Source organism: Dasypus novemcinctus, chromosome 26 (assembly GCF_030445035.2).
Source record: "Dasypus novemcinctus isolate mDasNov1 chromosome 26, mDasNov1.1.hap2, whole genome shotgun sequence".
NCBI classification, from domain to species: Eukaryota; Metazoa; Chordata; class Mammalia; order Cingulata; family Dasypodidae; genus Dasypus; species Dasypus novemcinctus.
The window spans coordinates 13,211,629-13,352,671 of NC_080698.1; the positions used below are offsets into that span (position 1 = coordinate 13,211,629).

The 141,043-nt window shown below is 54.3% G+C and overlaps 2 protein-coding genes, 1 long non-coding RNA gene and 1 other non-coding gene across 8 annotated transcripts in view; 2 read left to right on the forward strand and 2 right to left on the reverse strand.

The window, feature by feature from the left end:
• Nucleotides 1–7,243: 7,243 nt before the first annotated feature.
• On the reverse strand, nt 7,244–89,415 carry POC1A (POC1 centriolar protein A). Of its 4 annotated transcripts, none has more exons than XM_058288986.2 (11): nt 89,112–89,415; nt 83,731–83,815; nt 82,109–82,280; nt 80,920–81,099; nt 79,393–79,500; nt 78,144–78,259; nt 71,553–71,686; nt 53,524–53,592; nt 50,807–50,902; nt 25,181–25,324; nt 7,244–9,002 (listed from the first exon to the last, which is right to left on the reverse strand). In XM_058288986.2, the coding sequence occupies exons 1-11, from the start codon at nt 89,127–89,129 to the stop codon at nt 8,904–8,906; spliced, it is 1,221 nt and encodes a 406-aa protein (XP_058144969.1). In that variant the 5' UTR covers nt 89,130–89,415; the 3' UTR covers nt 7,244–8,903. The 4 variants fall into 4 exon arrangements, with proteins under 4 accessions (XP_058144969.1, XP_071068190.1, XP_058144971.1 ...); XM_071212089.1 differs by having other exon boundaries at nt 25,181–25,320; nt 89,112–89,246; XM_058288987.2 differs by lacking the exons at nt 7,244–9,002; nt 25,181–25,324 and adding an exon at nt 43,001–48,307 and having other exon boundaries at nt 89,112–89,246.
• A 5,909-nt stretch (nt 89,416–95,324) lies between these two features.
• LOC111763879 (small nucleolar RNA SNORA15) lies at nt 95,325–95,464 on the forward strand. The gene has a single exon (XR_002796622.1). It is a non-coding gene; the product is annotated as a small nucleolar RNA SNORA15 (small nucleolar RNA).
• Nucleotides 95,465–101,379: 5,915 nt separating this feature from the next.
• Nucleotides 101,380–102,619, reverse strand: LOC139437643 (uncharacterized). Its single transcript, XR_011647528.1, has 2 exons — nt 102,409–102,619; nt 101,380–102,093 (listed from the first exon to the last, which is right to left on the reverse strand). It is a non-coding gene; the product is annotated as an uncharacterized lncRNA (long non-coding RNA).
• Nucleotides 102,620–135,128: 32,509 nt separating this feature from the next.
• The window catches only part of ALAS1 (5'-aminolevulinate synthase 1), a 13,462-nt gene continuing 7,547 nt past the window's right edge, over nt 135,129–141,043 (forward strand). Inside the window, exons 1-4 of one of the 2 annotated variants that reach the window (XM_058288877.2) lie at nt 135,129–135,506; nt 136,401–136,620; nt 139,928–140,155; nt 140,928–141,043. The exon at nt 140,928–141,043 is cut by the window's right edge and continues 34 nt beyond it. In XM_058288877.2, coding sequence (XP_058144860.1) covers nt 135,144–135,506; nt 136,401–136,620; nt 139,928–140,155; nt 140,928–141,043 — 927 coding nt within the window. In that variant the 5' untranslated portion in view covers nt 135,129–135,143. Of the gene's footprint in view, nt 135,507–136,389; nt 136,621–139,927; nt 140,156–140,927 lie in introns of both variants that reach the window. The other variant, XM_058288878.2, reaches the window with a different exon arrangement.

Here is a 141,043-nt window from a genome sequence, read left to right on the forward strand (position 1 = left end):
GAAACGAGCGGTGGGAAGGGCCCAGCCCAGGGCTGGCACTCGTCCCCCTGCTCAGCCCTCCGTGTACCTGCACAGAGGAGGCAGGCAGGCAGGAAAGACCCCTGCGGGAAGGTTTCCTGGAGCACAGGGATGGGGAGGGGCCCGTGAGCAGCTGAGCCAGGGGGTGCAGGCAGAGTGGGCCTCTGAACAGAGAGGCTGGCCCAAGAGGGAGGGAAACTGAGGCACAGGTCATGGTGGGGTGGGGCCTGGGATCCCTCTCCCAATATCCCTGGCCAGCCTGTGAGGGCCCATCCGTGGGGCGAGGCCCTGCCCGCGGCCTTGTGCCTCTGACTGTGCCCACGCTTGCCCACCCCCCTGCCTGCCCACCCGTAATGAAGAAGCACCAGGGCAGCAGGGAATCGGCGTCACCGGGGCCCCGGCGCGGCTTAAGTGCGGTCCCACCCCCAAGCGGCCACCCCAGTCCCCTGCCTGCCTCCTGCTCACCCTGCCACCCACTCCTCTTCAGTTCCTGTGCTAGGACCTGGCAGACAACCCCCGCCCTGGGTGCAGGGAGCTTGTCCCATCAGGCGGCTGGGCCCTGTCCTTCCTCAGGGCTCTTCTGACGGCGTTCTCCCCAGTGGGTGCCGTAGAACACGGGGCCAGGTACGCCCTGATAAAATGGCCGCGTGGGCTAGGGTTCGGGCAGCACCGTGAACCCTGTGGCCCCAGCTGCACTGCACCCAAGTGTGTCGAAAGCCCTGATGAGCCCTCCAGGGAAGTGGCTGGTTTTACTCTGTTCATCCTGGTGCTTCCCAGACTCTGGCGGCCGAAGCCCCCGTTTCTCTGCGCGGCGTCCCCTGGCCCTCGGTGTCCACCCCAGGGGAGGAGGTGGTCTAGTGCCGCTCAAGGCCATCCCGTGTGCTACGCTGTCTTCTCTGGGCGTCCCTGAATGAATGGCCGAAGCTGAGGGTCATCCGGGCAGCCACGCCGAGCCCACCCCGTCCTTGGCCCGCTCCGGGGGCCCCCCGAGACCTGCTTTTTGCGAGCAGGTCCGGCTGCCCCAGTGGGAAGAGAAGCTGCGCTGGCCTGGCGAAGTCGCTCCACCAACTGCCACCGACAGCAGGCGGGAGAGGAAGGAGCCGAGCAGGGCTGCCCGGCCGCGCTCCCCCCACCCAGCACCCGCCGCTCGGGGCCAGCGCCGGCCCACCGTGGGCTCCAGCCCGGGGCTGCCCGGGGCCAGACAGGCCAGGCGGAGGGAGGCCGCGGGGTCTCGGCTCGCGGGCTGCGCACCGGGCCCCCCTCCCCAAGTCCAGGCCAGGGTTGGGTTACGAGCCCTGAGGGTCTCCTAATGAGTTCCACATGCGAGTGGGTGCCTCCGAGAGGAAATGGGAAGGGGCTGGGAAGGGGGAGCCGGGCCTGAGAGGGGATTGGAAACATGTGTTCGTGAAGGGGGAAGAAAGGGAGGAGAGAGGAGGGCGGGGAGTAGGGGGAGGAGAGGGGGGGAGACTTTCTCCCCCAGCAGCCCGGTGCCCCTGCATGCCCCCCCCAACGGCTGTCAGGCTCAAAGGTCCCTGCAAGAGGCCCCCAGCCAGAGGCTGCGGGAGCCGTGGGAGAGGCCCACTCACCTTCAGACAGGAAAAGCCCCAAATCCTGGGGTTCTGAGTCAGAAGGGGGCTAGAACCAGGAGGGCAGGAGGGCCCTGGGCACGGCATGCCCCTCCGCAGGCTGCCCCCTCCCCACCAGGGGCACCCTGGTGCAGCCAGGCCCCGGGTCCCTCCAGCCCTGACCCCCGCTCTTTGTGCCCCTCAGCTGGCAGGTGGGCAGGGAGGCCTGGCGTGTGGGTTGGCTGCCCTTCCTCGGTCCCTGTCTGATGGGGGCGGTGCAGGGACACCTGGTGGCTGGAAGTCTCATTAGGAAAAGGTGTGCTGGCCTGGGCGTGGGGGCTTCGTGAGAGGGCCCCGTGGCTGCAGGGAGGGGAGCAAGGGGGCCCCCTCCCAGGGGCACTGGTTGGCCCTAGGCTAGCTCAGCCCCAAGGCCTAGAGTGGGCCTTGTACCCACCCAGCTGGCAGACAGGGCTCCAATGTGGGGACCCAGCCCTTCACCCCCACAGCCACCCACCTCCCTGGGGAAGGACTGGAGCCCGGCAGGGACAAAGCCTGCTCTTAGAGTTTGGCATGCGTCGTCTCAGCAAGTCTTCCCAGCAGCCCTACAAGACCACTCCTGCTCTTGTTCTGTGTTATGAAGAAGCCAAGACACAGAGAAGTGAATTCAGAGTGTTCCTGGCAAAGAGAACAGCATGTGCAAAGGCCCTGGGGCTGGAACGTGCCCGGTGTGTTCAAGGAACGGTGAGGGGAATATGGCTGGAAGGGTACAAGGGAGGGATGTAGGAGATGGGGCGGGGGCCAGGATGGACGAGCAGAGCCTCATGGCAGGAGGACGGGAGCTACTCGAGGGGTCGAGTGGTTAGTGGCAGGTGCTATCTTACACTTTTTAAAAAGTATGTATTATTATTCTTTTTTTAAATTTATTTTTTATTTATTTCTCTCCCCTTCCCGCTCCCCCCCCCCCCGAGATGTCTGCTCTCTGTGTCCATTCGCTGTGTGTTCTTCTGTGTCCACTTGCATTCTTGTCAGCAGCACCAGGAATCTGTGTCTCTTTTTGTTGCGTCATCTTGCTGCGTCAGCTCTCCGTGTGTGTGGCGCCATTCCTGGACAGGCTGCGCTTTTTTTGTGCAGGGCGGCTCTCCTTTTGGGGCGCACTCCTTGCGTGTCAGGCTCCCCTACACGGGGGACACCCCTGCGTGGCGCAGCACTCCTTGCACGCATCAGCACTGCGCATGGGCCAGCTCCACACGGGTCAGGAGGCCCTGGGTTTGAACTCTGTGGTAGGCGGACGTTCTATCCATTGAGCCACATCTGCTTCCCAAGAAATATGTATTATTATTATTATTTTTTTTTTTTTAAAGATTTATTTATTTATTTAATTTCCCCCCCTTCCCTGGTTGTCTGTTCTTGGTGTCTATTTGCTGCGTCTTGTTTCTTTGTCCGCTTCTGTTGTCGTCAGCGGCACGGGAAGTGTGGGCGGCGCCATTCCTGGGCAGGCTGCACTTTCTTTCACGCTGGGCGGCTTTCCTCACGGGCACACTCCTGGCGCGTGGGGCTCCCCCACGCAGGGGACACCCTTGCGTGGCACGGCACTCCTTGCGCGCATCAGCGCTGCGCATGGCCAGCTCCACACGGGTCAAGGAGGCCCGGGGTTTGAACCGCGGACCTCCCATATGGTAGACGGACGCCCTAACCACTGGGCCAAAGTCCATTTCCCTGTATTATTTTTTAATCTTACGTCTTGGGCTCTGGCTCCTGTGGCGAGGACAGAGGGGGTGGGGCAAGGGCAGAGGTGGGGAGACCAGCTGGCTGGGCAACCTCCCAGGGGGTCCTGGCTCCTTGGGAGCTTGCCCCCGTTTGGCCTGAGAAGATGGGCAGGCCCCGGCTTCTGGGGGGAGGCTGGAAGGGCACCCCCTGACTGGCGCCAGGCGAAGGCTCCCCTCTCCCACCAGAAGGGCCTACAGAGCTGAGGCTTGACCAGTGCACCCCCAAACCAGAAACATTTGTGCCCACCAAGGGGCTTCCGGACACCCCTCAAAGGGCTGTTGGCATCCTGAGAGGCCTTGCCAGTGGCCCATCCCCAGGCACACCTAGGAGAGTGGGACCAGGACAACAGGAGCAGTTCCAGCGGGAGGTCTGCGCCGGAAGTGCCTCCTGCCTGCAGCAGGCCCCGCAGCCGCATGTGAGCCGCTGCCCGGAGAGGTGGCAGGACCCTTACCTCGCTCTGCGGCCCCAAGCTTCAGAGGCTTCTGGGGAGCAAGTCCAGGGGCAGCTGTCATGGGGGGAAGGTTCTGGGACCCGAGCCGGGGGCGGGGTGGGGGTTGGGGTGTGCTGGCCCAGGAAGCCTGACCAGCGCTCTCCCCCAACCTTGCGGCAGGACGGCATGTCTTCAGGGTGGCTCTGGCTAGGGTCAGAGTTTGAGGGGCTCACAGCCCAGAGGTGTATGTGTGTGTGTGGGGCACCACAGGAGCTTCTGGAGGAGCTGGAAGGTTCTGGAGAGAACTTCCTGGTCAAGGCCAGGCCCCAGCCCAAGCCCAGGGCCTCAAGGCCAGCAGGGGAGGTCCAGCAGAGGGGTCTGGAAGACGGGCCAGGCGCGCAGAGCGGGGGCAGGGCACGCGTGCCTTCAGCCAGGCCTGAGCTCAGAACAGCCGGGCTGGAGAAGTGTGGGCCCCTGGGGGCTGGGGGTGCCCAGGGCCCCGGAAGTCAGCCTTGACTCTACAGCCAAGGCCAGGCCCTGGCTACTGACGGAAGCAGGGGCTGATGTCACCAGGGCTGGCTGGGTGACACTGCCCAGCATGGACCCCGGCTCCTGGGCCCCAGGAAAGAGGCCAAAGTCCTGCCTTCAGGTCCACGCTCTTGGGCCTGGAAGAGCAGCTCAGGACGGAGCAAAGGAAGCTGTAGGGCGCAACTTCCTGTCCTGCTGAGGCTCCTAGACCCGGAGCTCAGATTTCTTGGGGACGGGAAGAGGGTGGTGGGGTGGGGGTCCTGCCACAGGAAGCGCCCCGGCAGGCTCTAGGTGGCTCACCTCAAGTGAAACACCCCCTCCCCCCCACCCCCCGGCCTTGCTCTATAAATAGGTTTTTGGAAGCGCGTTTCCACAGGCAGCTCCCAGCCCAGGAGGGGCTGGCATAGCCTCTGCTGGCCTTGCTGCAGGCTCTGGACTGGCTCCAGCCTCACCCCTGCCCGTGGGGTCCTGTACTCCGCGCCTCTGGGTGAGGGAGGCACGAGTGAGCCCCTGGAGACGCACTTCCCCCAAGCGGCCGAGCCGGTGAGCGCGGGGTGCCGGGTGGCCTGGCCGGGGTGGGCTGGAGCCTGCCAGGCGAGGCCGAGGCCCCCTGCCAGGCAGGCGGGGCCGCCCACGGGCGGTGGAGCCGTGCCCCGGGGCTCCAGGCACGCCAGCAGCCGGTCACTGCTGCTTGGGCACACGTGGTTCCCTCCTCAGCAGCCCGCGTGGTGAGGAGAGGACCCCGCGGGGGCTCCTGTCCCCTTTCAATGACTGCACGCCCAATTAAGGCTGGAGCCGTCAGGGGCCCACCTTGAACCAATCCTGTGGGACGACGATGAGGTTAATGACAGGGGCCGGGGAGAGCAGGCGGGTGACTCACGGCGCGCCCGCTTGCTCAGCGGGCTGGGTTTCCGGGATTCCCGGCAGTGGCGAGCGCCCGCCCCCGAGCCCGTGCTGGCGCTGGTGGTGGCCGCCGCCTGCTCTCCTCCTCGGGCTGGGAGGGGCTGCCCTGCGCCTCCGCCTGCGGCCCAAACCTCCTGGGCCCCCGGGGCCCTGGCATCGAGGGAAGCTAACTCTGGCCACCTAGGATCCCAGAGCAGGGGCCATCAGCTCCCCAACTCCCACTGACACAGGGCGCCAGGCCCAGCGAAGGGTGGGGCCCTCCAGAAGCCTGCCCCAGGCTGGCCACACACTGACCATGCCCGCTCGGTGCCGGGCACTGCTCGGAGGGCCTCATGTGCACTCACGGCAGGGCAGGTACTATCACAGAAGCAGAGGCACCGAGATTAGATCCAAAGTCACGGAGCTATGAGGTGGCAGAGCCGGGCCTGGAGCTCAGGCAGAGGCCCCTGGTGCCCGTGCCACTGCTCTGAGCTCTGGGCTGCCCCAGCAGAGGGCGGGGAGCCACGGCAAGCAGGCCACGAGTCAGAGGCGCAGAGTGTTGGGTGGCAAGAACGGGCGGTGGCCCGGGCGGGTGGGTCTCTGCGGCCCCATCGACTCTTTGCCCGTCGGGTGCTCCTGGGAGTGGTGGTCCAGGTGGAGGGGCGGGCAGCCTTGCCATGGGTGGGGCTCAGCTGCTGCTTTCCCGCTCCTCCGGGCCCACCGTGCCTGCCGCCCTCGGCTTCTGGCAGGAAGTGCAGGCTCATCCCTAGAACCCGGAGAATCTGGCACAGGGTGGGTGGGGGGTCGCGATGTAAACCACAGCCATCTGCTTGCATTTCACGGGTTAGGAAAAGGAGGGTGTGGGGGGGTGGAGGTGAGGGAGGGGCAGGAACTGCTGCTGAGACATGCCTCCCAACAGAGCCCCTGGCCTAGCTCATCTCCTACCAAAAACAGAGCTGCCTGCCATCCGGCCTTCTGGCAGCTCGGTCACCAAAATCCAAAATTAGAAGAGATGATTGAGTGAGCAGAGGCCTTTGTGTGTCCAGAAGGGCTGCTTTCGTGCTTGGCAGCACAAGTAGGAGCTGGTGACAGCCCAAGCCCCACAGAGTGGCATCCCAGAGATGCCCACGGGAAAGGCCCCGCCGCGCGGCCCCTGGCCCCAGCGGGCACACAGGCCTCGTCTGCCGAGCCGCCTGGGCCCGCCCAGGGTCGTACTAACCCCCTGGCTAGAGAGGCCCCGTAGACCCGCTCCTGCCTGCCACTGCCCCTGAGCAGTGCTGTCAGCTCAGGGTCCTGCTGAGGCCAGCCGGGCAGCTCTGGGTTGACAGAGCCCTCGAATCCCAGGGCCCCAGATCTGCGCTGAAGGCAGCGAGGCCCAGGCCAGGCCCCGCGTGAGCAAGGTAAGGTTTTTTTTTTCTGGCCCCAAATGAGAGCCATAGCCCCTCCACAGCCCTGCGTGGCCCAGGCTGGAAGGCAGGTCTGGTTTTTTTTCTCCTTTTCTCTGATTTCTTTTTTTATTATGGTAATACACATTACTTTATGTAAAATATACATAACTTTACTTCACCATTTTAGACATTTTTAAGCGTACAACTCAGAGGCATTAACTATACTCACAATGATGTGCAACCATCATCACTATTTCCAAGCTTTTTCATTATCCCAAATTGAAACTCCACCTCCATGAAGTGGCAGTCCCCATACCCCCAGCCCCTGGAACCTTCTGTGTTGTTTTTTTGTTAAGATTTTATTTAGCTCTCCCCTTCCCTCATTGTCTGCACTCTGTCCATTCACTGTGTGCTCTTCTGTGTCTGCTTGCATTCTCATTAGGCGGCTCCGGGAACCGATCCTGGGATCTGGAGTGGGAGAGGTGATCATTCTCTTGAGCCACCTCAGGTCCTTGGTCTGCTGCATCTCTCTTTTTTTTTTAAGATTTATTTTTTTAAATTTATTCCTCTCTCTTCCCCCTCTCTCCCCAGTTGTCTGCTCTCTGTGTCCATTCGCTGTTCTTCTGTGACTGCTTCTATCCTTATCAGCGGCACGGGAATCTGTGTTTCTTTTTGTTGCGTCATCTTGTTGTGTCAGCTCTCCGTGTGTGCGGCGCCATTCTTGGGCAGGCTGCACTTTCTTTCGCGCTGGGCGGCTCTCCTTATGGGTGCACTCCTTGCGCGTGGGGCTCCCCTATGCGGGGGATACCCTTGCGTGGCATGGCACTCCTTGCACGTGTCAGCACTGCACGTGGGCCAGCTCCACATGGGTCAAGGAGGCCTGGGGTTTGAACCGTGGACCCCCCATGTGGTAAGCGGACGCCCCATCCATTGGGCCAAGTCCACTTCCCTATATCTCTTATTATCTCTCCTGTCTGTTTTTGTTGTGTCATTTCGCTGCGCCAGCTCTCCGTGTGGGCCAGCACTCCCACGCAGGGCAGCACTCCACGCAGGCCAGCTCACCGTGTGGGCCAGCTTGCCTTCACTAGGAGACCCCAGGCATTGAACCCTGGACCTCCTATATGGTAGATGGGAGCCCAATTGTTTGAGCCATATCTGCTTTCTATGTGTTGTTTTAAAGGCATGTCCAGCCCTTCGAGAACCATTCTTTCCCCAAATTCCAGGCCTGGCTGGTGGCTATGTGTTCAGGAAACGCCTTGGAGGGCTGGCCCAGACCCAGCCGAGCTCTCCCTGCAGGCTGGGGGCTGAGGCGCGGGCCCGGCGGAGCTCAGCCATGGCTCTGGCCTGCTCCATCTGGAGCCCATGCTGGGCTGGGCCTCGCACCGATGTCCTGGGTGTCCCAGAACACCCCGCTATAATCCCATAAGAAAAGGCGAGAGTGGGGGGGGCACACCCCCATCACTCACATGGCACTGGGGCAGAGCAGGTGTTTAAGGACAATAAAGTCCCGGCTCCTAGGCCAGGAAGCTGAAGGCACAGGGGGTCCCAGACCTCTGGGACACACTCACTCTGGGACCCCAGCACAGGCACAGCAGGAGCCAGGGAAGCCCTCATGCACCTGAGGCCTCCGGACCCTGGCACGAGGGGTGGGTGGCACGCAGGGGTCCTGGCTGCCCCGGGCCCTCCCAAGTCGCTGCTGCCATTCTCCCTGTGGGCCTCGGGCAGGGAGGGCTGACGAGGTCTCAGCCAGAGCAAGCCATTTCCACTATGAGCTTGGCCAAGTCGGTTGTAGCGTTGGGAGTCTTTTGCCCTCACGCACGCAGAGAGGAAGACGCACAGGCCACAGGAACACGCAGAGCCGAAGGCGAGGCCCCTGCCCAGGCCACCTGCCCTGAAGGGGACTTGTTCCTAGACAAGCCTCGGATGGGCCCGCTTCGGGTCTTTCTCAGATTGGGAGAAAACTCCTGGCTCATCCAGCCCACCAGCAGCCCATTCCTAAGCTTGGCAGGGTGAGAAACGCCTGGGTGGGTGAAATCAGGGGGCTGGGGCCCCGTCCCCGGGGGACCTGCAAAGTCCTCAGGCTCCGAGGCGGCAGCTCCTTGGCATGAAAGTAAACGTGGTCCTGCCCGCGAGGCTCGCGCTTCCGGGGGGAGAGCCCGGCCCAGGCAGCGAGGCAGAGGCAGGAGGGCCTGACTCCTGGGGCCGGGGCATGGCTGCGAGGCCCACTCAGCCCGACCCCATTTATTTAGTCACCCAAACCCCACAGTACAAATCCCAGCCTGCCCCACCCCCCAATCGACGAGCTCTTGATTCTCGCCCCCGCGATCACGATGTCTTTCTCTGCATGATTAGCTGCTGGTTCTCCAGGCACTGCTTCAGCTGGTCTTCGGTCAGCGTCAACCGCTGCTCCAGGATGGAGACCGTCTGCAAGACAAACGGTGCGTCAGGCTCGGAGGACGGAGCAGCCCCCAGCCCCTCCAGCCGGGCCCTGCTCAGCCGTCTCAGGGCTGCTGGGACACCGTTGTCCCCGTGTCCACCTCTCCCGGCCCCTGTGGTTGGTCTCCGGAGTCAGTGGGCAGGGGGAGGACACAGGGAGGGAAGGTAGGGGGCAGGTCCCACAGCCCGTGGCCATCCCCCAAGACAACCAAGGCGCCAGGGGCCCCCGGCCTGCTGATCTGGCAGTTAGACTCGGGCATTCTGGAGCAGAACCAGCTTCCGCCTTTGGGCCAGGCCCTGTCTAGAAATGATTGTGTCACATCGAGCATCCCCGCTCCAGAGATGAGAAAACGGCACCCCCAAATGAAGGCCCTGCCCCTGGGGCCTGCACCCCAACACGCGGAGGGGCCTCCCGGGCTGGCAGAAGCCAAAGGTCTGGAGCTGAGTCGCAGCCCCCACAGGGCCTCTGTCTCTCCCAGCTCAGTGAGGACATTGCAGGAAATGAGCTGTCTTTGGGCAAACAGCCTCAGGGGACACAGGCGAGTGACAGCTGCGCCTCTCGGAGCCCGTCTCCTCGGCAGGTGGGAAGGACGGTGGGCAGGGCCAGCACCCTGTGGCTTGCCCCGCATGCTACGGCCACACCCGGCAGCGGGTTGCCTTTCTGCTCCCGGCACGACAGGGGCTGCCTTGCTTTGTGGGCCGGGGCCGGACTGGCAGACACGCTCCCGGCGAGGCCTCCCCCGGTTTGGGACAGGACCCTGGAGGAGGGGCGGCGGTGCCTGGGAGCTCGGGCGCTGGGCAGCGGGTCCCACCCTCCCCACGGCCCTCCGGCGCTCCCCGGTCGCACGCCCCCCAGCACTCCCCGGTCACACGCCCACCCAGCACTCGGTCAGCTGGCCCCACGCGGGCCATGAGACCCAGCTCATCACTTTCCTCAAGGACTGGGGCCTGTTCCTGCCAGGCGCGTCCCAGGCCGGCGAGGCCACTGAGCCAGCAGGCTCGGGTCCTGGGCCGTGCAGTCTAAAGGCAGCAGAAAGCTGCCGGGATAAAAACGAACACTTCCTATTCATCCCTCCGACTGACCACGGGCTCTCCCCAAGAGGTCTTGCCACCTTCCCCCAGGCCCTGTGAAGGCTCTGGCCCTTGGGCCAGTGGCAAGAAAACTTCCCTTTCACACGTTCAATAAGGCGGACTCGTTCTGGAGGGAACTTCCCCCCGACGCCTGCTATAAATCCCCGGCGTCCAGCACGGATGTCAGCTGCTCACGGAGGCTGCTCCGTCTGGCGGCCGCCCTCCTCAACAAGCTGGCCGGCCTTGGGGGGCTGCGAACCCCAGCTCCCAGGACAGAGCTGCAAGCGTCTCCACCCGCGGAATGCGCACTGCACCCCGAGAGGCCGAGCGTGGCGCGAGTCCAGCCAGGGAGGGGGTCTGCCTCTCACAACAGGGGCAGCGGAAACGGCCTGGCGGGCCTGGAGCGGCATTCCTGGAAGTTTCCACTGGCCGCTGTGAAACCCACACCGAGCCAAGCTCCAACATCATTTTTCATCCAGACTTTTTCCGACGGCCCCGGACTCAAGGCCACAGCGGGGGAGCCAAGCCTGCTGCTTGTCCTCTTCTGTTTTAAAAAAAGCCACACACAGATTTCACAGGGACCCAATTTCCAGACGTGGAGGTGGTGGGCCCAGAAGGCACGTGGGCAAGGTGCACTCACGACCACAGGCGCCTCAACCCCCGGAACCCCAGCGCGCCTGGGCCTCGGGGACAAAGGCGAGCCCCTGCCAGGGCCCCCGCCGACCGCTGGCGGCCTGTGCTCAGCCCCCCGGGGGCCCAGACTTCTGCGCAGCAGGACCGTGGCCATAGACTGCTGACATCAAACTCCTTCCAAGAAAAGCCCCAGCTGCTTCACAACCAAACACCTGAAGGGAGGGGCTGGCCCGCGGCAGGGCCCCTCCCTTTGGAGCTCTGAGAGGGTGCCTCCTAGAGTATTGTGGACAGACAGGCTTAAAACAGACAAAAAACCCCTCACCTCCTTTCCCCACCACTCTCCAGCTTCTCCCCGTCCCAGCCAAGCTTCTGGAACAGCCATGTCATCCACGGGCTAAGCCTCCCCTTCCCCTGCCCCCCGCCCCAGGCTTGCTCTGCCAAGTGCTGGGCGGTGGCCACCACCTGGGGATAAACCCACCAGGCTCTTCCCAATCACGTTTGATCCCCCCGTCCCAGAGGCCTCTGAGCTGGAGGATGGGCAGGGGAGAGGAGGATGCTTTCTGGATTTGTTTTTTCGCTAGAACACTGTCCAGCATTTTCTGGGTCACAGATTTCCCGTAATAATCCCACTCCAAGAGTTAAAGTACAGGCTCTCATTTTTCACAGAAAATGATTATTCTCCATCATCAGGTGAAACCTGGAAATCCTGTCCTGCAGTGTTGCTGATGTGCCTTCCCTCTGCCAGGGCACAGGTTCTCCTGGTGATGGGAAGGGCCCCATCAGGCAGAGGACTGGCACGGACCTAGCGGGAGGGCAGGAGGCGCCTGCAGCAAGGGCAGGTCCCCACGGAGGGCCGGGCCTGTGGGTGGAGTGGAGGGAGCATCTGGACGTGGGGACGGCGGGGGAGGCCCAGCCCTGGTGAGGGCTCGTGCCTGGCCCATCATGTAATGTGGGAAGCCGGGAACTGGCCTCTCTTAGCCCCCCCAAGAAAAAGCCCACGATGCCACCGCACCCACTCTTGGTAGAGAATGTGCTCAATGCCTGGGAAATCTGAACGCCACGCCAGGGAGGGCCTTCCAGGGTCACTGCCTGTTGAGTCTCAGGCTTGGGACAGAGCTCACTGTTGGGGTTCACACCACAAATGTCCAGGGCTGGACATTCATCGGGCACACAGTGGGGGTCTGCCCCTGCCTTCTCCCGTGACGCACGTGCCAGGGGGGACTTGGTCCTGAACCCTGTGTAGGATGGGGTGACCCCAGCAGGCGTGCTCTACCCAACACTGACTTTTACTTCCGTCCGTTCAGAGCGATGGTGAGCACACCCCACGCCAGTGCCAGGCACGCAGTAGGTGCTCAGTAAATGTGCTGACGCAGTGTCCAGTGGGCAGAGGTCGTGGCAGTTTCCTCCCCATCGTATTCCAGACCCAGCCTTGGGAACTGTCCTCCTGCCGCAGAGCCCATCCTTCCCAGGCCGGGGGACGAGGGCACAGCTGCACTGGGGGGTGAGGCGGGCCCTCCACGGCCAACACCGCCACTGTCTTCCCGAGGCCCGCACTCGCCCACCTTGTGCATGCCACCTTCTAGTTTTACTCGCAGGCAAATGAGAATGACCTTCAGAGCATGACCCGTGTCACCCCCGTCTGCTCTGTCCAAGGAGCAGGTAGCCGGCGCCAAAGGCCTGGCCCCTCGCCTCGCTGGTCCTCGCCTCGGCAGGCACTAGGGAGGGCAGCCACCCTGCCTGACGCCGGTGTCCTCCGACTTCTAAGCAGGGCGAAGGGAAACTGAAGACAGGCAGGAGCCCAGGGCTCTGGCTGCGGGGGGCTGTCTGGGCACGGCGGCCAGGAAAGATGGCCCATCTCCTGGACGCCTTCGCTCTGGGGTCCGGGTGCTGCGAGGAGGGGAGGCCCAGCCCCTCCCACCCACTGAGCACAGAGGAGCCGGGCGGCGCCTCCCCGCTCCCTGCTCCCTGGCTCTTCTGCCGCCCTGGCGGGCACTCCTAAGTCCCCTCTATAGTTGGGGTGTGGAGCCCAGAACTCAAGAGGAGACCCTTGGGAGATCCCAGATGATTCTTGACACCCCGAGCCGCGGGCTTCTCCCACAGAGGCCCACGATGCACCAAGCACCCTTCCACAGCCCTCGGGTAGGGCCTGTTACCAGCCCTATTCCCATTTTATAAATAAAAAGCTGGGGCTCAGTGATATTAAGCAACTAGCCTGAAGTCACCCAGCTTAAAAGTGCTGACCCTGGACCATGAGCCTCCGGCTCCAGAGCGTGTGCTAAAGCTTCGCAGTGCCCACCCTTGCTTCGTCGCCATCGCAGACAGGGGGTCTGGCCTACCCACTCTCCCTCCTCTGGCACGCCAGCCCAAGAGCCCAGCCTGGGGTGCCCCCACCCCTCTTCCACCTCCAAACCCAAGCAGCTGTGGAGGAGCCACAGGGTCACCAGGGCTCCAGCAGTTTTATCATCAAGGCCACACTGGTCAGAGGGTCAGCTGAGTTCACTTCTGAACCACCTTCTCCTGCTGTTACCAGGGGGCCACGGCCCTCCTCTTGGAAGGCTTTAGCCTGAGAAACTCTATTTGCCATTGAATTTATTTTCTGTTGTTTCTCTAGACCAAGAGTTGGCCAAATCCAGCCTGCAGGCCAAATCCAGGGCACCCATTTTTGTCAAGGTCCTGCTGGAACACAGCCTGCCCGTGTGTTTATGCACCATCCACACCAGCTTTTCACTACAACAGCAAGGGCGTGGAGTTGCCACAGAGACTGTATGGCTCAAGGGCCTAAAATATTCACCTTTAAGGAAGCCTGCCCGCCTTGCCCTAGACTCGCTCCTCCCTCAGGGCCAAGCCGTGCACGCCGGTTCTAGGAAACAAATGCTATGCAATCACGGACATTAGGGTGTGCTGGGAAGAGGGGAGGGGTCTGACCTGCTCAGGGGAAGTGAGGAAAAAGCAAAGGCCAAGGTGGAGTTCAGCAGGCACAAGGGCGGAGGGGGCATGTGCACAGAGACCCTGAGCCGGGCACATGGTGAGAAGGGCATGAGCGGGCACCCCGGTATCCTGACGAGGACGGGGCTCAGGCCAGTGAAAGGTGCTGGGGGGACAGCTCTAGGCCAAGGGTAAGGAACCCCACTGGCCCCCACACGGGAACGGTTGGAGAGTGGCTGTGTGGCCGTGGGGAGCGCGCGTGGGCAAGGCTGGGGATCAGAGTGGCCAGAGCCCGCGGCGTCCTCGAGGAACGAACCGCCACCACCTGGCAGTGGGTCCCACGGGAGATGAGAGGAGGAGACCCCCAAGGCTGAGGACAGAGGCGAGGGCTGCTCTCGAGCGGGGGCCCTGGGGTTGGACAGGCGGAGCCCAAGGCCCCCGAGGCGGATGAGTGGGTCAGGCAGGGCCGGCGTCTGCGTTCACCCCCAGGGCTGGGTGAACCCACCAGGACATTTGAGGGAAAAATCCGCGCAGGGGAGCAGAGGGCCTGGCAGCGGTCAGGACGCCGTGACACCCACAGAGATGCCTGGCAGCAGCAGAGCTCCGCAGTAGGCGCCAGGGAGGCCTGACGGGGAGGAGGGTGCCGGAATCATCAGGGACCAGAGCTCGGGCCAAGGGGTGGCATTTCCAGCATGACTCACCTGCCTGAGCTCCCCAAGAATCCTCTGGTGAGGCCGGACACCAGCGTTTTATCTGAACCCCACCTCCCCTGCTCAGGGGAGAAGACATTGTGATCTGCCTCTTACTGGGGCAAGATTAACATGGCAAGTGCGTCTTCTCACACAGTTCAAGACGTGTAAGACGTTTCTGTAACACCCTGAAGGCCCTTCTGAATGTGGTATAAAAATAACACATTAAAGTGACAGGCTTTTATTTTTAGTTCCGTAAGGATCATAGCGATGCCCACAGAAGTTGCACCGAAGTGCCAGTCCTTGCCGACATGTCTGGCACCCAGGGCCCCCAGATCCAGGTGGGAGGGGAGCACAGCCGCTGGGCATTTGGCAGACACTGTCCTCCGTGCCTCGCCACCTCACACGCCTCCTTCTCCACGGTCATCACGTTGCGGGGTCTCTGCTGACGGCCTGCTCCCCGCCGCGGGGGGCTCCAGGCTCCAGAACCATGCTGGGCCAGCTCCCCACGGCCCCCTGCCCCCCACCCCACCCAGGACAGAGGCTGGGCTTGGGCACCTCTGCTGGCCTCTGAGGGGCCGACCTCAGCCCCTCTGGCACGGGTCCTGGGGGAGATGACGTCCTTACAGGCTCTGCGAGGAGGCGGTGAGAGCCCAGTGCTCCCTTATAGAAGGAGCCCCCACCCTTGAAGTGACACCAAGCCAAACAAGGGCAGGCACGACCCCGCTGACCCCCGGGGCCTTGCCCCACGGAGCGAGGACGGCCCCCCTTCCCCGCCCCCACCCGCTCTGCTCCTGCTTGCTCCCCGTTCCCAGCCTGCTGCTGCCCTGAGGTTAGACTCTCCTCTCAGCACCGCTGGCCTTGTTCTCCCTGGCCTGGCTTCACCTCACAGGCAGGCTTGTCCTGCATTTTTTCTCAGCTCTTTCTCCCCCGTTCTTATTTCTGCTTCCTTTTTAGGCCTCTTATTCATCCTCGTTCCACTGTGTGTTTGGGGGAGAAGGCAAAGAGCAGCAGCAGGACAGGTCTGTCTGGCCCACAGGGACCGAGATCCAGGTGACCAGGCCCCTGACATGGCTCGCTTGCTCAGGGGCGGACGCCAGGGCCGGCGGTCCTGGGAAGGAGCGCTCCAGCCCTGACAGCGGGTCCAGAAGCTTCCATGAGGAAACAACTCTCAGTCACAAGATGGGTGAAGAACATTGCAAGCAGGAGGCACACGTGCAAAGGCCCCGAGGCAGAGAAGTACCCGGCATACTCTTAGAACCATCAGGAGGCTGGTACGGTTGGTCTGAGGTGTGCGCGCAGGCAGGGGAAGTCCGGCGGGCACCCTGGGGCCTTCAGCCAGGAGGGAACGTACAGGGAAGCTCTCCTGCTGGAGCACCACGGCAGGTGCCCAGGTCTGAGCAGGCACAGCCAGGAGGAGGGTGCCCCACAGGCCGCAGCCAGCCTTCAGGGCACTGGTTCCAGAGGGTGCTCTGAGAGGGGAGGCTCGGCCTGGGGACTGACCACAGCAGGCGCGACCCACTGGGGGCACCCCGCACACCCAGACCCTCTAGCTCCCAGCAGCCTCTGCTTGCCCTGCCGGGGTACGTCCCCACCCTTGCCTCCCTGCTCCACCCAGAGCCCCGGGTGTGCATGGGCCCCTTCGGCCGGGGTCCCCTCCTGGGCCTACTCAATAAGATGGAAACTGGGGGGGGGGGTGGGCATGCAAGGTGGCTGGGCCAGAGGGACACAGGCCAACGAGGGAGGCCATGCATCCCCCGAGCTAGCGCACTCGGCCTGGCCTGGGGGCAGGGGCGAGAGGGCAGCCCCGGGCTGGTCGCCATGAGGGGAGCCAGGACACTGGGACATCAGGGGCCGAAGGGGTGAGAAGGAGTGGGGATGGAGGAGGGGCTGCATGGGGGAGACACTCAGCCTGGGAGATGGGTGTCAGGGAGAGGAAGCACCTGGCAAAGCCTGGGAGAGGGCGGTGGGGATCTCGGGATGGGGGTGGGGCTGTGAGACGTGCAGGGTGGGGGGGCCAAGGAAAGGAGTGACAAGATCAGACCCACATGGCCATGAGCCCTGGCTAATGCGCTGGGCTGGCAGGGCACCCTTGGGGCCGTGGCCAGGGCTCCTGCCGGGGCAGGCCACCCCCACCCCACAGCCCCCAGGCACTTCCTGCTCAGGAGCTCCGGGACGTGGGTCCCAACTACTGCCTCTTGCCATCCCCATGCTCACGCCTCAGCTTCCTGGTGAGCCCTGCCCTGCTCCTGGCTCGCCCTTCACCCCTGAGCCCTCCACATTGCTTCTGCCACGTCCCTTCCCAGTCCAGGAGCTGGCACGGCATTCGTGTGGCACTCGGGCCCTGTGTGGCCTGCCGCTGCCCCCTCCCTGCCCAGCCCGCCCACCCGAAGCCCTGCTCCTCGTCTCCCAGCATGCTGTGGCTGTGGCAGGGGTCCGGGCCCTTGGAAAAGGCTGTCTGTGTCCCGGGGAAGCCCTGTGTCCTCTGTGTCGTGTGCTTCAGGGCATAGGCTCCAGCGCCGTGCAGCCTGGGGTCAAATCCCACCTCTACCACGAACCTGGGAGGCCCTGGGCAAGCTCTCTCTGACTCGGGCCTCAGTTTCTTCATGGGCGCAATGCACCTCTCCCGGTCACCCGTCAGAATCATCACCCGCATGCACAGCTCATGCCCTCCCAGGGCTCCCGCTGAGCTCTGGGCTCCAGATGGGGCCCCAGGAGGGCGGCCTGCGGTCAGGCCTGGGAGGGTCTGAGCCATCAGGGCACGTGGTGGTCTGGCTGCTTCTTACAGCTCTCCCGTGACGGAAAATTCCTTTTAATCATTTCCAGGCTTGTGGTTGGTTTGAGCTCCCCCAGGCGGTCTCCCCAGCGGGGCTGGGGACTCTCCTGTTCCCCTTTCCCCCCCCAACACAGGGGCCAGATCCCGGGGGAGGCAGGGGGTCCCAGCTGCGCTGGGCCTCAGGAAGAGGGCGCAGCCCCCTTGCCACGCTGGTGGGGGCGCCCGCTCACCCTGGGCCGCAGGGGACGTCCTGGGGCTGGCCGTCGGCTCAGCCGTCCTGGTCTCAACAATGTGACACGGAACTTCTAACTCTTCTCTGGCTTCATTGCAAGGACAGAAAATGTGGAGTTACTCTCCCCTGTAGTGTGGTTTTGCCTTCACTGGGATTCTAAGGATCTGAAACAGCTGCAATAAAAGGGGACTCTCTTTGCTGTGGGGTCTTGAGAGCGATCAAAACAAAACAGGGCTCCCAGTCCCCGCTGCCTGCCCCCAGCGGGCCTCGTCTCCTGCCAGCTCCATCTCTGTTTCCTGGTGCGTGCGTGCGTGTGTGTGTTTATGTGCGCACACAGCGTTGACACAACTGCCTTGCCGACAGTGCCCTGGCCGGCCCAGCCCTTCCCACCACCCAAGGCTCTGCCTCCTGGCCCCAGCCACCGCCCAGCACCTACCGGTCTGTGGTACAGGGGCCTTCCAGTCAGAAGGGGCAAATGCCAGCCCTCAAGGTGACGCCTGTCAGCCTGAGTGCCAGTGCCACGAGGACAGGGGCTTTTGTCTGTCCTGTCTGTGTACTACTGTACACCCAGGCCCAACACCTGGCATGCAGGGGGTGCACGCTGGGGGCTGATGGGCAGTGGCCCAGCAGCCAGCACTGTACTCGGGATTGCACCTGCCAGCCAGGTGCCCGAGGGCAGAGGGCAGCCTTCCAGCAGGGACAAGCCTGCCCGGCTGGCAAGGAACCCTCATGTGGGCTGGAGCCTTGGACCAGTGGGCCTGAGGGGCTGTGGGCAGGAAGAAGGCGGGTGAGAGGACCGCCCCCCGCTGGCCTTGGGAGGAGGCCGCCTGGCCTCAGGAGGAAGCGGGGGTGGACAAAGAGGCTGTAGTCCAGCCTGGATGCTCCCTGCCACCCCAGGCCTGACGCAATGACAGAAGCCACCAGGCCGGCACTTCAGAGGGGAAGGGATGGAGACGCCCTCCTCTGCTGACGCCCACTGCTCCAGGCGCACACAGCAGGGGCACAAAACCTACCGGCTTTCTAAAGAAATCCCTCCCCATCCCTCCGGGCTCTGCAACCGTCTTTTTCCCCACCCCCTCACCCCGCAGTCGGCTGTGAATGTTACAAAATGAGCTCTTGGTCCCTCGAGCCCATGGCCCATGTTGCTGCTTCGGATTATCTCAGGGAGATAGGATTTCTCCGGCGCTTCTGCGGCCCCCCGGCCCCTGCCTCTGCTGAGGGCTAGCTCTCCTCGGGACGCACATGGAACACTGTTTTCTATTGGTGGATTATCCGCGGGATTAAGGACTCTCGGCTCCCTTACCTCCCCCTAGGCTTTCAATCATCTCCTTTCAAACAGCCGTGTCCCTGCCACCACCTCCGCTCAAGGATGCTTTAAAGAGGGACCCACTAAATGCCATCCTCAAAACTGGACGCTCCTGGACCCACTGCGCTGCCCACGCCAGGAGGGGGGACCTGAGCAAATGCTCGCCCCGCACTTGGCCGGCACGGGCCTGGGTTCAAGTGCACGCTTCGCTAACCACGTGCCGGCCCCCGCGCTGAGCATCTGATAGGCGCAGGCCTCGAGGCGCGGGGCGCCCGTCGCTGCCGGCCACAGGCAGCCGTAGAGACTCCAGGTGAGCTGAGCAGGAGGCCTGCGCCTTGGCCTCGGCCACCGCCAGCCTCCCAGGTCGGCAGAGGCAGCTTTTCCAGTCCACGTGAACCGGTTAATTTACCAAGACCTGATAAGACATAAGCGCGCCCAGCTTGGTATCGAGACGGAAACGTGCGGAAGGCCGTGGCCCCTGCCCAGAGGACAGGCTCGGGGAGGGAGAAGGGTGTGGGCCACCGGGGACGGAGGCTTGCAGGCCTCCCCGTGCCCGCAGAACTCCCTGACCCGGGGTGCACCCCGGCCCGTCCCTTCGGCCAGTTTTCTGGAGCCACCAGCTGGGCTCGGATCAGAACGGGACTTAGAGAACTGCTCCCTCAAATGCCGTGCCCGGCTGAGCTCCAAGCCCCTTCCTGCTCTCATTCCTCCAGCCAGCGTGGCTGAGGGGGCGCGCTGAGGAAAGGGGCCGGCCCTCCTGCACTCTTCCTGGCCCTGCGTGGAGGCAACTGGTATGGGAGAGGGCCAAGTGGGCAGGGGCCGGCCGCGGCCTGGTTCATCTCAGCCGTCGGGCCCATTTGGGGCTGCCTGCTGTGACCACAACCGCAGCTCAAGGCCCCTTCTCATGGCCTGTGCTTGACCCTTCCTTGGGGGGCCCTAGAATCCCCAGACGAGCCAATTACCTGGAGCCCCCGTCTCCTCCTCCCAGCCCAGAGTCCACGCTTAGGGGGCCTTTCCTGCACAGGGCCTCACTGTCCCGTCTACACATCCTCTGCGGAGCTTCTTTGGGGCGGGGGGTGCTTTTTGCCACAACTGTAGACTGGATAGAAAATGGAAGAGTTTTGGCCAAACCCACATGAGAGTTGCCATCGGGCCCCCCAGGCGATCGATATGCGCTTCCGAGCCTTCGGGTGCCGCCAGCCAGGCAGCCCGCCAAGAGGGGGGCCGAGTACCGGCCCTAACGGGGTCCTTGGGGAAGATGCTGCTTGCCCTGCATCGATGAAGCTGGAGGAGCCTGTGTAAACCGCAGCGAGCGCAGCGGGCCAGGGAGGGGTGCCTGCAACCCTGCGGCCAGAGGCAGGCACCGAGGGGCCCCTGGCACAGACCAAGGTGTCCTGAGGCCCTTGTCTCCCAGGAAGGGGCCTCTTAGAGGAAAAACAGGCCGCTTGTCTCCAAACCCAAAGTGGCAAGAGCTCAGGCCGTGCTGAACTCTGCTTTGGCTTAAAGGCAGCCCGCTGACGGCGTTAACTAGGATGACGGCTAACTCGACTCTGCACAGAAGCGGCAAGGTGGCTCCCTGTGCTGATGTGGAGAGAGGGCAGCTCGGCCCATGCCACGGCCAGTGTTCCCACCCTCCCTGGCAGCGTGGAACTAGACACCTCACCCGAGCTGCCTGCCAAGAGGAGGCAGGGCCATGTGTGTGGGCACAGGGGTGCCTTGAAGCAAAGGGCCGTCTTGTCTGACGCCCCAAAGCAAACAGGCAGAAAACGTGCCTGCTGAGGTGGGCAGAGTCTCGGCGGCCTGGGCTGGGCAGGCCCGCTGCCCCAGGGCCCTCACTGTGTGCATCCTCACGTCGCGCAGCCTCCACGACCCACAGCGACCTGCACGTGACAGCGCAGCACTGCTGTGGCCCACCTGAAGCACCAGTGCCATACGACAACAGTCGGAGAAGGAATTTCATAGCTTGGTATTTTTTTTCAAAGCAGCAAGATGTGAAACTAGAGTCAAAAATAACTTGGCTGTGGGCTTCTGAGACAAAACCACCAAGCTGCTCACTGAGCCAGGGCCGGGGCCCCTCGTGGAAGCACCCCCAGATCCCGGGCCACTGTCCACGGCTCCACGTGCCCCCCCTCACCCTCGAGGAAGGGCCTCTGTGACTCCAGACACCACGCGAGCCACAAGTCGTTCGTGCGGGCACTGAGTCCACGCAGCCGGCCTCCGCAGCCTCCGCGAGCCCCTTCAGGAAGTGGAGGGAGCCGTGTGGGCGGTGAGCGTGTGACAGGAATGCTACTTGTGGGAAGGCGCCTCTCTCTGCTCACTGGTCATTCTCCCCGCCATCTGCGAAAAGGCCCCGAGTCGCTCAGCAGCACTCTACAAGAACTCAGGGCGGGAGGGCACCCAGGTCAGGGCTTGTCCAGCCCCCAGCAGCCGTGGGTGGAGGCGAGGGGTGCGCCGTGGAAGGCGGGCCCTCAGGGAGCGCCCGGCCTGCCTGGCATGCGGCCCTCTGCTGCCCAGCCCACAAGACAGACAGAGGGCAGAGCCTGACGTTGCCACTCCAGGGACGAGGAAACTGAGACCCACCCAGGCCCGTGCATGTGAAGAGGTGCAGAGTTGGGCCAGAAGAGGGGGGCTTCTGACGCCCGGCCTGGGCTTTTCCTCGGACCCCGCGGGCCTCCGGGGTGGCCCCGACCTTCTTGGAGAAGGACTCCAGGGAGGAGAAGACTCGGGGTAGGCCCGGCAGGCCAGTGACCCCGGGGTAGCCACGGGACAGTCGTGTGCTGTCTCCAGGGCAGCGTGAGGGGTGGGAGGCTCGGGACAGGCTCACGGCAGAATCGGCACCTCGAGAGAGACGCGAGGAAGAGGAGGCACGCTCAGGACCTCAGCCCTAGCCGCTCTCGAGAAATGACCACAAGGGGCTTGTGAAGCAAAAGGTGCCCTGAGAAAACCCTAAATTCCATCGTTAGGAAAGACAGTCCCCCCAAAACCTTACGATAAGTCCATTTAAAGAGCAGTTGTCACAAGAAGTGCCCGCTCTTGATGAGCGTCTATCCTGGCCCCGAGGTCGGGGTACAGGTTCGAGGCTGTGACCTAACGGGCCTTACCCCAGGCCCCAGGCTCCACGCTGTTTCCGGGTCTGCACCCCGGTCCACTCCTCCCCTCCTTCCTGGGCCCTGGGGAAAGACTTTCTCTCTCCTCTCACCCCCCTGCCCAGCCAGGCCACTAGCGTTTTGCTGGCAGCTCAAAAGCATTCCTGGACCTGAGTGCTGTGGGGAGCTCCACTCCTGCTACCCCAGTGCTGCCGGCCCGCCCTGCTGCTCCCCTACACTGCCCCGTGGAGAGGGCCCGACCACGCTGTGCGTCACAAAACAGCCGGCAGCAGGCTCGCACCCCCAGCCAACAAGGAGCTGCCAGCCCACCCCCTCGAGGGGCTGCGCGATAGTGCTCAGGGGAGCGGAGCCAGGCTCTCCTGTCCCCAGGAAGGAAAAAGCAACATCACGTGCTCGAGTCACCCAGGCGATGTCTGGGGAAGTTGGCCCCTCACAGCCAAGGGGGCACCTCCACTCCCCTCAGCCTGGCACAGCCGAGCATGCCAAGTGAAGTGTGGCTGCTCAGAACGTCGTGTCCAGCTGGGACCAGGGCTGAGGAACCAGCCAGACCCACAGGGCAGCCTCGCAGAGGAAAGGGGGACGTGTCTCTCACGCTGAGAAAGGCCGCGCAAGGACGTGCTCTCTGATGAGGTGGCCTCGGAGGCCTGGCCCGTCCGTGACCACAGAGCACGACTTTCAGGAAGGTCAAGTGTGGTTTGTGGAAAGACCTCCTGATGAAGCCATTGCCAACTACCCCAAGCTGCTTTAGAGAGGGAGGCTGGGCAGCTCTGCCCACGGGGTGCTGACACCAGGATCCCCTGGCCTCCTGGAGAAGCCCCAGGCCAGGGGGCTGTGGGGCCAGGGCAGGCACGACAAGTCATCACCAATACCTGGTCTGCACCTGGTGACGCAACATGCTGGGTACCAGTGGGAGGACACGGTGAGGGCAGCAAAGGGAAGCCCTTGCAGTCAGAGCCGCGAATAAACACCAGCAGGATGGCCGCGGCAGCGAGGCTGGGTCCCAGCTCTGAGGACCTGCACAGGCGGAAGCCTTGGGGTGGGGCAGGGACGGGGCCTGGGGAGCGCACCTGCTCAAGAGGGCAGCCAAAGGCAGGAGGCAGGCCAGGGGCCGCGCGCCTCTCCAGGCCATCCCTGTTACTTTTGAAAAGTAGCTCGCGCGCTTTATAAAAACGTGGAAGAGTGACCCCCAGTTTGGGAGTTAAGTGTGGGTTTCAGGTGCGACACAAGTCCCAAGGGCAGTTTGGTTTCTGGTGACTCTGAGAGGCTCCTGGGCTTGGGGGTGGGCTGGGGGCGGGCGCCTGGCAGGGGGCAGCCCCAGTCCCCCTCCCATCACCCTAACCCTGCATGCACGCCTATGCCTACGTGCAAGTCCGCTTCAGGGCAGCTCCAGGGGCTGCCTCCCAGGGGTGGGGCTGTGACAGCTCCGCCCCTTGTCCTGCTCCTGGATACATTGTGTCCTTGTCACCACTGTATCCCAGACCCTCAGCACGGGCCAGGCCCTGCCCCTGCCCCACCTAGTGTCCCCACCAGGTAAAGCCCCAAGCCCTGGGCCTTACAGCCCAGGCCCACCAGGTCCACTCTGCACAGTTCTCCACCATCCCACGGCAGGGGACCGTGGCCTTGATCTGGCGCACAGGACTCCCACCTGACATGCTGCCCCCACTGCCACTCCTCCTGGAGGCCTGGCTCTGACAGCAGCAGCAGTCCTGGGGTCCTGCTGAGAGCGGGACGGGGTCTCACACGGGGCCTGACACACAGGCAAAGCTACGACTGTCCCCCTACCTGCCAGCACCACAAAGCCTCCCACACGTGCCCTGACGACGGCAACTGCTTCCAGCGCTAGAGTCCTCTGGATCCGCTAAAGCTATTTTTACCCTCTTCTCAGACTTAACTTCCAATTTTATCCTCTAAAGTTCTCATCAACTCTACCCCCCCATCTCTCACTTGATGAGCCTGTGAAGAGCGCTCGGCAGGCTCTGCAGTTTCCGACGGGTTTGCGGTGGGTGTGTTTAAAAATCTCGGCACGTTCCTCCCATCGTTCCCGGCACAGGCCTTCTTCACGGTTAGGAGGCCTGCAGAAGTGTCTGCACGACGTGCCCCTCCTTGCCCTCCAATGCCCCTCCCTCGTGAGTCCACTGCGCACAGTCCAGGCTGGGACACGCCGGACGGTGTGGCACGACCGTTGGCATGTGACACAGAGACGGGGAAGGACGCCGCGCCCCTTTGGCTCCATTTCAGCCCGTCGTGCGGGTGGAAGCCTTAACACTGCTCTCTTTGCCCCAAGGGCTGATGTGACCCTCCCCTGGCCTCAGTCTATCCAGGACCTAGCCCAGGACAGAGGGTCCCAGAGTCCCAGCTGGGCAGCAAGAGTCAAGGGGAGAAGGGGTCTGAGGAGCCCAGACTTCCTTCACAACCCACTGCTGAAAGCACCCGTCAGCCTCCCGCGCTCCCTCTCCCCTGGGCCACACTCCAGCACCCTGGGCTTCGCGTACCCCCGTGGCCCGTGGGCCCCACCCGACTGCAAGTGGCTGCTGCCTCTGCCGGGTTCACTCCCCCAGGGTGAGAGACCCCTGCGGGCATGCCCCATGGGGCATTCTGCGCTCACGGGCACTGCCGTGTCACACACATGTTCCTGGACACTGCCGTGCCATGTGTGCCAGGAGCCGCGCTCACCAACACTGCCGTGTCACACGTGTGCTATGAGCCACATTCCTGGACACTGCCGTGTCACACGTGTGCTATGAGCCACATTCCTGGACACTGCCGTGTCACACATGTGCTATGAGCCATATTCCTGGACACTGCTGTGCCATGTGTGCTAGGAGCCGCGCTCACGGGAACTGCTGTGTCACGCATGTACTAGGAGCCGCCAGCCATAATTGCCAGAGGACTGGGCTCGGGTCTCCCTTGATGATGAGGGGTCAGTGCCACAGCTAACACTGCCAGAGCGGTGACCCAGGGCTGGTCCTAACACTTCACACAGGTTCATGTCCTCAGTCCTCACCCCCGAGAGGCAGAGCCCACGAGCACCCACATTTCACACGGGGCCTGGCGAGCCGGAGGGACTTCTCCGGGGTTACTCTAAGGAGAAGGAACAGTGTCGGGGTGTCCCGACCAGAGGGCCCCGGCGTGTCCCTGGAGCGCCCCCCCCAGCAGGGTGGAACAGATGGGGGAGGTGGCCAGGCTTGCGGAGCTTGGCCCCGGCAGGACGCTGCACCAGGGACCTGCGAGTCAGCGGCCTGGCCCAGGCCTGGAGGGCTCCAAGAGCCCGGGTCCCGGGGCAGGCGCCGCTCCTGCATTAATTTGGGCTGGAGAACAAGTCCCTTATCACTATGTTTTTTTGCAGTCCAGCACCTGCGGGCACATTTAACAGAGTGCGAGGGCCAGGCCGAGGGCAGCCGCCCGGGGGAGTCGCGGCGCGGCCTACCTGGGTGAGGACGTCCAGCTGGCCCACGATGTGCTCCAGCGTGCTGGTCAGCGTCTGTGGCATGCTGGGGGGCTCCTGTAGCCGGCTCGGCACGCGCTCCGGGCTCCTGCCTCTGCCCGCGGGCGCGGGGACATCCCCTTCTGGCTGCGGAGAGAGAGACAGGAGGAAAAGGCAGCCCTCAGTCCTTACTCCGTGCTAGAAAAACCACCGAGGGAGGAGCATCCCCTTCAAGCAGCTACATGGGAAGCCACCCGCGAACTGGAGAAAATGAGTTCCAAATGCCGGCGAGGACGGCGGGGCGGCAGCACTCGCGTGCCCGAGCCCGCACGTGCCCGGCCCCAGGCCCTCCCTTCTGGGCAGAGGCCTGAGCGAGGGGTGGGCCCTGGCGGCTGGGCTGGAGGAGGCTGGGAGGGATGGGAAGGGGCAGTGGCGAGGGTCCGGCCGGCTCAGAGGCCCTCGGGCAGGCCTGGCCAGGCAGTGGGTCCCTCGCTCACCCCGTCACCCGGGCCGCGACCTCCAGCCAGCATCTCGGTGCGGCCAAGGATGCCGAAGTCCATCTGGCCCTGCAGTCTCTGTCCTCCTGGCCAGCTCACCTCTACTCCCCCACCCTCCAGCACAGGGATCTCCCAGGCTGCGCTGAAGCCTTCCCGGGGCCTCAGCAGAACCGAGGGGACGTTCCCACGCCACCTTGAACCAGGTCCCTGGGGAAAACAAGGATTTCTGTGCACGCGTCCCAGCCGGTGTCCATGGGACAGGCTCCCGCAGCCCGCTTTCAGTGGCACCCCAAGAAGGCGGGGGCTTAGTGTTCCTGCCTACGGCCCTTCAGCCCCGAGATGCTGAGGACCTCTGTATACATTTCCTAAGGGGCTCACGCCAGTGCAGCGTACCCCCCAAAGCCAGCCACCTGCCCCAGGCAGGCGAGGGCACCTCTGCTCTAGGAAGGCCGTGCACATGGGCAGCAGGGCGCGCTTCCCAGGGCCGCCGGGATCCTGAGGGCAGGGCCGGCAGGTGCCCCAGGCCTGGGGCTCTGCAGTTCTCCTTGGACTTGCTCCCTGGGGAACGGCATGCTCGGAGATGATCTGCAGTCCTAGCCAGCCCCAATGCCTCAGGGACCCATACAAGCAGCCACACTTGGGGCCCAGGGTGTCAAACGACCACCTTACTAATGGGCAGGCCCACCGTTAGCACGGGGCTCCCGGCTGCGCCAGGCTGCGGGGCGCTCCGCGGCCTCCAGGAGGAACCCCGAGGCCCTTGGCGAGGCGCTCTGGCCAGGCCTGCCTTTCCACGGCGCCCTGCCCGCGCCCTGAGCCTGGCCCCCGCGGTCCTCTCCACTGGGGATGTCCTCAGCCCCCTCCTCCCCCCGTCTAAGCATACCGTCTCCCCCTCGCTGAGCTCACAGACCCTGTTCCTCCAAACCAGGAGCCCCTTTCAGTGGTCCCATAGCACCTGGTCTGCCCGTCCCTCCAGCTACTCCTTCTCCAGGGCCAGGATACATCAGAGGAGTGGCTCGATGCCAGCCTGCCCACAGGGCGGCCTGACTGCCCAGCACCCTGCCTGCGCTCATCACCCCGCCCCCTCTAGACTCAGGACACCACTGAGCTCGGAGCCTGCGCCAGAACCAAGGCCACTCCACCCAGCCCTGCCTCACCCCACCCCACAGCAGAGGAATGTACCAGGTGTGACTAGCACTCACCTAGGCTGCCTGCCCACCTGCCCACCTGCCCACCACCGGGCCCCGACCACACTCTATGCTGCCTGTAGAGCCATCACCAGCCGCCTCCTGCGTCTACTGAGCTGGCCCAGCCCTGGGAAGAGGCTGACCCGAGCAGGCATCAGAGTCCTTGAAAAAAACCAAACCGGGAAGCGGATTTGGCTCAATGGATAGAGCGCCCACCTACCACATGGGAGGTCCAGGGTTCAAACCCAGGCCTCCTGGCCCGTGTGGAGCTGGCCCACGGGCAGTGCTGGTGTGCGCAAGGAGTACCGTGCCATTACATGGGGTGTCCCCCATGGAGGGGATCTTCACATGCAAGGAGTGTACCCTGTAAGGAGAGCCACCCTGCATGAAAAAAGCGCAGCACGCCCAGGAGTGGTGCCGCACACACGGAGAGCTGACGCAGCAAGATGATGCAACAAAAAAAGCAACACAGTTTCCCAGTGCCACCTGACAAGAATACAAGTGGACACAGAAGAACACACAGCGAATGGACGCAGAGAGCAGACAAGGGGTGGGTGATAAATAAATAACCTTAAACAAAAAAAAAAAGACCAAACCTAGGAGAGAATTTTCCTATACTAGAAAAGTGTGCTAGTCTCATAGATCACAAACTCTCAAGTGCCCACCAATATGAACTTGGGAAAACATAAGCCCTGGTAGTTAAACGGGAGTCGAACGTGAGACCCAAGTGCGAGGGATGCGCTTGAGGACTGAGCAGCCGCAGCCCCAGGCCCGCGCGCACCTGCAGGGCGCTAGGGCGGCTGCGTGAGGCCTCGGCCCGCAGCACTCCAGGAAGCAGCGCCCTGCACGGTCTCAGTGCCCGCCTGGAAGGCCATCCCAAAGGGAGACGCTCCGGAAGCCCCACCAGGACGCCAGCCCTCCCAGGACAGCCCTCGGCCCCCCGCAGCAGCCCTCGCTGCTGGATGGGCAGCCCCATTGGCAGCCAGACGGGCCTTCCCTGAAACCCGAGTCCCATCACTGACTGGCCGGGTGAGCCTGGGCAGGAGGCCAAAGCGCTCTGGCCTCCACTTCCCCATTGGCAGAACGAGGTGACGACTGGGCCGCGGGACACGCTCGCCAATCACCACCAGGCCTCCCGTGACGAGCGCTCACAGTCCTCCTGCACCCACTCCTTCCAATGACCCCCCTGCCTGTGTGCCTCCCCCGGCCCCCAGTCTCTGCAGCCCCCCCAGGAAAGACCACCAGCAGGAGGGTAGGGCGGGACAGCTGGCATCCTCCTGGAGTGGGCCAGACAGGCCTGCCTGCTGCCTGGCAGGGGGGGAATGGAAATCCTGAGTGTTTCTGCACAAGAGCCCAGAAACGGCCAGTGCCGAGCTGAGCCTCTGGAAGCAGAGTCGTCACCGGGGGGCCGAGGGGGTAGGCACCACTAACTTTAGCAACAGAAACCCTCCCTCTGAGCCAACGCGAGCCAGTGCCAAGGGAGTAGCGAGGACAGCAACCGCAGGGCTCCTGGCCGCAGAGGTGGCCTTTGGAAGAGGGGGCTGCAGGAAGCACAGTGCTTTCCACGGGCTACCGGGGGCTGTGCGGGGATCCCCGTTCCAGGACAAAGGAGTGTCCGTCCAAAGGTCCCCTCCTCAAACCCCAGGCTTTGCTCACAAGGCCAGGGGCCTGCCTTGGCTGGGGACGTTTCTCCAGCCACGGCACTTGGACCAGGACACAGCCCTTCCCTGTCTCCTGGCCCGTTCTTGCCAGCAGATGTCACAGCACTTACCACACCACCGGTCTGGCTTTTAGGGAGGGCACTCGCTGTTGTTTACTTGCCACCTACTATGCGCCGGGTTTTACAGGTTACCACTTTGAAGCCTTACAGAGGCCCTTCTCAGGAAGCGTTATTAACATTTTTCAGATGGGAAAACAGGCTCGGCGAGGTTAAGTGGCATCATGCCCCCCAGTCACCAGCAAACGACGAGCTGGGATCTGAACCCGAAACCCAGGCTCTTCCCTGACATCAGGCAGCCTGGCAGGCAACATCCGCTGCAGCTCTGCCTCCACGCTCAGCTCTTCTCCTGCACCCGCGCAGAGGCCCGGTCTCCTGGGTCTCCTGGGTCTCCTGGGTCTCCCGTTCATTGTGCCTGCCTGCCCTGGAATGCCTGCCTAGCCCGGAGCTGAGCACAGAGCAGGCTCTCCACAAACCTCCCAGTCTCCCAGAGCCAGGCCCACTGCAGAGAACTTCCCGGGCCATCAGGCCGGCCGGCAGCCCCACCCACCCTGCAGCCGCTCACCTGCACGCCAGCACTCTGGAGACGTGGCGTTATCCCGAGCGCTTGGCAAACCAGGCATAAAGCAGAGGTAAGAAAAAGACAGGCAAAGAGTGAGAAGAGACACCTGAGCCAGCACCGTGAGTCACGACCGTGGCGGAGGGGCCAGGGCAGCATCCGTGCTCAGCCTGCTCAGCGTGGACGGGCTCCAGGGGCTCTGCCTGGTGGCCCTCAGGTGGGTATATTGTGGGCAAAGTGACACTGGGAGCAAGCCCTCCCTGCCCCCACACAGACCAGCACCATGCCAGCAACTTTTCCCTTTTGCCATATCGTATATAAATGTCTTCATATCGAAAGGGGATTGGGGGGGTGGGTAGACAGCAGATTAGAGGGACCTATTTCGCTTTGTGGAAATCTCACTTGGGGTCTGCGGGTGGGATTCTGGACTCCACAGGAGGTGAATGTGCTGCCCTGCCTCAGTTTCTGTTTCCTGTGTGGCCAGCCTGTCCTATGCCACCAGGAGCTCAGCACCCCACACGCAGGAGGAATTTCACGAATATCTGTGGTTTGGTGCTCAGCTACACAAACACGTGGGGAACCAACTCGGAAAATCTCATTCAACAACAAGACAGCTTACAACGCTTACAAGGTCTTTCTTGCGAAAGAAACCGACCCATCTGTTGCTGATTGTACACGCTAACTTTTTTATCATGAAGATGCAGGTAGCTTTTCCTAGGATATAGAAAGTTGGAAAAAGTTTTAATTCCATCCAAACAAGAAAAAGACTGCTTATCTAGAAGAATCATCTGCAGTCACAGAGCCGAGGTGATAGAGGTCTTGAAGACCGGCCTCTTCAAGGAGACGTGAGCATTGGCTCAACAGCAGCGAAGCACGGGAGGAAGGGGCACGTGTGCTGCGTAAGTAGGCAAGAAGAACTGAGTTAAGATTTTTAACAAACCACCGAAGGCCAGGTGTGGGCTAGGGCGAGACTGCGGAATGCCTGGGGACAAAGAAGTGCCTAACGCCCAGGGCAACCGCACCCACCTGCAGGCTTCTCTCCAGAGACCGCCACAGGGCACTCGTGAGAAAGACTGAGGTCAGGGCAACAGGCGAGAGCCAATCCTCCTTGGGGATGCAGGCCTGGAGGAGGGAAGTGGGCCCCAAAAAAGGCATGAAGCCTTGGAAAGCAGATGTGGCTCAAGCAACTGAGCTCCCGCCTACCACATGGAGGTCCCTGGTTCGGTTCCAGCGCCTCCTAAAGAAGACAGTGAGCTGGCGTGACGGGGAGGTGTGGCAAGCTGACACGGCAAGCTGACACGAGAGACACAGGAAGAAAAACAATTGGAGACACAACAAAGCAGGGAGTGTAGGTTCCCGTGCCTCCTACAAAGGATGAGCAAGATAGTGAGCTGATGCAATGGGCAGGTGCGGCGAGCTGACACAACATGATGATGCAACAAGAGACACAAGAAGAAGAACGTAATGAGAGACACAATGAAGCAGGGAACGGAGGTGGCTCAAGCGATTAGGCACCTCCCTCCCACATCAGAGGTCCCAGGCTTGGTTCCCGGTGCCGCCTTAAGAAACAAGGAAGACAGACAGACACAGCAAGTGCGAACAACAAGGGGTGGGGAGAAATAAATAAATAAAATAAATCTTAAAGGAAAAAAAAGGCACGCAGCCCTGCCAGGACCCTTCTGCCCTAAGGAAGAAAGGCCTTGAGCTCCCGGGGTTAGGGAGGCCAAGGACCTCCTACCCGTAAGTGGCAGCAGGACACCACTCAGAGCGGAGCTCCCGACGGTCTCCTACAGCACAAGGGGGCAGGAGCACTGACACTGACCACGAAGGAGCAGAATCTACTGATATGCAGAGCACTGATGACAAAAATCAAAGAAAATGTGTACAAACGAAGAGACATGCCATGTTCATGTGTCGAGAGGATCAATGTTGAGGTTAATTCTTTCCCCAAATCACCTATAGCATCAACACAATCCCAATCAAAATCCTAGCAGGCAAACTAAACCCAAAGTTTGCAGAAGGAAGGAAATAATAAAGATTAGAGGGAAATAAGTGAAAGAGAGAATGGAAAAACAATACAGAAAATTCACAAAACCAAAGTTGGTTCTTGAAGAGATTAACAAAATTGACAAAACTTTACCTAGACTGACTAAGAAAAAAAAAGATTCAATTTACTAAAATCAGAAATGAAAGTGGGGGGACATTACTACTAACCTTCAGAAATAAAAGGATTACAGGATTATAAGAGAATACCATGAGAAACCTTATGTTAACAAATTAGATACAATGTGTCTTTTTTCCTGTCTGGCTACCTTCAAGATTTCTTAGTCTTTGGTTTCTAGCAATTTGAATCAACAAATGTGATGAAATGGACAAATTCCTAGAAACAAACAAATCACCATAACTGACTCAAGAATAGGAAGTCTGAATAGACCTATAACAAGTACAGAGATTAAATCAATAATCAAAAACTACCCAACAACAAAAAGTCCAGGGCCAGATGGCTTCACCAGTGAATTCTATCAAACATTTAAAGAATGAACACCAATCCTTCTCAAACACTTTAAAAAAATTGAAGGGGAGGGAACATTTTCTAACTCATTCTTTGAAGGCAGCATTATTCTAATATCAAAGTCAGACAAAGATTTCATGAAAGAAAATTGCAAACCAATATACCTTATGAATATAGATGCAAAAATTATCAGTGAAATACTAGCAAACCAAATCCAGTTGTATATTAGAAGGACTATACATCATGACCAAGTGGGATTTAGCTGAAAATATAAAGGCAGTTCAACATATGAAAATCAATCACATTAATAGAAGGAAGGGAAGGAAAAGACCACATGATCATCTCAATCGATGCAGAGGAAGAACTTCACAAAATCCAACACCCTTTCATGACTGAAAAAAAAAAAAAAGAATTCAGAAAAGGAGGAAAAGAAGGAAACTTTCTCACTATGACAAACTTTGACAACTTACACTTAAGCTTTCCCCCTACGAACAAGATAATGATGCCCACTTTCGCCACTTCTATTCAACATTGTGCCAGAAGTTCTAGCAAGAGGAATTGGGCAAGAAAAATAAATAAAAGGTATCCAAATTGGAAAGAAAGAGTAAAACTATGTCTACTCACAGATGACTTGATCTTACATGTAGAAAATCCTAAAGAATCCCTACCAAAAAAACCTCTTAAAGCTAATAAACAAATTCAGCAAAGTTGTGGGATATAAGAGCAAACAAATCTGGCCAAGTTAAAATCAGTTGTAGAGGGAAACAGACTTGGCCCAGTGGATAGGGCGTCCGTCTACTACATGGGAGGTCCGCGGTTCAAACCCCGGGCCTCCTTGACCCGTGTGGAGCTGGCCCACGCATAGCGCTGATGTGCCCAAGGAGTGCCCTGCCACGCAGGGGTGTCCCCCGCGTAGGGGAGCCCCACGCGCAAGGAGTGCGCCCCATAAGGAGAGCTGCCCAACACGAAAGAAAATGCAGCCTGCCCAAGAATGGCGCCGCACACAGGGAGAGCTGACACAGCAAGATGACGCAACAGAAAGCAGCACAGATTCCCGTGCCGCTGACAACAGAAGCGTACAAAGAAGAACACGCAGCAAATGGACACAGAGAACAGACAACTGGGGGGGGGGGGGTAAGGGAGAGAAATAAATTAAATAAATCTTTATAAAAATAAATAAAAAAAATAAAATAAAAGCAGCTGTAGGGAAGCAGACTTGGCCCAGTGACAACAGAAGGAGACAAAAAGAAGAACACACAGCAAATGGACACAGACAACTAGGGTGGGGGGTAGTGGGGAAAGGGAAAGAAAGAAATAAGTCTTAAAAAAAAATCAGTTGTATTTCTATATAGCAATGAACAATTCAAAAAGGGAAATAACACACTTCTACTTATAACAGCATCAAATAGGATAAAATCTTAAGAATAAATTAAGAGGTATAAGACTTGTACACTGAGAACTACAAAGCATTGTTGAAAGAAATTAAAGAAGAGCTAAATACATGGAAAGACATACTGTCTTCATGGACTCAAAGACTAAATATTGTTAGGATGGCAATACTCCCCAAAGAGATCTATAGATTCAAACACTCCTAATTAATACCTCAATGGCCTTTTCTGCAGAAATGGAAAAGCCAATCCTCAAATTCACATGGAATTGCAAGGGGCCCCGAATAGCCAAAACAATCTTAAAAAAGAAAAACTAAGTTGGAAGACTCACACTTTCTAATTTCAAAATTTATTACCAAGTCCCAGTAGTCAAAACTGTATGGTACCAGCCTAAGGACCGATATATAGATCAATGGAACAGAACTGCAATCCAGAAATAAGTTCCTACATCTATGGATGATTGATTTTCAACAAAGGTATCAAGACCATTTAATAGGGAAAAAACAGTCTCTTCAACAAATGGTGCTGAGACAACTGGATATCCACAGGTAAAACAATGAAGCTGGACCCTTCCCTCACACCAAATACAGAAATTAGCTAAAAATGGATCAAAGACCTACATTCAAGAGCTAAAATAATAAAATTCTTAGAAGAAAACAAAGGGGCAAATCTTCATGACCACTGATCTGGCAATAGTTTCTTAAATATGACATCAAAAGCCCAAGTAAAAACAGAAACAAATAAATTGGACTTCACCAAAATTGAAACACTACTGTGCATCAAAGGATACTATCAAGAGAATGAAAACACAACCCAAAGAATGGAAGAAAATATTTGCAAATCATTTATGTGATAAGGGTCTTGTATTCAGACTATATAAAGAACTCTTATAACTCAACAACAAAAAGACAACCCACTTAAAAAATGGGCAAAGGATTTGCACAGTCATTTCTACAAAGAAAATATACAAATGGGCAACTAGCAAATGAAAAGCCTAGCAATGATATTGGTATTAGGTTAATACAATTCAAAACCACAACGAGGGAGTGGGTGTAGCCCAGTGGTTGAGTGCCTGCTTCCCATGTACCAGGTCCCAGGTTCAACCCCCAGTACCTCTTAAAACAAACAAAACAAAAAACACAATGAAATACCACTTCACACCCACTAGAGTAGCCATTAAAAAAAAACAAATAATAATTTAAAAAACAGAAAACAAGGGCTGGCAAGGATGTGGACAAATTGGAAGCCTCGTTCATGGCTGATGAGAACATAAAATGGTGTGGCCACAGTTTGGCGGTGCCTCAAAAAGTTAAACACAGAATTTACCATATGACCCAGGGATTTCACTCCTAGTACATGCCCCAAAGAACTGAGGTGTTCAAAAACAACATGGAGGCAGCGGACTTGGCCCAGTGGTTAGGGCGTCCATCTGCCACATGGGAGGTCCGCAGTTCAAACCCCGGGCCTCCTTGACCCGTGTGGAGCTGGCCCATATGCAGTGCTGATGCGCGCAAGGAGTGCCGTGCCACGCAGGGGTGTCCCCCACGTAGGGGAGCCCCACACGCAAGGAGTGCGCCCTGTAAGGAGAGCCGCCCAACGTGAAAGAAAGTGCAGCCTGCCCAGGAATGGTGCCACCCACATGGAGAGCTGACACAACATGATGATGCAACAAAAAAGAAACACAGATTCCCGTGCCACTAACAACAACAGAAGTGGACATAGAAGAAGATGCAGCAAATAGACACAGAGGACAAACGGGGTGGGGGGGAAGGGGAGAGAAATAAATAAATAAATAAGACATAGACATAAATGTTCACAGCAACTCTATTCACAATAGCCAAAAGATAGAAATAACCCAAATGTCTATCAACAGATGAATGAATAAACAAAACACGGTATATCAATACAATGTAATATCATTCAGTTATAGAAAGGCATTAAGTCTTGATACATGCTACAATGTGGATGAACCTTGAAAACATTATGCTATGTGAAAAGTCAGACACAAAAGACCATACACTGCATGATTCCACTTATATAAAATATCCAGGGTAGGTAAATGCATAGACAGAAAGATTAGGGGTTGCAAGGGGTTGGGGAGAAGGGGAAATGAGGAATGACTGCTTAATGGGTACAGAGTATCTGTCTGAAGTAGGTGGAAAAGTTCTAAAATTAGAGCGCGGTGGTGGATGCACAACATAGTGAATGCACTTAATGCCACTGAATTGTAGATTTCAAAATGGTTAAAATGGTCTGTTTTATATTATATATATTTTTCTCAAAATTAAAAAAACAATCTTAGCAGGATTTTTTTTTATAGTAACCAACCAGTTGATTCTAAAATTTATATGGAAAGGCAAACAAACCAGAAAAGCCAAAACACTTCTGATTTCAAGACTTACTATAAAGCTATAGTTATCAAGATAGTATGTTATCAGTGAAAAGATAGACACATATATCAATGGAACAAATAGAGTACAGAAACAGACCCATAGATACCTGGCCAATTACTTTTCAACAAAGACACATAAAGGGTACTATTTGCAACAATTACAGGAATAACTGGAAATCCACATGCAAAAAAAAAAAAAAAAAGAGCTTTAGTACATACCTCACATCATATACAAAAATTAACTTGAAATGAATCATATACCTCAATGTAAGCCCTAAAACTATAAAACTGGTATTCACTTTCCTTCTAAAACATAAGTAAAAATCTTTTGATCTTTGGTTAGGCAAACTTTACTTTACAATGAAAGCATGACCCATAAAATAAAAAAATTGATAAAATGTACTTCATAAAAATTTAAAATTTCCACTCTTTGAAAAAAACACTGTTAAGAAAATGAAAAGACAAGCCACAGAATGGGAGAAAATATTTGCTAATCACATATCTGGTAAAGAACTTGTATCCAGAATGTACAAAGAACTCTCAACATTCAATAACGAGACTATAAACAACCCAGTTAACAAAACGGGCAAATGATTTGAACACACTTCACCAAAGAAGATATGGAAATGCCAAACAAACAAATGAAAAGATGAAGATGCTCTATATCATTATTTATTAAGGAAGTGAAAGTTAAAAATGACAGTGGGATACCCCTGTATAGTTACTGAAAAGTCTAAAATTTAAAAGACTGCCCAGACTAAGTGTTGACGAGGATGTAGAGAAACTCAAAATCTCTTATAATGCTGACGAGAAAAATGGTATAAACTCTTGGGAAAACAGTTTGATAGTTACATAAAGACTAAATATACACCTAGGCTATGCCTCGGCCATTACACTCTGAGGAATTTACCTAAGAGAGGTGGAAGCCCATGTCCAGAGAAAGGAACATACACGAAAGTTCATGTAGACAGCGGCCCCAGTCAACGTCCTGACTGCAGCATCACGAAAACCCTGAGACAAGGATCCAGCTTAGCCCTTGCAGACTCCCCAACCAGAGAAACTGAAAGGTAATAAATGTTTCTCATTTTAGGCAGCTAAAAAGAAAAAAAAAAAAAAGTTCACTTGATTTATGATAGCCAAAAATTGGAAATAACTCAAATGTCTACCAATGGGCAAATAAACAAATCATGATATATCCATTTGATGGAATACTACTCAGCAATAAAAAAGAAATGAACTTTTGATACATACAACAACATAGATGAATCTCAAAATAATATTACATGAAAAAGTCAGACCAAAAAGCCTAACTATGATTCCATCCACATAAAATTCTAGAAAATGCAAGCTACTCCATAGAGACAGACAGCAAACTGGTGCTTGCCTAGGGCTGGCGGTGGGAGAAAGAAGCACACAAAGAAGTACAAGGGAATTTTGAGGGTGATGGAAATATTCTATATCTTGATTGTGATCGTGATTACATGACTGTGCTTGTCAAAACTCATAGAACTATTCCCTCTAAAACATGGTGATTGTTACTCTCCCGGCATCATACCTCAGTAAACCTGCCTGAAAAAAATGCAATTAATTACAACTGAAACGCCCCCAGGAGCCCTTTCTACGCCTCACTCGACAAATCTAAAGTGGAAATCACAACCTTGCCACTGGGCATTGCCAACGGGCCAGAACCCAGGCTGCAGGCTTCAGGGAAGGTCCCTGGTGTCCACTGCCCGCCTGGTTTTCCAAGTGCAGAACGCCAGTCACCTTTCAGCGCAGTTCAATTCCAAAGCCGCAATGCCCCCGTGGCAGCAGAGAGGGCAGCAGCCGTCCCAGGCAGGCTTTCCCAAGCAGCGGGCACCTCGCCACAGCGTGGTGGGCCTCAGCTGCCTAGGGCCGTGCGCGCCTTGGCAGTCCCGAGCGAGGTCTGCGCACCTGGCCAGCAACCCTAAAGACCCTACAGACCTTTAGAGCTGACCTGATGGAAGACCCCTCTCTGGTGGGCAGGGTGGTCCATTAGTAACACTTATTCGGGATAGAAACGGCTCCTTTTCTTTTCGTCTCTAACACTGGACCTTGCCCTCCACCTGGCCTGCTCCAGAAACTAAAACACAAAAGCATGGAGGACCTGGCCCACGCGTTTGAGTGTTGGCCAGAGACAGGCGAGGGGGTGGCCCAGGCAAGAGCTGGTCTGCCTCACTGGGCCCCCCAGTACTGACCCAGGCAGGCAGCCTGCCCGGCCACTGCCCCCTTAAAACACCAAAGCAGGGCTGAGTGCAAAACTGGAAGAAATGGGCCCACGCGCAGGCCCCCTCACAATGAAACCTTTGCAACTTCATCTTTCATGGAACTGCTCGTTGTGTGGTCTGCTGAGCGAAGAGGCAGAGCTGCAGGGACACAGGCGTGTCCTGGTCCCCAGCTCAGGCCTCTGTGTCCTCCATGCTGCTGCCCCCAGCCCTGGGAAGGGGCCAGGGAGTCGGACAGCTCACTTTGGCTCACTCTCACCACCAAAAACCCAGCAACAACCCACAAAAATCCCTGGTACTGCCTTCAGCACACGTATCTGCAGACCAGATATACTACAACCTTGTTTGGCCTATAATTTAAGGTCCCAGCCTGGAGTCCAACAAGAGAGAAAACTGCTGGTTCTAAACATAGCCCTGAGGCCATGAGGAATTCGGGTTTCCTAAAATCATCTCACCAACATACACTCCCAGCCGGCCCAGGGCTTATCTAGCATGCAGGAGTGGGCTGGGTGCTGTCGCATGCTTGCCAAGCGAGGCTCCCGGGAGGCGGGGTGTCGGGCACCTGCGTGGCAGAGCTAGCCGGAGGCCTGGCCCCGCAGGCCCAAGGCCAGCACATGCCTCTGAACTGAAGCTCCCGCTCCCGACACGGTCATAGCCGGGTCCAGGAGCCACCCCCCACCGCTGGGAGCCGAACAGGACCTCTTTGGCCTGAGGACTTGAAGGGTTGAAGGGGGGCTCCAAAGCAGAGGGAGGGACTCGCCACCTGACCCACCCCTGGGCTCCAGGCCTGGCCACGCACGGAACCAGCACTGCCCAGGTCCCACCTCGTCACCTCAAGTCCCCTCTCAGAGGATGGCCCCTCGAGGTGGGGCCACAGGGCGCCGGCCATCCCGAACACCCCTGTACTGGTCAGCACCTGTCAGGCAGGTGGTGACACTTAGCAAACAGAGCCACTGTCCTCGCCAGGCCGCGGTCCCCACACTCGGGGCTGTGATGGCCCAAGCCCCTTCTGGGTTTGAGCACCGGCCACTTCTGCTGACTCTCCAGCCTCTGCTCTAAGCGTTTCCAAGGATTTCCCCTCACACAGGAGTGGGGCTTTACAGAGCCAGTGTTTCCAGGGGCGTGACAGGATCACCTTGGTTGGCAGGAAACAGAAAGTCACCCCAGTGGCCAAATATGCCCCCCAGAGAAAGGAGGGGCGCTGTGGAGGGCTGTCCCAGTGGCGCAGAGGAGGAAGCCTGGGGGAGAGGAGCAAGGCTGGAGCAGGGAGAGAGGGCTGAGCAATTCCAACCAGCAGAGGCCAAGAGGAGGCGGGCGGACACAGCCATCAGCCTGCGAGAACATGCCTTGGCATGGAGGCCGCCCCTGGCCGTCTTCCCTGGGGGGCTGCTGCGGGGTAGGAGCACAGCCCCGGGCCTCTGGGGGCTGATGCCTGCCAGGCCGCCGCACCTGTTAGTCAGAAACGCACACAGGTGGGCGGCAGGGCAGCGCCCGGGGGCTCAGGCATGCAGCCCGAGGGAGCAGGGTGGGGCCGGGCGGTGGGTCTGCAGCTGGGATCGGGAGAAGAGCACCCCTGAGGGCTCGCCCTGCCTTGGAGCTCCTGCAGCAGGGGCCCCTCCAGAGCGGTCTCGGGGGGCCACCCGCACATGGCCTGACCCGCGCATGGCCCGCCCTGCGGCCCCCGAGCTCATGACGAGTGCCTCCGCCTCCGCGAGCGTCCCCTGGGCACGTGGCACGCACCCGCCGCAGGCTGCTCCTGTTCAGCCCAGCTCCACCACCACTGCCGAGGGCCCCCGCAGCCTGGGCGCTGGGCACCCGAGGGTGACGCCGCCCCCAGCCCTGGCCCTGGAGACGGCAACACCTACCTTCCCCACAGCACCTCAACCCGGGCACCCTGGGGAGAAGGAGATGAGGCTCCTGATAACACCCAAGCATTGACTGTGGATTTTTTTTAATTAAACTGTTTTGAACTAATTTTAGACTCAGAAAAGTTGCAGAAAATAGCACAGAGTTTCCTCTGTCTCTCCGAGCCCAGGCTCCCCCAGTGCGAACATCTTACATAACCAGAGTACAAGGAGCAGAGCCAGAAATGAACACGGGGACAATGCCACCAGCAGACCCAGGGCCCCAGTCAGCCTCACCAGCCTCTCCATTATGCCCTTGGACCCCAGTGTTCCAGAAGGCCACGCAGGGTCACGTCGCGCTCAGCTGCCGTTTCTCCTTAGCCTCCTTCAGTCTACGCCGGGTCCTCAGTCTTCCCTTATCTTTCATGACCTTGACATCAGTCATTTTGTCAAAAGTCCTGAACTTGGGTTTGTCTGATGTTTTTGACACGTCTGACGAGAACAAGCACAAAACCGACGTGCATCACGTTACGAGGGGCGTGTCAACACCACGGGGTGTCCGCCGAATCGGTGACTGACCTCTCTGCCAGGTTTCCCCACTGCAAAGTGACTGTTTCACCCTTTGTAGTTAATATCTTGGGGACTAGGGATTGTGGAAAGGAAACGCTCTGTTGTCGTTGCAAGCCCAGGGTACAGCCCCACGTGCCGACAGCCGCCTCGCGGACAAGAGGGGTCTGGTGACGCAGAGCCGATGTCTCTGGACGATGCCAAAGCTCTCAGTGACAAAGAGGAACAGAAGCGGTTTATTTATAGAGGCACTTGAAGACAGCTCATTGTAACCGCTGGAGTTGGACTTTCAAGACCTCGGGAACAAAGGCTGGCTATTTTAAACTCTCCTTGCGCTCAGTTCAGTGGAGAGTGTGAGAGCCACCGACCACACCCTGGCATCACTCCCAAGTGCGGTAATTCACATTTTGCGCAGCATCCCAGGACGTGAGCAAAGCTTGCTGACAGCCAACCAGGGCTGGCTCTGCCCACCCCGCAGAGGCAGCGGGCCTCGGAGCGGCCAGCGCCCTGCACCGCCAGCAGCGCCCCGCACCGCCAGCAGCGCCCCGCACCGCCAGCGCCTGGCTGCCCCCCCCAGCCTCGCTTTCCCTGGGAGAACGAAGTCGCTCAGGGCAGCTGTGAGCCAAGGAGACAGCACCTCGCCCTCCCCTGTGGGCTGCAAAGAGAGACAGCGCCCCCCAGCGGACGCCCCCTGTGCCCCCATATCTCCAGGCAGGAAAAGGGCGTCCTGGGGCTCGTTACAAAACCATCCCCAAGGACAGTGACTGGGAAGGGGTGCCAGCCCCAAGGCTGCCCCCAACACTCACTGAGGGTGAAATGATGTACCTAGTGTTAAAAAAAATACTCCAGATCCCTTCCTAAAGGATGTGGAGGGGGAGAGAAGAAATAAAGTGGGCAAAATGTTGAAGCTGGAGGAGGAGGACACGGGCATGCATTATAGTTTCTACTCTTTATGCTAGCTTGAAAATTTCCATGGTACAAAGGTTTTTAGTTTTGCTAAATTTAAAAAAAAAAAAAAAAAAACCCAAAACCTTTCTGGGTGTCTGGAATAAGCTGAGGGCGGGTGAGTGGGGACCCTGACAGGAAGTTTCCCCCATCCCCGGGGTCCTGGGATTTTCAAGTATAGGAGGCAGACAACTTTGTCTAAATCCACGGGAAGTTCAGCCCAGCCTTCGCATTGCCACAGAGAAAGTCCTGGTGGCAGCGGGAGTATTCAGTGAACCCTGCAGCAATGGCTGGGCCTTCAAGGAAACTAATTTTAAGATAATCACCATGGAAACTATCTATTCTGATTTTTTCCATGGTAACCAATGAGAACATAAACAAAAGCCTTATCCAACACCCTTACACCACATGGGCAACACTTGCCACCCAATCTGGAAAGATATAAACCCTAACAGGGCTTTTTTTCCATTAAAAATAAAAAAGGAATATCTTACACTTCTAGTATACTTCTAGTCAGGACATGCACAAACCCAAGTCTGCTGGCCTGTCCCTGCCCGTACCAGCCCACGGCACCCACCTCAAACTGACAAGCCAGCCAGGAAGGAGCTCCCTTCATTTGGCCTGAGACCACCAAGAATGCCAAAAAGAGAGAGCCAGAGCCCGGCCCCAGCCTCCCAAGCTCAACCCAGGCTCCCTACTGGGGGCACTGCGCCCACTGCACCCCAGTTCCCTCAGCAGAGCAGGGCCAGGCAGGTGCTGGGCACGGGGCACCAAGGCCCCAAGCCCTCCTGAGACAAATAACTGGCTGGGGAAGGTGGCCTCGGAAGGAGCGTGCTCTGTGCAGGTGGATGAGGAAGACTCCTCTTGGGGAAGGCTGCGTGGAGGTGCCATCTGGACAGAGACTAAAGGACGAGTGCAACTCAGGGTGGTGAGCAAGACAAGGGGCTCAGAGGGACAGCCAGACTTAAGCAACCAGCTTTACTCCTACTTGGAGCTTATTTCTTCCATTTTCAAGTTTCTAGGTTTAAAAAATAGTATGGACCAGCAAAAAAAGGGGGGGGGATGGGGAGAAAAAGCCCCCAAAGCCAAAGTCCTTGGTTCTTCCCACCCACTCTGCCTTGCACCCACCCTTGGTTCAAGATCGTGCGCGTGGCCACTGGGCTCCTGGGTGGAGAAGACTTGCCGGCATGGCTTGGCAGGGCTGTGCCATCACCATCAGCAAACGGCAGCATCACAGCAGTGGGAATAACGTGCTCCAGGCAGGCAGCCTGCCCTTGCCCAGTGCTCTGTGGACTCTGGATTAAAGCATCACGAGGTCAAGACTCCACTGTCTTCTGTCTTGTGATTTTGGCTCATTTCGCCACGTGTAACTGGAATCTCTGCTTTCTCGGTGCCCAAGTCTCAGCTGCCGGAGGGAAAGGAAAACCCACAACCATTCTGGGATCCTTGAAAGAGATAACAGAGCTCTCAAGGGAAGGGTGTGTGTGTGTGTGTCTGAGCGTGTGTGTGAGCGTGTGTGTGCACCCAGGCTTGTGCCCCAGGTGTGCTCCAATACACCTGCAGCTGGACAGGAGGGCCTCCAGGCCTTGTCTGGATTCCAGAGTCAGGCTCTTCTGGCTTCATGAATCGTGACTGTCATAATATCCTTGCTCTGGATTTCTGAGTACGCGTCTCTCACTGGGAAGGCCATCCTAAGCGTCATGTAATTCTCTTCTGAATAGGGACAGAGCTTGGTTGCAGGATCAATGGAAAATTTACAGTGGCAGGAAACCCCCCTTGGCCTTCAAAGGGGCGGCGCAGAGAAGGCGACTCCAGCTCCTGTCCTAGCCAGCAGCCCCCTCCTCTTGTCACCACTGCTGCCATCACTGTTTCAAGGCTTATCCCTGCTCCCACTACCTGGAGGTACTTCCCCAAAAGGCTCCACAAATAAGATCTTTGTCTGGGGGGTTTAAATGTTGAACCGAAAGCACCCAGGTCATTTCAAGGTCATTTAATGCAATAAATGTCAAATGTCAGGCTCACCCTCCCACTTCCCTAAAGGCCCAGGGGCTCTCTCTGGAGGATGGGAGCTGCCTATACACCCATGTCTGGGGTGAGAAGCAGGCCTGGGGTGGGGGTGCTAGCACATCATCAGCATAGCCTAGAAACTTGTCCAGAAATGCAAATTCCCTCCTGACTCTGACACTGCTGGGGGAGGGCCCGGGAAACCCTCAGGCTGACTGCGATGTACGCTGAAGTTTGAGAACCACCGCAAAAGGCTAAATGCAATAAATGTCAAATGTTAAAAGGCCTGCCCCTCACTGTCACTGCCTGAGAAGCCCAGCTAACTCCTCCTGATGTATTTCTGTGAACTGCTGACCTCGCGCTTGTTAAAGGAAAACAGTAATTATTCAACACGTGTGGCAGCTACTCTGACCCATCTCCAGTAAAGGTTGCTGTGGACCCAGAAGGAAAAGGAGATGAGCTCCTGCCTGCTGCCTAGTAGTGGACACGACAGGTTGCCCCCAGGGGAAGAGCCCACGGCGCAGCTTGGGTGCTGGGCCTGGACTGGCCCCTCTGCAGGGTGCACGGGGCTCTGGCGCTCCTGGACTTTGCCCGGCCATGATGCCCACCAGGCACTGTGCAAGGATGCTCTGTTTCAGGCAGGAAATGCAAAAGGAAAATTTGTGACAAGTAGTTGTTAAAAAATACTGAATCTTCTTTATATCTAGTCTCCTCTCTTTTCCCACTGAAACTAAGAAATCCCAGAGCACTTTCCATGACGTCCATTCGGGCAAAGGTGGGGAATATGCAACCCGAGTGTGAAGTGCCGCAGGCTGTCTGAACACCTCTGCCACCCGGAGCCAGCAGACCTCCTCCCGCAGTCCCTCCTTGCAGGACGGTCTTTTCAGGGTGAGTCCACGAAATGGAATATGCCCATAGGATCTGAGGCAGGCTGGAAGGGAGAAATCCAAATGCAGAGAATCACAGCAACCGGCCTGAAGTCACAGACAAGTCAGGCCACGCTGGGCTGGGGGCTCCAGCCTCTCCTCCAGCACAGGCCCTCCGCGTACAGGGACAGCACAGCTCTTCCTTTCTTTAAAAAAAGGCTTATTCATTTATTTCTACCCCCTCCCTCCACTGTCTGCCCTCTGTGTCTCTTCGCTGTGTGTTCTTCTGTGTCTGCTTGTATTCTAATTAGGTGGCTCCAGGAACCGATCCTGGGACCTTCTGGAGTGGGAGAGAGGCAATTGTTATCTTGCACCACCTCAGCTCCCTTGTCTCCTGTGTCTCTTATTGTCTCTGCTCTGTGTCTCTTTTTGCTGCGCCAGCTCTCCGTGTGGGCTAGCACTCCTGCGTGGGGTAGCCCTCCGCGCAGACCGGCACTCCTCGTGGGCCAGCTCGCCACATGGGCCAGCTTGCCTTCACCAAGAGGTCCTGGGTATCGAACTCTGGACCTCCCAGATGGTAGATGGGAACCCAACTGCTTGAGCCACATCTGCTTGCCCCAACCCAGTTCCTGAGAGTGGCTCCCAAGAGGATTCCAGCATCCTCCACCTTCCTGGGTGGAGCTGCCTGAGAAGTCTTTTCAGGACGGCCACCTCTGTATGATTCCTGTCCCCATCCCAAGATGGGCCAGCCAGGTCTCCTCTACCGCCTATGCTGTGCCCAGGCCCAGGACATCCAAAGTAATGTGCACACACCCCACACAATAGCAGCCACAGGATCTGGAGAGAGGTTAGCAGGGATGACCACTAGGGAGTCGATTTTAGCACAGGGTGACGGGTGTGCCCCCCAGGGCAGCACTACCAGGAGTCCACACAAGCACACGCACCCATGCACACACTCAAGAGGGTGGACAGCAGTTGCATCTCTGAGTCACTGAGTCTGCCCTGGGCGGGCCTGGGTTTCTATCGTGGGGGCTGAGAATGCTGGGTTCCCTTTCCCAGCTGAGAAATGGTACCAGCCATCCCTCCTGGCCCTCGGGTCTTACCCAAGCCCCCACCCCTCTCCCCGCCGCTGACTAAGCATGTTTCAGCCTACAGACGTACTATATAGTCACGAGCGCCTCTGCCAGGGGTGGGCTGAAGTCTCTCTTCAGAACCCCGCCATGCCAGCGGGCACCCGGTGAGTCCGCGTCCCCACCGTTCCCCACCGCGGAAGCCAGGGTGCAGTGGCGCCTCAGGAGAGGGTCTGCTTTCCCGTGTTTCTCAGCAAGCTCCTGTTTCCGGAGACGGAGGAGTCTGTGGACAAAGCCAGCTCCTCGGCTAGAGGGCGTGGGCAGAGCGAGAGCCCGGGCACGTCAAGAGGCTCAGGGATGGGGCAGCTCTGTGCGCTGGGGGCTTGGGCCCCCTGAAGCCACCCTTTTCCAGGGCGCGTGACTGCCCAGGCATCTTCTCTTACCAGAGATGAGAATCCCCTTTAGGAGACTTGAAAAAATTAGGAGTCATTAGTGGGGTCAAATGGAAATGGGAGAGCTCCCTAAAGAACACATAAACTGGGGGTTCTCGCTTGCTCCAAGGCCCATATGCGCCCCCTGCCAAGCATCCCCTCAAATCCACACTTTTCCCCCCTACTGGAAGCAAATGCTAGACAACAGGTCCATGTTCCTCAGTCAAGAGACCCATGTCCCCTCGACTCCAGATGAGAAAGCCAACCTCTGCGGCAGGCGGGAACAGGCCTCTTCTCCCCCTGGCCCCCACGACCCCTCAGGGTGCCAGAACCCAGATCCTCAACAGCTGTCACCAGTGCCCAGGAGTTCCAGCGCTCCACACAGGGCAAGACGCAGGGCCAGGAGTTAGGGCGCAGGAACCCCTCTGTCCAGCCCACCTCTGCGGGAGCACCCCAAAATAGAAACGGGGGTCTGAGGCAGGGAGACAGGAGGTGGCCAGGGCCTCGTCCTCAGAACCAGAGGAGGAACGGGAAGAAGGGACGGCCATCCTCAGAGGCAACGGCCTGGCTCAGGTCAGATATTCTCGGCTGACCCTGCCTCTGCTTCCTGGGGGACAGGTCTGGCACTGAAGCTCTGGGGGGCCTGGACCCTTTGGGGTGGGCTTAGGGACAAGGGGCTCATTTCCACAGGCCTCTTTAATTTGCTTTCTCATCTGGGAACGCTGGAGGACTCGGGGCTCTCGTGGGGAAGCACAACCAAGGCCTGCACGGGTCCACAAACCTCACGGTGGTACAAGGGTGCCCTGCAGGGAGGAGTCAATGTGGAAAATTCTCCCGGCCAGAACTGCCGCCACCCCCACCTGCTGTCCCTCGTCCCAGCAGGTTCTGAACGCACTATCACCCTGACTGGGCGGGATGTCCCCGAGCACTCAGCTGGAGTGCGACAGAGGAGGGAAAAGAACCTTCTTAAAATGACTAAAGCCGGGTGAGCGCTTGCCACGGCCAGGCCTGGTGCCGGCGCCTGCCTGACACACACCACCTCACACAGCCTCCTTCAGCGTCACGACGGAGGGCCCAGGCCTCCCGCTCGACAGAGGAGGAGACTGGGGCTCAGGGAGGTTCCAGCCCAGAGTCACAGCCTGGGTGAGGCAGAGCGAGAGTCAAACACGGGTCTGTCGGAAGCCAGAATCCAAGCTTTTAACCACAGAGGCGTTTTTCCCCTTAAACGGAGGAAGTCTTGAGTGGTGAGTGGAGAAAAGCCCTCAGTCCTAGAACTCAAGGTTAATGTCGGAACCCGAGGGCACCCAGCCTGGAAACTGAGGAAGCGGTGGATCTTTCAGTTTCACTGAATCACCTAGAACTCTGCCTTCTTCCCCTTCCACCCCCCCCAGCCAACAGCTGGCCTTCCCCATTGCATAATGGGCCTTCAGATGTTTGGAGGGAGGACCAGAACAAGGCTAAATCAGAATAGATGTATCTTCACTATTTAAAAGCTTGCTATTTAAAGGTGGCTAAGAACCGGGTGTGGGGAAGCGGATTTGGCCCAAGGATAGGGCGTCCGCCTACCACACGGGAGGTCCACGGTTCAAACCCAGGGCCTCCTGACCTATGTGATAGGCTGGCCCACGTGCAGTGCTGATGCGTGCAAGGAGTGTCCTGCCACACAGGGGTGTCCCCTGCGTAGGGGAGCCCCACATGCAAGGAGTACACCCCGTAAGGAGAGTCACCCAGCACGAAAAAAGTGCAGACTGCCCAGGAATGGCGCCACAGATGTGGAGAGCTGACGTAGCAAGATGACGCAACAACAACAACAAAAGAGACACAGATTCCTGGTGCCACTGACAAGAATACAAGCTGGCACAGAAGAACACACAGCGAATGGACACAGAGAGCAGACAACTGACGGGGGGGAGGGGAGAAAAATAAAAAATAAATCTTAAAAAAAAAAAAAAGAACCAGGTCTGTGGTTGAGGCAGTGGGGAGTCCTGTGGGGACTGGGGCTCGGAGGGGCAGGTGCTAAACTCAAAGTCAGCCAATCCCGGTGGTCCTTAAACTCAGGGACAGGCCCTCAAGCACACCCAGCCAAAGGCAGGCAGGACCCATGACTGTCAGTGCAGGGAGGACAAGAAGGCCAGGGGCATGGCAGGCCATGGCCCTTGGAAATACCCGCACAAGCGCCCGCTGCAGCCACCACCTGGGGCCCCACTCCTGGCCACGCTGAACCCCCCCAGGAGGCATCCTCTCGCAGCAGGCCGCCCCTCCACCCTTCCTCCAGCCTGCAAGCTTGTCGCGGGCACGGCGGAGCCTCCTGCCCACCCATAGCCCGGGGCATTGGCTTAAATCCTTCTGCAACCTTCAAAGCCGAGAGTTCCCCAGCCACCAGCCTGCAATCCCTCCTCACGCACAATCCACCCAAGAATAGAGGGAAAATGGAACCCATTATTCTCATTCTGAATGGCTGGGAACTGGCTTTTGCTTTCAACATGAAATGTGCCTAAAAATAAGCTGTGAATTTCAACCAAGGGTTGAAAATAGCTCTGCGCAGTGAACGGAGCTCTGTTCAGAGTGGGCTCAAAGACGCCTTCATTCCAGGAACGAGAGCTGAAATGCTGCAGTCAGAGCAGGGGTCGTGGCAGGGCATTTTCCAGGGCAGAGGGCCTGTCATGGGTCGGCCCGCTGGCTTTCATTGCAGCTGTAACAGGCACATGTCAGGAATTCAAGGCCCAGCACCTGGCCTGATGGGCTTCCTAAAACCCCCAAATGCCCAGGCAGGTTCCTGGGCTTCGGGGCCTGAGGGGCAGTGTGTGGACAGAGCTGGAGGGGGCAGAGGCGCATTGGCCTTGTGAGCTTCTGGGGCACGACCGCAGCCACCAAACCGTCCACCAGATCCCAGCTCAGCACCAGGGAAGCTCTGGAAGGAAGAGCAGAACATTCCAATTTCAAGTGAGGAAATATAAGTTGCTAAAGGCAATCGGTCTTTTGTTGTTTACCATCACCTCTGCAAGATTCCGAAGCTTGGCAAGCCAAACAACGGTCCTACAAAACGAGCTTCTCTTAGCAGAAACCTGGGCCACAGCTGTTGGGGGGAGCCCAGACCAGGCCCCGTGCGCAGGAGCACGGGCTCTGGAGCCTCAACCCTAGGGCTGCTAGAACGGTCCATCCTTGGCCACCACCCCAGGCTCCTCCACGCATCGCCATGCTTCCCCCATCGCTAAGACAGTCCCATCTGCGGCCACATTCCCACACCCCGCAGCTAGGTCATCAGTGTCCTTTCTGGGCTCCCATCGCAGACAGGGGACCACCTACTGCGGTTCTCCACTGGGGGCAATTTTGCCCCCTCCCCACCCCGGGGCAACATTGGGAGACATTTTTGGTTGTCACAACTGGGAGAAGGTACAACTGATACCTAGTGGGTAGAGGCCAGGTGCTGCTAAGCTTCCCACAACGCACAGGACAGTCGCCCATGAGAGAAAAACTATCCAGTTCCAACCGTCCAGAGTGCCCAGGCTGAGAAATGCTGGGCTACCGAAAGGACAGAGTGGGACGGGGGTGGAGGGGCGCTCTCCCGAGCTCCAGGCTCCATGGGCTCCCTGGGGCACGGAGCCAGCCTGGCCAGCCACCAAGTCAGATGCTACTCCAGTGCCAGGAAAGCCCTCGGACAGAAAGGCTAAGAATTCACTTGTCGGCTTCCCTTCCTGCCTCAGGAGGACACCTAACCGGAACTGCTCAACTGCTTTAAAAACCAGCTCTCCTCTTGGCCTGGGAGCCCCGAGATCAGAGAAGCCCCTGAAAGCATGTCCCACGTGGGGCATGGATTGGTGTGGCACGTCCAAAGGCACAGACATCTCAGCAGAGTTCAAAGGGGCTTAGGACAAATCAGGAAAAAGCCCTGGCCTACATAAAGGATGATCTGCAGATTTCGAAGCCACGTCACAGGCTGGCACAGCTCACCCACTTCACATGGAGCCTCAGAACCTACCCGTGGGGGTACCAGGTCCCCACATGGAAATGGGGCTCAGAGAGGGTGGCTGCAGGGCCTGGGACCAAAGAGCCAGGGTCAGAGCCAGGTCTCTGACCCCAGAGCCCAGATGCTTTCCCTTGAGTCCCCGTGGTGGTGCCCAAGGGGCACAGCCAAGATGGTTGCTCCGCCATGGGCCTCAAAGAAGTTCAGGAGCAAATGGTGGCCTCGAGCCCTGCCAGGCTGTTGGCCCAGACCTGCCCTGCCCTTGACGATCAGGCCCCGCCGCTCTGGGAAGCAGCGGTGCCCCATTCCCTATCTCTGAGTCAGGGCTGAAGGCAAGAGGCAGCTTGTCCAAGTTATTGTCCTAATAACGACAAGAAAGAGAGCCTGGGATGCTCCCAGCCAGCCCGGAGCACAACTAACCATTCCCAAGATGCAGGAGGCAGTGCCCTCCTCTGGACAGAAAGAGCTGCCAGACAGCCCTCTGCCACCTTCAGTTCCTAGTCCGGAGAGCCATGCTCAAAAGCATGCATCGGGGCAGGGAGGGGAGCAAGCTCCAGGGCGTCTCCTCTGGGAACGGGAGCAGCGCCCCGTCCCACACCCGGCAGGAGGGCCACCCTGGGGCGGGAGGCTTCAGGTGCCAGCTCCGCCTGTCCCTACAGGCAGCCCCGACAGCCGTCTGGGCCAGCTGCCGGAGTCCGCGAGAGCCCCGCCGGGGACGCGGGAGGCTTCCTGGACGGTTCTGGGCTGCGGCCTTGCCGCGCCGCTCCGAGCGGCTTCCTGTTGTTGAAGCCGGCTCGGTGTGTGTGGGAGGCCACACTGCACCGCCTGATGTCCAGGAAGGAGAGAGCGCAACAGCCTGCGGCCGCAGGCGCCCAAGCCCTCGGGTTCCCCGCTTGTCATTAATGCTCCTTTCAGCGGCAGCACAGGAGCCTTGTTCAGTCCCACCACATCGTTCTCAATTTTCTGCCCCAATATTTGTCCCCAAAATTTGTTCAACGTTTTTATCAGGAATACTGAATGCCCTTCTACCAACAAAGGTACTAAAAATAGCTCACGGTTCCAACTTCCTCTCCAAGGATTTAAAAAGTAAAAAAAGGAAGTGAGGACAAGAGGGGCCGTGGCCCTCCCCCATGGCCCCGGCGGTGGCTGCAGCCCCTGCACCTCTAGGAAGCCCACCCTCAGGCCCTGCGGCCCGGCGCTGGGTTGGGAAAGGTCCTCTGCTTCCTCAGGCCTCAACCAGCCAGCGGCTGGGCCCTGGAACGCCCCCACCGCAGGGTGCTGGGCACCGGGCCTACTCCCACTGCCTGGAAGGCCCCTGCTCCTTCCAGACTTGACACAGAGCACATGCCGAGGGCCCCTTCCCGCCCTCCGGCCTCCCGCCATCGCCAAGCCCACACCCGCTCACCACGACCCCAGCCCTCTGCAGACAGGCTCAGAGCCACCTACCAGATTCCCGGCGGCCCCAGGCAGGGGGGCTGGCGGCCTCTGCCCACTGAAGACGTCTCCGTAACCGACGTCAAAGTTACTCCTCCAAACCATCACCTGCCAAGCCAACAAGCACACGGAATCAGGGGCCGAAAGCCCTTCGCACGTCCGACTTCACCCAGGAAACGGGCCCAGAGGCCGCCCCAGAGGCAGGGCAGTGGCCCCACCTGACACCCAGTCCTGTGCCCGGCTGGAGCCTCTGCTGGAGGGCGCCCCAGTGTCCTGCGCAGGCCGCAGTCGCCATCAGCAGCCTCTTCTCAGGGACCCCCCACCTACTCTCCTACATGTTTGTAATGACCCCCTATTGGCTTCCGTCACAGCATTGGTGTCTGTAGTCACTCAGTCCCATCGGTCCTTTTCCTTATCTTTTTTTGTTGTTGTTTTTAAAAGATTTATTTACTTATTTCCCCCCCTTCCCCTCCTCCCACCCTGCTGTTTTTGCTGTCTGTGTTGTCTTCTCTTCCCATTTTCTCTCCTCTAGGATTCAGAGGGATCCTATCCTAGAGACCTCTGATGGGGAGACAGGTTCCCTGTCAATTGTGCCACCTCAGTTCCTGGTTTCTGCTGTGCTTCACCTTGACTCTCCCCGTCTCTCTCGATGAGTCATCATCTTGCTGCGTGACTCACTTGCACGGGGCACTGGCAACAGGCGGGCACTCGTGCAGGCACTGGCTTGCTGTGCAGGCACACTTTCTCTTCTTCTTTTTCACCAGGAGGCCTCAGGGATTGAACCCAGGTCCTCCCACATGGTAGGGAGAAGCTCCACCGCTCGAGCCACATCCACTTCCCCTTTCCCTCGTTTATCACCTGTCTCCCCCACTAACACAGAAGCTTCTGGCCTGTGACACTGAGAGAAGGGTTGAGACATGACTCCAGGCCAGGCCACAGGGGTTCAGATCCTGGTGCCGCCCTTACTGTGGACCCTAGGCAAGTGACCCGACCTTTCTATGTCTCAGTTTCCGCGTCCATAGAGATCAGACGAGCCTGGGCTCCATCTCCCCAGGCTGCTGCGAGGCTCACAGGAAATGGCTCGGCATAGACAAGTCAACCCGGCCCCCCCACCCCCGAGCCTCTTCCTTTAAACAGGACGACATCCCGGGGCTCCTCCAACAAAAGCCGGGCAGGACCGCCTGCTGGAGGGCCGCTGGCCACTTGCCGCGGCGCTCTTCCAGGGCCGCTTCCAAGGTGGCTGACGGGCTTTGCAGCAGGAACTGTGGAGCAGGGTCAGTGGTCCACTGATGCCACAGAAGAGCCACCACAGCCGCCCAAGGTGAAAACTCAGCGTGCCCTGGGAGGCCTCCCCTGCCGAGATGCACCCCTGAGCCTCGGTCTTTGGGAGACTCCAGTGTTGACTCCTCCTTGACGGGTGGGCATTTGACATCTCTCCTTCTTCCCTTTTACAGCAGAAGGTCTGCACCCACTTGTTCAGAGGGCCCTTCTGTAATTGTGCGAGTCTAACTGCTGAATCAGTTCTTAGGAGCAGGATGGCCAGTACATGGAAACGACGATTCCAAATGACTCTCCAACGGGATCTCAGGGCAGACTTCCCAAAAGCAGCCGGGGAGCTGGCGGTAGCGGCTGTCCGAGGGGCCCAGAGCGGACAAGAGCCTTCCTTTCTACCAGGATGCCTCAGACCACCGTGTGGCTTTACTGCACCAGCATCCCTAGTCTCCTAGGCCATGAGCCAGGCCCCGTGCCACCTTCTGCCTTCCTCCTCCCTTGCCTGGTTGGCGAAGGAGCTGGGACTGCTGCGGGAAGACGCCTGCCACCTCGTACTCAGGCTCGGGTAAAAGAGCCTCAAACCACCCTTTACCTACAGCAGAGACTTTAACCCAAACCAGCCCATTTGGCTGGGGCTGGGGCTGACCACTGGGAGTTGAGCTGGAGGGCCTGGCACACGAGGGCCGACCCCTCGCGACCCACCAGGCTTGGCGAGGGCAGCTTTGGCAGGTGCAGCGCCGGGCAGGTACTCGAGGATTTCTGCCGGGTGAACGCCTCGGTGCTCGGCAGCCATGCAGGAGGCGCCAGGGCTGGCGGGTGGAGCAGAGGGCCCACAGCGCAACGAGGACAGGATGGGCTCCTGCATGCCGTCCTCTGTCTCCCAAGAAGCGTGAAGGCCCGAGCCTTCGACCAGCACACGCATGGGCCAGGGCACACAGGCCCTGGACAGTGGGGCGGCGCTCCTGGCTCAGCGGGCTCTGGAGGCCGAGGGGCCCAGCGTCTGTCCCAGCTCTGCCATCTGCCGAGCCCCCGTTTCCTCACCTACAGAAAGGGGCAGTGAGTGCCTGCCCCAGCGGGCTGCCATGAGACTAAACGAGGGGACGCTGTGAGGCTCCTGCCACACTGACCATATCGCCAGACCCGCAGTCAAAATCCAATCACTGTCTAGTCATCTGTTTAAACCTGGAGGAAATTTCTAAGAAACGCTGTTTCAACTTTCTCATGGCAATGGTAACCCAGACTCCTTCGGGCCAGGCAGGCCTGGGCACTGAGGGTTCTGGGAGGCTGCCACAGAGTCAAAGGCCTGGTCAGAGAGCCCCCAGCCCGAGGTCCACCAGGGCCTGCGGCCACTGAGCGCCCCGAGGGAGCCGGAGCACCCAGGCGGGTTCAGGGTGGGCTCCAGCCTTCTGTCCTGTTCTGAGTAGCACTGGCTGGCTCCTAGGCCAGCCTTCACTTACTTGTTCATCAGAGCCTCCGGAAGCAAAATATTCTCCTGTCCTTGAAAAGGCAACAGTGGTGGCCGGTCCCTATCAGGAGGAAAAAAAACAAAAACTAGAGGTCACTTAGATTCTAAACGCATGGGGAGAAACTAGAAGTCCTGGAAGGAACGCAGCAAAGGATAAAGGGCTGAGAACCTTGTCCCGCCCCAGTCCTTCCCACCCTTTGGCCGAGAAGCCCACGTGGGCAAGACCCGGGCGCCACTGCCGAGACCTCACTGTCCCCCAGCACAAGGCCTCAGGCTCGCGGGGGGCAGAGGCGAGTGACTAGGACAGACGAGTGGCCATGCCTGCAGGCGGGCATCATCAGCCTCCCTTCTCCAGCAAGGAGCTGGAGGCCAGAGGGGGCTGCACCGACTCACCCGGGCCAAGCACTGGGACTCCAGCGCCTGGCCCTCTGCCCCAGGCCGCGGCCCCTCCCTCCCACCACTCTGCTGCTGACCAGAGAAGTGGGGAGCTCCCAGGGGAGCCCAGAGTAGAGCAGAGGCAGGGCAGGCAGAGCCAGTGCCGGGGCGCGCGAGGTGGGACCCAGCATGGGGAAGGCCGGCCGAGTTAACGTGCCCAGGCCTGGAGGGGACGTGCCCGCCTGGCTTCCCGGGGGCTGAGAGCCCATGCACCCACCTGGGGGGGGCTGGGCAGGGCTCCGTGCTCCGAGGGCCAGGCACGGCCAGGCTTGGGGGAGGGCGTGGGCTCCGAGTACAGCAGGAGGGTTCTTCCCTACATGCCCCAAAACCGCCTCGGAAAGACGCACAGAGGAAGGGGCTGAGCCACACGGCCGCCGGCCATCTCTGCCTGCCAGCCCCACTTCCACCGCGGCCAGCGGCTGGCATCCCCCAAGCAAACCCCTCACAAGAAGTCCTCCCAGACAAACACAGCACGGCACTGTCACGGAGGCCGTCCCTGTGCCTCCAGAGCAGCGCAGGGGGTAGCAGGGCCCCAAGTGCACCGGTGCAGTGGCCCCGGCAGCCAGGCTGCGGCCAAACCACAGACAAGAGGGGCCCTGGGAGGCACCTTCCACTCAATGCCGGAAAAGACAGCCCACATGGGGCTGGAAAGGGGGCCCCAGGAAAGCTCAAAGGCCATGGAGCAATCAATGATAAGAATTTAAACTTTCTTGGCATATCACACCTTCAAGTATTTGCATTATTTTGTCACTTAATTTCTAAATGTACCATAAAAATCTAGAATTTAATGTCTTAATTGTAACACCCTAATAAAAAGCTAAAAAAAACTAAAAAAAAGAAAGACGAGCAGGCTAGAGCAGCCACTCGGCCTCCGGCACGGGGCAGGAGGGAAGCTGAGTGGTGCCCACGGCGACAGAAGAAGCCACACGGTGCACCAGGGCTGGCTCAGCGCTCGCTACCTGCATGGCCACTGGAGCCTCAGCGTGGCCAGGCGGTCACCATTCCTAAAGGCCACATGGGCACCCACAGACAAGGCCCTCAGGCTGTGCCTCATCTGCCTTCTCCACAGGTGGAGCCCCGGGGGCCAGGGCGGCGCCCCCGCAGGACCTCACCCCACCCTCCAGGGCGTCCCACGCTGCCATTCAACAGGAGAAGCTCCACCTTCGCTCCAGGGGTACGAGGTGGGTGCATGGCTGGGGAGGGAGGCGGGGCCCCAGGCGTGACAGGGCCCTGGCTGCACCTGCAGGGGCTGAGTGCGTGGGGAAGCAGGGTGACGCCCTTTCGGGGGAGGGTCACCAGAGGGCTAACAGGGCTCAGGAGCCTGCGAGTGCAGGGGACTGTCGCTGGACTCTGAAATCTTTGTCACTTTGCACACTTGGATGGTTTTTGAACAGGGTAGATGGCATTGCTACATTAATATAGAGCAAAATAAGAAAACTCTTCATCTTGAGGACAAAGAGGGGACGGAGAAAAGGGAAAGAAACCAGCACAGGGGCACCAGTGAAGACGGAGCTCGCTGGATGAGGCGGGTTTCCAGGAAGTCCCAGCCACATAGTGGCCAAATACTTGCGGGTCACCTTCCTTCCCGTCTTCGCTCGACGACCAGGTGCCAAGCAGGGCACGAGAGATGGAGCAGCGGCAGGGCTGGGGGGCTGCAGTAAAATGAGCAGGCGGCCTGGCAGTGGGGCCGGAGAGGCTGGGGCTTTGCCGGCAGCCCAGGCCTCAGGCGCTCCAGGGACAGAGCGGGCAGCAGAGTTGCCCGGCGCAGGGAGCCTGCTCGCCCATGGTGGCTCCTGCCAGGGGCCTCTGGGCGCTGGGAACGATGGGCTGCCCTGAGGCTCCTGCTCATCAGCGCACACACGAGCAGCCCCTGAGCGCCTCCCCGCAGGCTTTCCAACCAGCCAGGCAGAAAGGGCAAGAGACCCTGTGCAGCAGCAAGGATGCACAGTGAACAGCAGGTCCTGGGCTCTAGGTGGGCCACAGCCCGCCGTGGACAGGCGTCAGGGCTCTGGAGCACTCCAGCCACGCTGCAAGGCTCGCTGCTCCGCACACCTGGGCTAGGGAAGTCCTTAGGTCCCCGCGATCTCTCTGTGGCTTCCGGCATTGCACTCTTCATTCGGGCATTGACAATCTTTCTTGGTTTTAAATAAATAAATTCAGTCAAGGACACAAACGTTCCTCTGATTACCACCTTAGATAGTTCCAATAAGTTTCCAACGTGCAATGTGTTCAACTGTCATTCATGATTTTTTAAAATGTCCACTGTGGCAGCGGACTTGGCCCAGTGGTTAGGGCATCTGTCTGCCACATGGGAGGTCCACAGTTCAAACCCTGGGCCTCCTTGACCCGTGTGGAGCTGGCCCATGCACAGTGCTGATGCACGCAAGGAGTACCCTGCCATGCAGGGGTGTCCCCGCGTAGGGGAGCCCCACCCCACGCACAAGGAGTGCGCCCCATAAGGAGAGCCAGCCAGCGAAAGAAAGTGCAGCCTGCCCAGGAATGGTGCCACACACACAGAGAGCTGACACAGCAAGATGATGCAACAAAAAGAAACAGATTCCTGTGCCACTGACTATAACAGAAGTGGACAAAGAAGATGAGGCAGCAAATAGACAGAGAACAGACAACTGAGGTGGGGGAGGAAGGGGAGAGAAATAAATAAATCTTAAAAAATAAATAAATAAAATGTCCACTGTGATTTCTTCCTTAAGGTTTTGTTTTTATAACTTTTAAAATAAATTTTAATTGTGGTAAATTATACATAATATAAAAGCCATTTTAACTACTTTAACTGGACAATTCTTTGACATTAAGTATAATGACAATATTGTCTAACTCTTGCCACTATTTTCATTATCCCAAACCAAAACTCATACTCATCCAGTAATAACTCCCCATTCGCCCCTCACCCCCCGATAACAACTGTTCTGATTTTTGTCACTAGAAATTTGCTCATTCTATGTATTTCTTATAAGAGAAATCAACTGTTGCCCTTTTCTGCCTGGCTTATTTCATTCAACTCGATGCTTCAAGGTTCACCCGTGCTGAACCCCGTACCAGCGCTGCATTTCCTTCTATGCCTACGGTCAGTGTAGGCACACACCACATTTTCTTCGTCCATTCAGGACACTTGGGTTGCTTCCCCGTTTGGCTTATTGTGAGTAACGCTGCAGTGAACGCTGGTGCACAGCTATCTGCCTGAGTCCCTGCTTTCAGTTCTTTGGGGTATATACCTAAGAGTGGAACTGCCCGGTCATGTGATAATTCTACAGTTAACTTTCTGAGGCACCACCCACCTGTTTTCCACAGTGGCTGCACCAGTTGACATGCACACCGACGAGGGACGAGGGTTCCTATTTCTCTGCATCCTCAACAACACTTATTTTCTGTTTTTTTCAGTAATAGCCATTCTAGTGGCATGAAATGGTATCTCACTGCATTAAATTTGCACTTCTTTAATGACTAAGGATGTTGAACATCTTTTCATATATTTATTGGTCATTTGAATATCTTTTTTGGAGTACTGTCTATTCAAATGCTTGGCCCATTTTTTAAATTGGGTTGTTTGTCTCTATGTTGTTGAGATGTAGGAATGCTTTATATATTCAGGATATTGAACCCTTATCATATATATGGTTTCCAAATATTTTCTCCTAATCTTAGGTTGTCTTTGCACTTCCTTGATGTCCTTTAAAAGGCACAAAAGTTTTTAATTTTGATGAAGTCCATTTTGTCCATTTTTCCTTTCATTGCTTGTGCTTTTGGTATAAAATCCAAAAATCTATTGCCTACTACAAAGTCATAAAGCCATTTCCCTGTGTTTTCTTGTAAGTTTTATAGCATTTCTTCTTATATTTAGGTTGATCCATTTTGAATCATTGTGCATGATGAGAGGTAGGAGTCCACATTCATTCTTTTGCATGTGGATTTCCAGTTATCCCAGCACCATTTCTTGAAGAGAATATTCTTTCCCCATGGACGTGGCACACTTGTCAAAAACCAACTGGTCATAGATGGGTGGATTTATTTCTGGACTCTCAATTTTATTTCCCTGTTCTACATCTCTATCTTCATGTCAGTAGCACATTGCTTTAATCACTGTAGATCTGTAGAAAGTTTTCAAGTCATGAAGGGGCCCCTGCAATTCCATATGAATCTAAGGATCAGCTTTTCCATTTCTGCCAAAAAAAGAAAAAAAGCAGCTGGATTTTGGATTTTGACAGGGATTGCACTAATCTGTACATGACCTTAGGCCATACTGACATCTTAACTATATATATATTTTTTTTTTTAAGATTTATTTTTATTTATTTCTCTCCCCTTCCCCCGCCCCACCCGGTTGTCTGTTCTCTGTGTCTATTTGCTGCATCTTCTTCGTCCGCTTCTGTTGTCGTCAGCGGCACGGGAATCTGTGTTTCTTTTCGTTGCGTCATCTTGTTGTGTCAGCTCTCCGTGTGTGCAGCGCCATTCCTGGGCAGGCTGTACTTTCTTTCGTGCTGGGCGATTCTCCTTACAGGGCGCATTCCTTGTGCGTGGGGCTCCCCTACGCGGGGGACACCCCTGTGTGGCACGGCACTCCTTGCACGCATCAGCACTGCGCATGGGCCAGCTCCACACGGGTCAAGGAGGCCCGGGGTTTGAACTGCGGACCTCCCATGTGGTAGACGGACGCCCTAACCACTGGGCCAAGTCTGCCGCCCCTTAACAATATTAAGTCTTCCAATCCAAGGATGGAGATTGTCTTTCCATTTATTTAGGTCTTCTTTAAGTTCTTTTAGCAACGTTTTGAATGTTTTCTACTCTTCAGTGCACAAGTCTTTCACCTCCTTGGTTAATTTTATTCCTAAGTATTTCATTCTTTTAGATGCTATTGTAAATGAAATTTTTTCTTGACTTCCTTTTCAGATTGTTCATTACTGATGTATAGAACCTAACTGGCTGTTGCATATTTACCTTGTATCCTACAACTTTGCTGCATTTATTAGTTCTAGCAGCTTTCTTGTGTATTCTTTGAGATTTTCTATATACAGGATTATGTTATCTATGAACAGAGATAATTTAACTTCTACTTTTCCAATCTGAATGCCTCTTTTTTTCTTTCTCTTCTCTGATTGCTCTGGCTAGAATTTCCATTACAGTGTTGAATAACAGTGATGACACAGGGTATCCTTGCCTTATTCCTCATCTTAGGGGAAAAGTTTTCAGTCTTTCACCATTAAGTATACTTTTCATAAATGCCTTTTATCATGTTCAGAAAGTTCCCTTCTGTCACTGTTGTGGGCCCTGGGAGAGCAGCGGCAATCCTCCAGGTGCAATGGCAAGAACCAGGAAGGAAGGAGGGCCCAACAGTGGGCTCTTGATACTAATGGCTACACTTTTGAGCCTATGCACCTGCAATAAGAACAAGGCCTAGAGTAGCATTGTGCCTGGGGGTTTCCTCCTGACAGCCTTCATGTTACCCAAATGTGGCCACTCTCACAGCCAAACTCAGCGTGTAGATGTGATGCATTCCCCCCAGCGTGGGACACGACACCCGGGGATGAGCCTCCCTGGCACCGAGGGATCACTACCACATACCAGCTGAAGAAGCAACTAGAAAATGACCTTGAATTAAAGATTCAATGCGGAACAGCAGAATATACCTGTCTACATATAATAACATGACTTCGGGAAGCGGTTTGACCTAATGTAAGGGGGAAATGGAAAGGAGAAATGAGATTATAAGGCTGTGAGTCTCTAAAAAAGAGTCTGGAGGTTGTCAGAAGGAATACCCCTATGTACAACTGAACAGAGTCTAAGAGACAGATAAGGTAGATACAACCCCAGGTATTGGTTCTTTTGAGGGATAAAGAGACCCACGGGTTCTATGGTCATGGCAGAAGGGGTTCACTGCCATGACAGATGGCCCTTCTTTGGAGCTGGTGTTTCTGCGTGATGGAAATGGACTCAGAGGGGATCTCTTTTCACAAGACTTGCATGCTACTTTATTGGAATTGTAGTTGGAGCTGAGTTTAAGATATATGTAGGGGATTTGAATCTCTGGACTGATAATATGACACCCAGGCCCAGAGCCTCAACAGACTTCAGCTCCTACACTTTGACTTATTGGACTTACTCCACTCAGCTAACATGGAGTTGAAGAAGGTCAACCACCACAACATGGAGCCTAGAGTGTCTACAACTAGAAGCGGGAAGAGTGCATCCAGTACCCATGTGGAATCTAAGCCCTCACTTGACATAGGTGTGCAATGGACACAACCAATCCAATGTCCACAGAGGAAATGTGAAATGGGTGTGGGAACGGTAGCCATGGGGGCTGCTGTGTGTGGGGAACGGGAGGAAGAGATGAGATGTGGAGGCGTTTTCGGGACGTGGAGTTGTCCTGGATAGTGCTTCACGAACAATTACGGGACACTGTAGATCCCCCCAGGGCCCACTGGATGGAACGTGAGAGAGTCTGGGCTATGATGTGGACCATTGACTATGGGGTGCAGTGATGCTCAGAGATGAACTTACCAGGTGCAATGGATGTATCATGATGATGGGAGAGAGTGTTGCTGTGGGGGGAGTGGGGGGCGGGGGCAGTGGGGTTGAATGGGACCTCATATATTTTTTTTAATGTAATTAAAAAATAATAATAATAAATAAATATTAAAAAAAAAAAAAAGTTCCCTTCTATTTCTACTTTCCTGAGTGTTTTTATCATGAAAGGATGTTGGATTTTATCAAATGCCTTTTCTGTGTGAATTGAAATGATCATGGTTTTTTTCCCCTTCATTCCATTAGTGTAGTATATTATATCGATTAATTTTCATATATTGAGTCACCTTTGCATTCCTGGAATAAATTCCACTTGGTCGTGGTGTATAATCCTTTTAATATACCATTGGATCTGATCTGGTTTGTCAGTATTGTGTTGAGCAATTTTGCACTGAACTATAAAATTCTTTTCTTGTGCTATTTTCATCTGGGTTTCCTATCAGGGTAATGCTGGCCTGTTAGAACTGTTAGGATGTAATCCCTTCTCTTCTACTCTTTCGAAAAGCCTTAGCAGGGTTGACGTTAAATCTTCTTTAAACGCTGGGTAGAATTCAGCAGTGAAACCTTACAGTCTTGACATTTCTATGTCGGGATGTTTTTGAAAACTGATTCAATCTCTGTTAGGGGTCTGTTGAGATTTTCTATTTTTTCTTGCATCAGACTAGGTAATTTGCATTTTTCTAGGGATTTGTCCATTTCATCTAGGTTTTCTAATTTGTTGGCATATAATTGTTCATAGTACCCCCTTATAATCCTTTCTAGTGCTGTAAGGTCAACAGTAATGTTCACCACCATAATTCCTGATTTTAGTTATTTGTGTCCTCTCTCTCCTTTTGTCAGTCTGGCTGAATGTCAATTCTATTGGCCTTCTCAAAAAATCAACTTTTGTTTTTTTGATTCTCTATTTTTCTATTCTCTATTTCATTTATCTCTGCTCTAGGATTTACCATCTCCTTAATTCTACTAATTTTGGGATTAGTTTGCTCTTCTTGTTCTAGTTTCTTTAGGTGTAAAGTTAGGTTATTGATTGGTGATCTTTCTTCTTTTTTAATCCAGGCATTTAGAGCTCTAAGTTTCCACCTCTGAGCATTGCTGCCTTCACTGTATTGGATAAATGTTGGTATGTTTTTGTATTTTCCTTTTCATTTGCTTCAAGATATGTCCTAATTTCTCTTTAATTTCTTCTTTGACCCACTGATTGTTTAATATTGTATTAATTTCCACATATTTGTAAATTTTCCAGTTTTCCTTCTGTTGATTTTTAGCTTCACTCTACTGTAATCCAAGAAGATATTTTGTATGATTGCAATATTTTAAATTTATTAAAATTCAGTTTGTGGGCTAAACTGGCGGTCTACCCAAATGTTCCATGTGCACTTGAGAAGAATGTGTATTCTGCTACTGTTGAGAGGAGTGTTCTAAGTATTTCCATTAGGTCAAATGGTTAATAGTGTTGTTCAAGTCCTCTAATTCCTTACTGATCTTCTGTTTAGATGCTGTATCAGTTATTGCAAGTGGCATATTGAGGTCTTCGATGATTATTGTGAGACTATTTCTCCCTTCAATTCTGTCCATTTTTGCTTCAAACATTTTGGGGCTCTGTTGTGGGGTACCTAATCATTATATCTTCTTTCTAGATTAAACATTTTATCAAAATATAAAATCCTTCTTTGTTTTCTTTTTGACTTATAGTCTATTATTTTGTTTGATGATAATATGGCCACTCTAGCTCTACTTTGACCACTTTTGTACGGACAATCTTTTCCTACCCTCTTACCTTCAACCTCTTTGTGCCTTTGCACCTGAAGTAAGTTTCTTGTAGAAAGCATGCAGACAAACCATGCCATTCTCTGCCTTTTAGTAGAGGAGTTTAATCCATTATCATTTAAGGTAATATCTGAGAAAGAAGGATTTACGTCTGTCATTTAGCTATTTGTTTTCTTTATGTCTTCTATGCTTTTTTGTTCTTCAATTACTTCTTGCTGCCCTTTTTGGTATTTTGATGCTTTTCTGCAATGTACCCTTTTGATTCCCTTCTTTCCTATATATATATTTTTCAGTTATTTCCTTAGTGGTTACCTTTACAGTTTTCACTAACATCTTAAACGAATAACAATCTAGACCAACTAGTACCAACCTAGTCAATAAGATAGAAACTCTCTGCTCCTATATATCTCAGCCCCCCCCCTTTATATTGTTATCTCACATTTTATCTTTATACCCTCTATGCTTGTTAATATACATTTTAATGTTTTACATGTTTTATATGTTTCCTATTAAGTCATATAAGGGGAGGAAAGCAATTACAAACCAAAAACACAATAATATAGGAATTTATATGTACCCATGCAGTTACCTTTACCATTTTTCTTTATTTCTTCTTATTGATTTAAGTTACTGTTAAGTGTCCTATTATTTTAGCCTGAAGTGCTTTCTTCTGCATTTCTTGTAGGGCAGGTCTTCGGGTAGTGAACTCTTTCAGCTTTTGATTATCTGTAAATGTCTTAATTCCTTCTTCATTTTTTGAAGGATAATTTTGCCAGGTACAGCATTCTTGGTTGACAGTTTTTTTACTTTAGATTTTATTTTTTTATTTATTTATTTTCCCCCCTTCCCCTCCTCCCACCCTGCTGTTTTTGCTGTCTGTGTTGTCTTCTCTTCTCATTTTCTCTCCTCTAGGATTCACTGGGATTCGATCCTGGAGACCTCTGGTGGGGAGAGAGGTTCCGTGTCAGCTTTGCCACACTCGGCTCCTGGTTTCTGCTGCGCTTCACCTTGACTCTTCCCTTGTTTCTCTTTTGATATGTCATCATCTTGCTGCGTGACTCATTTGCACGGGGTACTGGCTCACTGCGCCGGCACTGGCTCGCCAGGTGGGCATGCTTTTTCTTCTTCTTTTTCACCAGGAGGCCCCACGGATCGAACCCAGGTCCTCCCAAATGAGAGGCATAACCTCTATCGCTTAAGCCACATCCGCTTCCCAACAGTTAGTTTTTATTCAAGGACTTTCAATACATCATGAGACTATCTTCTGGCCTCCATTGTTTCTGATAAGAAATCTGCTGTTTCTCTTAGTGGGGATCCCTTGTACGTGACAGGTCACTTCTCTCTGGCTGCTTTTAAAATCCTCTTTGTATTTGGGTTTTAATAATTTTGCTATAATGAACCTTAGTATAGATCTCTTGGAGTCTATCCTGCTTGGAGTTTGTTGTGCCATGCATATATTATGTCCTTCATCATATTTGGGAAGTTTGTGGCCATTATTTCTTCAAATGGTCCCCTTTCTTGCGCTTTCTTATCCTGCTGGGACTCCAGTGGCGCATATGTTGATATGCTTGCTGGTAACTCACAAGTCCCTTAGGCTCTGTTCATTTTTCTTCATTTGTTTTTCTTTCTGCTCCTCATAATGGATCATTTCTACAGTTTCATCTTCAAGTTTGCTCATCCTCTCTTCTGCCTGTTCAAGTCTGCTGTTGACTCTGTCTATAGTTTTCTGTGGTTTTTTTTGTTTTTTGTTTTTAAAGATTTATTTCATTTATTTATTTCTCCCCACACCCTTGTTTTTCACTTGCTGTGTCTGTTCATCTTGTTTCTTTAGGAGGTACCAGGAGGCAAACCCGGGACCTCTGAAGTGGGAGGGAGGTGCCTAATCACTTGAGCCTCCTCCACTCCCTGCTTTGCTGTGTCTCTCATTATGTTTTTTCCTCCCCACATCTCTTGTTGCATGATCTTGTTGTGTCAGCTCATTGCACCTGCCCATCACATCAGCTCAGTCTTCTTTAGGAGGCACCAGGAACCTCTACTCCCTGCTTTGTTGAGTCTCTCATTATGTTTTTTCTTCTTGTGTCTCTTGTGCCAGCTTGCTGTGCCTGCCCGTTATGCCAGCTTACTGTCTTCTTTAGGAGGCACCAGGATCCAAACCAGTAACCTCCCATGTGGTAGGTAGGAGCCCAATTGCCTGAGCCACATCTGCTTCCCCATCTATAGAGCTTTTCATTTCATTTACTGTACTTTGAAGTTCCAAAACTTGTTTGGTTTTTTTTTATAATTTCCATCTCTTTATTTTGTTCAGACAGCATTTTCCTAATTTCCTTTAGTTCTCTGTACATGAATTCCTTGAACTCATTGAACTTACATAAGGCAGTTGATTCAAAGTCTTTAACAAGGGAGCAGAGGTAGCCTCAAGCCATTGGGTGCTTCCATCACATGGGAGGTCCCATGTGCCCCCTAAAAAGAAGACAAACACACAACAAAGAGACACAGCAAGTGCAAAACAAGGGGGAGGGGGATAAATAAGTAAATACTAAATTTTTAATTTAAAAAAAGGCTTTAATTAATTGTTCCAAGGTATAGGCTTCCCTGGGGATGTTTTCTGGGAAATAATTTTCTTCCTGTAAATGGGCCATACTTCCATTTCTTTGTGTGTTGTTTAACTTTGGTTGAGTTCTGTACATTCTGAGTATTATCCTTGTTATAACTCTGGAAATCTAGTTCTACTCCTCTGGGATTGCTAGATTTAGATTATTTTTGTTGAGAGCTGGAGCTGTCAATCTGTGACTTTTCCAAACTATTTTTACTTGCAAAGGAAGAATGAAAAAAGACAATAAAAAAAGAAAGGTACTGCCCATTTAAGCCTCCTCTGCTGCTTTTGCTGAGAGGGGCTGGAGCAATGGTCACCCTCAGAACTGCACGCCCCCTGCAAAGTGATCTGAAGCAGCTGATCAAAAACTGATCTGCGATCAGACCACGTGCCCTGGATTTGGATGACTAATCAGGTCCTTATAGCCCACCCTGCCACCAGCAAGCTGCACCAGGAGCGGGCACTGCAGCCCCCAATGCTGCCTGCCACGCAGCTGGGGGGACGGGGGCGGGGCACGGTAGCGGCTGCGGAGGGTGAAATTGATCTTTACCCTGATTTACCAGCCTCGTCCTCCAGTTCTTCCCTGGATGCGGCACAGTGCTCCACTGGATGGCAGAGTTCCAAAACAGTCGATTCTGACAGTTCCTTCCAGTTGGATAGTTGTTTTGGTGGAAGAACTGATTGCTGGAACTTCCTATTCTACTTCTTCAACAATTCTCTCCTAACCCATCAGGTTTTAGGAGTGCGTCCTAGAGTTTCCAAATCATGGGGTTGGGAGAGTCTCTTTTTGCCACTGACAGTGATCAGATGTGGTACACCTTCTTTGCGATTGCTCCATCTTCATGGTAGCTTATTCCCTTTACACAATCAGGCACTCTTGATTCGTGACACTAGCTCAAGGCAGCGACGTTGCCCAGCTGCTTCTCCCCACTGGCAAACTCCAGGAGCTTCCGCAGTGACTCCCAAGTGTGACTCTGAGCAGCAGCTAGCTCTGCGATTCCGCTCCTCGGTCAGGCTTTTAACACTGTGGATTTCAACTCATTCCCAAACCCGAGGCCCAGCCACATGTGACACTTGACCTTGGCTAAAACCACACTCACACATTTCACCAAATGCTGCCTCTCCCTTGCCAATCTCCAGACCCAAGTTGCTCATGCTGTCCAGTTTCTGCCTCTCAAATGGCAAAGCATTGCTGGAGAAAGTGAACAACGAAACAAAACAAGGGAGCTAGGGAAACAGATGTGGCTCAACCAATTGGGTTCCGTCTACCATATAGGAGGTCCAAGTTTGAATGCCCAGGGCCTCCTGGTGAGGACAAGGTGGCCCACGTGGTGAGCTGGCCCACGCAGAGTGCCAGCCCACGTGGGAATGTGGCCCCATGCAGGAGTGGCATCCTGTGTGGGAATGCCACCCCACACGGGAAATCTGCCCCACGCAGGAGTGCTGGCCGATGCAGAAAGCTGGCCCAGCAAGATGACGCAACAAGAGACACAGAGGAGAGAAAATAAGAAGATATAGTAGAATAGGGAGCTGAGGGGGCATAAGAGAGTAATCACCTCTCTTCTACTCCGGAAGGTCCCAGGATCGGTTCCTGGAGCTGCCTAGTAAGAACACAAGCAGATACAGAAGGACACACAGTGAATGGACACAGAGAGCAGACAACGGGGGGAATGGGGGGGAGAAATAAATATAAAATCTTTTTTTAAAAAAAGGGAGTCCACCAGCTAATGGAAACTCTCACTCCACTGCTTCTAGCAGCTTTTCCAGGCCTCTCCACCCTCCTCCATCTAACTTACTAACCGGCCCCCCACTGAAATACACAACTGACTTTTGACCACTGTTCCCCATGACAGGTAGGTTGGCAAAGGCGTTTTTCCTTGGCTCTCATACACAACTCCTGCTGGCAGACAAACAGGACTGACTCCACGTGCTCCCTGAGCCTGAGGTTAAGTAAGACTGGGCACAAAACCATGCTCCCATCAAGCAGACGTGGAGACCAGAGGGCCCAAGGTGGGCTCTGGGCTCTCACCTCAGGGTCCTGACAGGAAAACTGCAACCCAGCCCGCCGGGCTGCTTCGTGACGAATCCCCGCCGAGAAGGCTCCTGCAGGCCAGCACCGCGCCACAGGGCTGGGGTCCTGTGTCTGAGCGGCTGTCATCACAACCCAGGGGACAAAGGGGCAGCCAGCGCAGGAGCTGCTGCCCGAGAAGGCAAGGACACCCACTTGGGCGCTCAACCCTGTGGTCGGCAGGGACGGGGCCAGGCTGAACGCCTGATACCTGAGGGCGGGCTGCACGAGCTGCTCTTTCCCTTCGTGTCCCCTCATGTCTCCCAGGAGGTGCCTGACCATCCACGCCAGGCAGGAACCTCCTGAGCATCAAAATAAGTAACTGGGGAGTGGATGTGGCTCAGTGGTTGAGGGCCTGCTTCCCACGTACAAGGTCCCAGGTTCAATCCCTGATACCTCCTAAAAACAAAACACCAGCCCTCATTGAGGGGCGGATGCAGCTCAAAAAGCTGACCACCTGCTTCCCATATACAAGGTCCTGGGTTCAATACCTGGTATCTCTTAAAAATTAGTAATAATAATTAACTATCCAAACCAAAACAATAGCCAAGAGCCACTGAGTGTTCAAAGAAACGAAAGAGGAGAGGCAGGTTCCAAGAGCTTCCTTCCACCTGAGCCACCCCCTCCTCTGGGCAAACCACCTTTGCTGCCCCTTCCCCAGCCCGGCCTAGGTCCTGACATGGCCCAAGAGCCTGGGAAGCAGCCATGGGCCTGACCGAGCCTGCGGCTCCCACCAGCCGAGCCGCAAGGCTTGTGTGGAGTGCAGCCCTGGGCGGGGCCCGGGCCCGGGCCGCTCACCCTCCCCGGGGAAAAGCAGGGGAGCACGGGCCGTGTGCCCACACAGTTCGTGCAGCTTCGCCTCCTGGCTCCAGGCACACCAACTGCACAGCCACAGACACCAGATTTAACTCCCGCCCACATCCCGCCTACCACCCTCCCCCAAATAGCTCTAGGGGACTTACACCAAATGCGCGCTTGAGGCTCAAGGCCGTGTTCAGAAAGTAGAGAAAAATGAATCCGTGTTTCGAGCCAGGAAGACCCATGCGCCTTGCTCGGGCACTTGACTTTGGACAGCAGCAGTGGGAAGGGAAGCCCGGCCCCTCCAGGCTACAACGAGGGAGTGAGGCAGGAGGGGAGGCCGCTCGCAGCTCCGACACCAAGGTCTGTACTAAACCCAGCCAAAGCAGGGACCTCCCTTCCTCCTGCTAAACTGTCACAGCCATAGCAATCCCACGAGAGAGCTTCTTCCCAGAGTCCCTCGGACCGGCGCTGGCACCCCCGGCCCGTCCTCAGGAGTCAGGCCAGGTAAGGGGCCTGCAAGTGCAGCTGCAGACCCAGGCACCAGCCAAGGCGCAGCCACGGACCTGGGAAAATGACCCTCATGCCAGGGGCTGACGGCGGCCGGTGAGGGCCAGCATGCCAGGGCCAGGGGAGGCACCCGAGTCCTCCCACCAGGGGGACAGATTCAGGAGCAGCACGACAAAAGGGAAGTCAAAGCAAGAGAATGTTCTGGGGTGTGAGAATAACCCTAAACAAAACAAAGAGTCAGGTCCATCCCTCCTTGTCCCAGAGATTCTATAGGGGGTGGAAGGAGGGGACATGGGCACCCCCCACCCCAGATGGGAAGAGGCTGACAACCTGTGGCGACTAATCTACCAGGGTCTCATGCTCCTAAGGAACGCTGATGGCCGCCCACCCCTGCCAGGCCCGGGCCAGTAAGAGCAACCCATTTAAGAATGGTCTCTTAAAGAGACGCCACCTAAAACCGCATCAGCAGCCAAGAGCTGAACTGGAGAGAGGCTCTCATCTGGGAGGACCTACTGTGTGCAGGGCCTGGGCTAGGCACGTTAGGCACGTCCTCTCCTACTATGTGGCATATACGGGGATGTCAATCTTACCTTCGAGGGAAGAGGCCCAGCAAGCCTCACACAGTAGGAGGCGAGGCCGGGCGTGGTCTGACCCAGGGCCCCAGCCCTTCCTCCCCGTCTGCAGCCTCCCGAAGGGCAAGGTGGCAGTGCTCCCATGGTTTTCCAAACCCAGAAACGGTGGGTTCAAGCTGTTTGTTCCTGGGAATACTGGGTTATTCCCTTAGAAAGCTGGGCATTGTCACTCCGAGACAAGGTGGCCTGGACCCTCCCCAACGAAACACATCCCAGCACTCGGTCCCAGCCAAGGACGGTGCCAGCGGAGGGGCCTGGTGCAGGCTCTTTACCAGCCCAAGCCACTGAGAGCGAGAGTCGGTGCTCCCAGGGGAGCGGGCTGCGGAGGGGGGCACTGGGTGGCAGCATCTCCCCAACTGGCCGTTCTCTACTTAGAGGGGGCAGGTCCTCAGCCTGTCCCACCCTGCGAGCGGTTGGTACCTGCCGGGGCCGCTTCTGGAAGCCTGCAGCCCGCAAGGCCCACGAGCGCAGAACCAGCACAGGACCCGCAGGCTCTGCCCTGCCACCCAAACGGCACAGCAGACACGGCACCCGGGACTGGCCCACAGGAGCAGGAGCCTCCCAGTCCCCTGCTGTACTCCCAAATGGCCCTGACCAAGCCAGGACCACGGGAGAGAAGCTCCTGAATTTCCCAGGCCCATGATGAAGTGGCCTCCAACCCCACAAAGGGAACCTGCCCAAACGGAGGGCCTCTCGAGTGGGCTGATGGGAAGTGCAGCCCATCGCACGCCGGGGAAGCAGCACGCTGCCCCTACGGCCAGAGCCCAGCTGGGGAGCTGCCTGCCCTCCCGCCTGCACAGGTCCAGCCCAGGAGTCAGGGGCTGCACTGCACGAGCCTGGCCTCAGCCCGGCACTCGGCAAGGTCCTCTGTCCTGCGTCCCCGTGTCCTCAGGAGACGGCTAAACAGTACACCACGGGGGGCTTACGGCCTCAGCCCAGACAGACAGCATCAGCCCAACAGCACAGGGCCTCGGCGCCAGAACAGCGGGATGGGGTTACAGACACCACATTCGAGGGTTTTCAGGATAAGAGCTGAGTCAGGTGTTGAAAGAACCCTCGCAGGGAAGTGGCCTTGGTTCAACTGAGAAGAGCATCCGCCTACCACATGGGAGGTCCACAGTTCAAACCCCAGGCCTCCTGACCCGTGTGCAGCTGGCCCATGCGCAGTGCTAATGCGCACATGGAGTGCCGTGCCACGCAGGGGTGTACCCCGCATAGAGGAGCCCCACGCGCAAGGAGTGCACCCCGCAAGGAGAGACACCCCACGCTGAAAAAGTTCAGCCTGCCCAGGAGTGGCGCCGCACACACAGAGAGCTGACGCAGCAAGATGATGCAAGAAAAAGAGACACAGATTTCCGGTGCCACTGACAAGAATACAAGCGGACACAGAAGAACACACAGCAAATGGACACAGAGAGCAAACAACTAGGGGGGATCAGGGAAGGGGAAAGAAATAAATAAATATAAATCTTAAAAAAAAAAAAAAGAACCCTCACACACAAAAAAAGAAAAGAAATAAAAATCCCTAGTTGCTCACTTGATATGCAGCGTTTCTGGGAATTGCTTTTTCTTCCTGGGGCAGGGAGAGGCAGCAGGATTCATGCAGCTCTCAGATGCCCTCCTGGTTACAGGACCCAAGCTGATGCCCGTGAACCTAAACAGCTGACTCACCAAGGGGTGGGAAGGGTGGCTCCCAGCAGAGGGGCTGCGTGCCCGCCCCAGGGGCAGCTGTAGCTACACCGCAGGTGCCAGCCCGGGAGGACGGGCCGCGGGGCAGACAAGGGGCACCACGAAGGCGACAGCAGGAAGGAGGGCCGTGGCCCAGCTGTGGCCGAACTGCCGGCCTCCCTGTGCCCTCACACGACAGCGGGACCCGAAACGGCCGCTCAGAGAGCGCCAGGCTGGACACCCCACCCCGGCTACCCCCCCAAGTCGCGTGAGCTCCCTCAAGGCCTCGCCTGTCCTCTTGTCCCGTGCCCCCCTTTACCCCACTGCTCCTGCCCACAGGTGGGGAAGGGTGAACCGGCTGTCCCTGGCCTCCACAGCCCCGTCCACTCGCATGTGGCCAGCCCGTCCGGACAGGAGGCCTTCTGGCGATGGCCCTGTCAGCAGGAGGCAGCTCAGCCTGACTTCCTCAGGGGGCACGGAGAGGGCCTGCCCAGGCCAGCTGCTAGGGAGCCCACCCAGGGGCCGGGGCGCCAGATGCCTTGGGGAAGCTGCCCAGAGGGAAGGCCTCCGCTCCCTAGATTTGATTCCAGAGCTCCCCAACCGACAAACGTGCAGGAGACCTCACTCCTCACACGGGCCTCCGCGACTCTCCTGTCATCGTCATCGCCAAGGGCACAGCCGTCTGCTTACCCGAGGACCCCAGGAGGCCCCCGAAGGTGGCTCAGAGCGAGGGTGCCTGGGCCCCACCACCGCTGGACCACTGGGCGCCTGAGGCCAATAGGGCAGGTTCCATCTGGCCCCCAACCACCCCGCCCGGTGCCCCCTTCCCAGCAGGACGGGTGCCAGGCCCGCGGCTCCCACCTGGGTCACAGGAAGGGCCTCCGGGCCCTCTCCCCGTGGGTCCTGCTGGTGGCAGCCCGCTCTCACCTCACCCCGTCCGGGCTGTGAGGGGCCACGCAGCCGTGCTGGGCCCCAGGGAAGGGCCCCTCTCCGCGCGGGCGGCACCTCACCTGATGCCCGTGCAGCGTGTAGAGCAGCCGGCCCTCCATCAGGTCCAGGACCTTCAGCGTCGAGTCGCTGGAGGCCGTGATCAGGAAGTTTCCCGCCGGGTGGAAGGAGAGGGCGTTCACGGCCGCGCTGTGCACTGCGGGGAGGGCTGCGGTCAGAGCTGGCGGGGAGGCCCGGGAGCAGACAGCGAGCCCGCACCCCGGCCCCGGACCCCCGCACCTCAGAGCTTGGGCCGGGCAGCCCCCGTGGGGCCCCAGGGACAGCGGGCCTGAGAGGCCGGCACGGAGGGCAGGCGGGGGCGGGCGTGGAGCTGCTCCCACTACTCCAGCCCTGGCCGGCGCGCCCCACTCAGTTACTCCAAGAAACCCAACGCAAGGGGAGGCCCTGGGAAGGCCCATGGGAGACCACCGCCCCCCAGGAGAGGAGGGGTGCAGGGCGGTCAAGCCGACGACCCGGACATGCTGCAGAGCCCAGCAGGCTGGGGACGCAGCGACGCCACCAGACTGAGCCCACGGGCCCTTTACAGAGCAGGCCTCAGACGCCCCCTCCCTTCCACCTCCAAGTGCTCCCACTTTACCTGCTCGACAGCTCGACCGTCTGACCCTTTTCCCCACAGCCACCGTGTTAGCCCCAGCCCCAGCAGCTATCCTAGTGTCCCTCGCTCTCTGAGGTCTGGCCACCCCGGCTCGATCGGCTTCCCCAGCTGTGGGACCTTTCCACCCCATTCCCCGTGGGCCTGGGAGACTGCTGCCTTCCTCTTCTGCTGACCTTAAAGCGCACCATTCAGAGTCACCACCTCCAGGAAGCCCCTGCAGATCTCCCAAATGGGGCTGCCCCCTTCCCCTGTCCTCCCCCAGCACCCCAGCCTTGTGCCAGTGCACTATTCACAGCAGAAGTTTGGCATTTCTGGGGCTACTGGATTCACGCCTGGGCCCCCCACAAGACCACCAGCTCCAATGGGCAAAGCCCACCTGAGGTGCTGCATTTCCGGCTCTGCGCTGGTGCCAGGCAGGACTTGAAAAGTGGTTGGGGAGTGGGCACCTAACTGGGTGCCTAGCAGCGCCCGTGGGCTACATACAGCCCTCCCTCGAGGCCAGGGCACGTTCACGGTGGAGCTGGGAGCCGGGCTCTGGGGAAGACCCAGCGATTCCTATGAGGACAGGGCGACCCACAGCCAACGTGTGGACCAGCTGTGCCATGGCCTCTTTGAGGGGCTGCCGAGGAAGACCCCTGAGCCCGCATGCCCGTTACCTGGTGGGGAGGCCAGTGGGCTAAGGGAACCACGCCACTGCCAAGCCAGAGTCCCACACACGGCACATCCAGACAAACCTGAAAACCAGCCCCTCCTGCTGGTACCAGGAGGCTGCAAGATCACTACTGGGCCCGGAGCAGCCCGGCTGCCACGCTCACGTGCCTGCTGATGTGCAGGCACGTGAGGCCCGGGGGAGGCACCAGGGCTTGATGGAGCATGGTATTTAGGTCGGAACAGCCTCCGCGCACCAGGAGCTACGGAAGGCGGCCCAGAGCGGGGCTGCCGGGGTCTCTGCAGGCAGTCCCAGGGGCAGAGCAGGGCCCCACAGCCAGACACAATCACCGCACTCGAGGCCACAGAGAAGGCAGGACCTGGCAGCCACCAGCGTGCACCAAGCCGGGGGGCTGGAAGAGCAGGGGAGCAAGGCACAGCCATCCGGAGCAGGAGTCCAGCAGGCACAAGTGGCAGCAGGAAGGTGATTAACGGCACAGAGTGCAGCCGTCACCACCCGTGGGGGGTGCATGCACGTTGTGCAGAAGCAGAGAGAGGGGCCGGGGGGCGTCCAGATGGAGAAAAGTGGACGCTCCTCCTGCCCAAAAGTGTACGCTGCTCTGGGCAGCTGGGAGCCAGCCCAGCCCCGCTCGGCATCCTGGCGACCATAGATAGCCTGAGTGCCAGGTGCTGCCTGCTTGCATGCCCAAAGGGACGGGCTTTGTCCACCTGGGACATGGACTCACACCCGGGCGGCCACCTGAGTGGCAATGCGGGCCAAGCAGCAGCCCGTGGCAGGTCGCTCAGGGAGCCCAGGGCTCCCCCTGGCCCACCAGGACAGCTAAGCAGCATGCACGTGGCCCCCAGGGCCTCCCACCTGGTCGCGCCCACCAAGGGAGAGAGCACCCCTAAGAGAGCGAGAGGCCTGCTCCCTCTAAGGGCTAGGCTGTCCGAGGCCTTCTCCGGGCAGAACCACCTGGAGCTGTGGCCTCCACGAGAGGGCTCGGCTGGCACGCCAGGCCCCGCAGATGCCGCAGGCACCAGGCCCACCCGCCTTGCCCCACGCGCCCTCCTGCCTCACCCACTGGCTATGCTCTCATGCCACTAGGCCTCTGCATGGGGGGCGGGGGCTGTTCCAAGGAGGGCTCCCCATAAAAACTATCCCTGCAGAAAACCCACGAGGGGTCAGCTCCCTAAAAGGGGGTGGCCTCCCATCACGAGGCCCTGACCAGCAACTTCTCATCGAGTCCCAAGTGCAGCCCCCTCTGGGCTCTATGGGCGGGTTCTAGTGACGACGCAGGCTGCCACCTGTGCAGCAGCTGCAGGCTCCCAGCTCTTGGGCCTCCACCCCTAAGAGGGGATCACAGCTCAGGTCAGACACGTACCAACCCCAAAGTGTTACAGGTCACCAGGAGGCCAAGGGGCGTCGGTCTGAGGTCACTGCAGCCCCTGTCTCGAAGCACCAAGGACAGGCCCCAGCTGGTGGGCGACAGGTGACTAAGCAGAGATGTGGCAACCCCAGCCGCTGCGCTCGGCATGGAGAGGCGAGCATGGTCCACTGCCCAGGAGGCTCCCAGCTGGTCAGGCAGCCCGGAGAAATCCCAGGTGCCCACAGCCCCTGCCCCACAACCCACCACAGAGGGCAAGCCCAGGGCGGCTCCTCATGACACGCGACTGGCGTTCCAGACACAGGGCAGCACTGGGTTTCTGAGGGGCTCTGGAGTCACAAAGAAGGTGCTCTGGGGCCGGGGCAAAGGATGCCTGAGTTGTCCTCTTTCCAAACGCCATGTAAATGCGCACTTTGGAATGAGGGAAGGGCCAGAGAGTTGGCCAGTTCGGGTGCTGGTGCCCGGCCTCCAGATTAACCCTTACACTCTGAAAGCTCCAAGTAACGGGCGTGGGCCGTCCCCACCGAACACAGCCGCTTCCAACACTCTATGGCGGTACCTGGGTGGGCTGGGGTGGGGGTGCGCTAAGGGTGGGCGGGCAGACCCCTTGGGCCTGTGACTTCTAACCTGGACTCCTGGGGAGAGCAGAGCCCTGCTGGTGCCAGCTGAGGAGCCCGCCTGCCCCGGGAGCTCAGGCGAGCAATGACTGCCGTCGTCAGGCGTCAGGCACGTGGCGGGGGACAGTGGGCGCACACCCGAGGCGGCGGCCTGGCGGGGAGACCCCGCGTTGCCCATCCCGCTGTGAGAACTCCGGAGGGCCTCGGGCTCCCTGGCTGGGAGCCGGGAGGGGCGCCGCCTCGCTGAGTGCCCGGGCGGTCCCGGCTACCGGCCCTGCAGTGCCCGCAGGCCGCAGGGCCCACCGGGGTTCAACACCCTGAACGGGCTCGGCGTGGGCTCTGCCCAGGGAGCCTGAGCCGTCCCCCCGGGCCTGGCACTCCAGGGCGCCACCAGCACCGCCGGCTCCTGGCTGCATCCCCGGGGCAGGCAGCCAGGGAGCGGCTCGCCGGGACGCAGAGGCAGCCGCCTGCATGCTCAGCGACCCTGCACCCCGCAGCCCGAAGTCCCAAGCGAGTCCTGACTTGGCCAGCTTCAGCCCGGGATGGGAAGCACCCCCCACCGTGTTCCCACGGGCGGCTGGACGCACAGCGCAGCCTCAGGAGCCACCATCGCTCAGAAGAGCCCAGCGAGGGCCGGTGCGCACCCAGACTCACGGGGTACACACCCAACACTGTCCTTAAACACCGTTCCCTGGGACGAGGGACAGAAAACAGCGCCGGCAGCGCCTGGGGCCAAGGCAGCCCCCGCCAAGCCTGCCCCGTGAACCCAGGGCCTCTCCCAGCATCCCCTCTAAGGGAGGCCCCACCTCTCTCCGCTCCCCTGGGGCTGCCCTCCTTGGCGCTTTCACCCTGGCTGTTTACGGACCTTTGGTTTCGGTGGCCCCTCGATGGCAGGGGCCCCGACGTGGCTCCCCCTCCTCACAGCCCAGATCCCTGGACCAGCCGGCTCCCCCACCCCCAGCAACAGTTTCTGCTTCTCCTCAGTCTCCAGACCCAGCCCCTCGGCCTGAGCCCACCGCATCCCAGCAGGCATGGCCCCGGGCACCCCTCCCTCCCAAGCCGGCACCCAGCGCGGCCTTCCTCTCCCCACGTGACAGTGCCTGTTCCAGCACCACAGCCAGGCCGTGCCCTTGGGACTCTGGGCCAGAACGCGGCATTCCAGGCTCCCCGTAGAGGGTGCCAGGGGCCGCAGCACGCTGGCCGCAGGCCTGGACTGCCGAGCCACCAGGGACCGGCCCGCACTCCCAGTCACCAGAGTCACCCTGCCATCCAGTGCCACAACACGCAAGGCTGGAGCAGTGGGAACCAGCCCACCCCCCGGGGGCTTTCCCATCAGACCCTCACAGACCCCCGCGAGGAAAGCTCCCCTTTCACAGACACGAGTCAGGCCTGCGCCCCTAAGCCTGCGCTGCCCGCGTCTGTCCTTCCTTCCATCTCTTCTCTCTACCCCCAACCAGCGAAAGGCCAGCCCTCCCGCCCAGCACTCCACACCTCCACCGCTCCCTCCACTCCTCCACCGCTCCCTCCACTCCTCCACCGCTCCCTCCACACCTCCACCCTCCTCCACACCTCCACCAATCCCTCCACACCTCTACCCTCCTCCACACCTGCCCAGCATTCCCTCCACACCTGCCACCGCTCCCCCACACCTCCACCGCTCCCCCACACCTGCCACCGCTCCCCCACACCTGCCACCGCTCCCTCCACACCTCCACCGCTCCCTCCACACCTCCACCGCTCTCCACACCTGCCCAGCATTCCCTCCACACCTGCCACTGCTCCCTCCACACCTGCCACCGCTCCCTCCACACCTCCACTGCTCCTTCCACACCTGCCACTGCTCCCTCCACACCTCCACCACTCCCTCCACACCTCCACCGCTCCTTCCACAGCTGCCACCGCTCCCTCCACACCTCCACCGCTCCCTCCACACCTGCCACTGCTCCCTCCACACCCGCCCAGCATTCCCTCCACACCCACCCACTTTCCCTCCACACCTGCCACCGCTCCCTCCACACCTGCCACCGCTCCCTCCACACCTGCCCACTTTCCCTCCACATCTCCACCACTCCTCCCACACCTGCCCACTTTCCCTCCACATCTGCCCATTTTCCCTCCACACCCGCCCACTTTCCCTCCACACCTGCCACCGCTCCCTCCACACCTGCCCACTTTCCCTCCACATCTCCACCACTCCTCCCACACCCGCCCACTTTCCCTCCACACCTGCCCACTTTCCCTCCACACCCACCCACCGCTCCCTCCACACCTGCCCAGCTTTCCCCAGCCAGCTGTGCAGATGTGGCTGACCCCAGCCCCCACTCTTAGCTCAGGCCCGCCCGGAGCAGAAGGCAGGCGTCTGAGCCTGAAGGGGGAGAGGGGTGGTCTCCACGTGCAGGGCAGACCCCGGCTGCTGCTCTGGAGGAGCCTCCTCCTGAAAGGAGCAGGACCAGGGACAAACCCAAGGCTCCCTGGAAAGGACGAAGGCGGTCCCGTGGCTGGCTCCTGCCACCTGCTGGTGGTGCTGGGTACTGCAGGCCTCCGCGGGAGACCAGGAACGAGAGCCTCAGCTGCCTCCTCAGCTGCCTCCTCGCCTCGCCAGGTTCCCGCCAAGCGTGCAGGCCCCCGCCAAGTATGCCAGGCCCCCGCCAAGTGTGCCAGGCCCCCGCCAAGTGTGCCAGGCCCTCGCTAAGCTCTTCACGTGGTCCAAGGCGTTAACCCTCCCAACACCACTTAGTGGGATCAGTCCCATCACTGTCACGGGGGGCCCAGAAAAGCCAAGCAACCTGCCAGGGTCCCACAGCCAGGAGTGCCACCTTCCACCAGGTGTGTTCAAAGCCATGACGAACGCCCCGCTCTGGAGGTCTGCTCACCTCAGGTACCCCAGGGAAGTGCCGGCCTCGCCTACTGCCAGTCCAGCCCCAGAGAATCAGCCAGATCAGGGCTTGGGGGCAGGGGAGGGCAGTTTTGAACCCCAGGCCTTTGTGCAGCCATGTCCTTCCCACTCGCAGGTCTAAATTTTGAAAGCGAGCCCACCACAGACTTATAAACTGAGTCCAATCAAACAACCACAGTCCTTCAACGGGAGGCAAGCGGCAGGGGCAGCGCGGAGAAGCCGCGAAGGCCTCGTGGGGGGCCCAGGCGAGAGACCCGCTGGGGGCTCCTCGTCCAGCCCTGTGGTGCACGAGGCTCTGCCACCCCACCGTGGGCACCAAGGGCCCGGGAAAGTCAGGTGGCACCACACTCCACCGCACGATGGACAGCCATGCCCGACGGCCCACCCGGGCTCCCAGCAGGCCCTGCTCCCCCGCGCCCCCGAAGCCGGTCTAGGCAGCACATACTCACGCTGATAGTGCTGCAGCAGCCGGTGAGTCCGCACGTCCCACACCTTCACCGTGTTATCCATGCCGCCGGCGGCGATACACGTGCCGCTGGGGTGGAAGTCCACGCAGGTGACGAAGCTGGGAAGACAGGGCCGCCACGTGCTACAGGAGGGCTGCCGGGCTCAGACCCGCTCGGAACGCCCAGTGACCCCCACCCTGGGCACCTATCTGCTCCCGCAACTCAGGACACCCGTCCTTCTGCCTCAGTTCTTTACCGAGTGGCCCGGGGGAGCGAGAAGGCGAGGGTGAGAACAGCGGCCAGCAGGCAAGTGGGGTGGACATCCCTGTGTCACTTTAAAAAAGACACGCAGAGAAATCTGCCTTCGGAGCCACGGGTCAGAGGGCTGCTCGGGGGTTTTCAGAGCTGGAGCTGCCAGAATGGGCTGCCAGGCAGAACCTGCCACCAAGGCTCAGGCGCAAAGAAACACGAGCGCCACGGGGCAGCACCCCCCAGGCGGGTAACACAGCCACCTCCAGGCTCCCCACTGGCTGGGGAGGCGGAAGCCGGGGCTCATCTAGGACCCCAAGAAGGATGAGTCCCTGCTCGAAGGCAGGCGCCTCCCTCTCCATCACGCAGCACAGTAAGAGCAATCAGCCACGGTGACAACAGCCTGGCGAGGCCTCCGGCCCACAGCCGTCACCATCCGGACACACTAAGAAGCTCCGAGATGCAGTTTGAGGGGAAACGGGGAGTTACTGCTCAGTGGGTAAAGTTTCTGCTTGGATGATGAAAACATTTTAGAAATGGAAGGAGGTGATGATAGCACGACATTGTAAAAGTTAAGTAGTGCCACGGAATCGTACATTTAAATCGCCTAAAACGGCAGGCTCTGTTACACAGCTGCTGCCACAGTAAAACGCCAGTGCATCTGGGGGCCTGAGTTGAACTGCTTCCAGACAGACGCCACAGTTCTGAGCATTGGAAAACAAAGGGAAAACAAGCGAGGCCCCAAGAACTACATGCCCGGAGGTGACGTGCAACCTCAAATACCTCGTGTCCCTGGATGTGTGCGGCAGAACCTTCCCCCCAATAGGAACAGAGGCAGAGCTTGGTGGATGGCCCCTGCGAAAGGCGCCGGGCAGGGTGCAGCAGCGACGTGGCCGTTGACCCCACAGTCCCCGCCACTACAGCCCACTGGGCCCCCTGGTGCCCAAGTCCCTGCTCACTGCTCAGCACCCTACAGGGGGGCCGAGGGCACAGGGAGACTCACCCGCCATGCTCGCAGTACGAGTGGACGCACTCCCGGCTGGTCTTGTCCCATAGCTTGACAGTCTTGTCGTCACTGGCAGACACAATGAGCCGCCCATCGGGGGAGAACCTGAGCGGGAGCAGGGCTGGTGAACCCCGATTTGCAGGGGCGTGGGCCCCCACACTTCTCCCTGCACTGCCCACTGCCTGCCTCAGGAACTGCCTGGGTCGCACGCCCTGCTCTAGCCCAGGATGATCCTGGGCAGTGGCTGCAGCCCTGAGAGGCTGGCAAGGCAGGGCCCACCTAGCGGAGCCGGGCGGGCCTGGGAACAGTAGTGTGCGTCACGCCCCAGCGGGGTGCCGGCACATGCGGCCCACGGCCAGCACAGCCAGCCCACACCAGACATCAAGGAGCTCAAGAGCTCCACTGGCACATCACCCTGTTCTCAGGGCCTCCTGCGTCTACACCTGACTCTGCAAAACACCAGCTGCCAACAAAATGGCATGGTGGGAGCAGATGTGGAGCAAGCAGCTCCCACAGGAGAGGTCTCAGGTTCGGAAAAACAAACAAGCAAAACAAATGAGAAAACAAACTCAGGGAAGCAACGTGGCTCAGTGGTGGACTGCCAGCTTCCACATATGAGGTCCCAGTTCAATTCCCAGCCCTGGAACCTCAAAAAAAAAAAAAAAGAGGCACAGAGGCCCTAGGAACCTATCACCAAAGGCCTGGAGCCCCGTTCTCAGGAGCCTGACCATGAGCCCCGCGTGGCAGCCAGGGACATCCCAAGACAGAGGAAAAGGGGTACCCAGGGGCACAGCAACTCGTGTGGGGTCCCCAGAGAAATGCAGCTCGATGGCTTCTGACCTGTGACCTCCATGGTTTCCCAGTGACCCCTGGTCCCCCCCATGCCCTTCTCCGGAGCAAAGAGACTTGACATGTGAGGACGTTCTGTTGGGAAGAACAGAATGGGCTGGAAGTCGGCAAGTTTGTGCCTGGACCTCACACCTCAGAAGGCCCTTCGACATGCCTGGCCACCCACCTCCAGGTCAGCAGCCTGGGGAGAGCAGACCCCCAACCTGGCGCTCTGCACAAAACCAGTCTCCGAGGAACAGGACCTGGAGGCAGGTAGGCAAGCCTCAGACCCGAGAGACTGGTTCGAACCCCAGCTCTGCCGCTGACCCACCATGTCCTGGGGCAAAATGTGACACTGCCCTGGGCCTTGGGCTCCCCACCTGCGAAGGGAAACGCCAGCTGCTAGCACGCCAGGCCGCCGGCATGCCAGAGCCAAGGCTCTCGTCATGGTGGCCCCGGCTACCGGCGTGGATGTCCCGAGGCCGTCGCAGCTGGCGCTGGACTAACTTACTTCCCATGCACCACCTCACCGAGGCATCTCAACAGCTTATGGCGTAGGAACATTATTATTCCCATCTTATGGCTACAGAAACTGACTCGAGGAGCTCAAAAGCTTCCAAGTATCTTGCGCAACGGCACGATGCCGACCCCAGCAGCCCTCTGTGCCCCCCAGTCTCTGGGAAGGACGACGCTCACCTGGCGCAGCGGACCCAGTTGATGTGCTGGCTCAGGGAGAACAGGAACTTCTGGCGATGGGCCGACCACACCTTAATGGTCTTGTCATCGGAAGCCGTCACGAGAGACTGGCCGTCGCTGCAGAAGTGGACACTCCTGACCGTGGCTGTGTGTGCGCGAAACACAGTCGACTCGCCTTTGCTGCAGGGACAGTTGCGTGGAGTTGGGAACCCGCGGCAATGCCCCGTTACGCCCGCCCCAGCCTTCCACAACCCTTCCAAAGCCAATTCAGGCTCGAGCACCCCAGGCCCCAAAGAGAGGCCAGAATCTCCCCCACAGGGCAGGGCACTGCCCTCCCACCCGCCCACGAGGCCAGTGTCAGGCATGGAAGCTCTTGGAGGAAGCTGAGCTCAGCTCAGAATCCCTCTGTAGCAGTTTCACATGGTTATGAATTCCAAAAATAGATATTGGATTATGTTTGTAATCTGGTCTGTACCTGGGCGTGATTAAGTTATGATTAGGGCTTCGATTGGGCCACATCATTAGGGCATTAGGTCCCCACCCCTTGGTGGAGCAAAGGACAGAGTTGGGGGTTTCTGATGTGATGTTGGAGTTTGATGCTGAAGTCTTAAGCTGGAGCCCCAGGAAGTCAGCACACAGAGGAAAGAGAAGCCAGCCCAAGAAGAGAGGACCTGAGCCAGGAGAAGGGCACAGAGGAACAGAGACAGCTCCTTAGACACAGCAGAAACCCCAGACAAAGCTGTTCACCTGATAGCCTACAGCTGACCTTGTGGAGAGAGGAAAGGTCTAGAGAGCCTCATAGTCTACAGCTGACTTGTGGAGAAAACAGAGAGCTGAGCCCAGAGGAACCCAGGAAGCCTGAGCCCTCACAGACGTCGGCAGCCATCTTGCTCCAACATGTGGAAATAGGCTCTGGCGAGGGAAGTAATTCATGCTTACGGCCTGGTATCTGTAAGCTCCTACCCCAAAGAAACACCCTTTGTAAAAACCAACCCGTTTCTGGTATTTTGCATCAGCACCCCTTTGGCGAACACACCCTCTTCCAACCCCGAGGAGAGGCCCCAGCTGAAGCCCCCCTTGGAAGCGAGTGGCTGCCCCCTGGGCCGGTCCAGAGAGCCAGGGCAGAGCCCAGCAGGGCGGCTCTGGCTCGGGGGCCCCGGCCTCAGGCCCCTGGAAGCCTGGAACTCACACGTTGGGCACCCAGATGCGGACGGTCTTGTCGCGGGAGCCCGAGGCAAGCAGGTGTCCAGAGGGGGAGAAGTGCACGCAGGTGACGGCGTCCTTGTGTCCAGAGAAGCGGTAGGCGCGGGACTGAGGCTTCATGTTCCACACCATGAGGCAGGAGTCCGTGGAGCCGCTGGCTGAGGAGAGGGGCACGCTGGGCCCTCGGCTCGGGTGGGCCTCAGCCTCCGCCAGGAAGGAAACAGCCTGTGCAGGGCCGGCTCCGCCACCCCCAGCGCCCACCGACGGAGCAGTGGGAAGGCTGCCCACAGGGACCGGCACGCCTCCGCGGGCTGCCGACCAGGAGTCTGGACACCTGCGGCCCAACAACCATCCGAGCCTGCCGGCCTGGGAACCGGAGCAGCAGAGGTCCTTCGCTACCAAGGGGCCTCTGGAAAAATCATCCCGCAGGGTCCTGGGTCTCCCCCAGCCACCCCCACAGGCACTAGAGCCCACCCCCCAGCACTGGGTGGCCAGTCCAGTCCAAAGGGCCTTTTACCACCAGGAGGGCCCGAGTCTATCTTCTATCAGGAGGCCAAGAGCAGGTCCGAAATGACTTTGCCCCCTTTGAACCTACAGCATACCACAAGGCCAGCAGCCTCTGGCAGGGAACCTTGACCACGGGATGAAAGCGCGAGCCTCATCAAGCAAGCAAGAAGGGAAGCGGTTGTGGCTCAACTGATAGAGCATCTGTCTACCATATGGAGGGTCCAGGATTCAAACCCAGGGCCTCCTGACCCGTGTGGAGCTGGCCCATGTGCAGTGCTACTGCGCGCAAGGAGTGCCATGCCACTCAGGGATGTCCCCCGCGTAGGGGAACCCCACGTGCAAGGAGTGCGCCCTGCAAGGAGAGCCGCACAAGAAAAGCACAGCCTGCCCAGGAGTGGCACCGCACACATGGAGAGCTGACACACAAGATGATGCAACAACAACGAAAAAAGCGACACAGTTTCCCAGTGCCGCATGACAAGAATGCAAGCAGACACAGAAGAACACACAGCGAATGGACACAGAGAGCAGATAACGGAGGGGAAGGGGAGAGAAATAAATAAAATAAATCTTTAAAAACTAAAAAAGCAAGCCAGAACGCCGCAGCCAGGGCAGTTGTGGATGACTCCCCAAGCGGCCGAGGAAAGGGGTACACCAGGTGCTGCACCAGGCAGGGCGGGGAGGGGCGCCTGGCTCTGCCCAGCATCTTTCTTATTGGCAGGCATCTTCAACAAGGTGCACCCATATCGCCGGGGACAACAGAATCGATCGCAACGCAAAGAAAAGCAGCCACTGTAGAGGTCCATTCCGCAGGTCAGATCCAAGAGGCGGCTGGGGTGTGCAGGGAAAAGCCCGGGACCCAGTCCCGCCCTCACAGCCTTGTGACTTTGGCAAGGTCCCTAACCTCTCTGAGCCTCGTACTCTTCACATGTAAAATGGAGCTCCCACAGGCCAGCACCCAGAGAGCTGGCAGGCTGAAGCCGGAGGGCCGATCTCGCCCGAGCACCTGTGTCCTCATGGAGCTTGGCTCTCCCAGCCCTCCACCCCCAGGCGGAATGTGGCCCTCTTGGCTCACGCCAGGGACAAGATGCTTCCTCTTACCCAGCTGCTTCGAGTTGAGACTGAAGTCCACACAGGTAACCGCATCTCGGTGGCCCTTAAAATGCCTCTCCAGGGAAGGGTCGTCCTAGGGGAAAGCCAGGGTCAGATCTGGGAAACCTAGGTGAGGAAGGAGCTTCCCAAGGGGCCAAGACTTGTCCTACAACAGCCAGGAGGGGGTTAAATATGCTCAAGCCTTGATCTCATACACAGACAATCCCAAGGGAGCCACCAGAAAACTGCTAGAATAAACAAGTAAGGCAAGGTTGCAAGATCCAACAACATATAAAAACCCATCATTGCATTTCTACACACTAGCAACAAACAATCCAAAAATTAAAAGGAAACAATTCCACTTACAATAGCATCAAGAAAAACAAAATACATAGGAAAAAATTTAACAAGAGAAGTATAAAATGTTGTGGTGGTTTGGAGCTCTATGTACCCCAAAAAAATTGTTTTTAGGAATTGAACCCCGAACCTTGTATGTGGGAAGCTGGTGCCCAACCACTGAGCTAGACTGCTCCCCCGAGTTGGTTTATTCATTTGTTTGGCTTGTTTTGTTTTTGTTTCCAGGAGGTACCGGGGGTCAAACCCGGGACCTTGTATGTGGAGGCAGGCGCTCAGCCACTTAAGCTACAAACGCTCCCATAGGACATTTTGAGGAGGCTCCTTCAGTTCCGGTGTGGCCGAGCCCTAACGGGGTGCGTCTTAATCCTACTACTGGAGTCCTGTGTAAGTGGAGTGAAGTTCAGACAGAGAGAGAGAAAGTCATGGGCAACGAAGCCAGAAGCTGAACATCAATGGAAGCTGGAAGAGAAGCGAGAGGCCAGGAGAAGCCACATGTGCAGTGCCATGTGCCAGAGAAGCCAAGGCACAAGATCGCCAGCAGCCAGCTCTGCAATGCCACAGTCTTTGGAGAAAAAGCATGGCCTTGACGAGGCCTTGATTTTTACTTTTTCCTGGCCTCAAAACTGTGAGCCATTAAATTCCCATTGCTTAACCAACCATTGCACAGTATCTGCTTGGGCAGCCCAGAAAACTAAAACAGACATAAACAGTGAAAACTACAAAACATCAAAGAAATTAAAGAGAACCTAGATTAATGGAAAGATGCCCGGTGTTTGTTGTTTGGGAGGCTTAATATCATCAAGATGGCAATACTTTCCACATTCATCTATAGATTCAACACAGTCCCTAACAAAATACCAGCTTTTTTGGCAGAAATTGGCAAGCTAGTCCTAAAATTCATATGAAAATTCAAGACACCCAGAAGAGTAAAAATAATCTTGAAAAAGGACAAGGTTACAGGACTCACACTTCCCGATTTCACGAATTACCACAAAGCTACAGTCATCAGTGTGGTATTAGCATAAGGATAAACACATGGATCAGTAAATTAGAATTAAAGAGTCCAGAAATAAACCCTTACATTTATTATGGCCCACTGATTTTCAACAAGGGTTCCAAGACAATTCAACAGAGCAAGAATGGTCTTTTCAACAAATGGTGTTGGGACACCTGGATCTCCTCATGCAAAAGAATGACACTGGATCCCTACCTCACACCATTTACAAAAATTAACTCAAAATGGATCAAAGGCCTAAATATAAGAACTAAAGCATAAAACCCTTAGAAGAAAACATAAGGGTAAATCCTTATAACCTTGGATTAGGCAATATTTTTATATATGACACCAAAGCATAAGTGACAAAAGAAAAAAATGGATAAACTAGGCTTCATCAGAATTAAAAAAATGTTTGTGCATCAAAGGACCCTACCAGGGAAGCAGATGTGGCTCAAGCAGTTGGGTACCTGCCTACCATCTGGGAGGTCCCAGGTTCAGTTCCCAGTGCCTCCTAAAGAAGATGAGCAAGACAGCAAGCTGATACGACAGACTGGTATGGCGAGCTGACGTAACAAGATGACACCACAAGGAAACACAATAGAGACATAATAAGTGGGAGCAGAGGTGGCTCAAGCAATTAGGCCCCTCCCTCCCAAATGGGAGGTCCCAGGTTCAGTTTCCAATGCCTCCTAAAAGAAAGACGAGCAGACAGAGAGAGCACACAATGAAAAGACATAGAAAGGAAATAAAATAAATCTTTTTTTTTAAAAAAAAGGACACTACCAACGAAGTAAACAGACAACCTACTAAATGGGACAAATATTTGAAAATCACTTATCTGTTAAGAGTCTAATATGCAGAATACATAAAGAACTCATACCACCCAACCACGAGTAGATAAACAACCCAATTAAAAAGTGGGAAAAGGGCTTGAATAGACATTTCTACAAAGAAGATCTACGAATGGCCAAAAACACGTGCAAAAATACTCAATATCATTTGTCATTAGGGAAATATAAAATATCAAAACCACAAGGAGCTACCACTTCACACACTAGGATGACTATAATCAAAAAGAACCAGTAGGGAAGCAGATGTGGCTCATGCAACTGAGCTCCCACCGACCACATGGGAGGTCCATGGTTCAGTTCCCAGTGCCTCCTAAAGAAGACAATGAGCTGGCATGACAGGCAGGTGCAGCAAGCTGACGCAACAAGAAACACAAAGAGAAAAACGTAATGAGAGACTCAACAAAGCAGGGAGCAGAGGTTCCTGGTGCCTCCTAAAGGAAACAAGCAAGATGGCGCACTGCTGTGATGGGCAGGTGTGACAAGTTGACACAGCAAGATGATGCAACAAGAGACACAGGAAGAAAAAACAATGAGACACAACCACAAAAAAAAGTAGGAACAGAGGTGGCTCAAGTGATTGGGCACCTCCCTCCCACAACAGAGGTCCTAGGTTCAGTTCCTGGTGCCTCCTAAAGACACAGCACACAGCAAGTTCAAACAATGAGGAGGTGGGAAGAAATAAAGAAAATAAATCTTTAAAAAATAAATAAAAAGAATCAGTAATAACAAGTGTTGGTGAGGCTGTGGAGAAATTAGAACCTTTATACACTGCTGGTGGGAATGTAAAATGGTGCAGCAACTTGGGAAACAATTTGGCAATTCCGGAAAAGGTTAAATATTCAGTTACCCAATGACCCAACAATTCTATTCCTGTGTATATAGCCAAAAGAACTGAAAATAAACGTTCACACAAAAATTTGTATACAAGTGCTCATGGCAGTATTATTCATAACAGCCCAAAAGTAGAAATAACCTAAATGCCCATCACCTGATGAATGACTAAATAAAATGTGGTATATCCACACCACGGAATATTATTCAGCCATAAAAAGTAATGAAGTGTTGATAAATGCTACATGGATGAACTTGAAAATGTTATCCTAGGTAAAAGAAGCCAAATACAAAGGCCATGTATTGTTATGATTCCTATGAAATGTCCAGAATAGGCAAGTCCATAGAAACAGAAAGTAGATTAGAAGTTGTCAGGGTCTTAGGGGAAGGAAGAAATGGAGAATGTCTGCTGACGGGTTCCAGGTTTCTCTTTTGGGTAATAAAAATGTTCTGGAATTAGATAGTGGTGATGGTTGCACTTTTTAATTGGGTTGTGACTATATCAAAAGCCATTGAGCTATATACTTTTTAAGGATGAATTTTATGTTATTTAAATTATATTTCAAAAAAGTTATTTTTAAAAAATGCCCAGGGAGCAAATGTGGCTCAAGCAGTTGAGTGCCCGCCTCCCATGTGGGAGGTCCTGGGGAATGTCCCCAGTGCCTCCTAAATATGACAAACAAATAATGAGCAGACAATAAGCAGACGTCGAGCAAAAACAGTGGGCAGACAAGCAAAAACAGTGAGGAGACAACAAGCAAAAACACATGAACAGGGAGCAGATAGGGTTCAAGCAGTTGAGTGTCCACCTCCCACATAGGAGGTCCCAGGTTCAGTTCCTGGTGTCTCCTAAAGAAAAAAAAAACAGACAACCAGCAGACAACGAGCAAAAAACAATACACAGACAAGTGCAAACAATGAGGGAAAAAACAAGCTAAAAAAATGAACTAAAACAACGAGCAAACAGACAAGGGAGCCATTGGCGGGGGGAATGCCCAGAGTGAAAAAAACACACTTTTCAGCACTCCCACCCTCTATCCCACTGTGGACTGGCCAGTGAACTCAAAGGTCAGCCTGGAACAGGCTCTCAGTGACACAGCTGCTGCCACCACCACCATTTCCACTTTACCCAGCATTAGAAAAGGAGAGCCTTTCAGGGAAATGCTTAGGAAGACGTGGGAGAGAACATTCTGGGGGTAATCTATCCAACAGGAGACCGTGTCTCAGCACTTGGAGGTTATATTCCAGCCTTCTTAACATCCATCTCACTTCCCCCACACTACCCCTCCCCCCCTAGCATCAACAGCAGCACCCTGAGTGCCCCTGGGAGAGGGAGAATGCCCCTGGGGCAGAGCAAGGCCTCCAGCCCCCACCTCCCCCCGAAGTTGTGCCAAAAACAAAGGCCTGGTGGCTCTGTGCCCAGCTCCATTCCCAACACACCTGCCTGACTCCAGCTTTCAACAGGGGACGGTGGCAGCTGGGGAGCCTCCCAACAGAGCAGCACCCACTCCGAGGCTGTCACCTGAGCCTCCCGGAAGAACAAGGACGCAGCAGTGGCCACCTCTAGGCTCAGTGTGCAGAGGCAAGTTCAGGTCCAGGCCTGAGGAAGGTGCCCCTGGCAAGTCCCCGCGACCCCAACCCCACAGGCTCTGTGGTTCTCTGTGTGTAAACTTCATCTCCCCCCAAGAGCTACAATGGCCCTGCGGGTTGTAGAGTTTGTGGGGAGCATGCCAGATTGGGGCCAAATCTGACTTGATCGTAATCTGGGTCCTCTGCCCAAGTCCCTAGACACCCAATCTCCCGGCCAGCGGGCTAGGCAGGTTCCAAGCAAGCTAGCAAAAAGAAGTGGGCCTTGGAATGCTCCCCTGACAGCTGCGGGAGCCTGGGACTCAGAGAAGGTGGCCGGGCCCTGTCACCCGGCTTCCCAGAGGCCTGCCGTTCCCACCCGTCGGCAGGTAGTGCCCTCAACAGGCCCCCCACCCCACCCAACCCAGCCTTCACGGTGAAGAGACTGAGGCCAGGGAGGCCGCAGGTCACATCTCAAGTCAAGCCATGCTGCGAGTCTGCCCTACTGGGATGCAAACCCTGGGGACAAGCACTGCTCTCGTCCCGGTAGCCCCGCACAGGGCCTGACACGCAGAAGGCGCTCTGAAAGCGCCCAGAGCCTCCAGCCGCCAGCGCCCCAGCCAGGCGCCCACTGCCCTGGCAGGGAGACCCAGCCCCGGGAGCCGCCGCCGGGCAAGACCCGGCACCATCGACCATACACTTCGGAGGGCTCGCGTTCCTGTATGGTATGCGAATAAAGCTCGGCAAAACTGCTAAAATTAAAAAATAAAATAAAAGTAAAGGCTCACCGGGCAGGGCACGGCCATGGCGGGGCCCGGGCGCCCGAGCAGCCGGAGGAAGCCGCGGCCGCGGCCGTTGCGGCCCGTTCAGTTTCCGCGCCGCGGCCGCCGCCAATAGCAACGCGGGCCGCGCCGCCGGCCCCGCCCACCGCAGTTAAAGGCGAGGCGGTGCCGCAGCTTTTTGTCCCCCGGCCGGAAGCAGAGCAGCCTGGCCAGCTCCTTGGCCTACGCGCTGTGCTCCGCAAGGCCGGGCAGCCAACGGACAGCGTAGCCAGAGTCCTCTCTCCGCCATCGTTCATTCCTCCTGAAAAATTAAAAAGCCTGGGATGAGGTGGTTCATTCCACCAACACTTTGCCCGGTTAACGTGGCGGCGGGCGCGGCCTTCTGGGAAATGCAGTTTCCAGCCGCCGTTATCCCAGTAGCAGGAGGAAGGTGGAACTACATTTCCCAAGATGCCGAGGGGGTGGGGCTGCGGCTGGCGCCCGGGGAGGAGACTTTAAGGATCCCGGAAGTGGGAGACACGTGGGCCGCTGTGTTTGTATTGCCTTAAAGCACCCGCACGGCGGGTTTTTTGCACAAGACCTTATTTAGAACCAATTTTTTCCCCCTCCGGGAACTCTCTTAAACCCTTTAAACCCTCCGAACGCATTTAAAACAGGGTCGATTTAAGAGCCCGAGATACTCGGAAGCCTATGCAAGGAATCTAGGAAACTAGAAATCCCAGCTCTTGTCCTGATTCCCGGTGAAACGTCTGGAAAAGACCTCTGCTCTCTGGGTCTCAGTTTCCCTATTTGTAATCTGAGGAAGTGTGATGTGGTCCGGCCCACTCTGGACCCGTCAGCCTTGCGATTTTAAAAAAGAAGGCAAGCCAGGAGGCTGTCCACTGGAAGGGGAACCTTAGTCACTTCTTGCCTTCCGCAAGCCCAGGGAGTAGGCCATCTCTAAATCTCTCTTCAGGTATTTCCCAATCTGAAACTGATTCAGACCGATCGTTTTTGCAAGATTCCGGAAACTTCCATCACCTCCCCTGATCAGGCAGGCAGGCTCAGCCAGACTCCAACACCGATTAGGGCAGGCGCTGAGGTTTCTTATCCCTTTATGGGAGCTGAGATAGTGTTTCCTTGGACCTGCAAACCAAGTCCCGTTCTCTAAACTCAAACAGGTATGTTGGGGATTTGGCTCTGGTAGGTCTAGAGCAGGACACAAAAAACGGGAATTTATTTAATCTTTTCTTCACTGTGATTTGACATATAATTTGGTTCTTTATGTTAGAGGTGTCCAGGCTAATTTAACTTAGACAGACTGAAAGTCCCCTTAAAACAGCCACAAGCTTACTAGGTCACTCACATACACTCCAAAACTGTTCAGCGCTGTTCAAGGACAGCTCTCAGTCTTTCCACCAACATTTGTGTCTTAATCAGTTGTTATTTTGCCTGACAGTCAAACATTTAAGGGAGAAAGTTAAGATAAAATCTAAATACAGAATAATCTAATGATTAAACTTAAGAGTTCTTTTGTTGTGCTTTTTATTTTGTTTTGGTTTGTCAGTTTTTAGCAGTGCAATACCCAGGTCTACAGGAGTTCATAATTTAGAGTTTTGAATTTAGAAAAACTCTTCTATAAAATAGTTTTCAAATATCAGGCTTGCTCAGAGAAGCGCTGGAAGATTTTCTCACCCTTCCTAATCTCCTATCCTCATCCACCACAGAGGAGGAGCTGAGGGTGCCCCACCCACTCTTACTCATTTATTTGCAAAAAAAAAATGCAAAAAGGTCCACTCTGTCAGTGCTACGCAGACAACCACTGGTACAACCTGCATACACCAAGGTTGATACCTCCACTTCCTGACTTGGCGGGGCCCTAACCCCCTAAACTCCACCTCCATTAGATTGTCTTCACTTCAGCCTGGGCCTCCGTGTTGGGAGGACACACGCCTTAGAAAGGCTTCCATATTGAGGAAATCCTGGGGCTGAAGGAATGGGGAGGGGGCTTATTTTTCAAGCCCCCCTCTGGCAGGGATGTTTCCATCCTGGTGCAATGCCACCCTAATCCAGTATGCCCTCAACTTAACTGCATCTGCCAAGACCATATCTCCAAATAAGGGCATATTCACAGGCTCTCAGTGGACACGAATTTTGGGGGGACATTATTCAATGTGATGCAGTTCTGGTGATAATATGGCCTGTCCATGCATTCAAACTTATCTAATTTTGTATCCAAGTTTTCCTAGTTTCCGGAAAGTCAATTAAGTGATATAGACTCTATAGGCTTTGAATATTCAGGAAGGATATAGCCTGAATGTGTATTCGAACTTACATCCAGATGGAATGTGGGCGATATGTTAATCCAAGTTTACCTGGTATGTGGGCTGTATATTAATCCAAGCTTACCTGGTATCCAAACAAACCCTGAAACTCTAAGAAACTAACAAAGAAAGTCCTTTCTTTGTCAACATCACCTCTTGACCCCCACTCCTAAAACCTCTGTATAAAAAGGACCTGGAAATCTTGCTTGAGGCTCAGTTTTTTAACAGAAGTCCACCGGGCTCGGCTGGTCATGATAAACCTTCCTTCTCAGAAGAGTCTTGTGTCCTGGCCCTCAGTACCACGATCACCGACTTCTCTCTGCTGCTACAACAGTGACAGGACTGAAAATGGCATATCTGGGGAGCAAGGACAAAAGTGGGGTCAGGAGTAAGTCCAGATTGTGATTCCTGGGAATCAGACCCAAAGGGTCAGGGAGCCACACGTTCCATCCTAGAGCTGATATGAGCCAAGGGAGCCCCACCGTTGTGGGGCTATGAGCCCCAGGCCTACCTATTGTGGGAATGACCCCTCCAGGTGCCCCAGCTCAGGGAGCCTACTGCTCTCATGGACCCCAGTGGCATCCACTGTGGAGTTGGTGTACCCTTGCAGGTCAACTTTCCCTAAGGACAGGGCACACCCCAGAGCAGGGAAGTCCAGTGGGGCCTCAAGCCCTCAACCCACCCTTCTCCATGCTTCTCTCCAGAGCGGTGGCCATTCTGGTCTGAAGCCTGCATTTCATGGACTCAAAGTCACCCTGGGTGAACATTACTGATGTTGCAAGTAAGTGAGTACCGCAACCGGGGCTGCCATGGTGATTCTGGGGGCCAGTGATGTCACGGAGGCTGGTTTCTAGGAAGCGTGAGGACACAGAACTGGCAGTCCACTCAAGTCAGATGGGAGGCCTCTGTGTGCTGAGTCCTAACCCACATCCCATGACCATGACCCTGCTGGGGTCATGCCCTCTCTCCCCCTCCCCCTGGGCAGCTCCATGAGAAAGGACAAGCCACTGTTTCATCCGGTCCAGGGCAGCCCAGCTGTGACAACGGAGCAAATCCCACAATGCCAAGGCTGGGGGCACGGTGCAAACACTCACAAAAGGCCTGAACTCAGGGAAGCGGACTTGGCCCAATGGATAGGGCGTCCGCCTACCACATGGGAGGTCTGTGGTTCAAACCCCAGACCTCCTTGACCTGTGTGCAGCTGGCCCATGCACAGTGCTGACATGTGTAAGGAGTGCCCTGCCACGCAGGGGTGTCCCCCACATAGGGGAGCCCCACGCGCAAGGAGTGCGCCCCATAAGGAGAGCCGCCCAGCGCGAAAGAAAGCACAGCCTGCCCAAGAATGGCGCCACACACGGAGAGCTGACACAACAAGATGAGCAACTAAAAGAAACAGATCTGATAAGGTCCACTGATAAGGATAGAAGCGGTAACAGAAGAACACACAGCGAATGGACACAGAAAGCAGACAACTGGGGGAGAGGGGAAGGGGAGAGAAATAAATAAAAATAAATAAATAAATATATATATATATATTTTTTAAAGACCTGAACTCAAAACTGAGTGCCTCCTGGTAGATGATGCAGGTGGAGCTTCAGAGCAGCAGTTCTCGGCCCTGGTTGCCATTCAGAACCTCTGTAGGGGTACGTGGGCATCAGTGCTTTTTGAAAGCTCCCAGGAGAGTCCAGTAGACAGCCAGAGCTGAGAACTACTGCGCTAGACCAGCATTGTCCAAAAGAACTTCCTGTGATGGTGGAAACATCTGAAGCAGGCTAGTGAAATAGGGAATCAATAGACGGATCTGGAACCTGGCAGAGAGTCCATGTGGACATCAATAGCCCCCAAGATGGCTGCTGGAAGACCCCTACCCCCAAGATTCTGCTATGAACAAAGATTTCTTCTGGAAGCCAGGAGAAGCCCCAGATATTCCCCAAGGACTTTATCATTACATCCTCACTGGGGGATTAATAGGTGGGGTAATCAATCAAAACAGCAAATAGTTGGAACCCCTCCCCTGCCATTAGCAAAGGGGTGGAATAATTAATAGTTTATAAAGCAGGCTGTGAGGCCTGCTTGCACATCCTGCTCTCTTGCCTCTGGACCCATTCCTCCCCTCTGCGCTCTGCTCTCTCCATTTTTCATCTGCCACGTGACCACACAAGTAAACCTGGGCATTTATAATCTATAATGGGAAATTGTAGCTTGTAAATCAGCCCTCTTTATCCCTTTTCACCCCCTTCCTCTCTACCTAGAACCCCTGACCTATTATTTTCTCCCATTTCTCTTCCCTCCCTACCTGAATAAATTACTGGCCTAACTCACTGGTGTGCTCTTAAAATTAATTTTTGCAGCATAGTCAAGAACCTAAATAAAATCCAGTAACAAATTTGGTGAGCCAGCCAGGAGTTTATTGGTGAGTGAAACTATGGCCTACAGCTTGTTTAATGCCTTCCTTTTGTTCTCTATTTTAAATGGGTTTGCCTATGAGACCCCAAATGACGTAATCCTGGGATGGAAGGGGCTGAGGCTCAGGAATTCTCCATGTCTGTGCCATGTGCCCAGGCTTATGAAATCTGACCCCAGCTGGGACAGCTGGGTCACAGGGCAGTGGCTTAAATCATGGCCCTGCCAAGAGGGAGGTTCCCCAAGAGAGCACTGGGCCCTGCAAAGCTCTTTCAAGTCATTTTAGCAGCCAGTCTTTGTCCTTGGACTTGACTGTCATTGCCTTCTCCCGCCCTCTCTCCTGGGGGGTATGTGGCAATGGCAGAGAACCGAGGGCTTATCCCTCCCACCAGGTCCAGGCCTTTGCAAGCAGCATTCCCATCTGACCACACCCAGCTACCTGGGGGAATGAAGTAGGAAGGCAGTGGGCAAAGCCAAAATGAATGCCGTGGAAGCTCCCTTCCCCAAGGCAGTCACAGGCCATGATACCCTTGCATATTTTACCCTTACCCATGTTTTACCTTTCTCTTGCTACTGAATTTCTCTTTGCAGGTTTGGTTAGAATGCTTTGGAATGTTTTAAAAGCTGTGAAACTGGGATAATGCCTTTGCCTAGCAAAGAAACTATTGCCTCAGTGCCCCAAAGCCTGTTAGCTAGAACAATTAACCTCTAATCACTTAATGACCGTTTGATGGCTGGTTTAACTGGGAAACTATCAGACGTAAAGTCACAGAACTAAGACTGCAGTCTAAGACTTCTGGAAGGATAGAAGGAAGAAGCACCATTTGGCTCAGCAGCTTCAGGTTGAAATCTAGTCAGCCTGTCTCCCAAGTCCAGGACTGCCCTGGGAACGCCCAGCAGCAGGGGCTCCACGATTCCCTGGGGTGGCAGGAATCAGAGAGCAGCCAAATGTTTCCTGAGATTTAACTCAGGAACTTCTATTTGGGTGAGTCTGTCTTGGACCCTGGAATGTAGGGATGCCAAGAACCAAAGCAGGAAACGGAATGGCTCCCATACCGTGGCCCATCCATTCAGAGAGCAGCCAAATATCCCCTGGGATGGACATCTCGGGTGCTTTGATTTGGGGCCACTGCTCAGGCCTCCCACCAATTCTGCTTGGGCTCAATGATCTGATATCTGGAATCAGATACCTCCAAGACCTACCCACAAGGATGCTTGTGGGCCAGTTAAGCTGTGAAAATTAAAATTCTCAGGATGCTGAGACAGGGCTTCAGCTCCAAATTATGTGGAATGGTGAATTTTAGTCAGACTAGGACTCTGGAACACCAGAATGGTTGACTAAAAGGTGCTTCTTCATTCTTCCTAGAATAATGCCAGCAAACTCCCCATAGGAGTCTCTTAGGAATCAGGAAGTTCTGCTGACAGCTGGTCCACATGGCCACAGTATAGCCAAGAGCAGCCTCTGTATGGAACTCTGAATTCCAGTTAAACCAGTGTAAGAAAAGAGAATAAGGCATAGCCGAATACTGTGTTCTTTTATCAGTAGTTTACACAGCCAGACACCATGCAAAAATGTAGTCTTCCCTTTAAAATTGTTATGATGGTATGCTAAGTCTTCTTCATAGCATATCGTTATTAAAGGTGAATACAAATTAAAAAAAAGAAAAGAGAACAGATAAATCTGAGGCCCAGAAACCTCCTGTCTTGTCTCCTTAAAGAAATGAGGAAATAAACCTCAAACTTCTCAGTTTAAACTCAGTTGTGCCTATAAAAATTGTGAATAGAAATCAAAATCCAGACTGGTTACTAAACCTCTCCTGGAAACTAAGAAACCTCATGTGCCATCAGTTAACACTGAAGGGTTCCTAGAGATACTAAAGGTATAAAATTCTCTCCTGTTTTAATTTGTGCATAACCTTGTGTTCAACTTTGAAATCTGTGTTTAACTTTGTCAGTTTACTTGTGCCTAGAAAATCAGATTTGGGGTTCACTTGTTAAAAATTGGATAACAGTGAAAGGTTAACCTAAAAATGAATCTTTAACTGTCAATACTGTCTTGCTAGTGGATTTAATGCATAAATCACAAGTGAAATTTATTAAATTGCTATAAAAGCAGAAAAACTTCACAAAGTTGTTACTAATAAAATTCTTGTGGCTTGATTAATAAAGGTACCCAATTCACCTTAAGGTAAAAACTTACTAGAAACTGTAACTCAGAGTTAATATTATTTATAGATGCCTTTATACTATAAAATAGCAGAAGGAAAATAGCAAATTATATTTGGGTGGATTTAGCCTAAACCTACTATTGTAAGTGTAAATTCTAAACTGACCGTACCTTCATTTATGGTCACTTCAAGCCTAGCCTCATTCCTTGCCTTTGCTTATGGTCATTTCATAACAGCTTCTACCCCATAGCTCAGGAGAAAGCAAACTTGAGACATCCCTGTCTCCTGTCCTACTGGTATTAGTGACCCTGCTTTCTCTCATAGCTCCAAGTCTGGACTAAATTGCTGCCTGGTGGAATTCTTGACCGTCGGGGTTGAACGTCCACTCTTCCAGTCCAGTGGCTGCCAGAGTCCTTTTATCTCCTAGAACTGGGAAGTGAAGGAGGCCTCCTGCCTTGAATGTCGGGGTTCCTAAAAGTGAGAGAAATCAGTTTGCCTGAGGCTTCAATAGCTTCAGTGAATATACATATAATTAGTCTTGCTCATCCAAAGTCTGCTAAAGTCAAAGTAAAATATAAAGTTCTGAAGCAAAGGAAAATTGTATGAAAGCATCAGGGACATTTTAGTTATAAGGCATTAATTAAGGAACAAAATTATTGTGTAAAACTGCATCATCATAGTGTAAATTGGAGAAAAAAGCCTTCAAGAAGATCTTTCAAATGTTGTTTTACTGTTAAACTTGTTTTGTAAAAGAATGAAAGTTTTAAGTAACTAAGTTGTGTTTCTGTGTCAAACTATTCATGTTTGCCTATTTGCTCAGTGTATAACTTCAGGTATCAAGATAATGATATCAAATTAACAAATAAAAATTCTAAGTTCATATTTATTGAAATTAAGTGAAAAAATGTAAATCTGCCCTCTTAAATACATAGAGTAAGTTCCATTGGTTATTAATTAAAGTCTAAGGTAAATTAACTAGTCTATGTGGTTGTGGTTAATTATAAAGAGTTTGTGAAAACATCTTCCAAACTGAAGCATTTAAATGGCTTGTTCTAAAAAGCCATTATTAACTAGAAACTTAAATTGATATTAATGGCAAAAAGTACTTCATAGCAATGAAACCTGTCTAAAAGTCACTTCAATGTGCATATTCAAGTGGTGATAATGAAAAGTTACCTTGATTCCATTGGAAATCTTCAGTTTTCATTTTAAAAATGGAAAAAAAATAGTTTTTCCTCTACTGCTAAAGTAAAATACCTGCTAATATCTTCACGATAAAAGTGTAAAAGCAAAAAGTAAAGTACTAAAAAGTTAAGTTCATTTGATATATAACACATTGCATTGAAAATGTTTAAAAATGTATATGAATCAAGAGATAGACTTTAGCATTGTCAAACTTTCTTGTGCATTCAAACCAGGTCTTGAGTACACTGCAGGTTGCCTCTCCATATGAGTTATTGGCTATGTTGGTCACTAACCCCTAAAAAATAAATGTATCTACTCCATTTCTGATTGTGCTCCTGTAGTCGACAGAAACTACACTGCAGTTTCAAACTCCTGAAGCAACCAACAATGGCTCGGTACAGCCAAATGTACAATGGATATTGCCTCCAAACTGGCACTGTTTCATAGTGCCAAAGAGTGCTACACACCAGGCTGGTGAAATACTGGAAACTACTTTCCTAGCCTCTCTCTAGGGTCAACAGTACTGCGGCTTACTCACTGTATAAAGAACATACCAAGTGGAGCAATGATCACTAGAGTACTGTGAGTAGAACTTAAACACAATTGGCATTAAGGCCTGCTCCCATGGAAAGATAACATGTGTGGTATTGCAAACCTGAAACTTAAATCTATTAATTACAGCTCAAAGAGAAACTTATGCATTGAATAGTGCATTAATTAGTAATAAGTGTTGTACCTATAACCTGTTCTAGATATATGCTTGATGATTATAGTGATATATTTTCTATTCTAGATCATGTGCAAAAGGACATTGAACATGTTCAAAGTCCTGGTAAACTTCATTTTCTAAATAATTAATGAATGTGCTTAGCCCAGGTCTCCCTCCTAACACTTATTAATGTTAAGGGAATGTCCAGCTTGGTTCACTGATCGTGAATGAAGCCAGTTGCCCAAGAAAGTGCCAGCTCACCAAAAGCACCTAAAGGAATGTATGAATTCCAGTCATTGGACGACCTGAAAAACCTCTGCAAGAGAAAAAAATAAGTAGTGTCTGTGTCATAGTCAGCTGTTCCCTCTAACTCTAACCCAAATTCCTATTGCTAGGGGAAGGGCCAACCAAACATCCCTTTAAGAAACCTTGTCTGTTTTCACCTCCTGTAGCTTAACTAAAAAGGGCAATGCTTCTTCCCATTCTATTGAAGGAAGAATACTGTTTCCCACCAACTTTGGGGAAATGCAGCCTTTGCAGGCACCTGGCCTTTTCTACTCCTGTGGTCCAGTGTCCTCTTGTAGACCCATCTATTCTCAAAATTCTAATTAAGCTTATTTCTTCCAGGATCAACATCTTATTAGCCATATAGGGACATCATCCAGCTCCATACAGGATGCCAGATCTGTCTTCCTCCACTCGAGATAGAATAGCAAGAGAGTTCTACACCTTGTCAGGTAGGGCCTACAGCCCCTAACCAGCAGGCAGTAGCTACAAAGAAAGATCATCTCTCTTCAGCACCCCTTTAAGATTAAAGGTGTAAACTCTCTGAGGGGGGAATAAAGCAGGCTAGTGAGATAGGGAATCAATAGACGGATCTGGAACCTGGCAGAGAGTCCATGTGGACATCAATAGCCCCCAAGATGGCTGCTGGAAGACCCCCACCCCCAAGATTCTGCTGTCCAGAACAAAGACTTCTTCTGGAAGCAAGGAAAAGCCCCAGATATTCCGCAAGGACTTTATCATTGCATCCTCACTGGGGGATTGATGGGTGGGGTAATCAATCAAAACAGCAAATAGTTGGAACCACTCCCCTGCCATTAGCAAAGGGGTAGAATAATTGATAGTTTATAAAGCAGGCTGCAAGGCCTGCTTGCACATCCTGCTTTCTTGCCTCTGGACCTGTTCCTGCCCTCTGCGCTCTGCTCTCTCCATTTTTCCTCTACCAAGTGGCCACACAAGTAAACCTGGGCATTTATAATCTACAATGGGAAACTGTAGCTTGTAAATCAGCCCTCTTTATCACTTTTCACCCCCTTCCTCTCTACCTGGAACCCCTGACCTGTTATTTTCTCCCATTTCTCTTCTCTCCCTACCTGAATAATTTTTTTTTTTAAAGATTTATTTATTTATTTAATTCCCCCCCCCTCCCCTGGTTGTCTGTTCTTGGTGTCTATTTGCTGCGTCGTTTCTTTGTCCGCTTCTGTTGTCGTCAGCGGCACGGGAAGTGTGGGCGGCGCCATTCCTGGGCAGGCTGCTCTTTCTTTTCACGCTGGGCGGCTCTCCTCACGGGCGCACTCCTTGCGCGTGGGGCTCCCCCACGCGGGGGGACACCCTTGCGTGGCACGGCACTCCTTGCGCGCATCAGCACTGCACGTGGGCCAGCTCCACACGGGTCAAGGAGGCCCGGGGTTTGAACCGTGGACCTCCCATATGGTAGACGGACGCCCTAACCACTGGGCCAAAGTCCGTTTCCCAACCTGAATAAATTACTAGCCTGACTCACCCAGCATGCTCTTGAAATTCATTTCTGCAGCATAGCCAAAAACCTAACTAAAATCCGGTAACACATCCACTATGGCAGCACTGGTCACATGTGACCACCAAACACTTGGAATGTGGCTAGTGTGGCTGAGGATGTGAGTTTTTTATCCATTTGTAACTGATTTATAATTAAACGTGAACAGCCACGTGTGCCTCATGGGTACTGGCCCGGATGGCGTGGCTCTAGGCTGTGGACTGGTCCGGTGGCTTTGTGCAGGTCACTCAGGCCCCAGGACTTCAGTCTCCTCATGGGGCGGTGGGGAGCATGAGGTCCAGCCCATGGTAGTTGTGGCAATTTTTTGACCCTGGGGCCCTTATGTATGTGTCTTGTGGCTGCCAAACAAATTACCATAAAGTTGGTAGCTGAAGACAATAGAAAGTTATCCTCGCCCAGTTCCTGGAGCTAGAAGCCTGAAACCCAGGTGTCAGCAGAGCTAGCTCCTCTGCAGCTCTAGGGGAGGAACCTTCCGGCCTCTCCCAGCTTCTGTGGCCCCAGGCGTCCGCTGGCTTGTGGGGCAGAAGTCCATTCTCTGCCCCCACCTTCCCGCTGCCCTCTTGGGCCTGGCCTCTTCTTACCAGAAAGCCGCCCATCGAGTCCAGTACAACGCCGTCTTCATGAAATTCCATCTGCAACGACCCTGTTTCTAAATCAGGTCACATTTGCAGGGACCAGGGGGTAAGACTTGAACATACCTTTTTAGAGGACATGGTTGAAGTCCCAACCATGGGGACCAGGGCAAGACAGAAGCAGACGGATCACAGCTCCTTGTGCCCTGCAGTGGAGCAGTGCCGGCTGCCTCCGCAGCTGGGGGATAACGGAAGCTCCCTCCTCCGGGGAGCCCTAAACGGTGGTGCGGTGAACCGGCCCAAGACGGCGGAACAACTAACAACTTTGATTTCCTTCGGGGCCACTGTCCACCAAACACCACCTGAAATCTCAACCGCAACCCCAGAGGTGGTGCAGGGTGACGCTCATTTTACTGGTGGGCGAACTGAGGCACAGAGTTAGTAAGTGGGGAGCCAGGACTAGAACCTACAGCTGTCTTTCTGCACGCAGGAAGGTGGACTTCGGTGGGACTGACGACACCAAGGCTTTCAGCCCCAGCCGCTGAGATGGGCGGCCAGGCCCACCCTAGACAGACCTCGGGGTCCTGGGTTTTATCTTACAGTCAACTGAGTTTGGTACCTGCTCTATTTTTTTTTTTTATTCATTTTTTAAAAAATATTACATTCAAAAAATATGAGGTCCCATTCAACCCCACCGCCCCCACCCCCCACTCCCCCTACAGCAACACTCTCTCCCATCATCATGACACATCCATTGCATTTGGTAAGTACATCTCTGGGCATCGCTGCACCTCATAGTTAATGGTCCACATCATAGCCCACACTCTCCCACGTTCCATCCAGTGGGCCCTGGGGGGATCTACAATGTCCCGTAATTGTCCGCGAAGCATCACCCAGGACAACTCCAAGTCCCGAAAATGCCTCCACATCTCATCTCTAGCTCCCATTCCCCGCACCCAGCAGCCACCATGGCCACCCTTCCCACACCAATGCCACATTTTCTCTGTGGACCTTGGATTGGTTGTGTCCATTGCACATCTATGTCAAGAGGGGGCTTAGATTCCACATGGATACTGGATGCACTCTTCCTGATTTCAGTTGTAGGCACTCTAGGCTCCATGGTGTGGTGGTTGACATTCTTCAACTCCATGTTAGCTGAGTGGGGTAAGTCCAATAAATCAGAGTGTAGGAGCTGAAGTCTGTTGAGGTTCAGGGCGTGGCTATCATATTGTCAGTCCAGAAATTCAAGTCCCCTAAATATATCTTAAACCCCAACACCAACTACAATTCCAGTAAAGTAGCATGAAAGTCTTGTGAAAAGAGATCCCATCTGAGTCCAGTTCCATCACGCAGAAACACCGGCTCCAAAGAAGGGCCAACTGACATGGCAGAGAACCCCATCTGCCATGACCATAGAACCCGTGGGTCTCTTTAGCCCTCAAAAGAACCAATACCTAGGGTTGTATCTACTTTATCTGTCTCTGAGACTCTGCTCAGGTGTGCATAAGGGCAATCCTTCTGACAACCTCCAGACTCTTTTTTAGAGACTCGTAGCCATATAAACTCATTTCTCCTTTCCATTTCCCCCTTACATTAGGTCAAACAGCATTTTAAAGTCATGTTGTTATATGTAGACAGGGATATTCTGCTGATCCATTTTGCAACCATTTCTCGTTCAGATCAAAGTGGTGTTTAATAATTGACCAACGGCTTCGAAGCAGAGCTGCCCATCAGGACGATGTCCCAGAATCCCTTGTGGCTTCATGTCGCCTCCTCCTCATCAGTCCTTCTGTGAAGTAGGGCGTGGGAGGGTGTCTTGGTTTGCCAAGCTGCAGGATGAACACAACAGGGTGGGTTGGTTTCAACGATGGGAATTTATTGGCTCATAGTTTGGGGCCAGAAGTGGAAAACCAAGGTGTCAGCGAGGCCCGGCTTTCCCCCCCAAATCCGTGACGTGCTCTGGGGCGGGTGGCAGCCTCCCGGAGCTCCTGGCCAGTGCCTCTGCCTCCGGTCCCACGGAGTCTCTCTCTGCCTGGCCTGCTCTCCCCCAGACCCTCGCTTGGCTCGCTGGTGGATGTCACCCCCACCTCTAACCCCAGCCCAGGCATCCTCCCATGCCCCCGTCCTCCTGGGTCAACTCCTACCTCCACCAAAAAGTACAGTGTCTGCTTATCTGTTGTCGCCTTATCTTGGACCCGGAGCTTCACGAGGGCAGGAACACCTGCTCCGCGCCCTGCCCGGGGCTGGACGCTCAGCCCTGGTCTGGCACAGAGGGAGGTCCCACAGACTTGTCTGATGACTCAGTCGCTGGAATCACCTGGCCTGGGAAGTACCGGAAGGTCCCTCCCTCGGTCCCCAGAGATGCTCAGAGCCGGGGGGGGGCTTTCTATGGAATTGGGGACAGGCAATTCATGTCCACAAGCCTTTGTGGAGTGCCAGCCCCGTGCCTGCCCTGTACTGGGGTCACCAATTGCAGTGCCAGGGGGATGACGGCTAACTCCCGAGCCCCTCCTAGGGCGGCTAGAGAGGGAAAGAGCCCGCTGTGCCACCTGGCAGGCCAGGCGCACAACCGGTCACACTCGGTACTGGGCGAGTCGGTCTGTTGGGAGGCTGGGGGATTTCCAGGAGGAGAAGCAGAGGGCATTTGTGGGGACTGGACGGGCAAGCAGGTATTCCACAGAGGCCTGGGTGCCCCGTGGGGCAGAGCAGACGCACCGTCTTTCCAGGGTGAGGCAGGCAGTGCCAGGACTGCCTGGTGGGGCTCACCTCCGCCGCCCCCTGCCCACCCACCAGCTCTGCCCACCAGCTCAGGGGCCGTCCCGCCCCAGCCCAGCTGCAAGAGGCTTGCCCAGGTGATAGCTGCCCGCCCATGGGGTCATCCTCAGGTCCCAGGTAGGCTCGCACCCTCCCCCCCACATCACTGACATGCACAGGGCCAGAGCAGCCACCCCGTACAGGAGGGAAACTGAGTTCCAGGGAGGGGCGGGCCTCGTCTTCCAGTCCTGGGGGAGGGGACTTGATTTAGACGTGGGTGATGACACCTGTCGGCCTCCCTGGGGTGTCCCACGTGCCGTCTCACCTGGGCCCTGGACGCCCAGCAGTGCCCTGCATGGTACCTGCTCCGCTGCTGCCTTTGGGTCTCACCGGGGACCCCACCCACCCACATGAGAACCACCCCAGGGGCCAGTCCCTCCTCGTGCCTTCTCTACCCTCTTCCCTCTGCTTGGGAGCCTCCTTGGGGGAAATCCTCCCCTCCCATCTTGGTGCACACACCCCGGCGCCTCCTCTGGGCCCCCGGGGTCGGCCCCCAGAGCCTGCAGGCCGATGGCTCCTGGGACCAGGTCTTCCTCTGAGGCTCCACGTGCCCCTAGAGGGAGGGTCCTGGCACGCCCATCCTGGCCCCTCTTGATCTTATGGAACAGGCGAAGGTGTGTTCACAGCTGTGTGCCTGTGTGTGTGGCTGAGAGGGCACGTGTGCGTGCGTGCGTGTGCCGGTGTGGCCATGGCCGTGCACGTGTGTGCGTGCATGCTGACTCCGTGCATGTATCTTAGTTTGGGTTCCCCAGAAGCAGACCCCGAGGAAGGATCAAGTTTATCTGGGGGGTGGTTCTAGGGAACTCCAGTAGTGGGGTGGGGAAGTGGGTCAGAGACCGAGGAGGGCCGGCCGCCGGGGAAGCGTGAGTCCAGCCAGCGGCCCCTGTGGGTGACTGGAGGCCAGTCCCACCTGAGGGGTGCGGGCGTCCAGGGCCTTAAGCGCCCACTCTCGACAGCCGGGGGAGGCAGTACTCCCTGCACTCAGGCCTGCCCTACACAGGGGGCAGAGAAAGCCCCTGGGCACGGCGCTTCCAGTACTGGTGGCTGGAGGTCAGGCTCAGGTGCACGAAAATGGCAGGCAGAGTGCCAACCGAGGAGCTGCCCCATGGTACGCATTTGCGCGTGTGCCCCACGGACACAGGGACTCCAGTGACCTCTCCTTACGCAGCCCTCAGCCAGTCCAGGGGAAGGCTGGCACGACATCAAGCGGGCACCGGCCTTGCCCTCTTCCTCACCCCTACTGGGCCGGCTTGTTCCATCAGAGACCAGGATCTGCCGAATCATGCCAAGCTGGCTCCAAATGTGGCCAAATGGATCTGCATGCCCTTTGGACAGTGGCAGCTTCTGTCCCGGCCAGGGTGGAGGCTGGGGGTCAAAGATGGGGAGGGGGCAGGGAGATGGGGAAGGTCCTGCGCCCAGAAGGCACCAGGACTAGAACCCCGGCCTTCTCCAGCTGGACTGTGCTGCCCACGGGAACCCAGGCTCTTGCCAGGGAGGGCCTCCTGTGCCACCCGGGGACACTCAGCCTCCGGCCTGGAGGCAGTGGGGATGCCAGGGGCTCCGTATGCTGGCAGGGCGACACACAGGCCTTTAGAGGGACTGCCCCGCGCGGGCTGTAGGCCCAGCAGGAGCACGCGGAGGGGGTGTGCTAATTGTCCAAAGCATTTTTTTTCTTTTCTGTATCTTTTCCTAAACAGGCATTCATTTTTATTAGAGAAGTTGTGAGCTTACAAAGTAATCACGCGTCGTGTGCGGGATTCCCATACCTCGCCCCTCCACCAGCACCTTCCTGCCCAAGGGCTTCAGTGCAGCGGGTCCCTAGCCCACTCAGGACCAGCCCAGGGCCAAAGGGGACGTGGCCTGGGGTGACGCTGGCCAGGGACCAGTCCTCTCCGGGACGTCTTGGCAAGGCTCAGACCTTCAGGCGCCTGCAGTAGGGCTGGGGCAGGGGGCGACGGCAGTGGGCAAAGGGGGCACAGCCACTCTCCTTGGCAGGACCTGATGACCCTCCCGTGAGGAGGGAGGGGGCCGTGGAGGAAGTGTGGGAAGCGATTGTGCAGGGGGTCAAAGGGCAGAGAGGAGCGAGGCCCCGGCTCGGGGAGGGGTCCTCGTGGCTGAGGGGGGTCTCCCAGGCAAGGAGAGTAGAGACGCAGGTGGAGCCCCCCTGGCAGGAACGCGGGGCCGGGGGGCCCTAAGAAGCCCCTTCTGTGGGGGGAGGTTCTGAGCACAGACGCTGGGGCGGTGGGAGCGCAGCAGGTGGGGCTCCAGCCCAGGGAGGCGGTGACGGTGCGAGGTGGCAGGAGGCCCTGGACAGTGCCAGGCCGTGGGCATGCCACAGGCCCCAAAGGAGAGCGGGGGGCAGCATTAGGGACCGAGGAGGCCACGGCAAGGGGTGAAGGCGAGTGAGGGGCATCCCTGGGGCCAGGGGGATGGAGGAAGGAAAGGAAGGAGGAGATGGGTGGAGCTTAGGGAAGCCAGGGCGCTGGGGGAGTCTTCAGAGGCCAGCAAAAAAGAGGGGGGGCCCAGCAGGTCGGTCTCCCCAGAGGCAGGGGTGTGGCTGCAGAGGGCAGGGGATGAAACCAAAAGAGCAGGTGACAGGGCACAGAGGTCTGGAGGGGAAAGGTTGAGCTGACTAGCTTGGAGGTGCAATACTGACGTGCTGTGCAACTGTCAGCAAAAGCTTGTCCTCTCTGAGCCTCTGTTTCCTCACGTACAATAGGGATCGTAACAGAACCTGGGGTTGCTATGAGGATTAAACCATAGGCCTGGCACCTAATAAGCTTTCAGTAAATGGTAGCTTAAAAAAGAAGGGCACAGGGAAGCGGACTTGGCCCAGTGGTTAGGGCGTCCGTCTACCATATGGGAGGTCCGCAGTTCAAACCCGGGGCCTCCTTGACCCGTGTGGAGCTGGCCCATGCTCAGTGCTGACGCGCGCAAGGAGTGCTGCGCCACGCAGGGGTGTCCCCTGCGTAGGGGAGCCCCACGCGCAAGGAGTGCGCCCCGTAAGGAGAGCCGCCCAGCGCAAAAGAAAGTGCAGCCTGCCCAGGAATGGCACTGCACACCCAGAGAGCTGACACGACAAGATGACACAACAACAACAACAAAGACACAGATTCCCGGTGCCACTGGTAAGGACAGAAGCGGTCACAGAAGAACACACAGAGAGCAGATAACCTGGAGGGCGGCGGGGGAGAAATAAATTAAAAAATAAATCTTAAAAAAAAAAGGCCCGTTTGTACTTTTTTTAAAAAAAAAAAGAAGGGCACAAAGGAATAAAAATCACACAAACATACACACACCCCAAAGAAGGGCCGGCGATGGGGAGGTCGAGGGAGCTGGGGCTGGCTCACAGGCTGCGCGTACCCACGTACTCCAGGCACACGCAGGCATGTGCACCGGGAGCACAGCACCGCTCCCTGGAGTCACACCCGGCAGGGCCATTCGGGTGCCTCGGACGCGGGGCGCCTCAGGGTGCAGCCCACCTGCCGGCAGAGCCCCTCAGAGCGTGGCCCAGGGCCTCGTGTCAGCCCCTGGGGGAGGGCCCTCCAAAGCCAGAGCCGGTCATCAGAAAGCTCCTTGGAAGTCGTGAGCAAGGCCACCAACGTCACGGGCTCAAGCCCACAGCCTCGGCAGGACAGGGAGGGTGCAGTAAACAGAGGTGCCCCCGGGAGCCCCACAGGCCTGGAAACGTGGAGGCCGGGCTGCGTCTCGGCTCCCCCACCCCAGCACGGCTGCCCCGAGGGACCAAGGGAAGACAGCTCCCACCGCCCCCGGGGAGTAGGCCAGAGGGGGATGTCCCCGTTCTCTTTTCCTTCTGGGCCTGCAGCCCCCACGGCCGTTTCCCTGGGGCCTCAGCTGCTCAACATCCATGTCGAGCATGGAGACCCGGGCCATGCTAGGAGACAGGGAATGCCCGGGATGCTTGAGAAGGTGCCCACGTCATCCTCAGGAAGCAGGTCACCGCAGTGCGGGGCCAAGCAAGCAGGAGCTGCAGCAGCTCAGAGAAAGCAGCAGTTGAGCCAGGTAACCAGGGAAGGCTTCCTGTAGGAGGAGGTCATGAGGAGGGAAGGAATTCCTGGAGGGGAAGTTGGGGTGAGCAAAGGCAGTGGGAAATGTGGTGGGAGAACTGAGTTAGGCCCACCCGGCAGGCACTCGGGGTCAGAGCAGAGGGCGGAGGGTGGAGGCCCCTCCCCTGGGGTCCTGACTCCCAGAGCTGGTCCATCGCCCCACCCTGAGGTGGGTGGGCCCAGGGCCGTGGACTCCCTGCCAGCACTGCCCCCAAACCAGAGGCAGGAGGACGGTAGGTGGGGTTTGGCTGCCACTTTCCCGTCCCTCCTGTCACTCCTGTGTATCTGCCAGTCAGACATGCCCAGGCCCAACCCGCTTCCCCCAGCTGCCCACTGGTCACCCCCAGGCCAGGGCCAGTGAGGGGGGAAGGACAGACCTGGCTCTCCTCAGCCCCAGCTCAGGGCCCTCCGCCCGGAACACCCTGTGAGCTCACCAGGGTCAGCCCAGGGCATGCGCTGCGGTGACCTCTGGAGATACGTCAGGAACGCCCAGTATTCTGGAGTATTCTGGAGATAAGACACTCGTTGGCACTGATAAGGCTCACGGGGCCAATGACCGAGCCCGAGGCCCACAGGCCCACTCCCCAGTGCCCCAGCCTGGCCGCCCCTGCCCTCTGCCCCCACCCGCAGGGTGGCCAGAAGCCCCTCCGTGTGGCTGTGGAGGGCTGGGGCTGCACCCGCGAGGCCCGAGCACCAGCCCCGCTGGGCCCCGGGCTGCTCCGGGCTCTGCACATCCAGAAGAAGCTCGCGTGACCCCGCCACGCCACGTGCCGCGCCCTGTGCTCAGAGGACGCTGGGGACAGCACTGCAGGCACCATGGCAGGGCCCTGGCCTCAGCGGAGCCCATGGGGGAGGCAGGGGCAAAGAGGCGACGCGGCTCAGGGGCCGGCGCGCTGTGCCGAGCGGCCGGGGGCAGCAGCAGGGGCCAAGGTGGTCAGGGAGGGCCTCCGGGAAGAGGTGACATGGGAGTACGGGGGAGCGGCACCAGCAAGATCCGGGGAAGGAGCGTTTCAGGCAGAAAGGAGAGCGAGATCCAGGGCCCAAGATGGGGATTTGCTAGGTGGGTTTAAGGGACAAAAAAATGAGGGAGGGGCTGTCAGTGAGGTGGGAGACCTGACAGCGCCCCCTGAGGACCTGGCTTCTAGTCTGATGTGGAGGCAGTGGGGGGGGGGGTGCAGTCTGCTTATTTTTTTTTTTCTATTTTTTTTCAAATGTTACTGTCAAAAACATATGAGGTCCCATATACCCCCCGCCCCCCTCACCCCACTCCTCCCACATCAACAACCTCTTTTATCATCATGGCACATTCATTGCATTTGTCATTGTAGTTTACACTCTGCCCCAATCCACCCAGTGGGCCATGGCAGGACATACAATGTCCAGCATCTGTCCCTGCAGCACCACCCAGGACAACTCCAAGTCCTGAAAACGCCCCACTTCACATCTCTTCTTCCTTCTCCCTACCCTCAGCAGCTCCCATGGCCACTTTAAAAATGACAGCTGAGGGAGTGCTGAGTTCCTAGCCAGGAAAGCTCAGTCACATTCCCAGTGGAACAGCAACAACCCCCCAAGAGCAAGGGCAAAGACCAATAAAGAAGGATGGTCCAACAGTCTGCTTTTAAGACCACTCTGGGTGCCGGGAGACGAGCCTCGGTTCACCCAGCAGCCTCTGCACTTCTGAGAACTCCTTAGAAAGTCAACTGCTGGCTCAGGAGCTCAGGCTGGTGCCCAGGAATCTGTGTGGCAACCAGCCCTGGGGCGGAGGCTGATCTCCCGGGCAGCATTCCTCGACCCACCAGATCTCGGGGCAAAGAGGGACCTGTGGTCAGAAGCACGCCGGGAACACGCCGCACCCATAGGCTCCCTGCAGCCACACCCCAGACACGCTCGAGGCTCACAGCAGATCAGTCTCTGCCAAGTCACACAAAAAGAAACCCGCTCACCTTTGCTCCACCAGTGGAATTACGTAACCCGCTGGCCTCACCGACTCCGCCACTGAACGCCTTTTCCAGGCAACACCTTACAGACGTCCCGCCACGCGGAAAAATGCTCCTTCAGGTGCATTCCAGTTGATTTCTTCCGGGTTCCTCACTGTGCCGGCCTCAGAGGGAGCCCCCAGTAACTGCCCAGTGCAAAATGCATGGATCTCTGCAGGTGGTTTACCAGCCAGTGGCCCTTACCCCAAGCTCTGGGGGGAGCCGGCTGCAGCCCCCCGTTGCCGATGCCTAGAGCCCTGGGAGCCCAGGGGTCTGGCAGGATCTGGGAGCAGGAAGGGAAAGCCGGAGGGACCCCTCCTTGGCCTCCCTGGCATGATGACCAATTTCTGGTGCTCAGAGTACCCACCCTGCCTGAGCTGGTGGCTGAGTCACAAGGCGGCTTCTCCAGAAGGTTCTTTTCACTCCAAGCACCACCCTCGGAGCCCTTTCAGTTTTGCTTGTAGGCGGCTTGGGTGGGCCCCAGGAAGTAAATCCAGCCAGCCCCCTTGCATCCACATAGGGCAGCCACGCCTCTGTCCCTCGCACACAACCAAGCTTCAGGGCAAACTTGGGACCCCTTGGAGGCCTCGAGGACAGATGGGCTCTCCTGTGCCCTCGAGGACACGCCACCACGGGCCCTTAGCCGCCAGAGGCGTCCCACCAGATGCAGGGAAAGACTCAGGAGCCAGGTGGGCCCTGCTCCAAGAAGCCCTGGCCCAGGAAATGCCAGAAGGGACCACGGGGTCATAGCTGTCCCCATTGTGACTGCCAGAGGGTCTTGGAACCACCAGGCCCATACCCCCATTCAACAGGTGGAGAAACCGAGGCCTGGAGAGGACAAGGGATTGTGCCGTCACACAGCTTGCCTGTAATGCCCCAGGCACCTCCCTGGACCCATACTCTGGCAGTCGGGTAGTTTTCAGGGGCCAGCCCTGTGGAGGATGGCCATGGGGGGACAGGCAGGAGAGGCAGGCCGGCTCATGGTCACCTGGACCTGGACAGGCAGGCAGGTGGGGGGTGGGACCGTGATGCCACACCTTATGGGGCTAGGGAGCACTGGGGGGTGGGGGGTGGGCGAGAAGGGTGATGCCCACCCCGCGGCTGTGCGTGGCTCGGCTCATGTGTGTGGGACACCACTCGGGACAACGCCGGGATGTCACCCGCTGGGCGCACCGTGGCTGCACTTGTGTGCCCGTTACCATGTTTCTTTGCAGCTACTTGTGTGCTGCTGTCACTGTGACTAGAGTGAGTGACTGGGCCCGTGGCTAAGTGTGGGGGCCTGTGAGTCTGGACCCCGCAGGCCTGGCACTGCCCACGTATTTGAACCATGTCCGGTGTGCACCTATGTACGTACCCAGCAGGCTGCCCTGGCACCACTTGGCCCTCAGAACTTCCAAACCTGAATTGCACTTTGGAGCTGCCAGCTGCTGTCTGTGGCTACACAATTATAAAGTGAGAAGCGCTGCCTGCAACCCCCACATAGCCAGGGCCATCTCCTGGGGAGCCGGTGCTGGCCAGGGCAGGGGGCTGCGGTCCGAGATGGGGAAGTCTTGCCCCATGCCCTGTGGTCTGCCTTGCAGCCACCACCCAGCTCAGCTCCACGGGGCTTCAGTTGATGCCTGACCACATATGCACAGACCACAGAGCAGGAGGGGAGGCGCCTGTCCGAGGGCGAGCTGCAGAAGGAGGTATTGAGGGGGTTGCATGGCCACCCAGGGGGTCCCGTGAGCTTATGTGCTTGAGTGGCATTGCGGCAGCAGGGTGCTTGAGGCGTGGCCCCTGCACCTCTCCCGAGCACCTGCTCCCACCAATGCCCAAGCAGCCAGGTGCCTGGTAAATGGCCTCACTCAGTCGCCCCCCACTGCCAGGCTATTTGCTGACCAGCCATCTGCTTCTAGCTTTCCACACTTGCTTCTTTTCTGATACAAACCCCCTGTGACTGCCCCAGCTCTGGGGCCTGAGAACTCCCACACACATCCTCATTTGCACACAGCCCATAGACAATCCTGTTTATTTATCCACTCCTTCACTTATTCACTCATTCACTCAACAAACGCTCATGGAGCACCTGCTGTGGGCAGGGGCACTGCAAGCCCCCCACGCCCCCCTGGCTGTAACAGTGCAGTCCGCACGGGCCTCGGCGTGGGAGGCTCAGCAAAGAGGAACCCGGGGGCTGGGGGGTCTGGGGGGGCTGGTGGCCGTTAGCCGTTGGGAAGCCCAGAGTCGGTGTCACAACCAGGCTGCTGCATCAAGCCACGTGGGCTCTGAAGGTTGGGTAAGCTTCGTGGCTGCTGCCCCTCGCCTCAGGCCTCCAAGACCCCAAGGGCCAGGGTCTGCCTCGGCGGGGTTGAGAACCAAGGCTTCAGAGTGCCACCAACCCCGAAGCCCGCCCAGCCAGGCCCACATCGCAGCTGCCCCTCACGCCTCCTCCCACAGCTGCCCCGGCCGTGGCCTTGGAGGCCCAGCTCTGCCAGCTCCTGCCTGCCCCCACCCCAAGGCGCCTCCTGAGGCCAAGAGAGCCCGGAGCCCATCTCCCAAGGGCTGCCCAGGTCCTCCAACTCCTCTCCCTTGCCCCCTTGCTGTACCACAGTCATAATAACCGTAATTAAGCATACCCAACACCGCCTTGGCACGGGGCGCTTAAGGGTGATTTTCCTCTCATGTCACACAGCACAGTGACCCAAGTTGTCGGCAGCCAAGAGCGTGGTGTCGGGATCACGCAGCCTGGCCAGCTCCACCCCAGTCGTCACATGATTGTCCCCCAAATCAAGCAAGCCTGGCTCTCGTCACGCAGACCACCCGTGAGCGCTCTCACGTTTGGACGGGGGGCATTTCCCGGATGCCTCCACCCCTACACTGCCTGCTCCATCAGAGCGGGGACTACACCTGTCCTGCTTCATGACTGCCACCCCAGAACCGGGCTCAACACCTAGTAAACAGGAGGTGCCAATAAGTATTTGCTCAATGAATAAACCATGTGAGACCCTCTGATTGCTTTTCGAGGAATTTATCCCACAGGAGCCTTCACCCCACATCAGGAGGCATGTTTGACGATGTTTGTAGGAGCAATGGATTAGAAAGCGCCAAATGTCTGGTTAGGGGCTAAGCAAGTGAATCACAGGGCATTGGCACAGCGGGGTCCTTCGCAGCTATCAGAAAGGAAGGGGCTATCTTAAACAAGTAAAATATGCAAAGTCATAGAGACAAAATAGATTACAGGATACCAGGAGCAGAAGTGGGGGTGGGAAATGGGGAGTTAATGCTTAATGGGTGAGGAGTTTCTTTTTGGGATAATGGAAGAGATCTGGTAACGCATGGTGGTGATGATAGCACAACGGGGTCAATGTAATGAAACCACTGAACTGGTACTGGGAAGTGGTTAAAATAGGTAATTTATGTTGTATATACTTTACCAGAATTATAAAAATTTTTTAAAAAAAGAACAAATGACCATTCCACTCAGAATTAAAAAAAAAAAAAGGCTAGAGTCCTCTTTGATCAGATTGAGAGCCCTCCCAAAGCTATAGTATTAAGTACAAAATGCAAGGAGGGAAGATGGCAGAGTAGAAAGCTCCAGGAATCAGTCCCTCCACCAGAACAGCTACAGAACTAGCAGAAACTGTCGGACTCAGCTACTTTGGAACTCTGCCTCTTCGGAGCCCCATGCAGCACCCAGGGAAGAGCTGGTGAAGAGGCTGGGCTGGTGACTTCAGCTTCCCTGCTGGGGCTCCCGTCCCACATGCCCCACCTGCCTGTTAGGGGACTGCGGATCAGCGGCGGTCACAGCTCGCTGGTGCCTGGGTGGGTTACAAGGACCTAGCCCTCCAAAATCCAGGGGTGTGGTCTGCTCCCTAGACCCACCTCTTTTTTTTTTTTTTTTGATCAACTACTCCCAATTGCTGGGGGACCAGCTCTGAGGATGACCAGATACCAACCCTCCTCAGGCAAAAGCAGCAGAGAAGTTTTAAAGAGATAGTACCTATTTTTTTCTCTTTTCATTGCCCATCTGAGAGTAAAAATAGTTTGGAAAAGTCACAAATTGATGATCCAGTCTTCAATAGCAAAACCTAGCAATCCCAGAGGAAGTAGAGATCTAGATTTCCAGTGTTATAACAAGATAATACTGAGAATGTCCAGGTCTCAACAAAAGATCTCAAAATACATACAGAAACAGGAAAGTATGGTCCATTTACCAGAAAAAAGAATTTGCCAGAAACCAACCCTGAGGAAGCTCACACACTGGAACTATTAATTAGACTTTGAATCAACTGCTTTAAACAGATTCAATGAGCTCAAGGAATTCATGTACTAGGAATGAAAAGAAATTAAGAAAATATTGTCTAAACAAAATAAAGAGATGGAAATTACAAAAAGGAACCAAGGGGAGTGGATGTGGCTCAAGAAGTTGAGTGCCTGCTTCCCACATGGGATTTTCTGGGTTCAGTCCCCGGTACCTCCTAAAAAAACAAAAACAAACAACAAGTAAACAAACAAAAAAACCACCTCAGAGGTGTGGGGTGTGGGGTATACGGGAACCTTCTATATTTTTTAATGTAACATTTTTTGGGATCTATGTATCTTAAAAAAAAAAAAGACAAATAAAACTTTAAAAATTAAAAAAAAAAACCCAACTCTGGGGAGCTGATGTGGCTCAGTGGTTGAGCACTGGCTTCCCACATACAAGGTCCCAGGTTCAATTCCCAGCCCTGCCGCCTCAAAAAAAAAAAAAAAAAAGGAACCAAACAGAAGTTTTGGAGCTATAGACAGATTCAACAGCAGATTTGAACAGGCAGGAGAAAGGATCAGTGAACTCGAAGACAAGGCAATTGAAATTATGAAATTATCCACTGTGAGGAGGAGAAAGGAAAATAATGAAAAAAATAAACAGAGCCTAAGGGATCTGTGGGACACCATCAAGTATATCAACATCAATGAGTCCCTGAAGGACAAGAGAAAGAAAGAAAATTATTTGAAGAAATAATGGCTATGAACATCCCAAATCTAATGAAAGTCATGAATATACACTTTCAAGAAGCACAATGAACTCCAAACCAGATAGACTCCAAGTGAACAACATTAAGATATATTATAGCAAAATTGTCAAAATCTAAAGACAAAGAGAGGATTTTAAAAGCAGCAAGAGAGAAGTGACCTGTCATATACAAGGGATTTCCACTAAGATAAACAGTAGATTTCTCATCAAAAACCATGGGGGCCAGAAGGCAGTGGCATGACGTATTTAAAGTCTTTAAGTTAAAAATAAAAATAAATAAAAATTAAAAACCTGTCAATCAGGAATGCTAAACCTGCAAAATAATCCTCCAAAACTGGGCGGCAGACTTGGCCCAGTGGTTAGGGCATCCGTCTACCACATGGGAGGTCCACGGTTCAAACCCCTGGCCTCCTTGACCCATGTGGAGTTGGCCCATGCGCAGTGCTAATGTGCGCAAGGAGTGCCCTGCCTTGCAGGGGTGTCCCCTGCATAGGGGAGCCCCACACGCAAGGAGTGCACCCGGTAAGGAGAGCCACCCAGCGTGAAACAAAGTGCAGCCTGCCCAGGAATGGCGCCGCCCACACAGAGAGCTGACACAACAAGATGACTCAACAAAAAAAAACACAGTTTCCCGAGCCACTGACAACAACAGAAGCGGACAAAGAAACAAGACGCAGCAAATAGACACAGAGAACAGACAACCAGGGTGGGGACGGGACGGGAAGGGAGAGAAATAAATAAATAAATCTTTAAAAAAGAAAAAGGAATTTGAGGATTTGGACAATACTATTAACCAGTTAGACCTAATATAAATATACAGACCTACTCCATTCAACAATAGCGGAATACATAGTCTTCTCAAATGCACATGAAACATTTTCCAGGATAGGCCATATTAGGCCACAAATCAAATCTTAATTAATTTCTTTAAAATATTAAAATCACCCAAAGTATCTTCACACTACAATGGAATAAAACTAGAAATCAATAATAGAAGGAAAACTAGAAAATTAATTAAACACACTATTAAACACCTAGCGGACCAAAGAAGTCACGAAGGAAATTAGGGAATATCTTGAAAAAAATGAAAATGAAAACACGACATACTGAAAGTTATGGGATACATCAAAGGCAGTGCTCAGAGGGAAATTTATAGCCCAAAAATGCCTATCTTAAAAAAGAAGATGGGAAACGGACTTTGGCCCAGTGGTTAGGGCGTCCGTCTACCATATGGGAGGCCCGCGGTTCAAACCCCGGGCCTCCTTGACCCGTGTGGAGCTGGCCCATGTGCAGTGCTGATGCGCGCAGGGAGTGCCTTGCCATGCAAGGGTGTCCCCCGCGTGGGGGAGCCCCACGCGCAAGGAGTGCGCCCATGAGGAAAGCCGCCCAGTGTGAAAAGAAAGAGCAGCCTGCCCAGGAATGGCGCCGCCCACACTTCCCGTGCCGCTGACAACAGAAGCGGACAAAGAAACAAGACACAACAAATAGACACCAAGAACAGACAACCAGGGGAGGGGGGGAAATTAAATAAATAAATAAATCTTTTAAAAAAAAAAAAAAAAAAAGAAGAAAGCTCATAAATCAATAACTCAAATTCACACCTAAAGAAACTGGAACAAGAAGAGCAAACTAAACCCAAAATTAGTAGAATGGAAAAGATAGTAAAGATTAGAGCAGAGATAAATGAAATAGAGAATAGAAAAACAATAGAGAAAACCAATAATACCAAAAGTTGGTTTTTTAAAAAGACCAAATAAATCTACAAAACTTTAGCCAGACTAACAAAGATAAAGAGAGAGGTGACAGAAATAACAAAAAGCAAGAATGAAAGTGGGGACATGTGACAGTTTGAAGCTTTTTGTGGAACCCAGAAAAGACCATGTTCTTGGAGTTGGACTGGATTCGGAGAGGGGTGGCTTTGATTGGATTGCTTCAGTGAGGCATGACCCAGGGTGGGTCTTCATCCTCTCGCTGGAGTCCTTTACAGAAAACTGAAAGCAAAGACTCACAGGGGAAAAGGCAGAAGAGACAGAGAAACTCCAAGTGGCTGAGGTCCTGGAGGCTGGAAGCTGGAGGCTGGAATCAGTGGAGCACAAAGGCATGGAAAGAGACCCTGAGAGGCTGAAAAAGACAAGGCCTAGAAGAGAGGCGAGAGAAGAGCCATATGCCTGATTGCCCATAGCTGAGCTCAGGGATGAAGTAAGCCTGGAGGAGGAGGTAGCAAGAACTGCTATTCTGTCTTCCCAGGTGGCAGGAGTCCCAGGTCACCAGCAGCAGACCTTTAGTGAGACAGCATCTCTGACGATGCCTTGATCTGGACATTTTTGCAGGCTCAGAACCAAAAGCTTTTAACCTAATAAATGCCCATTATAAAGGCCAACTCACAAAACTTTAAATACAAGAAAACACAGGAGAATGTCTTTATGTCTCTTGTTAGGGAAGAGAAATGAGTTGTAAAGCAGGAACATATATTTACAACATATGAACTGACAAAAGATTAGTATCCAGAATTGATATATATTTTTATTAAATAAGTAAAATGGGCGCAATAAGCAAAATATATAAACAGACATTTCACAGAAATGAGAACTCAACTTTCCTAAACCTGTGAAAGGATGTACCACATCATTACCTGAAAATGAAATGCAAACTAAAATACTAATGAGATATAAATTAAAGTCCAATCTATTTTCAGAAGTTAAGATGTCTAACAATACCAAATGTAGCAAGGATAAAAAAAAAATACTGGCTACCAAACCCAACAATATATTAAAAGGATTACACACCATGACCAAGTGGGATTTATTCCAGGAATGCAAGGAAAATCAACCTAAGTAATGTACCACATTAGTAGAATGAAGGGGGGGGGGAAGAATATATGATCTCAATTCATGCAGAAAAGGAATTTTTCAAAATCTAACATCCTTTCATGATAAAAGCACTAAACAAACAAACAAACTAGGAATAGAAGGGAACTTTCTCAGCATGATATAGGGTGTTTATGGGAAACCCACAGTTAATATCATCTTCAATGGTGAAAGACAAAGCTTTTCCTCTAATGTGACAGTTTGAAGTTGAATGGAAGATTATGTTCTTAAAGTTAACCCATTTCTGTTGTAGATGGGACCTTTGATTAAGTTACTTCAGCTAAGGATCTTTTAACTAGATTACTTTAGTAAGATATGGCCCAGAGTGTGTCTTAATCCTCTGACTGGAATTCTTTATAAATGGGATGAATTCAGACGAAAAGGGAGAAAGCCATGAAACAGGAAGCTGAAGGCAAGGAAGCCCAGAGAAGGAGGGAAAGCCCAGCAGATGCCACCATATGCCTTGCCGTCTGACAGAAGAGGCCAGGATTGCTGGCAGCCAGTCTTCAGGAAGAAAACATTCCTGATGATGCCTTGTTCTGGACACTTCCATGGCCTCAGAACTGCAAGCGTGCAAGCAATAGGCCCCCATTGTAAAAGCCAATCCATTTCTGGTATATTGCATTTTGGCAGCCTAACAAACTAAAACACAATGATGAGGAAAAAGACTAGGATGCCCTCTGTCATCACTGTCATTCAGCATTACATTGGTAAATTCTAGCCAGTGCAATCAGGCAAGAGAAAGAAATAAAAGGTATTCAAATTGGAAAGAAAGAAGTCAGATTATCTTTATTCATTGAAGACATGGTCCTATATGTAGAAAATCCCAAAGAATCCACAAGAAAGCTACTGAGGGAAGCAGATGTGGCTCAAGTGATCGGGTTCCCATCTACCATATGGGAGGTCAGGGTTCAATTCCCGGGGCCTCCTGGTGAAGGCAAGCTGGCCCGAGTGGAGAGCTAGCAGAGCAAGATGGCACAACAATAAGAGACACAGAGGAGAGACAATACGAGATGCAGCAAACCAGGGAGCTGAGGTGGCACAAGAGATTGAACAACTCTCTCCTACTCTGGAAGGTCCCAGGATTTTCCCAGCACCAACTAAAGAGAAGACAAGCAGACACAGTGAATGGTTACAGAGAGCAGACAATGGGGGGGGGGGGTAAATAAATAAATAAATAAATTTAAAAATAAAAGCTACTATAACTAAACAACAAATTTGGCAAAGTAGAAGAGTACAAGGTATAGATGCTGAAGTCAGTTGGGTTCCTATACACTAGTAATGAACAATCTGTAAAGGAAATCAAGAAAATAATTCCATGGGAGTGGGTGTAGCTCAGTGGTTTAGCACCTGCTTCCCATGTAGTGGTCCTGGGTTCAATACCCAGTATCTGCCCCCTCCCCCCCCCAAAAAAAAAGAAAAGAAAGAATTCCACTTTCAATAGCATCTAAAAGAATAAAATACCTAGTTTAAACTTAACCAGGAAAGTGAGAGACTTGTGCACTGAAAAGTACAAAACATTGCTGAAAGAAATTAAAGACCTAAATAAATGGAAAGACATCCCATGTTCATGGATTGGAAGACTTAATCACATTAAGATGTCAATACTACCTAAAGCAATCTACAAATTTAGTGCAATCTCTACCAAAATTCTAGCAGCCTTTTTTGCAGAAGAAGAAAAGCTGATCCTCAGATTCATATGGAATGGCAACTGACTCCAAATAGCCAAAACAATCTTGAAAAAAAAAAGAACAAAGTTGGAGGACTCAGACTTCCTGAATTCAAAACTTACTACAAAGCTACAATAAATAAGAACATGTGGTACTGCTGTAAGGATAGATGTATAGACCAATGGAATAAAATTGAGAGTCTAGAGGTAAATCCACCCATCTGTGGCCAGTTGATTTTTGACAAGGGTGCCAAGTCCATTCAATGGAGAAAGGCTACTCTTTTCAAGAAATGGTGCTGCATCAACTGGAAATCCACATGCAACAGAATGAATGTGGACCCCTATCTCTCACCATATATAACAATTAATTCAAAATGGATCAGCTACCTAAACATAGAGCTAATAATACTACAAAACTCTTACAAGAAAACACAGGGCCTTCAGGACCTTGTAATAAACACTGGACTTTTAGATTTTACACCAAAAATACAAACAACAAAAGAAAAAAATGGACAAAATGGTCTTTATCAAAATTTAAAACTTTGTACATCAAAAGACACTATCAAGAAAGTGAAAAGACAACCTACAGAATGGGAGAAAATATTTGGAAACCATATATCTGATAAGGGTTTAATATCCAGAATATAGAAAGAACTCTTACAACTCAACAACATAAAGACAGTCTAATTTTAAAATGGGCCAAGGATCTGAATAGACATTTCTCCAAAGAAGATATTCAGACAGCCAGTAAATATATGCAAAGATACTCAACATCCTTGACCATTAAAGAAATTTTAAAACATGCAAATTAAAACTACAGTGAGGACATCAGGGTAGATGGCAGACTAGAAAGAAACTGGACTCTCTTCTCCTCCAGAAAAATAGCTAGAATATAAGCTGAAAGACAGTCTGGAAAAAGATTTCTGGAGTTTAGGATATTGGGCAAAGGCTGGATACTGCCAGAGGAGAAAAGGACAAAGGAAGGGAATCTGGATGACAGAACTGTGAGACAAGCAAGACAGTGAGCTGGCATGACAGGCAGGTGAAGCAAGATGATGCAACAAGATGATGCAACAAGCGACAAGAAAAAATAATGAGAGATACAAGAAAGCAGGGAAAAGAGGTGGTTCAAGTGATTAGTTGCCTCCCTCCCACATTGGAGGTCCTAGATTCAGTTCCCAGTGCTGCCTAAGGAAACAAGGAAGACAAAAGACACAGTAAGTGAAAACAACAAGGAGGTGGGGAGAAATAAATAAATCTTAAAAAAAAAACACATATTATTTTTTTTCTTTTTTTTTCCTTTTTTTTTTTATTGATTTTGTAAAAATATTACATTAAAAAAAAATATGAGGTCCCATTCAACCCCACCACCCCACCCCACCCCAGCAACCCTCACTCCCATCATCATGACACATCCATTGCATTTGATAAGCTCATCTCTGGGCATCTCTGCACCTCATGGTCAATGGTCCACATCATAGCCCATACTCTCCCCCATTCCATCCAGTGGGCCCTGGGAGGATTTACAATGTCCAGTGATTGCCCCTGAAGCACCATCCAGGGCAACCCTAAGTCCCAAAGGCGCCTCCACCTCTCATCTCCTCCTGCCATTCCCCACACTCATCAGCCACCATGTCAAAACACATATTAGAGGCATAAAGCAGCAGACTCAAAATGAGAGAAGAAAGAATATGTGATGCGGAAAACAGAACAGCTGAAATTGAAGACAGAAAAGAATGGAAAAAATTGAGCAGGGGCTCAGAGAGTTGAATGACAACACTAAACACAACAACATACATGTCATGGGAATTGCAGAAGGAAAAGAGAAGGGAAAAGGGGCATAAAGAGTATTTGAGGAAATAATAGCTGAAAATCTCCCAACTCTTACAAAGAAATGAACTTACATGTCCAAGAAATGCACTGCACCCCAATCAAAATGAATCCATATAGACCTGCTCCAAGACACATACTACTCAAAATTTCAATGTCAAAGATAAAGAGAAAATTCTCAGAGCAGCAAGGGAGAAGCAAACCATCACACACAAGTGATGCCCAGTAAGACTTAGCATGGATTTATCTTCAGGGGAGGCAAGAAGACAGTGGTATGATACAATTAGGATACTAAAAGAGATAAACTGCCAGCTGAGAATTCTTTAGCCAGCAAAACTGTCCTTAAATATGAAGGTGCCCCCAGCGTGGGACACGACACCCGGGGATGAGCCTCCCTGGCACCGAGGGATCACTACCACATACCAGCTGAAGAAGCAACTAGAAAATGACCTTGAATTAAAGATTCAATGCGGAACAGCAGAATATACCTGTCTACATATAATAACATGACTTCGGGAAGCTGTTTGACCTAATGTAAGGGGGAAATGGAAAGGAGAAATGAGATTATAAGGCTGTGAGTCTCTAAAAAAGAGTCTGGAGGTTGTCAGAAGGAATACCCCTATGTACAACTGAACAGAGTCTAAGAGACAGATAAGGTAGATACAACCCCAGGTATTGGTTCTTTTGAGGGATAAAGAGACCCACGGGTTCTATGGTCATGGCAGAAGGGGTTCACTGCCATGACAGATAGCCCTTCTTTGGAGCTGGTGTTTCTGCGTGATGGAATTGGACTTAGAGGGGATCTCTTTTCACAAGACTTGCATGCTACTTTATTGGAATTGTAGTTGGTGCTGGGTTTAAGATATATGTAGGGGATTTGAATCTCTGGACTGATAATATGACACCTAGGCCCAGAGCCTCAACAGACTTCAGCTCCTACACTTTGACTTATTGGACTTACTCCACTCAGCTAACATGGAGTTGAAGAAGGTCAACCACCACAACATGGAGCCTAGAGTGTCTACAACTGGAAGCGGGAGGAGTGCATCCAGTACCCATGTGGAATCTAAGCCCTCACTTGACATAGATGTGCAATGGACACAACCAATCCAATGTCCACAGAGAAAATGTGAAATGGGTGTGGGAATGGTACCCATGGTGGCTGCTGGGTGTGGGGAACGGGAGGAAGAGATAAGATAGTGGAGGCGTTTTCGGGACGTGGAGTTGTCCTGGATAGTGCTTCACGGACAATTACGGGACATTATAGATCCCCCCAGGGCCCACTGGATGGAACGTGAGAGAGTCTGGGCTATGATGTGGACCATTGACTATGGGGTGCAGTGATGCTCAGAGATGAACTTACCAGGTGCAATGGATGTGTCATGATGATGGGAGAGAGTGTTGCTGTGGGGGGAGTGGGGGGTGGGGGCGGTGGGGTTGAATGGGACCTCATATTTTTCATAATGTAATTTTTTTAAAAAATAATAAATAAAAAAAAATATGAAGGTGAGTATAAAATATTCACAAACAAACAGAAACTAGGAGAGTTTGCAAAGAAGAATCCATCTTTGCAGGAAATATTAAAGGAAGCCTTAGAACCTGAAATAAAAAGACAGGAGAGAGAGGCTGGAGGAAAGTATAGAAGAAAGAATAGAGAAAGGATAACCAGAAGAGTAAAAAGACAGACAAAAATATGGTATGACATATGAAAACCAAAGAATAGAACAGTGGAAGTAAATAATGCATTTACAGTAATATCATTGAATGTAAATGGATTAAACTCCCCAATCAAAAATAGAGGCTGACGAAATCGATAAAAAAACATAAGCTATCCATATACTGTTTACAAGAAACTTACCTTACACCCAGGGATACAAATCGGCTGAAAGTGAAAGGTTGAAAAAAGATATTCCATGCAAGTGCTGGCCCACACAGGAATGAAGCCCTGCACAGAAGTGCCTCCCTGCATGGGATTGCTGCCTGGCACAGGAAAGCTGCGCCACACAGGAGTGCCAGCCAATATGGAGAGCTGGCACAGCAAGATGATGCAACAGGAGACACAGAGGAGGGAAAATAAGAAGACACAGCAGAACAGGGAGCTGAGGTGGCACAAGAGAGTAATTACCTCTCTCCTACTCCGGAAGGTCCCAGGATTGGTTCCCAGAGCCACCTAATGAGAATACAAGCAGACTTGGAAGAACATACAGCAAATGGACACAGAGAGCAGACAACAGGGGTTGGAGGGGAGAAATAAACAAATAAATCTTAAAAAAAAAAAAATCTCCCAGCAAAGAAAAGTCCAGGACCAGATGCCTTCACAGGTGAATTCTACCAAGCATTTCAAAAAGAATTAACACCAAATCCTGTTTAAACTCTTCCAAAAAATTGAAGAGGATAGAAAATTACCCAGTACATTTTATTAAGCCAAGCATCCTAATACCAAAGCCAGATAAAGACACTACAAGAAAAGAAAATTCCTGACCCATCTCTCTAATGAACATAGATGTAAAAATTCTAAACAAAATACTTGCAAATCAAATCAAGAGCATATCAAAAGACTTAAATCCCACTTGGTCAGGATGTATATTCCTTGTATGCAAGGCTGGTTCAACATAAGAAAATCAATACACCACATTAACCAAATTGAAGGAAAAAATAACACATGATCATCTCAATCAATGCAGAAAAGTCATTCAACAGAATCTAGCATCCTTTTTTTTGATTAAAAAACACTTCAAAAGATAGGAATAGAAGGAAAATTCCTCAATCTGGTAAAAGGCATAGATGAAAAACCCACAGCCAACATCATACTCTATTGGGAAAGGTTGAAAGATTTCCCTCTAAGATCAAGGACAAGGCAAGGATGCCCACTGTCACCACTGTTACTCAATATTGTACTAGAAGTTCTAGCTAGGGCAATTAGACAAGAAAAAAAAAAAAATAAAGGCACCTAAATAGGAAAAGAGGGAGTAAAACTCTCACTGTTTGCAGATGACAAGATCCTGTACTTAGAAAATTCTGAAGTATCCATGACAAAGCTACTTGAGCTAATAAATGAGTTCTGCAAAGTGACTGGATACAACATTAACTTGCAAAAATGAGTAATGTTTTTGTACACGAGTACTGAACAATCTGAGGTGGAAATCAGGGGGAAATTTCCATTTACAATAGCAACAAAGACTCCTAGGAATTAATTGAACCAAAGAAGTACAGGACCTATGTGGATAACTACAAAACAATGCTAAAAGAATTTTTTTAAAAAACCTAAACAAATGGAAAGACATTCCGAGTTCATGGATTGGAAGACTATAAATATCGTGAAGGTGTCAATCCTACCCAAATTGATTTATAAATTCAAGGGAATACCAATCAGAATTCCAACCACCTACTTTACAGAATTAGAAAAAGCAAGTACCAAATTCATTTGGAAGGGAAAGTGCACCGGAATAGCCAAAAGTGTTCTAAAAAAGCAGAGCAAAGTGGGAGAAATTTCATTGCCTGACCTTGAAATGTATTACAAAGCTACAGTGGTCAAAACAGCATGGTACTGGTGTAAAGTTAGACACATCAATCAGTGGAATAGAATTGAGAGTCCAGAAACAAACCCTAACCTATATAGTCAAACGGTTTTTGACAAACTTACCAGGTCCATGTTAATGGGACAAAACAGTCTCTTCAACAAGTGGTGATGGGAGAACTGGATATCTATAACCAAGAGATTGAAAGAGGACCCCTATATCTCATTCCCTATACAAGAATCAACTCAAAATGGATCCAAGATTTAAATATAAAAGCCAGGATCATAAAACTACTAGAAGAAAATATAGGGAAAAACCTTAAAGACCTTGTGGTAGGTGGTGGTTTCTTGGACCTTACACCCAAAACATGTGCAACAAAAGAAAAAATAAATAGGACCTCCTCAAAATTAAACACTTTTGCACCTCACAGGACTTTGTCAAGAGTGAAAAGTCAGCTGACTCAAAGGGAAAAAATGAAGTGTTTAATATCCAGGATATTAAATGTACAGTCACTGGAGGACTGTTTGGCAGTTCCTAAAGAAGTTGAATATAGAGTTGCCACGTGACCCTGCCACTACTGGGTATATACCCAGAAGAACTGAGAGCAGTGACACAAACAGACATCTGCACACCAATGTTCATAGCGACATTATTCACAATTGCCAAAAGTTGGAAACAACCCAGGTGTCCATGAACAGATGAGTGGATAAACACACTGTGGTCTATTCACATGATGGAATATTATGCAGCTATAAGAAGGAATGAAGCTGTAAAGCATATGACAACATAGATGAACCTGGAGGACATTATGTTGAGTGAAGCAAGCCAGACACAAAAGGACAAATACTGAATGATTGCATTACTATGAACCAAATACATTGTGTAATGTATTGTATGATTTAAAAAAAAGTTATAGGTATCCAATACATTTGAGAAATGTATGTTTTTATTCAACTGTTTTCTCTGTAGTTTTTTATCATTTATATTTTCAATTATTGAATGTACAAAATAGTTTAAAAATAATAATAAAAGTGGAAACAGTAAAAAATTTATGTATCTAGGACATTTGAGAAATGTATGCTTTTATTCGACTGTTTTCTTTTTCTTTTTTAATTAGTTTATATTTTCAATTATTAAATATACGAAATAAAGTTTAAAAAAAACTACAATGAGGGAGCGGAGGTGGCTCAAGCCTTGGGTACCCCAAGTGTTGACAAAGATGCAGCAAAATAGGAACTGCATACATTGTTGGTTGTGGTTTGGAGCTGTGTGTACCCCAGGAAATCATGCTCTTAAAGTGAATCTATTCCTGTGGGTGTGGGCCCACTGTAAGTAGGATCTTCTGATGAGGCTACTTCATTTAAGGTGTGACCCTTCATTCAGGATGGGTCTTCATCTTTTTACTGGAGTCCTTTAGAAACAGGATGAATACAGACAGAGACATAAACCCATGGAAACAAGAAGCTGAAAGCAACAAAACCTGGAAGAGAAGGGAGTGAGTAGCTGACTCTGCCGAAAGCCTTGCCATGTGGCCAAGGACCCAAGGGTGGCCGGCAGCCAGTCACTGGGGAGAAAGCACTGTCTTGATGCCTTGATCTGGACCTTCTCACTGAGGCAGGTTAGTGTAGTGAAAGGGGGAAGGCGGCTGTCCTGGCAGACAACGTGGTCCCAGACAACATGGCTACCAGACCCCCACCTCCTAAGAAGGTTGCCTGAAAGACCCTGTGATACCCTGGCCACAAGATCCCGTTTGGTCAAGGGAAAGCCTTGGATACCCTCAAAAGGCCTCACCATTGGCCCTCCGAGAAAAGACAGACAGGACCACCAATCAGAACAGCAAACAGCTGGGGCCCCACCCCAACATTATGAAAGGGCAGGAAGACTTTATTTTTAAAAGGCAGGTTTTTTCTTTTTTTAAAGATTTTCTCTCTCCCTACCCCCTCATTGTTTACACTTGCTGTGTCTGTTCATCCTCCTTGTTTCTGAACCCAGAACCTCTGATGTGGCAGGGAAGTGCCTAACACTTGAGCCACCTCTGTTCCTGCTTTGTGTGTCTCATTATGTTTTTCTTCTTATGTCTCTTATTGTGTCATCTTGTTGCTTAAGCTTGCTGTGTGCCCGCATCACACCAGCTTACTGTCTTGTTTAGGAGGCACAGGAACTAAACCGCAGACCTCCCATGTGGTAGGCAGGAGCCCAATTGCTTGAGCCACATCCACTTCCTAAGAAAGACTTTAAAAAGCTCTGACCTGGGCCCCACACATGCAACTCACCCTGCAGTACGCCCATAGTCCATGTCTCAGAGCAGGTTCTCTTCTCGTTTTCTTTTTTTTTTTTTTTTAAAGATTTATTGATTTATTTAATTCCCCCCCTCCCCCGGTTGTCCGTTCTCTGTGTCTATTTGCTGCGTCTTGTTTCTTTGTCCGCTTCTGTTGTCGTCAGCGGCACGGGAAGTGTGGGCGGTGCCATTCCTGGGCAGGCTGCACTTTCTTTCCCGCTGGGCAGCTCTCCTTACGGGGCGCACTCCTTGCATGTGGGACTCCCCTATGCGGGGGACACCCCTGCGTGGCAGGGCACTCCTTGCGCGCATCAGCACTGCGCATGGGCCAGCTCCACATGGGTCAAGGAGGCCCGGGGTTTGAACCGCGGACCTCCCATGTGGTAGACGGACGCCCTAACCACTGGGCCAAGTCCGTTTCCCTCTTCTCGTTTTCTTGTTCCTTAATAAATGCTTTACTCCCTTGCCTACCCTATGGTGTGTCCTTAAATCCTTTTATGTGACACAAGCCAAAAAACTAGAAGCCCAGAAACCAGAGCCATCTGGTAACATCACAGCATCAAACTGTACGTTAATAAATTGCTATTGTTTAAAGTCACCCCATTTCATGGCATCTTCTTTGCACAATCCAGCAAATTAAAACATTGGTGGACATGTAAAATGGTGCAGCTGCTATGGAAAAGAGTATGGTAGTACCTTAGAACGTTAACCATGGAATTACCATTTGACCTGGCAATTCCACACCTAGATAAACACCCAAAATAACTGAAAGTCATATTTATACACAAATGTTCATTGCAGCACTATTCACAGTAGTCAAAAGATGGATGCAACCCAAGTGTCCATCAATAGCTGAGTGGAATACTATTCAGCCATTAAAAAAGTGTTGGATAAAGCTTGAAGGTATTGTCAAGTGAAATAAATTGGACACAAATTGACAGATTTCGTATGGTTTCTCCCATAGGAAGTACTGAAAATAAGCAAATTCATAGACAGGAAGCAGAATAGTGGTAACCAGGGGTAACAGTGATGGACCGGGAGTTATTGTTAAATGAATATGAGTATTGATTTGGGATGATGAAAATAGTCTGGATATAGATGGTGGAGAAAGTTACATAGTATTGTCAATGTACTTAAAGTGAAAGAATTATCCATTTAAAATGGTTAAAATGATTTTTATGTTATGTATATTTTACAATGAAAAATAAATAAAATTAATTATAAGATTTTTAGACAAATCTTAGGCAATACTGATGAGAAAAAAAAGTTAGGAATGAAAAGAGGATATTGGCTCGGCTTTTTGGACAGGAGTCCCCCGGCCCGGCTGGTCGTAATAAATTTCTCCTTCTCAAAAAAAAAAAAAAAAAGAGAGAGAAGGGGATAGAACTGTTGTTGCTGGGTTTTCCTCTATGTTCTTGGTTAAGCTACAAAAAATGAATTTTAAGTACAAGCCAGTTTAATTAAGCCAGTAATTTACTAAGGCAGGGAGGAAGGAGAAATGGGAGAAAATAACAGATTATGCATCCAGGGAGAGAGGAAGGGGCTGAAAAGAGATAAAGAGGGCTGATTTACAGACCACGATTGCCCAGGTTTACTTGCATGCTAATCCAGGCAGGGGGAAAAAAGGAAGAACGGGAAAAACATGGCTAAAACAGGGCTAGAATGTGGCAAGGAAAAAAAGGAAAAGGGAAAAAGGGCTTCCACCTTGCTTTTTGAACCCTTAATTATTCCGCCCCTTTGCTAATGAGGGGAGGAGTCCCAGGTGTTCGCTGTTTTGATTGATTACCCCACTCCTTAATCCCCCAGGAGGGCCCGGTGATAAGGCCTCTGGAGGATATCCCGGGCTTCTCCTTGATTCTGGAGAAAATCTCTTTCCGAATGGGGGTTCTCGCAGGTTCTTCCAGCAGCCAACTTGTGGGGTATTTGTGGCCACGAGGGTTTCCTGCCAGGTTCCAGATCCATCTGTTGATTCCCTAATCTACTAGCCTGTTTCATAACCACATACAAACCAGAAATTTTTGCCAATAAATATGAAAAAAATAAAATGAGGGAAAAAGAACAAGGTGCAAAAAAGCAGTATTTCTCATCAGTGAGCCCTAGGGCCTAGAGGAGGTCAAAGGACGATTTTGAATGAACGAGTGGAATCTCTAAGGGTTCCTGAGCACCTGCAAGCTGGGGGTGTGGGGTAGAAACCTGGAGAGGGTGACTTGTTTGTTTAACCCCATTCTGTATTTGCATTTTTACCATATGCAAGCATTGTCCAGTCAAATAAGTACTTTGTTATTTAAAAAAAACAAAACAGTAAGAATTCAAGTGCTTGACATATAGGTGCAATGGACACAAACAATCCAATGTCCACATAGAAAAGGTGGCATTGGATTGGGAAAAGTGGACATGGTGGCTGATGGGTATGAGGAAAGCCAGGAAGAGACGAGATGTGGAGGCGTCTTTGGGACTTGGAGCTGCCCTGGATGGTGCTTCAGGGGCAATCACTGGACATTGTAAATCCTCACAGGGCCCACTGGATGGAATGGGGGAGAGTATGGGCCATGATGTGGACCATTGACCATGAGGTGCAGAGGTGCCCAGAGATGTACTTACCAAATGCAATGGATGTGTCATGATGATGGGAATGAGTGTTGCTGGGGGGGGGAGAGGTGGGGTGGGGGTGGTGGGGTTGAATGGGACCTCATATATATATATTTTTAATGTAATATTATTACAAAGTCAATAAAAAAAAAAAAAAGAATTCAAGTGCTGACTTAATCTGGATGTGAGGCGCTTCTGGTGAAGAGAGAGCTAGGCTTGGCCCCAACAGCCCTGTTCCTGGGGATGACAAGGGCGGAAGCCAGTGAGGGCTGCTGCCGGGCCCCTGCAAGCCCCTGCAAGCCCCTGCAAGCCCCTGCAAGCCCCTGCAAGCCTCAGCGCTGCAGTCCCAGGTCTGTGCCCGAAGTGAGCAGCGAGGAGGTCAGCTGCTAGGACCGCAGGGTGGGGAGCGGGGCTGAGAAGGCTGCCCCAAGGGGGGGAGGTGTTATTTAGCCACTCCCAGGCCAGTTTCACTCACAACGGCCCCACAGGCCGCAGCACCCAGGCATTTCCAGGGCCAGCGAACGTTGGCGTGTCACAGGCCTGCTCCTCTTACACAAGGACCTTTCCACTGTCAGTTGGGCCCCGGCCACGCCTGTGGTGCCCCACCAGGCCTGAGAGCTTTAGTTCCCCTCAGGGAGATCCTGGAGAGGGGGAGCCCCCAGAGAAGGGGAGCGGAGGGGCTTGGTGGGGAGGTGGGTGAGGGGGTGAGGACAGAGTGAGGCAGACGTGGCTCTGGGAAGGCAGGCCTAGCTCAGTCCTGACTCCGGCTCCGAAACTTTGGGCAAGTCACTTTTCCAAGTCTCAGATCCCTGTCTATAGTCAACAGCTGTCACTAGCTGTGAATTCCAGGAACTGTCCGCCAGGCATGAAGGCAGCAGGCAGAGTCTCGCTGTGTCCTCACTTTGACCTCGAGCGTGTAAAGAATCAGCTCCTCCTTGTGCAGGAGGAAATCGAGGAAATCGGTGCCAACTGAGGTCACAGAGCACGGGAAGGATGGACCTGGGGCTTAGACCCAGGCAGCACCCTGCCTCCACTCTCTGAAAATCGGGCTGTGGACACTGTGTTTGAGAATTAGATATTAAAACTAGCCTACGTGCCCGGGACAGAATTCAAAGAGGTTGTGTCTCTTACAACCACTACTGTTAACACCGGAAGGGAGGGGCGGCTGGGGGCCCTGGGAGAGGAGGCAGCAAGGAGAGGGCTGCTGCCCCCTGGCCCTCGGAAGCGAGACCGGGGGTGTGGTTCAGAAAACTGATGCTCTCAGGGCCCCAGCCCTCCTTCCAGGGGCCCCTGAGGAAGAAGTGGAGGGCTGGAGGAGCCGGGGCCAGGCTGTGGGCCCTGGTGCCGGCCGTCGGGGTACACAGTCACTGGCCTGGGCGCAGAGGTGGGGAGCGCACGCCACTGCCACCTACGTGGGGAGTCCGGCAGGAGAACCGCCCCCGAGGCCGTGGCTGGCTGGCTGCCCAGGGCTTCCTGGAAGTGGCTGACTTCTCCTAAGACGGCTCCGTGGCTGGGCCGATGCGCTGGCCAGCCTCCTCGGCCAGGCGCTCCCATCTGCCCACCCAAACTGCACTTGTCACCCAGAAGTAGAGCAATGCCTCCACCGAGACCCCGAGACCCTCACAGTAGCCGCAGCCCTCCCAGCTGCCCCAGCCTCCCCAGGAGGGCGCCGGACTGGAAGGCAGGAGGCTGGCAGCTCAGCCCTGCCCCCTGCTCGCTGGGTGCTCGGCCAGAGGCGAGTTACCTAACCATTCTGAGCTGCTGACCTGCAGACTGCTTCGAGGGGTGCCTGAGGTCGTGCACATAATCACCGTGCCAGGCCACCCAGCAGGCGCCCAGAGGAACATCTGGAGAGAACTGCTACTGTAGTCACTCCGCACTGTGCTCTCCTCGCTGCCCCTGCCCGCCCAGCACCACTGCTCTGAGCAGCACTCACAGGCCCTCAGGTCTGGTCATGAGGGACGCTGGGTAGGCCTTCTGTGGGATCTATTTATCTATTTTTTTAAAAAAAAGATAATTTGACACCATAAAAAAATAAAGCCTGCAGGCCCCTGCGGCAGGTTGAGAATCACGGTGCTGCTAAGAGGGGGATTTCTGGCCGCAGTGGGGTGGGCCCCTGCCCCTGTGTCCCTCCCCCACACCTCACGCCCTCTCCTCCCCTCGCTCTCCAGCCTCCCTGGCCTGCTCCACGGTCCTCCCCACACCTCCCCACACCTCCAGCCTTCACCAGGCCCCCTTAACCTGGGCCGCCCTGTCCAGGCAGCACCTTCTTAGCCCCAGGTCCCAGTCCCCCCTGCCATTCTCTGTCCCCACAGCCTTCCTCACACTGGTCGCAGCCCGGGGGGGTGGGGGGAGTTCAGGGAGCTGGGCCCCTTCCCACGGTGCCCACAGTGCCCACAGCACCGGGGCAGGGAGGGCTCGGCACGCTCCCAGCACCTGTCACCTGCCTCGACCCCATCACTTCCAAGAACCCTGCTCTGGCCTGATCCGCACATGGGGCTGGAGGGGAGGGCGACAAGCACAGAGAGCCCCTCTCCGCCGGCCCCACTGCCCCAGAGCCTCCCAAGGGCTGCCCCTTCCAGAAGCCGTTGCGGGAGAAGAGCCCAGGGTGTGAGGCAGGAGGACCCTGGGTCCCACCGCAGCCCAGGTCTCCCTTGCTGTGTGACTTGAGCAGGTCCTCCCTGCCCAGGCCTTGGTCTGCCTGGTTCTGAAATGGGTTAGAGCAGGGGACACACACCCAAATACCTATACAGTCAGGCAGATGTCATTTGTCCTCAGGAGCAGGGACTCAGTAAAGGGAGGGCTGAAGGGAAATGGAAAGAGCAGGCGGCAGATTTGGCCCAGTGGATAGGGTGTCCATCTACCACATGGGAGGTGCGCGGTTCAAACCCCGGGGCTCCTTGACCCGTGTGGAGCTGGCTCATGCGCAGCGCTGATGCGCACAAGGAGTGTCCCCGCGTAGGGGAGCCCCACACGCAAGGAGTGTGCCCCGTAAGGAGAGCCGCCCAGTGCGAAAGAAAGTGCAGTCTGCCTAAGAATGGCACCACCCACACGGGGAAATGACACAAGATGACGCAGCAAAAAGAAACACAGAATCCCATGCGGCTGACAATAGAAGTGGACAAAGAAGACGCAGAAAACAGACACAAAGAACATACAACCGGGGTGGGGGGGTGTGAAGGGGAGAGAAATAAATAATAAATAAATCTAAAAAAAAAAAGAAATGGAAAGAGCAGGTCCTATCTGGAGCAGCCCAGAGCCTCCACGCCTGCCCATCCCTCAGGGGAGGCTGGAAGTGAGTTTGGATGAGCCATTTCCTGATTGTTCAATGTTGACAACTAATTCCCTTTCAAAAAAGCAGCGTGGGAGCCAAACAACAGTCTGGGTCACAAGTTTATGGGGTGCTGGACAGGAAGTCCCCTGGGACTCTTGGCAAGGGAGGACACTTCCTGCCCTGAGGGAGGGGCAGGTCCCTGGGCACCCACCCCAGACCTGCCTGTTGGAGCACTTGGTGGCTTTCCTCCTCTTAGCCTGCTCCCCCCTCACCAGCCAGAGCCCACCCCTTCCTCCAGCAGCTGATTTCACCCACCAGGCCCAGGCCTGCCCTGCCCCTGCAAACCCCAGAATGACCAGAGCCTGACGGGTTTCCTAAGGCAGGGCCAGGACAAGGCATATATTGGGACCCCACAAATCTCCTGGCCACCCACATTCAGAGCAGTGCTGACCCGAGCGGCGCCGCTGGCCCACGGTCACACTGAGCACAGCAGCATGGGCTGGAGGCTCTGCCTGCCTTTAAGACCACCCCACGCCCACCCGGGTCTCCTAGGGGAAGACTGGCTGGATTTCTTGCCGGTCTGACATATGCAGGAACTGAGGCCCAGAGGAAAGCAGTAGCTTGCCCAAGGTCTCGGCTACTTGACCCTCATGAAGGGGCTCTGCTAAAAACAGTCCACGGGAAGGGGTGGATTCTGGGGCCGAGACTGACGTTTTCCTTCTGCCTTGACCGCTGGGCTGGTGCCGTATTCAGCAGCCCCGACAGGGTGGTGACGCACTAGGGCAGAGCGAGTGTGGGGGGGGGAGCAGGCTCCAGCGTCATCCCCCAAGAGAGGGGGCCTGACCTTGCCTGGACTCCAACAGCCAAGGCTCCCCTGCTCAGGGCCGGGGCGATAAGGCAGGTTTGTTGTGCTGCTCTGAGGCTGAAGGCAAGGAGGGAGGGAGGAGGGAAGGTGAGGGGCAAGAAGGCTGATCACAGGAGAGGACCCACAACTCCGTCAGAATGGGCCCGCCCAGGCTCCACCAAGGCAGGTGGGCTAACTCCCCCTTCACAGATGCATCTGAGACTTAGGGCATGGTGTAATTTGCCCAAGATCAGAGTCAGAAAGTGGCAGAGCCAAGATTAGAACTCATGGCTTTAGCCTTTGCCCTTTCAGGTTTCAAATTAGAAACTGCTTGGGTGGCATTTCCCCAAAATGTGACCCCCAAGACACCCCACAACTGCATCTCTAGGAGGAGGCCTGGTTAAAATGCAGCTTTCTGGGTCAGAATCGAAGGGGTGGTCCCAGGATCTGAACCTGACAGTGGTTCCTGGAGCTCTGACACTGGGAAGCCCACGGCTTGTTGCAGCTTTTCCTTTCTCACCTCCTGGCTTCACAACCTGGCTGCACCCTCACAGCTCAGCCATTCGGACTGACTCATGCTGCCCCCCACCCACCCCAGCAGGCCTGGGCCTTCCCCACTCAGGGCTTCGCCCACTGGCCTCCGTGTCCCATGTGGACCAGCCTTCCACCTGCACCTGCTGCTCCAGGAGCCTTCGCAGAGGTCGGGAATTCCCCTCCTTCAGCGCCTGTTGGAACAACACCCTCCTCCACCATCTGGAATTGTTTGGATCACGCTATTTCATTTTCTGTGAGTCTGCCTTCTTTCCCAACCTTTCCCTCAGTTAAACAGGAAACTCCCAGAGGGCTGGAGACCTGCTGGTTTAACAATGAGCTTCTGAAATCCGTGACTTCACCTAACTCTCTTGGAAACCACAAGTCGTAGGGCTGGGAGAGCTTTACAAACGAGGAAACTGAGTCTCAGGGAGGTTGTGGCCATAGCCAAGTAAGATTCAGGGCTACGCTTGGAGAGTGTATCCATCTGCTTCTACTTTGCCTCTGAACACCCAAAGGCAAAGTGAGGCAGGCGGGACAGCGATCATAAACCATCACCCGGATGAGGAAAGGCGGCCCTGAGATGGGCCAAGCACTCAATGGCATCTGTGCCTTGTTCCTACTTCTACCTCCTTGGATTTGAGTCCAAGCACAGACTTTCTCTCTCCCCTCAGCAGGACGGGGCAGAGCTGGGCCTTGAACTCCCAGGCCAGAGCTCTCAGCCTGGCCCTGACTTGGTCCCAGTGCTCTTCTGGACCCAGGAGCCTCTGCAGCTGGAGGCTCGGAGAGGGAATCAGGAAGTACCTGAACTCACCTTGGTTCTCACAGATCTGGACTTCATTCCTCTTATCAGTGCCCAGCTGGAGAAGGAACAACCCAGATGGCACCTCTGCACGAGTGGGGCAAGGTAGCTATGAGCTGGCACAGGCCCAGCCCAGCCCAAATGAAGCCAAGCTGCAAAGGGGATGGGGCAAGGAGACCAGGCTGGCATTCCTGAGAAGGGTTGGCCCAGCCCTGCCCTGCAGGTGTGGTCTGAGGGAGGCTTGGGGGAGGATGGAGACCTGAGCCACCCAGCAAGGGGGTTTGGCCCGTCCCTACTGGAAAATTAAAATAATGGCTAATTTGTGTCACACCCTGTGTGTCTCCGCCACCCCCACTCCCACCCCCAGGTGCTCAGTTACAGTTTTGGAATGGATAGCTCCATCCAGTCCTGTTCCTTCTGCCCTTTCTCTGCATCAAGGTCGAGGTTGAGTCCCTTCCTCTCTGACGAAAAAGTGCCACAGCTTGGTCTCCTTCCCCTTCACTCGTCAACAACCTGCCCAGGGCCACTCCATCCTTGGCCAATCCAGTTCCACCTCCTCCCACAGCTTGATGTCCTTCCCGGCCATAAGTCCCTCCCGGCCAGGGCCACTCCATCCTCGGCAAGTCCAGTTCCACCTCCTGGGGAAGTCCTCTTTCACAGGCCTGCTGGTAAGTCCCAGGTGGGGCGGATCCTGCTTCAGACTCTGGACCCGACCCTCTTGTTTCGCCTCCTTCCTCAGGCCCAAGGCACCCATTTTTACAGCTCTATAAGCCCCAGCTGACCCCAGTGGCGCTTCCCCTCAGACCTCCGCCCCTTTATGCCCCACAATGGGGACCGGGGTTCTGAAGCTCAGGGAGCCACTGAGGGCGGTATGGCGCTGCGAGACAATGTTCCCCCACCGCCCTGGTCCGCTCCATCCCCGCGAGCAAGCACGGAAAGCCCCGGGCCCAGCGGCCCCCGCCGAGCCCACGCAGCCGGGGCTTCCCGGCCCCGCCCTCCGCACGCCTGGAACTCCACGCCGAGCGCCTGCGCAGAAGGGTCCGCGCCCAGGGCGCATGCGCAGCAGTCACTCCCGCTCTATATTAGGGCCGGGGCGCTCTGGCCCGAGGCTTCCCGCTGCAAGGGCAAGGGCTTGGCTTGGTTTCTCCGCTCGGGTGCCCGGCGCCGCCTCCGCAGAGTTCCCTGTGCAGGTGAGGGCCCGGGGTCTGGGTGCGGGGCCAGCCGGGACCCCGATTCCCAGGCCATGGGGACCCCATCCCCCACCCGCCGCCTCGGGGTCAGCGTTCAGCCCCCAGACCTCCTGCCTATTCGGCCCCTTCCGACATTCCCCGTTTAACCGGACTCCTCTCGAACCCCCTGCCTTTGTTTCCAAGCCCTCGACCCCCAGGTAACTCTGACCCACTGCCACCTAGGCCTGCTTGCGTCCGCCAGACCCAACACCCTGGATTTACAACCCCTGTCCCTCCCCAGTTAGCGCCTCGGCGCCTCCCGGTGAACCCTGCCCGTCTTTGTGCGCCCTCCTTTCTCAATTCCTGTTCATCTGGCTGAGTGGAAATGGGCTCCGAGAAATCCTTGCCTCACAGACCCAGGGCCGGCTTGGGTGCCTTTCCCCGGTTTGGGGTGTGAGGGCAGGAAAGGGTCGGGATCCTTAATAGTCAGGCAAGCCCTCCCTGCCTGGGTGGACACGGCGGCTTCTTCCCCAGCCTCGGTGTGTGCCAGGGGATCTTAGCTGCACCATGCATCTCCCCCAAGGAGCTTCTGACCTCCCAAACCTGTTCTTGACTTACTCCTCTTCCTCTCACCACCTTGGTTATTAGTTTTCAGTATTTATTTAATTTGGTAAAGTTGCGATGAAGGTGCTTTTGTCTAGAACTGGAGAATGCAGGCGACGTTGGTGGCCTGGGTGGAATGTGGTCTCCAGTCCTTACTTGAGTGCTATCCATAGACAGTTTTGAGCAAGACTTGTTAGTGTTGGAGGGTACCCTGCCATAAACTGCAGGTGACGCCTGACCGGGTGAACTTGTTGTGGTATTTGTCTGATTATTAACAAGTGTTGATGTCGCTCATCATCAGTCTTTCTCCAGGAACCAGTGTATCTCTCAGACATGGAGACTGTTGTCCGCCGCTGTCCGTTTTTATCTCGAGTGCCCCAGGCCTTTCTGCAGAAGGCAGGCAAATCTCTGTTGTTCTATGCCCAAAACTGCCCCAAGATGATGGAAGTCGGGGTCAAGCCAGCCTCTCAGGCCCTGTCCACTTCAGCAGTGTGCTGCCAGCAGGTCAGAGAAACCCCTCCGGCCAACGAGAGTAAGTGTCATTGGCAGTGAAGTCGGGGGTGGTGGTGTCTTCACTCATTACTGGACTAGAAGCAGTTCCAGCCCACCGTGGCAGTGAGGGTAACACCAACAGAGGAGTCACTCGGTCCAGGCTCGCCCTTTGCGTGGAGTATTTCTTGTCATTGCCATCTTAACCCCACAGGTCACTTTCAGCTTTCCCATCTTTACAGGTGAAGCAGTGCCCAGCTTTCTAGGTAACACATTTCTGGATCATCTGTCAGTGTCTGTTGGAGTTCTTTTGTTTTATCACATAACTATTAGATTGGACTGTTTTAGTCCAATCTTTTCTTCATCAATTATTTGGTCTTTGGCTTTTTTTTTTTTTTTTTTAAGATTTATTTATTTATTTATCCCCCCACCCCACCCCCCGTTGTTTTACGCTTGCTGTCTGCTTTGTCTGTCCATTTGCTATGTGTTCTGTGTTTGCTTGTCTTCTCTTCAGGCGGTGCCCAGAGAGAGGTACTCAGTCTCTTGCGCCACCCCAGCTCCCTGGTCTGCTGTGTCTTATTGTCTCTCCTCTGTGTCTCTTTGTGTTCTGCCATCTTGCTGTGGCAACACTCCACACGGGCCAGCGTTCCATGCGGGCCAACTCACTGCTCGGGCCAGTTTGCCACGTAGGTCTGCTCACCACACGGGCCAGCTTGCCTTAACCAGGAGGCCCATGTATTGAACCCTGGACCTCCCGTATGGTAGATGGGAGCCCAATCACTTGAGCCACATCTGCTTCCCTGGTCTTTGGCTTTTAAAACAAAACAAAACAAAAACACATCTATCTTTATTTTGTATATACAGTGTTTTGTTTCATTTTTAATAAGAGCTTGGTCTGGCTGTACCAGGAGAGGCTTTTCAGATTTCACTTAATCCTCAAGAATATCTTACTTTACAGGCTTCTCTTAGGTGTGTTTTCTGGGTGTGGACTTGTGAGAACAGAATGTTTTGTGTTTTTTTTCTTAAGTAGAAAGTCGATATTCATAGGATTAATATTTCTCTTTACCATTGTTCAGGAGTTGGTTATGTCTTTTTACTGAACTATCAAAATACTCTTTTAACATTCTGTTCCTAGTAGTGGAAGAGTAGTTGATTAGTAAAATGTGACGTGTCCTCTTGAAGGACTGCTGTGCAAATACCACAAATGATATTCACAAATGTTCTTTACTGGCTTAGGCAGATCTTTATAATGAAAAGTGTGGAATAAACAAGTATATACAGTGTAAGTGAAACTATCTTTAAATCTGCATATTTTTTAAAAAGGTAATATACTAAAATGTTTTGATTATGTTTTAAATGATGAGATTCTCTTTTTCAGTCCTTCTATAATGTGTATTACTTTTGTAATAGGGGGAGGAATGAAATTCAGAGTCCTTTTTTGTAAAGGGGGGGGATTTTCCTTTATAGAAGACATTAATTAAAATCCTACTGAGACACTTTGCCCAAGTTATAGGAAAAGCTAGCCTTGGCCACACAGGAGTATTCCAGAATTGATGAAGAAAAACTTTTCTAGAAAGAAAATGAACTGATTTGCTCAAGGGAAGAAGGAAGTCATTGTAACTAGAAGCATAATATCCAGCTGACTGTGTTGTCAATGGATTTCTTTGATGCATTAGATGAAAAAGTAGATAATGTATGTAAATATAATTATCCCCATGGTTTTTTTCTTAGCATACTAATAATTTAATGAATTGTTATCTGCTAAACAGTATTCTAAAGACTTCAGTTGTGGTCTCATCTTTTGTTTAGGAAAAAACAGGAAAGTGGATGTGGCTCAAGCAGTTGGGCTCCTGTCTACCATATGGGAGGTACAGGGTTTGATACCCGGGGCCTCCTGGTGAAAGCAAGCAGGCCCAAGCAGAGTGCTGCCCTGCAGAGTGCTGGCTCATGTGGAGAGCTGGCACAAGATAACACAACGGCTCAGAGGAAAGACAATAAGAGACACAGCAGACCAGGGAGCTGAGGTAGTGCAAGAAAATGATTGCCTCTCTCACACCCAAGAAGGTCCCAGGATCTGTTCTTAGCGCCACCTAATGAGAAGACAAGCAGACACGGAAGAATACAAAACAAATGGACACAGAGAACGGACAATGAAAAATGGGGGGGGGGAACGGACTTTGGCCCAGTGGTTAGGGCGTCCGTCTACCATATGGGAGGTCCGCGGTTCAAGCCCCGGGCCTTCTTGACCCGTGTGGAGCTGGCCATGCGCAGCGCTGATGCGCGCAAGGAGTGCCGTGCCACGCAAGGGTGTCCCCCGCGTGGGGGAGCCCCACGCGCAAGGAGTGCACCCGTGAGGAAAAGCCGCCCAGCGTGAAAAGAAAGAGCAGCCTGCCCAGGAATGGCGCCGCCCACACTTCCCCGTGCCGCTGACGACAACAGAAGCGGACAAAGAAACAAGACGCAGCAAATAGACACCAAGAACAGACAACCAGGGGAGGGGGGGAAATTAAATAAATAAATAAATCTTTAAAAAAAAAAAAAGAAAAAGAAAAATGGGGGGGGAGGGGATAAATCTTTTTTTAAAATCTTTTTAAAAAAGAAGGCACTTCCTTGTCAAGAACCTATTTAGAAAATATTAGCAGAGAGATATGTGTAAATATTACCAATTACCTTAGAAATTGTGTCCTCTTATGTGTTTCTCATGGAAATGTATATTTGGGGTAGAATTTACTGGAAATAATCCAATTTGAGTATTTTGAGTTGTCTAAAACTAGAAAAGGCTATATTTTTAAATGTATAAGTGAGAAGAAATACTGTGGAAGGTAACAACTTAAAAATATATATATATTTATTTCTCCCCCCACCCCCTTGTTGTTTGCACTCACAGTGTGCTCTCTCTGCCTGCTTGTTTTCCTGTTTTAGGAGGCACCAGAAACTGAACCTGGGACCTCCCATGTAGAAGGGTGGCCAATCACTTGAGCTATATCTGCTCCCTGCTTGTTGTATCTCTTGTTATGTGTCCTCATTGCATCATTTTGTTGTCTTGCTTGTCTTTAGGAGGCACTGGGAACTGAACCTGGGACCTCCTGTGTGGTAGGCAGGTGCCCAACTCTGATCCACATCCGCTTTCCCCCACTTAACTCTTCACAAGAACATTGTTTCCATTGAGGCAGATGAGAAAACAGTTAAATAACAGGACCTAATAAAAATATACTGTGTCTGGATTATAGGGTAGAGTAAGTAGAAAGTTTATCATTGAAGTTGTAAGAGAAACAAGTGTTTATTTGTGTGTGCTTTACATCCACAACTGATGGCTCAGTTTTTCTTTTCCCCCCCCTCCACCCACCCAGAGGACAAAACTGCCAAAGCTGAGGTCCAGCACTCTCCTGATGGATCCCAGAAAACTCCAGATGGGATACAGCTTCCATCTGGTCATCCGCCCTCTGCCACAAGCCAGGGTACTGCAAGCAAGTGCCCTTTCCTGGCAGCCCAGATGAGCCAGGGGGGCAGCAGCGTCTTCCGCAGAGCCAGTCTAGAGCTTCAGGAGGATGTGCAGGAAATGCATGCCGTGAGGAAAGGTAGGCAGATGAGACGTGAACCATCGGGAAGAATGGAGAAGTCCAGTTGGCACTTTCGATCCCTCCGATTTGTGTATTAACTGTTATCAAGCAGTGTTTGCGTAAACGCCTTCCTCTTTTAAGGCAAAGGAGGAAGGTCGTCCAGAGGGACAGTCAACGGACTGTGTTGCAAAATGTGGGACTTTCTTTCTGGTGAGTGTGTAGGATGTGACCAGCTTTGACAATAACCGTTTCATTTCTGAAATACTCTGTAGTTGTCAGAAAGCTGCTGCCAGGTGCCCTTTGTTTCCTTCCCCCCTCATCTAGTGGGGTGCTAAAGCATTAAGTGCTGGTCTTTGGCCCCCCAAGCTGCTGTGTGCCGTAATGACGGTCATTGAATGGCAACTTTAATTCCAGCTTTGTCCCATAGAGCACCCGAGGCCCCCCCAGAAAGCCTCATCTGCCAAAATTATACATATGGCCAGAATTACGTTTTCTGTGAAGAAAGTTGAGATTAGGGATGCGGGGGTGGAGTGGGAGGGAGAAGGCACTCTGACACTAGAGAGCTCTGGACTTCAGTGTTGATTAAAGCTGGCCGGCAGCTCTGGAAACAAAACAGACATGGACCGTTAGGATAATGAAAATAGAAGAGCAGCTGGATACACTTGGTTGCCACAAACTTTGGTTATGATGGGCTCTTTTGGTGGGTGAACTAGGCAGGAAGCCGTTTTTTCACGATGTTTGGAAAGTATAGTGAGCTGTTGGTCCCATTTGCCACTTGTTTTTGTTACAGAGGCTGCCCAAACCTCGGTGGACCCCGGCGTGAATACCGCGAAGCCCGGGGGCGGGGAGCCCAGTGGGTTGCTGAAAAATTTTCAGGATATCATGCGGAAGCAAAGACCAGAAAGA

Excerpts from the sequence above, each read along its gene's own strand:
- POC1A (XM_058288986.2), bottom strand. Across the intron at positions 81,100-82,108 it reads CGCATCTGGGTGCCCAACGT|CAAAGGCGAGTCGACTGTGT; the intron begins GTGAGTTCCAGG and ends CTGTCCCTGCAG. Across the intron at positions 71,687-78,143 it reads GCTGCTGCAGCACTATCAGC|TGCACAGCGCGGCCGTGAAC; the intron begins GTGAGTATGTGC and ends CCCTCCCCGCAG.